The following is a 140,710-nucleotide window of genomic DNA, read 5'->3' as shown; positions in this document are numbered from 1 at the left end:
ATGGACATTTATTTTATGAAACTTAAATATGAGACGCACAAGTGGTGGATAATTAAACAATTCAAATTCATGAGATACTAAAAAGAGACGGGGGTGCAGTAGGAGGATGTCTCAATTATGTTAGACTTCTGGTCAGCTCTAATGAATGCTAATTGTTTGGTACTGCTCACCTTCTCTGTGCCTCATGCATGCTTTAAAAGCATTTTAAATGCAAAGGACAGGTAATTACAGGATACAAAAGTCACTGATTTTATGACAAATTAAGCTGTTTCAAAAAAATAATCGGTAGGCATGAAAGCTAAAATTTCCACAAGCACAGCCATAATGGAAATGGATGGCGTCTTTGCTAATGTACAGAACCATTTCTATTATAAGATGTTATGAAAAGATTATGAGCAGGATCGTAGATAATGTGTGTACAGGTTTTTCTAAGTAAAGAAATTTAAATAAATGTCTTTATTTCCCAATGCTGAAACTTTCTTTTTCATGTGATGTTAAAGATGTTGAGCTGGAAGTTTTGCTAAAAACTGGTTAATGAAACATTACCTGCTATTTTTTTATATGGAGGGTGGGGATGCATTAAAGTCAAACTGTGGCTTTTGCTTGTGCAGACTAACAGAACATTTATTAGAGTAATGTATGAAATCCCCTGTTGCAATAATACAAGCGTACGAGAGATGTTGCAATAAATCCCAGCCAATTTTCTGCATTGTGCAAGTAGTGCGGTGGGAGGATGAGGTCATGCATTGTCCTGCAAAAACTGAAGTTATCCATTAGGTCATCTGTTGACTTTTAAGGACCAGGTGTTCCAGGGGGCTCTGAGTCACTTCGGCCAGGATGAATGACGACCTTTAATTTTACACCTATCTTTTTTTTTATGCCTAAGAGACACTGTACTGTCATTGAAGTCACCTGTAAACGGATATTGATGTCTTTTTAAGTGTAGCTCTAATGAATGCGAGCTCGTCTGAACATTTTTATATGCCATCATTTATTCATACTGTATAACATCAACGTAGTGGAACAGATTGAAGCGGAAAATGAAATCTGTCATGTTCAATAAATACATTTCCATGTTCTCCCCTTTAATTGTTTAAACCCCGGAACCTGCAAATTACTAAAGAGTAGCCTTTGGTAAAGCAGTGCATATGTAAAAGCTATTTAGTTAACCCTTGTGTAGTCTTTACATTGTGCACACTTTGAAAATGACTTGTCTATGGTAAACGTCAAATATAAAGCAGCTTCATTGACATTTAAATTCCAAATATATTTTGCATGAAGAAACACCCTGTAATGAACATGTAGAACATGGCATGGGCAACTGTATATATTGTTGGCCATGGGGTCATACATTGCATCAAAGAAAAAGTCATAAGGAGCTTTTTTCTTCTGTTGAACATAGTGACGGGTCAGTTTTGACCTTAAAGACAAGACACAGTTATCAACAATAAAAGGTAAGTACAATGCACAAAGCACACACACAGACCTGGGGTGCTAACCACTAAGTGGCCTGTTTTGGGAATACATGACATAATTTAGTTTATTCTGCTCTTCGATTGAGTTTTCTTTAATAAAAATTAAATAAAATATTAAATAAAACAGGCTTAGGGGAGAACCATGACTGCATCATGCAAGTTGTTTTACAAACCTCAATTGCTTTCTTTGTTAATCATGTTATCCTGATCAAGGTAGTGATAGATCCATTCCCATTCCCAACAAAAGTAGGTGCAAGAGAAATCACCCCTAATGGGATACCACTCCTTTACGTTACCCACCATTCATCATAGTCAGCATGTTTTTGGACAGTGGAAAGCAGATAAGCCAGAGGAAACCCACATGAACCTTTTCTGGTTTCCTCTTACCATTGATGAGCATGCTGGTATGTGGTTTGGCTGTGCTAAATTGCCTCTTATGAAGAGGTGAAATAAACCTGCCACTCCATCTAGCATTCATTTTTTCAATCTGCACCCGTTGGCATTTCATGAGGACGTCAGCGGTTCAGTCAGTGTTCTAGGTCATCCCCCAAGGTGTTCAATAGGGTTGAGGTCAAGGATCTGTACAGGATGCTCCAGTTCTTTCATTCCAAACGCAGCACAATATATCCTCATTGAGCTTAATTTGTGCACAGGGCTTTGTTATGCTTAGAGTGGAAAATGTATTGCTCCAGTGTACAAAGACAAGCCCCATACAACATTTTACATTTTACCCTCAGCAAAAAAAGAATGTTGGACATACATTAGAAATGTGCTTTAGAATAATCGGAGTCATGATATTCTCACTCGCTCATCTTCTATATCGCTTCATCCTGTACTCAGGGTCACGGGGACCTGGAGCCTATCCCAGGAGACTTAGGGCACGAGGCAGGGTACACCCTGGACAGGGTACCAATCTATCGCAGGGCACACACACATACACACACTCACACACTCATTCACACACTACAGGCAATTTGGGAACATCAACCAACCTAACCTACATGTCTTTGGACTGTGGGAGGAAACCGGAGTACCCGGAGGAAACCCACCGAGCATGGGGAGAACATGCAAACTCCATGCACACAGAGACGGGAATCGAGTCTGGCTGGGAATCGAACCCGGATCCTGGAGGTGCAAGGCGACAGCGCTAACCACACTGTTCCAAAATAAACTTAAATAAACTTAATAATGTATGTCAATGATAACTTACAGTATATTGTGTTATAGTTTGTTAGCTTAAATCCTTTTTCTATTTATTCCTGTATTATACTGTATGTTCATGCTACTTTATCTTTCTTTTATATTAGAGACTCACAGAGTTTCTGCAAAAATTTTTTTTTATACAGTCATACTGTTGGTATGTGTTCAAATGGCAAATACAGTACATTGAATGTTAAATCTTGAATCAATGCTTCTGCTTTAATACCACTACTTAAGCAATTTTTGATATTTCAAATGTTTCAGCCGGGGCGTTACCGTACATTTATGCAGGAAATTGGGTAATAACTTCCTGAGGGACATTATAGTGTGATGCTTATTTTCTAGCATCTCCAGCTTTTTGGATGTCTAACCATTCTCACAAAATACTGTACAGGTTGTGTGGTGCAGGCTGCGGCTACTGTATGGCACAGGTGCTTGGGCCCATTCATCATTGCTTTGCAATTATATTTCTACTTTATTTCTGTTTTTTATCAGTGACTCAGAGTTGCTGTACAAAAAAATTCTAATGCACTCATACGGTTGGTATGTGTACAAATGGCAAATAAAAAATTTAATCTTAAAACTTGAATCAATGCTTCTTGCTGTAAGACTACTACTTAAGCCATTTTTGAAATCCCAAACAGTTCAGCCGTGGCGATGCCTTAATCTTATGCTGAAAAGTGACTTCCTGAGTGACATCATAGTGTAATCCAGGGCTTTTGGGATGTCTCAACATGCTCAAAAAGCGAACAGGTTGTGTGGGGGACGCCCAGGCGGCGGTGGAACAGGGTGCTTGGGCCCGATCATCACTGCTTTGCAATTATATTCATTTATTTATTTATTTTTAATCATCTGGGGATGTCATGTTAAAAAATAAAGCACACAGGTTGTGTGGTTGCCCGGTAGCTGATGGCGCAGGGTGCTTGGACCTGTTCAACGGTGCTTTGCAACTATATTTTTACTTTATCTTTCTTTTTTTTTCTTTTTTACTATCTCAGAGATTATGTACAAAAACATACAGTAATACACTCGTCTTGTTGGTATGTATACAAATGGCAAATAAAATCCCTTGGAATCAGTGCTTCCAGCTTGAAGACTACTACTTAAGCAACTTGCTGCAAAAAAACAAAACAAAAAAAACACCACACTCATGCTGTGCTTCCTTCTGGAAGTAATTCATTCTCATGACTGTACAGTAAGTGGGGTTGGCCTGTATGAGTTTCAAATCACTGGCTCAATTCCAATTACTGTAGCTCTGTGTTAACAGTATAAAGCAGTGAGCGCCTGCTTTATACCGTTACACAGTCCTGTTACTCACACACACAAACACACACACGCGAGCGGAGGATGAGGCGAAGGGAAGGAAAACATGTTCACGACTTGTGTACGGATTCTAAAATGATGTTCCTCCTGTACTGCTGGTTTACAGTAATAACTTTTACAGGTAAGCTATTATTATTATTATTATTATTATTATTATTATTGTTGTTGTTTCTGATAATAAGTCTACTAAGTTGTTTCTGATACCTGAATGATACACTATTGGATCATTTCTATTTTAAAAATACATAACTTTACCAAAGCTACAAAAGCTGTGTGCTTTAATTGACCAATCCTTTACCATTTAAAAAAAATATTTTGTAGATTATTATATTATCATCCCCCTGTGTACATACATGTGATGAAATTTCTAGTAAATAAAGGTTTAACCCTGATTGACGTTTACAGAAGACTTTAGGCATGGTACGGTTATGAGACTTCTAGCTGCAGTGAGACATTTGAATGATGCAAATGTTTTATATAAGGACGTTCGTCCTGCGGATGATGATCCTGGCTGAGGTTGCTCGAAGCCCACTACAGGCGTTCCCATTAACAGATAGTAGTTGTAATAATCCGGGAGCATGACTTTGGAGCAGGAGTGAAGTAGAGGAGCAGACTAGAGGGTGATAATCTAAATGAGGGAATTATCCGCCAACGACAGTCTCCACAGTACTCTATGACCTCTGAAAGATGCCCACAAAAACAGCCCGCTGTAACTCCTTATTCTCTCACCAAGCTGCTTCCCAGGTGCGCTTTTATGCAGGATTATCCATGACCCTGGTACGTGATTGAGATTCCCTCGCAACATGCCTGCGCAGTCTCGCAAGATTTCAACCCTGGAACCGAAACACCATCATTGGGACACACAAAACATATCGGGTGCGATTTACTGTAAAAGGCAAAGCAGTTTTCTTTTTGTTAACTTGTTTTTTTTTTTTGCTTATCAAAAAGCCTATGGGAAAAATTAACATCAATGGACCTTAGCATTATAAAAGCGAAGCACGGAGTTTAGTCCGGGGTCCAGAAGCAAAGCAAAGAGTCGTGCGGTGGACTTAAATAGAGTGGCATGTTATGCGCCCTAGAGACTTTAAAGACGACACCGGGATGCCGCCCTTTGAGGGGGCAGAGTGGGAAAGAGGTGCTCGAGCTCCCACGGCATCTTCAGTCCTGCGCAGAGCCCGTTGCAGAAGAGGAAAAGGCTGCTAGGAGAAGTGCGTTAAGGCCCCTGGGTTAGCCACCTTGCTGTTGCTTATATTGCTTGTAAAAGCCTTTCTAGTGTTCTGTCTCAAATTTCTCAAGATTTGTCAGGATTCCTTCCTATTCGTTTTTCATGTCTTTGCAATCTCCACTATATTCCCTTGCCCTGCACTCATTTTTCTGTCAGTGCTTTTCCTTCTTTTTCACATCCTGATATACACTATGTAAGTTTGTGGACACCTGGCCACCGAGTGGTGCTCTATCATCTGGAGATCACAAATTCGATTCACGGGTGATGCTGTAGCCTCCCGCAGCTGAAGGTCTAGAGAGCTGATTGGCCGAGCTCTTTCAGCAGGCTGGGATGGTATGCACTTTGCGCTCTCACATTAATCACAGCCCTACAGCCAATTATGGGCATCTCACGCAAGAGAAATTAGTGGATAGTCCTCCGAGTGTGTTACGCCGCTCCCAACGGTGCATGAGCAAGCAGTTCGAAAAGATGTGGCTGCCTGGCATCACGTGGTTTGAAGGAAACACGTGATAGTCTTCGTCAAACCCTGACTGACTGGTAGTAGTGACGGGGAGGAATTGGATACGACTAAATTAGGGAGGAAATTTGGGAAAATCCCAAAAAAAAAAAAGACGTGTACAATGACATGTGCTTGTTGAGTGCCTTATTCCAGATTTAACCTCCATTCTTCTAGGAGGCTTCTAAGTTTTTCCAGTAAACCTTGAAGCAATGCTATAGGGATATCCCTATTCATACACAACAGCATTAATGTAGTCAGGCCATGACTGGACAATGTAACAAAGTTTTTTGAAATTGACATTCAAAGAATCTTGTTAAAATTCATGATATTGATTTGGGGTAGGAAATGATGTCAAGTGAGGAGGTGTAGTGTACCAGTACCAGTTCCTTCAAAGTTGCTGATGATTTAAGTTCTTCCAGACCAAACTAGTGAAACCATGTCTTCATGGAAATTGTAATGCTACTGTACGCACACAGACATCTTAGACAATTGTGTGCTTCCAACCTAGTGTCAAGAGATTAAGAAAGACTCACATCTGCAAAGCAAATAGGAAAATATCTCTCGCAAACGTACCCAAGTATAGAGACAAAAAAAGTGAACGCTGGCCTGTGGAGAAGTGGGGCAGTGGGGAGCAATTATTCCTGGGAACAGTTCAAATCAATCACGCCTAATGTTCTAAAATGTTCTTCTTACTTAAATGTATCTAAGATATCGAAGTGTAAACCTTAATATTGTTCTCTTTTGCTGTCCCCCAGCAATGCCGAGATGTGAGGCAGTGCAGGTGAGCGTTCGGGAAGGCCGGCGTTTCGCACTGCTTTCCCAGCCTGTGGTTTTGTCTTGTCAGTACACAAGCACTTCTACCCGTACCCCAGTGGTGCAGTGGTGGTACAAGTCATACTGCCATGATAGCAGCTTTCCAGATTCCCTGGAGGTCCGGGGGTCAGAACTCGGGCCCTCCTCCGACAAGGACTGCAGCGACGCCAACCGGACGGTTCGGATTGTGGCCTCAGGGCAGGGATCCTCTCTCTTCATTGCAAAGTACTGCAAAGAAAGAGACATCTCCATTATTAAACGTAATGTGCTGTTTTATTTACTATGCTGTTTTATCTGTAACTCTGTTTTTAATGTTTTTGCTTTGATTGGTGTTATTATCATCAACTACTAGGGGCCTGTCCACACGGAGACGCGTTTCCCTGTATACGTATACGTATAAATTTTTTATCGTATTGGCGTTTCGTCCACACGGATCCGGCGATAATGGACAACACCATCTTGGTTTGTATACAGGGCGCAAGGTTATGCGCATGCTCAAAGTCTTCTTCTCCGTGTATAGTGTATCTTTATGGCAGAATTACAGCGCCCCATACTGGTCTGGCATATATACTACACCGTTTTCAGTGGTTTCGTGTGTACGCAGATATTTCTTGAGACGACGCCGTGTTTACGCAATTTTTTTTAGAACGAGGAAAAAAAATGATCGGATAGGGAACGCACCGGCTTCGTGTGGACTAACCCAAGCTTTTTCAATTATTTTGGGTGATGTAAACCAGAGCCACTCAAAGAATTTAAAAGCCATTTGTCAGTGTGTAAGAAATGCTTAGAGAGTCTGTCAGTCTGCAGTTCTGTAAAAGGATAAATGTAGAACAGAGTTAGGCTTATTTTATATGGTCATTGTTTTTTCTTTTGGACCTTTTTGTTTAAATAATTCTAATCTAATAGCAATGAATGAAAGCTAGTGTTATGTAGTGTTTTGTGGCATGATCTCACTGACATTTGGTCATGCTATGTAACTATTCAGACACCTTGAAAGAATTGGTGCTTAACAGATCTACTGTATGGCTTCAATCTTAATTATAATTCATAAAGTAAATGGACTATTCCAATCTACTGCAATATTGAGTATATCTTGTATGTGGACAGTTTACTAGAGTACAACAGCTTCTCGGCTTTTCGAGTCGTCGCAGGCCATCGGTCGCAGGCCAGGGGACGCCACCATCCAGGCCAAATCATTACTCACTTTTTTGCTTATACTTTAATCTCAAAGTTTCAATTCCCTCTCAGTTTTGTCTTTGTTGTTAAGCAAATTTATGGGCAGTGGTTCCTCCGGTGAGCTCGCAGCTACACTCAAACACGCCGAGCTGGTGTCGTTACTCTGGATAAGACGGTGTTGTGTTACACTCATGTTAAAACCAATGTTTATACTAAAGTTATCCACAAGACTAAACTGTATAAAGACTTGAAATCTTAACATATTTTAGCCACTAAAATTCATAAGCTGGCCCATATGTCACATGCTGAGTTTTAGCAATTGACCATCATATATATTTACAGTTTCTTTTAAATTAGTGCCTAATGATGTAAGAAGATTACTTCTCTTACCCTTTTGGTGCTCCTGCCCTTTGCATTGGCCTTTGTATTCAATTCTTCATTAAAATTGAACACGTTCAGTTTGAATTTTAAACAAAAGCTAACCCTGTCACATGTTTTGCATTTGTTTTCTCCAGAGGCTGACCTGCGTATTGGAGAGGTGCGATGGGGTGACAGCGGTATTTATTACTGCAGGGTGGTGTTCGCTGATGACTTGGAGGGCCTGAATGAAGGTCATGTGGAACTCCTGGTTTATGGTAAGTCATCATAAACAAAAAAAAAAGAAACCCATTTAAAAATGTTCCAGTGAATAAAAGTTAAAGTAGATATTTTAGCTATATTATGAACAAATCTATGTAAGAATTTGTTTAGGAAATTTATCGTCCATGATCTCTAGGGGTTAGAGCCTGGAGTCAGAGCATCTCCAAAGCCGGGTATTTGGAGATGTGTTGTGAGGATGTTGGATGTTCCCGGTACTTAGTGGTTACCAAAAGTGGTCCAAGGAAGTAAAACCAGTAAACCATGGACAGGGCCATTGGTGCCCAAGCCTCAATACATGTTCTTCTTCATTTCCAGAGACGAGCTACAGTACTACAAACTGCTAAAAATAAACGGATACTATGTGTGATAGAAACGTGTTAGAATACTCCTGCATTACAGCTTGTTGTGTGTAGAGCTTCAAAGCTTCAAACCAGTCAGTATACCTATGCTGATCCCTATTCACTGTTGAAAGTACCTGCAATGGGCATGTAAGCCAGTGAACAGGAACACAATTTAGTTTTCTTTTACATCATGTGGTTGGGTGGGTACGTGTGCATCTCAGACATGGGGAAGTGATAGCACCAGGATGCACTTTGGTACAGTGGAGATAATGTGATGCTCAGGGCAGTGTTCTGAGATCCTGCCATTCAAGTGCATATTACTTTGACACATACCGCCTACTGTACCTAAACTTTGTTGCTGATCATGTACATTCTACATGGAAATAATATTCCCTTATAGCAGTGAACTTTTTCAGAAGGAAAAAGTTCTCTGCCAGACTGCAGATATTGTAGAGGACTGGGTTAAGGAACGTGTCTAAGAGTTCAAGGTGTTGACTTGTGACCTGGCAATTCTCCACAACTCTAGCAGATTGAGCATTTGTGGAATGTGCTGGACAAATACGGTTGAGGCCCCATCTTGCATCTTTTGCTAACGTCATGGTACCAGATGCCTCATCACACCTTCAGAGGAAACGGTGGAGTATCTGTCTTGATGGCTCAGAGCTGATATAGTGGCACAAGAGAGATGTACACAATATTAGCCAGCTGGTTTTAATATTATAGCTGATCAGTGCAGGCATATAAGATATGCAAGATAAACTGAATCAAAGTTATCCAACACCTATATTTTCCCCTACACACCCTATTTATGTAGTCTTATATCACTAACTGCTTATTATAGGGTCGTGGGGGGCCTGGAGCCTATTCCAGGTGACACAAGGTGGGGTACACTCTGGACAGGGTGCCAGTCCATCATGTACACACATACGCACACACTCATGTACACATTACAGACAATTTGGACAATTAGCCCAATCTGCTTGTCTTTGGACACAGACCCCATGCAGGAATCAAACCCGAACCCTGGAGGTACAAGGCGACAGACAGTGCTAAACACTAAGCCAGTGGTTCTCAAAGTGTGGGGTGCGCCCCCGTAGTGGGGAATACAGACATGACAGGTGGGGCGCAATGAACGGAAGGGAATTAGTGGTAAATAATAGGAAAGTACCTATTCTAATTCATGCTTTTCTTCATTGACAATAAAGATCGGACACTCGAAACTAAACAATCACACGCAAAGAATGGATCATTAATACAAGTAAATTAAAATAACATCAGAGAAAAAGTGGAACCATAGTGCAACAATAACGGGTTAACAGCACCATGTTAATTGCAGAGGAACAATATATAAGGAAACATTCGGTATTATATGTTATTTCATTTATTCCAATGTGTATGCTGATGTTTCTGTATTATTGTTAAACATTAATATTTTATCAGGCAATACTAGTCTGGCATTTCTAGTTTCCAGTGTGGCAACAAAGTTGCTTTTTGATCCTTCAGGCGCTGAACAGAAGGGAAGATCAGTATCGTTCTACGCTTTTTGTTGCTGTGCGGCATTTTGCGATGATCCCTAAATCATTGCTTGCGCCGTAGAGAATAATGGTGTTTTATGGCGTTATATTTCTGCCACAATTCTGAGCGCGTGGTTTGGCATTTTGAGAACAGACAAAGCACTCTATGCGCGTGCAATGTCTCCACTGCGCGCTCAACAGCTCGATTCTGCGCGTGCAGTTTCTTCCCTGCTCGCTCAACATGTTCTCCGCGCACGCGCGACTTCTCGATTCTGTGCGCGCTCGACTCTGTCTGCACGCGCGTGCAACGTTTGTTTTCTGTGCGCGCTCGACTCTGCCTGTACGCTCGCTCAACAGTGTTACAAAACTGCCACAAAATCAGCCAATCACAGACAACCACACACTACTTCTGATTGGCTGTTCCTTCTCTATCAGCTGGCAATATGTGCTTTTAAAATGGTCATTGTCTCAAAGCAGCTTTACAAAATCAAAAGAAAATAATAAGAAATTAAAATTATATTATTATATATAATTATATACAAATAAAAATAAATTATATAAGGGAAGCAATGTAAATAAATTTGCATTTATTTATAAATATTATAAACAAATATAATAGTATTTATTTTTATTTAATGAAGTATTAGTATATACCAGTTTCGTTTGTCCATTGTGTGTTTTTATTCACTTATCTAATTATCCATATAGCTCATTGTTAGACTTCATCGACTAAAATTCAAATCGGACAACTCGGTCGCTTCACTTATAAACCTTTATTTACAATGCTTCTGTTAAGCGGTCGATAGTAGTGCCACTTGATTGGAGGAGAAACAGCCAATCAGAAGTAGTGTGTGGAAGTCTGTGATTGGCTGATTTTGTGGCAGTTTTGTAATACTGGACAAAGTTGAGCGAGCGTACAGGCAGAGTCGAGCGCGCACAGAAAACAAATGTTGCACGCGCGTGCAGACAGAGTCGAGCGCGCACAGAATCGAGAAGTCGCGCGTGCGCGGAGAACATGTTGAGCGAGCAGGGGAGGAACTGCACGCGCAGAATCGAGCTGTTGAGCGCGCAGTGGAGACATTGCACGCGCATAGAGTGCTTTGTCTGCTCTCAAAATGTCAAACCACGCGCTCAGAATATGCGCATTTTAGAGCATAACACCGGGTCAGTAGCGTACTGTATGTAGTGAGCATAATAACTTCAATGGATACATTTGTTACATGGACCACAAAAAAGCAGGTGATTCAGCATCATCAGCCTCATCAACCAAAAAGCCTATGATGAAGCCTATGATGAAGCCTACTGTATATGTTGCGCTTGGATCCATGGTGGGGATGGTGGGGCAGAGGAGAGACCTGTGTGTGTTTTGTGTCTTAAACCGCTGGCAGCAGACAGCATGAGACCAACAAAGTAGGAAGACACTTAGAGACAACACACCCCAGTCACGTTAATAAGCCACTCGACTTCTTTGAAAGAAAGCTCTAGATAAGTGACGAAGTAAGCCTGTTATAACAATTGCACGTGTATTTTATCTGTTTTAAACTTGGTGTTATTTGATCTTATTGGTTTAGAAATTGATATTTCAATAAATAGTACACTTGGCCGTTTTCGTTATCATTTTGTTGACAAGTGGGGCTTGAAAATTCGCCTACCCCCTTAAGTGGGGAATGACAGAAAATGTTTGAGAACCACTGCACTAAGCCTTGCTTATTTTCCAATTTATTAAAAGTTATAAGCTGTGTAAACTTGCTAAATCAGAACAAACATTTTTTTCATATAGATCTTTCTACATAAGCAGCGTGATCAGCGTGATTAAGTAAAACTCTTCCATCTATCACTAGTGTTTTTGGATACTCCAAAACACAAGAAGTGAAAGAATTCCACTTATCTGCTTAGGCTATAAGGTTATATGTTGAGAACTATTTCCTCTTTCTTACTAAAAATGTGGAATCTTTATCAAATTCAGTTTTTGGCTTCCTTTTAAAAAAATTAATTTTCTTGTTTTGTGCTGTTCCGTCCCTCAGCCTTCATGAAAATTGGATCCACAGCAGGAATAATTGGAGGCTGTGCGGCTGTTCTCCTCCTTCTGGTTGTCGTGATCTGCTGCTGTTGCTGGTGGAAAAAGAAAAAGTCTGAAGAGCGGTATGCCATTACTTAATTCTGAAAACTGGTGTGTCAAGCAGCGTAACACCCAAGCAAGAGATGTACCACATCTCAGTATCGGACAGATTTTTGGCTGGGAGAAAATGTTAGTGTTAATTTTAACCAGTAGCGTTAAATGATGTGCATGTTGGATATTTAAAAATGACCTGCTGGAGTTTGTCTTTCTTTGACTGCTGGTATAATGTTCATTGTTTGTAGGATCCTCAGCAGGCAATTTTTCCTCTTTGAAGAGAAAAATCAACACATGTTTATTAAACTCATTGAAATTTTTTTAACAGACCTGAGGAGGGTGGGTACACAGATAAAGGGCAGCACGAGTTTGAAGAACTCCAAGAGAAGCGTGATGAGAGCCAACCTCGTGATGAAGATGACCGGCGAGAGGATCCACAGGGCCGAGCAGATAACTGTCTGTATAAATCAGATAACTACGATAACCGGCGAAGCGAACGCTATGACGATAAGCCTAGTGATCGTTATGATGACCGAAGGGCTGACCGTTACGACGACCAGCGTAATGACTAGGATGATGGACTAAATGATTGATACGATGACGACCTACGATGAGTTCCTACGATGACAGATGAAGTGACCAATACGATGATCGGCGAAGTGAAAAAACAGTTGACGAGACCGTTATGATGACCGCAGAGACCATTATGACCAGCCTGATGATCGCCATGACGACTGCAGGAGACCCAAGTGTTCCTGCTCTTAAGCCACATAGATACTAGAATGTCTTTTTTTTTGCATTTAATTTTATATTTATGAATTAATCAGTTGCCAATTTTTTTTTTTTTTTTTTTTTTTGAAAGGACAGATGACCTGAGTTCTGACTGCGGTTCTGAATGTTGTTTGGTTAATATTCAAGCCTTTAATTGGTAATAATATTAAATGATAAATGAGTTTTGTGTGTTTTATGTTTGGGTTATGGTTAAACATCGTGGAACCTGGGAAGTATTTTACTGTGGGACTAAATACCAAATCGTATGTTAATGGTAATGCACTGTTACTGATAGGGCTTCACTGGGTGGTCCAAGACCATCTAAGGATCTATGGTTTAAAGAGGTTTAAAGCTTTTGTGTTCTATAACTGCATGCACATGGTAGCTTTCCTGGACAACAGATGCTTTTGGGCCAAAAAATATATATAATCTGGATTTCCAGATAAACCGGATTTCCAGATAAACTAACGATTTAAATGCATCCATTACTAAAAAGCCAAACTAAAAGTTGCATGGTGATGCAGTAGGAGGACAAGTCAATTATGTTAAACTTTTTTGTACTCTTCACCTTCTCTGTGCCTCATGCATGCTTTAAAAGCATTTTAAATCAAAGGACAGGTAATGACTGGATACAAGGGTCACTGGTTTTATGCCAGATTAAGTGGTTTCAAAAAAGAAGCATGAAATGTATTATATTTTTTTAAATAGCAATTAATTGGAATGAAAGCTAAATTTTCCACAAGAAAAGCCATAATGGAAATGAATGGCGTCTCTGCTAATGTACAGAGCCATTTCTATTGTAAAATGTGTTAAAAAGATTATGAGCAGGATCGTGCATTATGAAGTGCAAAGCCGGCCAGTGGGATTGTGAGGCTCTAGGCAAGATCATGAAAACTGGGCCCACTAGTGTAAATAACTTTCATAATTTCACAAGTTAGGAGAAAGCACTTAAAATGACAATATTTAAGTGTTTAAATGTGCATTAAGTATAAACTATTCAACATACGTGGTGTAAAAACATTATTCTGAGTTAAACAAATTTGCATGTAAAGTATTGCAAAATATTGTAATGCAAATATATGTACAACTGTGTAAACAAAATAGATATACATGAAACAAAAAAACTGAATAAAAATTAATAGGAAGGCCTGTATGATGAGCGCAAGACAAAAACATATTGCATGATGGGATGATGGGTTAAATCTTGGAAAATTTGGAAAAAAGGGAGAGAGCTGTCTTTTAATGGGGAGAATTGATGGGATAGATAATTAAAGACAATTAAACACTGACTTTGGCCTAATGTTTCCCTCATTTGTAGGCAGAGGTGGGTAGAATAGCCAAATATTGTACTCAAGTAAGAGTAGCTGTACTTCATAAAAATATTCCTCAAGTAGACGTAAAAAGTAGTCATTCAAAATATTACTCAAGTAAGAGTTAAAAATAATTTGGTCAAAAGACTACTCAAGTACAGTGGAACTATTTTGCGAGCATAATTATGCGAGCATAATTTATTCCGGAAGCGTGCCTGTATGTCAAAACACTCGTATAACAAAGTGAATTTACCCTATAAGAAATAATAGAAAACTAAGACGATTTGTTCCACAACCCAAAATATATAATGATATAAAATCATATAAAAATTATAAATACAAAATATAAAGTAAAAAATAAAACAAATTAACCTGCACATTACCTTTGAAAAGTGTAGTAACGCAGAGCCGACAGTTCTGTAACTTATTGACAATGACAGATTGCTCAGTACTGCCCTCTAGTGGATAGGTGAACAATAAACCCAGTTTCCTACAAAAAGTATGCTAGCTGAAGTAAAGGAAGGGGGGGCTACTGTGTACGAAACACACACGCGCACACACACACACACACCATGCGAGCACACACACACACCATGCGAGCACACACACACACGTTGTTGTTGTTGTTATTGCGTCTGATTGGTCAAACAAAGTCATGTGAATTGTATTGCTGCGTTTCCCCTGCGATCCACCGGCTGTATGTGTAGTATTGATGGAAAGTTTGAATCATTTTAGTGACTCGGTTCTTTAAATCTTGTTCATCAAAATGAACGAATCTTTTTTTGAGTCATTTAGTTAATTTCGTTCTTTTGATCAGAAATAAAATAAAATGTTGCGTTTTTAATAAAAATACTCCCAGTACATCTACATAGACAAATTTTGGCTATAGTTCCAGTGAAAAAAATATTACAATGCAGCTAAGGACATATTATAATAAACAGAATGAGTAGCTCACCTCTTACATCTTCCAGTCTGAGTCATTTGTTCTTTTGAATCTATTGCACCCAGTGGCGGTTTTAGGTATGGGTGAACTGTGCAGCTGCCCAGGGCGGCATTTTTTCATGACATGTGGGGGGCGGCACACGAACTTGGAGGGGAAAAAAATGATAATCTAAGCCGCTAAGCGGTTTTCTATTATCTATGATACCTGTGCTGCTGTTCAATCAAAAAATGCTACCCATCGAGTTTTGCTAACTACCCACAAGTTTGCACACTGTTTCCACGCCCATAAATCCATACTACCTTGGTGCTGAGACTTCTGTTGGCGGTGAGTTTAAACCGCTTTCCTTTGCTTAATTTGACTGAAACATTTGAGTTTCTGCATAAATTGTCGTGAATGAGCCTTAAGGTTGAGGAAAGTAAAAACTTGAAAATGGTTCAGGGTCTCAAATTTAAACACCTACGTTTACATATTTTTGTATACTTAAATATCTTGTGGTTATCATATGTGTGCAGCACTATTTAGAGTAGTTCATACATAAATGCTTACACACGTGATGACATGCGTTTTTGATTTAATTTATGATAAAGCTAATAAATACCATCAACTGTTTTTATATGTCCATTTAACGTCCACAGTGTAGTTGTAGTCATGCGGTAGCATAAATCGATAGGCTCTGCTATTGATTTATGCTAAAGTAGCATAAATGGGGGGGCGGGGGGTATAGCAAAGTATAGCTCGTCTCTTAACATTTTTATTTACTTAACATTTATTTATGCTGTATAACATCAGTAGAAATACTGTCAGTAAATCCATCAGTAAAAATAGCCTTTTGTAAAGATGTGCATACGTAAGAGCAACTCAATTAATCCTTGTGTAGTCTAAATAGGTATGTAGGTCCAAAATGACCTGCCTATGGCAAACACCTAAAATAAAGCAGCTTCATTATAATTTGAATCCCAAACCTATTTTGCATGAAGAAACACCCTATCATTCACCACACACTTTGAATATATGTGCTTTCCCTCTTTAGAGTGCAGAGACTGCATTTATTCAGTGAACACCATTCATTCTAATTATGATCAACCTGTCTATTATTATAATTATTATTATTAGTACAGTAAGTCCTCTAAATTTCCTTTTCACTGGATCACATGTCCAGCGTGTATCTCAGGATGTTCGGAAGCAAGCATAAAAGCAGTGGTGATGAAGCTGGTACTGCTAACAAAGCGGCAAGCAAGAACGATGGAGACAAAAGTGAAAATAATTGAAAGAATAGAGCGAGGTAAAAAAGTTGGAAGACATTGCTCATTCTTTTAACATGATTCATTCAACCATCAGCACAATTCTAAAGAGCAAGGACAAGATCATGGAGCATGTTTGACCCTGAGGTCTAAAAAACACAAAGTTTAACACAATAAAAGGAGAGTATAATGAATAATTAAACTCCTTTGTGTATCGTATTGTTTGTGCACCTTATTATATGATATATTATGTTCTGGGAATACATGATGAATTCAGTTTATTCTGCTCTTCTATTGAGTTTCATTCATATAAATTAAAGTATTGAATGGCCAATAGAACCATGATTGTTAATCACGTTATCCTGATCAGGGTGGTGGTAGATCCGTTCCCATTCCCAGCAGAAGTGAGTACAGGGGAGGAGAATTCACCCCTAATGGGATGCCACTCCTTTACGTTACCCTCTTTCACACCTAGGGGCCATTCATTATAGTCAGGCCGCATGTTTTTGGACAGTGGAAACCAGCTAAAACAGAGGAAAGCCACATGAACCTTTTCTGGTTTCCTCTTACCATCATGAGCATGCTGGTAGGTGGTTTGACTGTGATAAATTGCTTCTTATGAAGAGGTGAAATAAACCTGCCATTCCATTTAGCGTTAATTTTTTCATTTTCAAAAATTAATTGATGTAATGGTAAAGTGAAAATAATAAAAATAAAATGACTGTATTGTAAAAGTAACCTGTATCACCAAAAATACCCATATTTCCTTGTTGAACTTCATTTCCCAGATTTAGACCCACTTTGCTGTTATAATTAACTCCAATCTTCTGGGAAGGCATTTCATGTGGACTTCAGAAGTTCAGTCAGTGTTTTAAGTCATCCCCTTAGGTGTTCAATGGGGTTGAGGTTAAGGTTCTGTACAGGACTCTTCAGTTCCTCCACTCCAAACGGGTCACTTTATATCTTTATATAGTCTTTATAGGGCCCTGTCATGCTAAGAGTGAAAAATGTATTGCTTCAGTGTACAAAGACATCCTCTACAATTGTGTGCTTTCAACTTTGTGAGAACACTTTGGGGAAAAAACACTCATGGTTGCAATAGTCAAATACACACAACCAAATGAGGATGGGTTCCCTGTTGAGTCTGGTTCCTCTCAAGGTTTCTTCCTATTACCATCTCAGGGAGTTTTTCCTTGCCACTGTCGCCCTCGGCTCACCAGGGACAATCTGACCATTTTGATTCATACACATTCACATTCCATACAAACTTAAATAATTCTTTTGATTGTGTAAAGCTGCTTTGCAACAATGACAACTGTTAAAAGCGCTATACAAATAAAATAAAATTGAATTGAATTGAATTCAATTTTGCCGATACTGTATAATTTTCTTTAGACTGATGTTATAGCCCAAACCCCCCAAGATGTCTTAACCCTCTTAACCACCAGGGGTGGTAAAAATCACATGTGAAACATACATACACTTCTTATTACTACTGTTTGAAAGGTGTCCACACCACAAGAGTATTTAAAATCTTTACCTTATACAGGTGTAATATGTAAAAATATTCAAGAGTAGCATGGACCATTGACAATTAAATGTAAGAAAAAAATAATAATAATTATGTTACACTACATTGCCTTCTTTAAATTATTCTTTTATTATTTACACACTTATTCATGACTCACTTTATTGCAGACTAATAATGTATAAGTAAAAGTTTTAATTATGAAATCAAGCTGTTTTTCCAAATAAACTTTTCCATGATAAATGTTTTATGAAATGCAATTGCAAACAAGTTTGGAGAAAAAAGAAAACCATTTTAGCTTTGGCAAAAAAAAATAAAAAATGAGCTACAAAGGAATGACCTACATTTACATTCGGCTGATGCTCTTATTCAGAGCGACTTACATTTTTATCTCATTAAACATCTGAGCAGTTGAGGGTTAAGGGCCTTGCCGAAAGGCCCAACAGTGGCAACTTGGTGGTTGTGGGGTTTGAACCTGGGACCTTCCAAACCGTAGTCCAATGCCTTAACCACTGAGCTACCCCTGGCCCCCTAGATGGTTGACAACTTAATTCGTTTTTTGCAAACACATTTACATGGATTAAAAATGGACATGCATTAAAAATGTGCTTTAAGAATAATCTGGGTTATGATATTAATATTGCTTATTATCAGTCTTTTCAGCAAAAAGATTTCATTTAGCTTAAAAAAACGTAGACTTCCATCAAGATATACAGTTGAAACCAGATATTTAAATACACTTCAGAAAAAAACACAAAAACTTTTTTTTACCTTTAATGTTAAACACTAATTCAAAGTAAACTTTTTTTAGTTTAAACAATATTAACATATGTTTCGCATTTCTTACATGTTCGAATCGAGCGAGGGAGAATTTGTATGTATTTTTTTAGCACTTTCACCAAGTCAGAAGTATATATACACTTTAAGTTTATTGTGTCTTTTAACAAGAAGAAAACTTTAGATGGTTTTATACTGAGCTTAAAAAGTTTCTGATAAATTAATTGATTCCATTTAATTGATGAAATAGGAGTTAATTGATGGCACACCTGTAGATGCATATAAAGGCACTCCTCAAACACAGAGCCTCTTTCTTTGACATCATGGGAAAATCAAGAGAAATCAACCAAGACATCAAGAAAAGAATTGTGGACCTCCATAAGTGTGGCTCAGCCTTAAGTGCAAATTTCAGATGCCTGGAGGTCCCACGTTCATCTGTTTAGACAATAATACGCAAGTATAAAAAACTTTGGAATGTACAGCCATCATACCGCTTGGAAAGGAGACGGATTCTGAGGCTATAGAGGAAGACCTTGTGAAGATGCTGGCTGAAACTGGTAAGACAGTGTCATTATCCACAGTAAAACAAGTCCTGTACCACCATGAGCTGAATGATTATTCTGGGGGAGGAAAGCCATTACTTCAAAAGCATCATAAAAAAAATCCAGACCACAGTTTGCAACTGTACATGGGAGCAAAAATCTTAATTTCTGGAAACATGTTTTATGGTCTGACGAAGCAAAAATCGAACTACAAAAGTCAAGGTACTGTATTGGAGTGGTCATCACAAAGCCCCGATCTCAATCCCATGGAAAATTTGTGGGCGGCACTGAAAAGGCAACTGCGAGCAAGAAGACCTACAAACCTGACCCAGTTACACGAGTTCTGTCAAGAGGAGTGGGCCAGAATTCCAGCAAACTTTTGTAGAAAGCTGAAGCATACCTGACACGTTTGGCCCAAGTAAAGCAGTTTCGGTGCAATTCTACCAAATACAAAGGAAATGTATGTAAATTTTTGACTGATAAAAGTAATAATAATAAAAAAAAAACATAAAATTCTCCCTCGCTCGATTCTGACATTTAACAAATACAAAAACTATGTTAATATGTATTAATCTACAACAGAAAGTTTTTTCTGATTTAATCTTTGACAGTAAAGAAAAAAATGTTTTTGTAGTTTTTTTTTTAAGTGATTGTAAATATCTGGTTTCAACTGTAATTTTTTAATTTCAAAACTCAATAACATATATCAATGATAATGTACTGAGTTGGTGTGTTATAGATTGAGCTTAAATCCTTCCTTTGTTTATTATTTTATCATTCCTGTATGTTCATTCTACTTTATCTTCCTTTTTATCATTGACTCACAGAGTTTCTGCACAAAAAATACCAGTTCACTCATACTGTTGGTATGTGTACAAATGGCAAATAAAGTACCTTGAATCTTAAATCTTAAAGCAATACTTCTGCTTTAATAATACTATTTAAGCATTTTTTTTTTTATATCTCACATTGTTCAGCCATGATAATTCCATAAATTTATGCAGAAAAGTGGCTAATAGCTTCCTGAGTGACATCATATTGAAGTGACATCACATGGAGTGACATCATAGTATGATGCTTATTTTCAAGCACCTCTGGCTTTTTGGGTGTCTTAACATGATGAAGAAGCACACAGGTTGTGTAGTGCGTCTGGGCATTGATGGCACAAGTGCTTGGGCACTTGTGCTTGTGCATCACTGCTTTGCAACTATATTTCTATTTTTATCTTTCTTTTTATCAGTGACTCAGAGAGTTCCTGCACAAAATATTCTAATGCACTCATACTGTTGGTATGTGTACAAATGGCAAATAAAGAATTTAATCTTGATTCACTGCTTCTTCCTTTAAGACTACTACTTCAGCAAGTTTTGATATCTCAAACAGTTCAGCCGTGGCGATGCCTTAAATGTATGCCGAAAAGTGGCCACAACTTCCAGAGTGACGTCATATTGAGTGATATCATAGAGTATTGCTTTTTTCCCCCCACAACATCTTACTACCATGCTTAAAAAACACACAGGTTGTGTGGTAAACCACGGCGGTGATGCCAGAGGTGCTTGGTCCCGATCATCGCTGCTTTTTTTTAATCAGTGACTCAGAGTTCCTGCAAAAAAATTCAACGCACTCTTACTGTTGGTCTGTGTACAAATGGCAAATAAAGAATTTAATCTTGAAACTTGAATCAAGGCAGTGATGGAGCAGGGTGCTTGGGCCCGATCGCTGCTTTGCAACTATTTTTATTTGTGTACTTTTTTACTTATTTCTTTATTAGTTTTTATTGTCTGGAGATGTCTTAACATGCTTAAAAAGTTGTAAGAAATGTTGCAAACAACTGTATTTTTACTTTATCTTTCTTTTATTATCACTATTTCAGATTTTTTTTTTAATCACTATTTTTTGGATTTTTTCCAGATTCTCTCCTCACTAATTCAGTCCAATTCCTCCCCGGCACTAGGGGGCTTCACATTAAGGCTACCACTACCACCAGCCGGGAGGGCCGAAGACTATCACGTGTTTCCTTCGAACCACGCGGGCGCCAGCCAACTGCATCTTTTCGAACTGCTCGCTCACGCACCCTTGGGGGCGGAGTAACACACTCGGAGGACAGCGCTATCCGCTCCTTCCGCTTGCGCGAGCTCACAGACGCTGTAGATTAATGTGGGAGCACGAAGTACCCCTCATCCCTCCCCCTTGAGAGAGCTTGGCCAATCAGCTTTCTTTAGACCTCCGGCTGCGAGAGGTAACAGCAACCCAGCGATCTCCGGATAATAGAGCGAGCACTTTACCACTGCGCCACTCGGAGGCAATTTCTGAGAGTTTTTTTTTTTTTTTACCAAAAACAAATCCGATATACTCTTGCTGTACACAAATGGCAAATAAATTCTCTTAAATCCTGAATCTTGAATCAGTGCTTCCAGATTTAACACTACTACTTAAGCAATTTGCTGCAAACAACAACAAAAAAAACACCACACTCATACTGTCCTTCATTCTGAGAGTAATTCATTCTCAGCATTCTTAGCTCTGTGTCATTTCCTGTACACTTAAGTGATCTCTCGAGCGCCCTAACTAGTGCACTACATATCAGACAGAGGGGTTGTTTGGGACACGGTACACAGCGCGCGCCTCTTTACTCTATACCGTTACACAGTCCTGTTACTCTCTCTCTCACACACACACACACACGAGCGGAGGATGAGGCGAAGGGAAGGAAAACATGTTCACGACTTGTGTACGGATTCTAAAATGAAGTTCCTCCTGTACTGCTGGTTTACAGTAATAACTTTTACAGGTAAGTCCGTTTCTCCAGTGATGTTGGTGCTGAGATTCGCTAAATATCGGCAGGTTGTTGCTCAGCAGGTTACTTACTTTCAGCTAAACTTTGAGTGTTACAATACACGTCGGGTTTTCGCGAAACAAAATAAAATAAACTGTTAGTTTCTTTATTTAAGTAAAACACTCTTCTTGATTTAAACTTAGATCCAGAAGTATCCAAACTCACAGCAAGTCAGAGCAGGAGTCCGGACTTCACACGGGATAGAATGTTTCTCTTCCTCTCACATCCTTTGATTTGATTTCTTTTGATCTATTTGTTATTTGTTTAAACAGTAGAGCGAGACATGAAAAGCTTTTAAACTGATAAACAGGTGTATAGTTCTTGTTATTATTTTTGTTACTAAGTATCATTAAACATTGAAACATTAAAAGCTGTGGGTGAGATTCTAAAAAAACATCAGAAAAAATCTACTTTTACATCAAATCTAAGTTTAAAAGTCTAAAAAATATATTTTAAATGGCTAGTTTTGGGTCTAAAATCATCAGAAGTACACTTCAGAAGTTTTCGTCACTCTTGTCTTTTGTAGCCACATGTGGAAATTTTCATGGATTTACCCTTAAAAAGATTTAAGGTACATTATCAGATCATTAGTTCTTAAAAAAAAAAAAAAAAAATGATACACTATTGGAACATTTCTATTTTAAGAATACATAAATTTTCTATATTTTGTGGGCTATTATATTAACATCTCCTACAGTATATACGTGATGAAATTTCCAGTGAATAAAGGTGTAAACCTGATTGACGTTTACAGAAGACTTCAAGCACGATCCGGTTATGGGACTTTTAGCCATAGTGAGACATTTGAATGATCCCGGCTGAGGTGACTTGAAGCCCACTACAGTGAGTGGAATGCCTGATCCTTGAAAATCGATGGACAATTTGTTACCAAAGTTTTGCAGAGTAGACGCATCTGTCTGTGGGAGCTGTACACACCATCATTCATCAACACCAATTGCACATTACAGGAACTCGGCTGGGAGTTATTGCCACATCCCCCGTACGGTCCTGACCTCGCACCAAGTGATTTCCACATGTTAAAGGAATTCCTAGGAGGCCAGCATTTCAGATGTGACGCACCACAGGTTTTACACCAGAAAATCTTCCAGTCTCAAACCTCCCATTTTCTAACAGGGTTTGGGATCATATTGCATATAGTGGCTGTGTAGTATGGGCGTACGATTAAAGGTCTTACTCAACAGTGGTGACCAAGTGGTGCCGGTTTTTGAACTATCGATCCTACAATCAACGACCCACAGCCTCAACCACCTGAGTCACCACTGCCCCATTTCCACTCACTACTGTATCTACTGTATCTACTCATTAATCACTAATGTTTATATTGTCATGACAGGATGTTGCCCAAATCTTATGCACAGTCAGTCAGAAACAGATGTTAAGACCAAACATTTGAATCCCAACAATGACAAAGCTGTCCTTGACCAAAAGTCTAGAATGCAAAATTGTCCTTGTCTTCCGAATCACAAAACAATTACGAAATAGGAAGGGTGAAGACTAACACATGCTTCCTCCTGAGACACATCAAGCCAAACAGTCAACCAGCTTTTACTGTAATATCTTTTCATAGACGTCTATTATAAATGTGTTTTAAATAAGCATGATTTCACTTTGTTTCTTAATACATGGGAAAGAGCTGATATGCGATAGAGTTAAAAATTAAAAGGGTGAAGACCTGCTAGGTCTCAGAAAGCATGTTTTTCATGCCACACACCCTTGAAAAATAAACTCTCGTTTAAGCAGAGAGACATGAAGAGAAGTTTCATGTCATTTTATTGCTTTAGACAGTTCTTTTTAATGTCATACCCATGGATTCACAAAGTGTGTATATTCGTGTAGTTGTATACCGTGTGTATATCAGGTGCTTCACACACACACACACACACACACACACACACACACTTATACTGCATAACTTGACGTCTCTAAATCTGTTCCTCATTGCTCATCCCGGCATGGCCTAGACTTTCCGCTCCAGATGTTTTTAGGCGTGTGTTTTTCTTCAAGCCTCCCACCACAGTGCGATAAGGATTATTACACACAGAAGATCAGGAGCTCAGAGGGGTGTGAGTGAGTCAGTAGGAGCTGTTCGCAATGTTCTCCTGTTTATTATGGTTAGACGTTTATTTTTTAAGATGCCTCTTGAGAAATCAAGACAGCAAACTTACGTCTATGAGGGGCTGTTTTCGAGCAATGTTGGATGGTAATAAGCAGGTGTTAGTAGTGCTGTACAGTAATTGTGTGTTTTTATTAGACAGGGTGAGTAAGAAGGTGAGAGCTTTGTCAGCTTTTTTTTTTTTTTGCATTTCGGTCTATACTTACAGTTGCCATCCTGTGGAGCTGACTCTCCCTTTTCTGGGTCACAAAGCACTTTTCTGTGGTGCAAAGTGTTTTCTTTTTTCTCCTGTTTCACATTCTGGCCTGCTATGTTACCGTCATCACATGTTTTCGCTCACTCGTCCATCTGCAACACACCTTGCTGTTGCTTATATTGCTTGTGAGAGCCTTTCTTGTTTTCAGTCTCAGATTTCTCAAGATGTGTCAGGATTCCTTTCTATTCTTTTTCCACGTCTTCTTTTATCACTTCTCCCTTTCTGTCAGTTTAGGTGCTTTTCCTCCTTTTTCACATCTTGATATACACTATGTAGCCATAAGTTTGTGGACACCTGGCCCCCGTGTGGCGCAGTGGTATAGTGCACGCCCTATTATACGGAGATCACTAGTTCGATTCCCGGGTTCTCTCAGGGATCTTAGCGCTTTTACATTAATCAGGGCCAATTTAGGTAAAATTCCGTTAATAGGTTCCCCACTGTACCAGTTCCTCAAAAGTTGTTGATGATAGGACTTAAGTTCTTCTAGACCAAACTTGCTAAACCATGTTTCCTTTATGGAAAATACTAGTAGTACCAGAAAAACAATAACGTGAATGCTGGCATGGTTCAAATCAATCGTTGCTTATGTAAAAACTTCAATATCAAAGTGTAAACACTTTCTTAATATTGTTCTCTTTTTCTGTCCCCCAGCAACGCCGAGGTGTGAGGCAGTGCAGGTGAGCGTTCGGGAAGGCCGGCGTTTCGCTCTGCTTTTCCAGTCTGTGGTTTTGCCGTGTCAGTACACAAGCACTTCTACTCACACCCCAGTGATCCAGTGGTGGTACAAGTCATACTGCCGTGACCGCACGCGTGACTCGTTCAGCTTTCCAGATTCCCTGGGGGTCCGGGGGTCAGAACTCGGGCCCTCCTCCCACAAGGACTGCAGCGACGCCAGCCGGACGGTTCGGATTGTGGCCTCAGGGCAGGGATCCTCTCTCACCATTGCGGAGTACTACAAAGACCGAGACATCTCCATTATCAACAGTAATGTGCTGTTTTTTTTTGGTCATTGTTTTTTATCCTGGACCTTTTTGTTTAAAGAACGGAATGGAATTCCATACAATGAATGGAAGCTAGTGTTACAGTATGTAGTGTTACAGTACGTAGCATGACCTCACTGACATGTGGTCATGTAACTATTCAGACACCTTAATGGATCTGAATTTATTTAAGATGCACAAAGTTGTTCTGCTAACAGTGAAGCATTTAATCTGCCAGAAATATACCATATTTATTATGGTCCATAAAAACCCATAAAGGGATTTAGCAAAAGTTCGATGATGTAACCGTTTTAAAACACAAAATTCTCTCAAATAGAGAAGAGTTTTCATATTGCAGGTGGTGGCATGGTTTATATTGGAAAGGATGTTTGTGGACTACAAGCTAGTGTAGTAATGGTTATAATGGCACATCAGAGTCAGATGATTTTTTTTTTCTTCAAAGTACAAAGTATACAAAGTAGTTTTTTTTTTTTGTTAGTTGTTTCACTTTAATCTTTTAGCGTGCTTAACTTCGTCAGACAGTTTCTATTTAAGTGATTTCTTGATTCAACAAGTCTGGCAGTTATCTGGCCTGTAGGGTCTGGCAAGTGAAATTTTTACTCAGCTTTCTAAAAAATTACAGTTTCTTTATGATTTAGCAAGGGGGTGCAATTACTTTTTTTTTTTTTTTTTTTTACAAAGGCAGTTTTGGACAGCTTTGTTCGCTTAATAAATTAAATCATCATTTAAAAACTGCACTTTGTATTTACTCAGGTTGTCTTTATGTTATATTAAAATTAATTTGATGATCTGAATCATTTAAGTTTAACAAATTTCCAAAAAAAAATCAAAAATCAAAAATAAGGCAAATTCTTTTTCACAGCACAGTATATGTGATCTTTTAAAGTCTGTGTCCTGTGTTTTTTCAAAAGACTCGGGGATGCCTAAATGCTAGGCCAGGACGTTTCCTTAATTGATAGATTGATTACAAGCGAAGCAAGTGTGCGTCCTTTTTCTGGTGGTCTGGATGTCTTTGGATAATGTTTTGTTTTTGTTTAATTTTTTATGATTTTTTATGTCAAATCCTGTTTGGAAGTCTGTAACATTCACTGGTTGGTGTCTCGGTCACAGTGAAGTCTAAAACATCTAACTGAGACATCTGGCTCTGTTTCGTGTATTTAGCATTGTCAACTTCACCGCTTGATATATTTGGCATTACATCTTACTCTCACATTGTAGACCTGTTTTTGTTTGCTCAGCCTTAATCTCAACGTTTCGCTTCTCTCTCAGTTCTGCCTTTGTTGTTAAGGAAATTTATGGGCAGTGGTTCCTCCGGTGAACTCGCAGCTATGCTGAAACACGCCGAGCTGGTGCCGATACACTGGTTAAGACATTGGTGAAAAAAAAAAAAAAACATGCATATCATGAATGCGTGGAGCGTGTGTCTCGGTGGCGTCTCCTACACAGACTAGCGGAGCTGCTGTAATCTATTACATAGCTAATTATTAGCCAGGTAGATCATAAACACAGCTCTTCGTTGACTGTTAAACCCAATGTTTATACTAAAGTTATTCACAAGACTAAACTGTAGGAAGACTTAAAAGAAAGACCATCATATACATTTACAGTTACATTTAAACAAGTCGCTAATGATGTAAGAAGAAGCAATGGATTTTGACGCCTGGCAACCAGGTCACAGTGTAGTTCCCTACAGGAAGGGCCTTCCATTGTAACTCTGAATGTTTCCTTTTCCTGAAATAGGCCTGTTTACTCATTACAAGGGAGGATCTGAGGTGCCCCCCTGCTCCAAATGCATTTTAACTGAGAGCCTAAACATTCCAGACTCCCTCTCCGTTACTCCTGCTGATCCTCTCTCACATTAGCTCAATCTTCCATTTTTCTCGTCTCCAGTTAAGCCTAAGAACAGATCTGAATATTATAACGCTGTGCACCGTTTCCCCTACATATCACTTCTTTTACCCTCTTAGTGCTCGTGCCCTTTGCATTGGCCTTTGTATTCAATTCAGCATTAAAATCGAACATCGTTCGGTTTGAATTGTGCATGAAAGCTAACCCCGTCGCATGATTTGCTTTGTTCTTTTTCTCCAGAGGCTGACCTGCGTATTGGAGAGGTGCGATGGGGTGACAGCGGTATTTATTACTGCAAAGTGGTGATCACTGATGACTTGGAGGGCCTGAATGAAGGTCATGTGGAACTCCTGGTTCTGGGTGAGTCATCACATATAGAAAATAGAAACCCATTTAGAAGAACCTCTCTCTGGATAAAAGTCGTGCCCAGGATAAATATTGTGTCCAGCTACTCTTCTCACTACAGTAGATACGATATTATGAGCAAATCTGTAAAAGGATTTGTTTAGGAAACTCATCGTCTATGATCTGAATGCACTATGGGACAGTGGAGGCGGTGTGATGCTCAGGGCAGTGTTCTGAGATCCTCCCATTCATGAGGATGTTATTGTGACATGTACTGTACCACCTACCTAAACCTTTACTTGCTGATCAAGTACACATGAAACTGATATTACCTTTCAGGAGAAAAATGTTCTTTGCCACGCTGCAAATATTCTAGAGGGCTGGTTTGAGGAATGTGTCTAAGAGCTCAAGGTGTTGACTCATGGCCTAGAAATTCTCCACTACTTTAGCGGATCGAGCATTTGTGGAATGTGCTGGACACAAATAGGGTCCCCACCTTACAATGTACAGGACTCTTAGCATCTTTTGCTAACGTCATGGTACCAGATACTACAGTACATCACACCTTTAGAGGAAACGGTGGAGTCTTTGTCTTGATTGCTCAGAGCTGGCACAAGAAAGATGTATTTTAGCCACAATATTAGCCAGCTGGTTTTAATATTATATCTGATCAGTGCAGGCATGTAAGATATGCAAGATGAACTGAATCAATGTTATCCAACACCTATATTTACCCTTACACACCCTTTTTATGTAGTCTTATATCACTCACTGTTTATTTACACGGTTGCGGGGGGGGCTGGGGGGCCTGGAGCCTATTCCAGGAGACTTAGGAGTACGCAGTGGGGTACACCCTGGACAGGGTGCCAATCCATCGTGTATACACACAATTTTTCGTAGTGCGCACAATTTGTGATCGCCAATTAGCCTAATCTGCTTGCCTTTGGACTGTGGGAGGAAACCGGAGAACCCAGATGAAACCCACCAAGCACTGTGAGAACATGCAAACTCCATGCACACAGAGCCTAGTGTAGGAATCGATCCCAGACCCTGGAGGTACAAGGCGACAGACAGTGCTAACCACTATGCCACTGTGCATACATACTGTGTAAACATGCTAAATCAGAACAGACATTTTTTTCATAAGCAGTGAGATCTGTTTTTTTGTTTTGTTTTTTTACACTGATTTAGTAAAACCATTCAATCTAACACTAATGTTTTTGGGTTCTCCAAAAACGCAGGAAGTGAAAGAACTCCACTTATCTGCTTAGGATGTAAGGTCATGCGTTGAGAACAATTTCCTCTTCCTTAACCACTAGGAAAAAGACTAGACTAAAAATAGCTGGAATCTTACTGATGCCTTACTCTGTCTTCACTACAGGTTTGTGTTGAAAACAGGACATTTATCTTCTTATACTTCTTCACACAGGAACAATATCAGCCTGTCCCCCCCCCCCCCCCCCCCAAACACACACACACACACACACACAGTTACAGACCCATTACACAACTATAGGCAGGAGAAGAGACGCCATGCACTTTTGCCTTTTACAGCTCCAGTGAATTATAAGAGCAGCTTCACAAAGGGCTCACTGGGAAACCACTGTGCTACTTGTTGAAGACTCCACCTACCGTGTTGAACAGCGGGATTTACTGCTGCACCTCATAACCTGTTGTTTTGGTGTGAGATGTTTAAACGTTTAGAGTGGGGGTTTCAGTCTAACGTGGGTTTCCAAGCCTGGAAAGCTTTAAAGTGACTAACTTTTTTTGGACTACAATGGACCTTCCATGATTAAGTATATCGATACTGAGATCATATACTGTAGATATGATAGGTAGGCATGACTATAGGGCAGTGTCTCAGTGGTAGACTTCTCACTGTCTCACCTACTGTGTGAAAGGCCAGGTTTTGATTCCCAGCCACTGGATGCCATAGTGCCCATCCATTGGGTACTAGAATGTCTTGCGTTAAATGTATGAGTTGGATGGTCTGTGGTGGCAACCTCTTACTGGGAGCAACTGAAAAAACAGCAATAGGAGTGAATGCTTTTGCATCTTCGTGTAGATTCATGACATGTGCAGTACAATCCCATGTGAGTCTAATTGGGCTGCGTTACACCCAGTCAATCACTCATCGTTTATACCACTTTATCCTGTTTATAAGGTCGTAAGGGCCCAGGGGGTCACATAGGTCACAAGGCAGGGTACACCTTGAATGGAGTGGCAATCCATTTCAGGTCACGTATACACACATTCAAACTAATTTACACACAACGGGCAGTTTGGGAACACCATTTAGCTTAATCTGCATGTCTTTGGACTGTGGGAGGAAACCCACCAAATTTGGGGAGAACATGCAAACTCCATGCACACAGACCCATGAGGTGCAAGGCAACAGTGCTAACCCCTAAGCCACCATGCTGCTCATAAACCCCCATATACAGTATGGCAGATATTGTATATCATCATGTGTGATGATCCTGTTAGGCGGTTTACTATAACTGGTACTATAATTATATAATATAATATAATATAATATAATATATATAATTAATAATCAATATTTATGTGTTAACGTTATGTGGTGATAATGTTATGGCTGATCAGAGTGTATAAACACTGTAGGTTTTTTTTTTTTGCTAAATTACCTGGGTGGGTAAATCGTTATTTTAGGAATATGTATATATAAATATGTGTGTGATTCTTCAGTTCACAGTAATTTCGCAACACACTTATTTAGAGTTGGTGTAATGTGCTCCCGTCAAAAGCGCCTGCCTCATGAATTTGATTTGCTACTACGTGTTTATCTACCCGACACAGACGGGACTAAATGTGGGTTTCACTAAAGCCTGAATGTGATGTCACATTCAAGACAATGAACAGTGTTTGGGTGCCAACCGCTCTCGTACTCGAGCGTCAGCCACTTGTAGACGTGCTGCCATGGCAACAGAAGGACGTTCTGTGTCTACTAGTTGAGGATGGCGTAAGGATCCATTGTACGAGCCTGAAAGAAAGAGAGCGACAGAAAAAAAACCCCGGAAAAACCAGTAGAGGAGAATATACAGAGTTTGGTGTGAGGTTATTTCAAGCACACTGGGTTGAGAATGTCCAGACAAGCAACTAGCGAGTGATGACAGCAGTGACCTTTTAATGCTTATCCTGTATACGTGGGCGTGAGGGGCCCGAAGTCTTCCCCAGGGCACTCGCACGCTCATTCAGACGCGGAATTGAACCTGGACGCCGGAGGTGCAAGGCAACAATGCTAACCACTAACCCCTCCGTGCCGCCTCACTATCACTAAATTTAACTAGCTTTACAGACTCTAACAATTTAATCGTATGTAAGGAGCCCATCCTATTATATTTAAATCTCTTTAAACTGGTTTTGCTTAATGATGCACAGATAGCACTTTTTGTCTAGTACAAGTGCATCTAGTTTGGTACTTGATTCCAGTACCTGCCTTAGTTCCAGAGAACAGAACTTTTGGAAGAGCCCCACTTCTGAAACAGACCATCAAAGCAGATGCACCCGTTGTTTATGTGCCAGTTTGGGACCATGAAACTGCTATGCAAATAGAGCAACTCTCTTTGGAGGAAAATCCTCATAGATAAGATGCACAGGGCTGACTGACACTGCTAGTACAAACGGGAGTGATGAAGCTAAAGGCTGAATTGTCCTGCAGCAGAGTGTTAATGTGCTTCTTCACAAAGTCAAGCAGCTTACCATATGTAATATGTACAGTACTTTTTTTTTATTAAATGCAAATGTGATCACCATAAAAAGAAAAAAAATTACTTTTACATATCCGATCATGCATACGCAGGAATCGATCCCAGACTCTGGGAATACAAGCCGAGGGAATACGAGACAGTGCTAATACGAAGCCTGGGAATACGAGACAGTGCTAACCACTATGCCACTTGCTTATTCGATTCAATTCAATTTGATTGTCATCGTTACAAATAACAAGTATAAATAACAACGAGATATGATTTGGCATCATTTCCCTCGGGCATTTAATAAAGTGCAACCATAGTGAGGCAATGCAATAACCATAATGGCTATGCGAGGTAGGATATACTAGAGAATATAGAGGATGCGGGGGGGGGGGGGGGGGGGGGGATAACTTGTTTACATCACAAACAATCTTTTTTCTCTTGCTTGAGTTCTGTTTGGCTTTGTCTGGATTGTTGATGGGAGAGGCTGCAGATGAGCTGATAATACTATCATGTGACGCAGTAATTACCACTGGTCAGTAGGAGAATGCTGGGAAGCCCATTAGCAACAATTCACTCTAACACACTTGTCTTTTACACTTACAGTACCAGTAATCATTTCTCTCACTGTAAGCTGTTTATCGTTTTAATCCTGAAAAGTTTTATAACTAATCGCAAGGAGTGGGCAGAAGCTCTCGAGAACAAACCTTGATTGTGAAAGAGCAGCGGTTCCTTGTACGTTGTGTAGCAAGGCTAAAAGGGATGACATCCCTGACCTCAAGATTGAGAGCAAATTCCAAGCTCCGGCTGAGTTAAGCCTTTCTGGCTCAGAGTGTAGACTAGCACTGCCCAGGAGGTCCAGGGTCTGGATCTGTACATAAGCCTCTTTCATGTCTGACTGTTACAACTTTGTTCAGCTTGTTTTGCTTTGAAGTTACAGTAAAGATCAAGCATTTTGATCTTGTAATTTTAAAAGAAGACAAGGAGTAATTTTCCTTTTCGGGAGTTATGTTTCTGTACAGTCGTGGCTAAAAGTTTAAAGAATGACACAAATATTAATTTTCATAAAGGCTGCTGCCTCAAGTGATTGGAGATCATTTTGTCAGATGTTACTATAAAGTATAATTACAAGCATTCCATAAGTGTCAAGGACCTTAATAGACAATTACATTGAGTTTATGCAATGGGAATATTTGTAGTGTTGACTATTCTTTTTACAAGACTTCTACAATTCCCCCTGGCATGCTGTCAATCAACCTCTAGGCCACACCCTGACTGATGGCGCCCAGTCTTGCATAATTAATGCCTAGAATTTGACAGAATTTGTGGGTTTTTGGTTTTTCGTCCACCTGCCTCTTGAGGATTGACCACAAGTTCTCAACAGGATTGAGGTCTGGCGAGTTTTAGACACAATTGTGAGTGAGCTCACTCCCTTGGCTGAGACACAACCCTGTACAGTACATGAATGGTCTCAGGATGCTTTACTGTTGCCATGACACAAAACTGATGGTAAAGCTCACCTTTTCTTTTCTGGACAAGCTTTTTTTCAGGTGATGTTTGTTGGTGTATACAGTTTTTGTCTCACCATATCATCAGAACTTTATGATCACAGCCCTCACGTTAATTGGCCACCAAATAAATAATTTTCCTTTTTCCATACACAGATTTGTATTTTAATAATCAGTAGTAGTATTTTATTTACACGTTTTACTGGATCAAGCATCTGCTCATCCAAAGAAGGGTAAAGAGATATAAAGGATTATGTATAGCTGAAAGAAAAACTGAAAAAGAACTGAGATTGTGATATGGAATAACATATGCTTCAGTTAAGTGCTGAGTATAGCCGGGACAACCTTTAGGCATGGCGATGGATTCAGGAGATAACTATAATTATGGCTAATAATAGTTCATAAGTGCCAAGTAGATGACACTTTGTGGTTTTAAAACTGTTTGTAGAAACCGTGGAGGCAGGTGATGGAGAATAGGATATGAGAATGACATCATTTAAATGTATGGGTCAAGGAACATTGGGTGGAAGAGTGGCACAACACAATAATCACAGGGTTTGGCGTATGCTTACAAGTTGACGTATAGTCCTGAAACAGTGCGTGATTTATGATGTTACTTGGGTAAGGGAATCAGTTTGATGCAAGGATAATTTTTTACCTTCTATGTTTTATTAAAACAATGTTAAAATGTAGTAGGGATGGAAATCACCAGGGAACACCCGATATGATATCATTTATTTTATCTACTTATTATTATTTTATCCACTATGCTGCTTATCCTGTACAGGGTCTCTGGAGCCTATCCCGGGAGACTTAGGGCATGAGGTGGGGTACACCCTGGACAGGGTGCCAGTACATCCCAGAGCGCGTACTCACACACACACACACACATATATATACACACACACACACACACACACACACACACACACACATACAATACGGCCAATTTGGGAATAGCCTAACATACGTGTCTTTGGACTGTGGGAGAAAACCTGGAAACTCCACACACACAGATGCAAACATATATAAATTATATGAGTGATGATATATAAAGAGAATTCTGATACATCAGTAAATTATTTTTCCACATCTCTAAAATGCAGTGTAGAAAACCATGTTGTTAAAATGCGGCAGATGACAAGCTTTTTTTTAAATAAAGCATCAGTTTAGATTTATTGATGAATCTTTTTTTAACACAATCATGCATGCAGTAATCCAATCCACACACAATAGTGCACACCATCTGTCTTCCACAGGTAGGTCATCTGATCCTTCCTTCACCTGTACTGTAGTTTTCTGCTGCATGCACCAGCCACCAATTTCTGCCAAACACTTTTCTCAAATCTTATCTTGCACCGCTTTTTGGCTGATTAACCTCTGCTCCTCTTCGTCCTCTTGTTCTGTTTCTCTCTCTCTCTCCAGGTCAGACAGGCGTGGCTGGCGATCTCCTGCCTGAGATAGATCTGGAGATCATGCCAGGTATGGGTTCCCCCCACCTGCTCACCTAACCTTGCTTCTCTGTGACTGCTGAGCCTTTTAATCAGTTACATCTCTCATAATCAATAGATGAAACACAGCATCAGTGTGTGAGACGTTCCTTAATTCAGTACTTAATATACTGACGATCTTAAAGATGTTGCATTGCTGGATTAGGAGCCGTGGGATTGGAAAAGTTAGTAGTACAGTCAGACAAAACAAAGTATCGGTGCTGATTATTTATTTTTTTGATGTTATACATATGATATAGAAAATGTGTGTGTCAAAGAAGTTACTTCTAAAGTTTAGGCAACATGGAGGTGACAAATTTCGCTTCCCTGAAATATTTAAGTTTTGAGAGAGATGATTTTATATGTGGCCCAAAAAAATGGCTTTAAACGTACAATTATTTACAATTATTCATATTTATGAATATTGATACTAAAATTGGTTTAAGCATCTAATAATGCATAAAAACATATGACCTGCAAAAATTCCTGCCTAAATCAAATTATTCCATGCGAAATTGAAGGATTTAAGAAAAACAATTTAAAGGGGGAAAAAACTGTAGTGTCCGTAACCAAGTCAAATTTATGCTGCAATATCTGAACAATTCAGCATTTTAGAATACTAATAATACAAAATTTTAATTAATTATCTTATGACTTGTGGCAAATTAACCACAACCCAGTGTCTTAGTCAGAAGAACCATAAGCAATGTTAGTCCTCAACATTATAAAGATTTTCAGTATTTTCAGGCTGACTCATGATACATGATGTATGAGGAATAAACAGAATTTCAAGTCATTAGTCATAACTGACATTTCTTTATAACGAGTCTTATCTTTAATAAGTGCTGTAGTAATAATGCACAACTCACCCTCTGGTCTGTAATCTAATCTCCTAACCATTTCGACTGTGACATCCAAAACGCTGTTATTTTTTGTCCTGAGAAGGGTTTGTTCTACTAATGTTTTGTATTTACTCATTTCTTATCACATGGTGTAAATCTCACGCCCATTTATGTGCGATACTGTGAGTAAGATTTAATATAAAATACAAATATACCTTATTATACACTACTATGTATACATATTTTTAGCTTTTAGGTTATTGATTTTATGATTTTTGTTTATTGCTGTGTTATAACATGTCATTTGGAATGGAAATATCCCCAGGATATTGGAGTATTTCAGACCTCTGGTAGGATTATGTTTGTTTTTTGCCCTTGACATCGTCAGAACTATTGTTTCCCTTTTTTCTCAGATTGTCCAGATAGGTGTTTGTGAGCATAAACCACTTTGTATCATTATTTTTCCTTATGTATATGTTTATCATCTACATTCAGGTCATTATCAGCTGACAAGTCTTGACCTGACCAACTAAAGCAACCCCAGATCATAAATGATGCCTCATCCGCTTCCCTTCTTACGCTGACGCACCCATTGCTTAGAAATAGGATACGTGTGGACTTATCAGACCACATGGTCTCTTTCAATTATCCCATCTTTTAAAGACCAATCTTAATGCTTACTAGCAAATTAAAGCCTTTTTTTCCTGATTAGTCTCACTAACAAGTTGTTTTCTTATGGCCACACAGCTGTTTAGTCCTAATTGTGTGTGTATGGAAATGCCCTTTTTATCACGTTGAAACATTTTTAATCCTTTTTAATGGAACTTCACCAACGGCTTCAAGTGATCTTCATTCGTTACATTTTTTTCTTTCATGAAGTTGAAAGTTTATTACTATTATTCCAGGTTTTCATAATGATTCCCAGTAATTTCAAATTCCACTTAGTTTTTTTTTCTTTGCTTGATGCAGGCCAATAATGGTGGCCATTTACCTTGAAATGCATGAGCAATGATCTGAACATTTTATTTTAAATGGCACTAAATTTGTTAACTACTTAAAAAAGCTATTTATGACAGCATGATTTTTAATTTGACTATGAATCTGTAAAAATGACTCGAAGAACTTTGATAAAATACAGATTCCAAGAACTTGAATAGAAATAAATATTTTTTTAAATGAAGATATTAAACCAGAGGTTTACAGAGGTTAAGAGCAGTTAAAAAAAAGCTTGAGGATGAGCTACAGTGATTTTTGACAGTAAGCATTTTTCTTATCCATGTTGCACTTAATAGGCAGGCAATATACACTATCTGACCTTTTCTTTAGGTAATCCTGTTCAATAATGTCTGTTCAATAAATAACGCACATATCTAATAAGACGCATGGCAGCAACTCTGGCAGTGCATTAAGGTCTAGGTCTAGACATGGTCAAGACTGTCACTTAAAAGACAGTCTGTTAAAGTGCAGTCCAGGGGAGTTTGAACGTGGCATGGTTGTTGGTGCCAGACAGCTGGTTTGAGTATTTTTGCTGATCTCACTGGAATTTTCATGTGCAACCATCCCTAGGGTTTAAAAAGAATGGTCTAAAAAAGAGCAAATATCCAGTAAGTATCAGTTCTCTGAGTGAAAATGCCTTGTTGATGCTCAACGTCAGAGGAGAATGGCTAGACTGATTCAAGCTGATAGAAATGCGACAGCAACTCAAATAACGTCTCATTGCAACCGAGGTATGCTGAAGAGCATCTCTGATCACAAAACGACATTGAGCCTTAAAGTGAATAGGCTACCACACCACGAGTGCCACGTCTGTCAGCTAAGAGCAGGAAATTAAGGCTACAGTGTACATGGACACAATAGAAGATTAAAAAAATATTGCCTGGTCTAATGAGTCTACTTCTTCTACTGGAAGGTTCAGATGGTAGGATCAGAATGTACCATAAATAACATGAAAGCATGGATCCATCCTGCCTTGTATCAACCATTCAGGTTGGTGTTGTAATGGTGTTCTTGGTACACTTTGTGCCCCCTAGTACCAATCTATAATCTTAGACTGGTTTCTTGAACACGGCAACGAGATCACAGTTCACAATTCAATTCAATTAAATTTTATTTGTATAGCGCTTTTAACAATTGTCGCAAAGCAGCTTTACACAATCAAAAGAATTATTTAAGTTTGTATGGAATGTGAATGTGTAGGAATCAAAATGGTCAGTTTGTCTCTGGTGAGCAAGCCGAGGGCAACAGTGGCAAGGAAAAACTCCCTGAGATGGTAATAGGAAGAAACCTTGAGAGGAACCAGACTCAACAGGGAACCCATCCTCATTTGGGTGAAACAGAAAGCAGGAATTGATCTGCATTCAAACTGTGTGTTAGTTGGCAGGCAGTTCAGCATAACAGTTGATGTTAATTGATGTTAATATGGAGTCCAGGTAGTTATTGAAAACTCTTAGACTTGGTAGACTCTTAGACTGGGTAGACTTGTAGGAAGTTCCAGTCCTGTACAATCAAACTCTCAAGTCCTCAGAGAAACAGCTGCCAACACCAGTCGAGGCCAGAACCGTCTTCTAAGTAGAGAGAATCATCCCCAGACACCAGACGCATCCCAAAGAGACACACCCATGTGACGAGATCTCCAACCAGAAGCGGAGAACCAGGATGGGTTTAGACAGGTCCGGAGGGCAGAGGGAGTCTGGATCACTGGCAGCTCGGGAACGACATGTGTAGCTCGACAGAGAGAGGGAAATAGAGGAAAGGAGAGCAGAGACTCCGGCAGGACTAACTATGACAGCATAACTAAAAGGGAGAGCCAGAAGGAAACACAGACATGAGGGCTTCCTGACATGTAAAGCAAACAATCACCTCACCGTCAGCAAGCCTGAGTGATCAATAAGAGTGGGGAAGACAACATCTAAACTCTACAGTTCACCATAATACTCTACGTCCATGAGTCCCCCAGATCTGCTCCTTTACCTGAGGCAAATCTATTTATAAAAATGCTTGGCTAAATAAATAGGTTTTTAGCCTGGACTTAAACACTGAGACTGTGTCTGAGTCCCGAACACTATTTGGAAGACTATTCCATAATTTTGTGGTTTGTAAGAAAAAGCTCTGCCCCCAGCTGTAGTTTTCATTATACACTGTACTGACAAGCAGCCTGCATCCTTTGATCGAAGTAGGCGTGGCGGATCAAGCAATTCATTCCATTGTCTTGAGCAGCCGCTGTTTCTTTTTTCAGACTACATGATTTATAAACTTGACACACAAATGTTCTCATATGACGACATGACATTTTCTTCCGACTACTTTTTCTTGTAAATCTTTGACCGATCCTCATATGAAAACCATTTGGTATAATTACTTCAGCCAAATACCTTCCTCTTAGAAGACATTGTTGGTTAACAGTTGCTTATAAAGAGAAACAGTGAGGAGAAATTGCAATATACATAATATTAGAGTCTAGGTTTCAGGAGGTTATCCATGATTATAGTCATGTATTTATAGTCTCTGTAACACTCTGGTCTTTGTTTCAGAGTGGGTATTTGTGGCAGTCGTAGTCCTGGGCAGCGTCCTGTTCTTGGTCCTGGCGGGTGTGTGCTGGTGCCAGTGCTGTCCTCACTCCTGCTGCTGTTACGTGCGATGCTGCTGTTGCCCTGAAACCTGCTGTTGTCCTCGCCACTGTGAGTACCTCACATCCACACACTTCGCTCAACTTTTACTTGAATCGGGTAACTATAGACACAAATAGGTCCTTTGTTTCTTGGCTTTAAAAAAAGGAAGTCTGGCTATCTGTGCTCTGGGTCCGAGAAAAAAAACTTCTGTACGTCTGTTAATCTGTAAAATCTGTAAAAAAAAAAAAAAAAAAAAAAGATATTATATTTAAATTATATATATATTTTATTTTCAGAATGATACATAACTAATAAGACATGGGAAGGCTTGCATGCAACATGTCAATCAACCAATTGTCACACTGATTAGTGCTTAACGAGTTTAACAAGCTTCAGAAGCAGTGAAGGTTATTATAACAGCAAAGGAGGATCAGTAGGATTTTTCAACATGGCATGAGGTTTTGCATGTCTATTTACATAAAACACACCACTTCCAAACTACTAGGCTAAAGCTTTATGGGAAGGGTTCCAGCATATCTCACAATCCTGTTAACATTGTCCTAAGACATACTGTAGACCTCCACTGCTGAACAGTTGTATCCAGAGTATTTTTCCATACTGCATGTTCCCCCACAGTGTATGAAGCAGGAAAAGGCATAAAGACGGCACAGTCCACACCAGTGGCAATCTACCCTCCGTACTACATGCAAGGCGTGCCTTCCATGGTACCCATCGCTCCTCCCTCCCTAATTGAGCCCAAGATGTCCACCGCACCATCCATCGATAATAACATCTCTTTAACTCAGCTGTCATCAGGTATTCACACATTTCACACATTTTGCACGAAGGAAAATGGAGATAAGGATAATGCTGTTATGTGATTGTTGTGGGTATAACAAAAGCAAAACACAGTTATAGAGAATGTGAAAGAAATAGATGCTTGATCATTATTTACGTCGTTCTCTTGTTATTAGCTGTGTTTGCGTGGATTCGACTAATAATCAGAATAATAGCCTCATGTAAACACCTCGACTCGGACCCGATCCAGCCCGATTGGAATGACAGGGGTGCTGTGAACCTTTGATTATAAGTTCAATAGGTAAATATTAACCATGTAAACGTGATCGTGAACGTGATAGTAATGTGATCGGTTCTCGCTTGATGGAATAAATATATTCTATCTGCGCATGTTTGTCCCAGGTGGCAAACGTTCATTCAGACTTTCATTCTTCTTTGATTCCTTGGTGAGGAAAGTGCAGTGAATAGCTTATATTTTACACATTATGGGTGCTCCAATCAAGGTTTTTTTGGGTGCAATCGCCATAATCAAAATCGGGCGGTATCGATACAGTTATTGGGATCTTCCATTTAAAGTGTCCGATTTCAAGTCAAGTTGGCTTTTATTGTCATTTCAACCATATACAGTTTAGTACATGATGAAACAAAACAACGTTCAACATTTCTATAGCACTAAAAATAATTATTCTAAACAGCAATATATAAATATAATTAAGATCTGAGAAAATATGAATTTATAACTTTTATTTACTGGAAAACAACATATTCCATTTTCTAATACTTTCATGTTGATTCTAAAGAAACTGAAACCAATAGAATCGCCAACGCTCGACTAAAGAGCAAAAATCTCGCCTTCCTTAACTAGCATCGTGGGGGTGTCACACATGCTGAAATGCTAATCTTAAAATGTGACCCTCCTACTATACTCACTTGTTATGATGTGTTGCACATGAAACCAGGCTGCATCAAGGAATAACAAATCGAAACTCTGCTCTAAAATAAGCGGCTAAGGTTCTAGGATGTTGATAGGGAGATCTGGGTTCGAGCCCCACCGCCAATAGGTTGCCGCTATTGGGTCCTTCAAATTCAAATTTAAATTTTATTTGTCACATACACAGTCATACACAGTATGATATGCAGTGAAATGCTTATACGACCGCCAGTGACCTTAAAAATAAAAACTTTTACGTAAGAAATAAATATGAATAAAAAGAAATACGGAAGAAAATAAATTTAACCAGTGAAATAAACTGTACAAATAAGGGCATAATAAAAATATTACAAAATATAGAAACATAAAAGGAAAAAAAAGTATATATATAAAATTTGAAAGTGACAATGGTGGTGCGAATATGCATAAAAAGTGACTTATGAAGCGTGTATGAATGTGTCCATAGTCTTCCTTGGGGAAGACCCTAAACCTTAAACTCTCACCATACTACCCAGCCACTGCATGCAGTGCCGGGCTCAAGCCTGGTTAGAACAATGGGAAAGTCGTGTCAGGAAGGGCATCCGCCGTAAAACTTGTGCCAAGTTGTGTGCAGACCAGATGGTACACTGTGGTGAAAGACCAAAAAAATAGACATTGGTCATTTTGTATTTGGCGAGCCAATCGTGTCTACTCAATAGTAAACAGCGAGTGCCGGCATTTCTTTCTAAATATCTATAAAATGAATTTCTGCATTTTTAAGACACAGTCTATACTGTATATCAGCCAGAATGTCTACAGCCATGTATGAAGCGGTAAGACAAACACGGTCTGTTTTGCGCGGAACTTCTTGTGGCTGTCGATTATGTATTTTGCATCATCGTAATAGTACCAATTTATGTGATTGGCCAGCTGAGAGACAACCCGTCTATAAAAAGTAAACCTAACTGTGGATTCCGATCGATGGGATCACCCCTATTATATCACATACGGTATAAGTCATTTAACCAATTATAGATGAGACTAAATTCTTGTAACCAATCATAACGCAGAAGGCCGGATTTGTTAGAAAAGATGGAAGCTCACCTCATCTTCTTCTCCTTCTACTATATCTCCATCTCCAAAAGATGAAATGCTTCACATCGGGCATTTCATTTGCTGATTAAATGCTTTGAGCAAGTAAACACACATCATATCGGATCGGCGTCCATGCAAACAGTTTAGTTTGAGTCCTTAACCAGGACCATTTCAGTCGGATTGAAGAAATATTATCCATGTAAACAAAGATGTTAATATGCTAACTTTTACATTTTTTAATAAGTCATCCAACTATTTTATTTTATTTATTTATTTTTTTTGCTTTTCTACTAAGATTTTATTGAACACAAACTAAAAGAAAGACTTCGGTTGCATCAGTCAGACGATGCAGCGGGTACTGTGTTCTACACTCTATGTGCTTGTTTAAGCCTCATGAAGTGTATTTGTTTAGCAAAAACGAACAGATAAGAATCATTTGTGTTAGTGCTTTATTCCTGTTTGTGTATGTTTGCTTGGTTAATCTTATCAGGCAAAGGTTATCAATGTTATGGTGTGTTAACACGGCTCCCGATAAGAGCAAAAAAATCTGAGGTCACCAAGATCACATTTTTTCCTCCTATGAACCTTACGTGAAGCCCTGGACCTGTACAGACCACGATTTTCTATCTACTGACCAAATAATGGCACCAACAGATGATCAGGCACACCGAAGTTCTTATTAAAGTGTCCAGTGACTTGTATTTTGTGTCTCTTGACATTTTTCTGTCTCTCCTGTGCACCCATGAATACATTTGCTCATAACCCGCGATGTCCCCTGTAGTGCACAGCGGGTATCGTCTCCAGCCCACGCCGGATCAGAATTCGCTGAAGGTGCTGCAGTATGTGGAAAGAGAACTGGCACATTTCAAGCCTTCTAAGACCATCAGCAGTCATGATTGTAAGCCCTGCGTGGTACTCAGAACGCCTGTGTTCATAAAAAGCCCTCTAATTTTAGGCTTCTCTTTCCTTTTCAGCTGGAAAAAAAATTCTCTATAGCTCACTTTTTTGCTTTTCTGTGCTTCAATAGCCTTTTCATGCAGTCACCATAGTTTAAAGTTAGCGCTCATACAGAGGCACAGCATGCACCTGATTGTGTTTGGCATGCTTCTACTTTCTACTAAAACTGACCAGTTATGTAACCCTCATGTCCTGTTCGTTTATTAACACTTCACTTCACGCAGACAATCACCTCAGAATTTATAGCAATGCACCTATAGAAGATTTTGAATTTCTACACAAATCAAACCTTCAAATATGATTCGAACAGAACATGTGACTATGTCATGACGGTACAGTATATAGTGCACGATACAACCATGCTTGGGCTGACCGCTTGTAAAAATAATAAATGCATCTTGCACCGAAAAGGTCATGATGAGGTTTTTAAACCACTCTGTTGATTTCCTTTTGCTGGCCAGCATGCAGTATGTCAGAGCTTAGTTCCTTACATGAAGCAGAGACGGATTTCCACCAGGCGTATCGGAAGGTTCAGAAGAAAGCGCTTCCAGCCATCCCTGATATAGATGACCCTCCAGACTTACTGAGCAGAGAACGGTCTCCGGTCCATACGCAAACGTCCGCTCGACATCCTCATCATCGAGTGAAGGAAGATCACCCGAGGTAATTAACATTTGGGAGCTCCATGCTCCTTGGCTTGATTCTGAGCTCTGGTTCTCCCCATGTTTATGTCGGTTCTCTCAGCGTTCTTCAGTGGCATCCGAATTTCCAAAACCTTACCAGTAAGCGGACTGGCAATGCTAAACTGTCCCTCAATGAGTGAATGAGCCAGTCCACCTCCTGACGAATTGGAAGCGCACTGGAGAAATGACATGAACATGGAATTTTTAGTTTTAAAAATTACAATTTACTTGGTAAATATATCAAAAATATATTGATGTCTTAGGGAAAGATAATTTTTTTGTGATGTTTCCCCAGGTGGAACCCTCGTTCTGAGCACCTGCAGAGGAAGGCTTTCCAAATGGGCGGACGAACCGGATCCCTGGACGAGCTTGAGGAATTTGCCATGAGCTACGTCCAGCGACGTCGCCACGACGACCTTAGCGACGACGAGGCCGATTACACGATGAGCTCCAAACAAAGGCAGAGTGAACGCGAGCGAGAACGATGGAGAGAACAGGATCTGGAGCGTGACCGCTATCCGTATTACAGCTCCAAACGTTATTCTCCTAAAGACAGACATCATGCTCAATGTCTACCCCCTGTCCCAGGAAATCCAAAGAGACGAGGTACAGGGGACAGCAATCTTCGTCGAGACCCTAACGCGTGGGATTCGAGAAAGCAGGAAGTCGAGAGCGGGCAGGAATACGATGATGCCCTACTTAATAGATTACTGGAACGCAAAGCAAAAGCTGGGAGGAGCTTGTCTTCAAAAGGTGGGGGAAATGAAGAGGAATCAGACAGGCCGTCTAAGAATAGCTCTCAAAAGAGTTGCCAAAGTCACTCACCGAGCAACCGATCAGCTACCCACCGATCAGCAGAGGAGGACGATTCGTTGCCACCATACGTAGAACGGGAACCGGATCGTTTCCGTGGTGCTGTGAACTCCCACCAATCTTTGACCTCCACACGCTCCAGAAAAGAACAGGATAATAGAGAGGAACTGAGTAGAACGCGTAAAGTGGTGAGTTACACATAGACCCAGTGCTTATATTCATCTTCCATTTCAGTGCTTGAAAACACTTCAAGAACACTCCACGACCAATCTGTGAGGAAATCCTCCTCGAGTAGAGCTTTTTATATACCCAATGCTTTTGCACTCTATAAGATTTCATTCAAAACTGTCATTTTCAATTATTTCATGTTTATCTCCTGTAGAGATTTTTTGATGAACAGATTTCGCAAGTTGATTCCGACCTAGGTTTTTCCGTCACGGTTCGATTTGTACCTCGCTCCGACAACAGAAAATAGCCTGTACACAGGTAACAAGAACAGGAAGAGACGTGTGCTCTCAAGCATGCATTTGGCTTGCATTTGAGTTTTTGTTAAACCTTTAACACAGCTAACATTTAAAGATAATTTGCAGAAACTCCAGCAAACATTTAAAACACCCCTAAAAAAGGAAAAACCCTTAACTCAACAACACTAAAAAAAAACATAAACCAATTTTTTTAATTGAATATTTTAATGTGTTTATTAATTTAATGTATTAATTTATGCTTATTGAACTTAATTGCTAAACAAGGTAATTCGATTTTTTACAAAGGATGGCTCAAGCTCGCTTTAAGGTCCTCGGGTTGCCAAACATAATGGTATATTTTTCATGATTAGATCCATAATGTTGGTGATCAGCCATAATGTTATGACTGCTGACATAATGTGAATAGTATTGTTCACTAACTGGTGACAGGATCATGGGCACCCAAGGCTCACTTAGTTGGACCTAGGGCCATCCCTGGTCCAATCCCACAGAAAAGCCAATGGAGCCAACAAGGAGGACGATAAAAAAGTCAATACTGGTCATGACAGAAGCCACCAAAACTCCCAATGAATCATTGAGACACAAAGAGACTCCAATCTGCCCAGGTTCCCAATCTGATCAAGCACCCATGGGATGCACTGTACAAACAAGTCCCATACACGGATCGCCCACCCTATGCCCCATAGCATCCCAAGGATCGACTGTCCAAGTCCCAGAGCTGCCCCGGTGTCACACAGTCAACCCAAGACCTAAGTGGTTTTAAGGTTAATGGTTTTAATGTTAAACAAGCCTGTAATTAGGAACTTTTATTCAAGGCTAGTTGTGTTGTTTTTTTTCTTTTCTTTTTTTAAATACATTCAGTATTGTTAAATCTGGGGAGTGGTGGCTCAGGGGCTAAGGCTCTAGATTTGGGGATCGGAGCATCCAGTTGATGGGTGGGGTGGGGGGGGGACTGGGAGGTTTGCCACACCCCATACTACCCAGCCAACGGGTTGAAAAATGGCCGAGTTAGAAAAATAGGAGGACTGCATCAGGAAAGGTATCCGCCGTAAAAAAGAAACTATGCTAAGTTGTGTGCAGATTGGATTGTCCGCTGTGGCGACCCCTTTTATTGCTAAAATCTCAGCGTAATTTTGTTCCAGTTCATTGATCTGGTTTAAATTGACTTTAAATCTGCTTTGCCTGCACCCTTAATAACCCAGCTTTGTAATATGCGCTATTGAGAATAATATTGCATTTGCTTTAATTGCTTTACGCCAAATTACTTGATAGACCTGGTCTATCATCATCATTATCATCATCACCTAATCATGAGGAAAAGGCATGCATCTGGGCACAACTCGAACTGGCGTATACATGAAGTATTTACTGTACAGCCTGTTTTCCGATGAGTGTTAATCATTATATATATTAAATATATCTCCTTAAATCTGTCAGAGGACTCCACTGAACTGTGTGTGTCAGTGGAGTTGCACTAGATTTGGTATATTGGTGCACATAAACAAATAAATGAATAAATAAATGAAACGTGATGAAATAACTTTATACATCGATAAACATTTTATCGCCATGCTTCTTACAGTATGTAGACTTAAACAATCTCCTGTGTCTTGTGTTCTATTAAAACATAAAATCCAGAAATCCATCAAAACATAGATAAAAAGATCAAACGGTTTAATGACATCTTATGGAGTGCACCCTTAGAAATCCTGTAATACGGTTTGCTTATTCTTCATTCTTTATTCCTTTTTCCTTATTGATCCTTGTTTTCTCATCAGCTGTTTTAACTTTCTTTTAATCTAAAGCAGTGCAGATAATATTGGATTCAAATAATTATTTAAATAATTGACTCACATCCCCCCACTTGCACTATTTCAGTTTGCCCGTACTACTATTTGCATGACTTCCAGTACACACGAAGCATCATTTACACCCTTTCACGCTCCTTTTCTCTTTCTCTCTCTTTCTCTTTTTTTTAACAGAACACACTCCTAAGCAGAGATTCGCTCATAGTCTGACCAGCCAAAGCCAGATCTTACACGCACTTGCTCTCCATCCAGCGTCTGTAGGCTTCTCGCTCTGCACACTGATCTTCCCACTTTTCATCTGCTAACTGGCGGTAAGACATCCTGGACGAAAAGGAGGACACACTGTGCTGGAAGAGCTTGAGCTAAAACAACAGTCCTGACCTATGATCCGCCAAGAAGCTTAAAACCGGAACGCCGGTGGAGATACGCTTTCATGGAGCAGAGTTCGAACATTTGATGGTACCTTCAGAATATTATTATTATTATACTATTCGGTTCAACACAAAGCGGATCTTATCAGGTAGTGTTAAGGCAGGAGCATGATAAAGCATTATGAGTAATGATAAGAGATCACAGAGGTTAGTTAAGGAGAAAGGGGTTAATTGTGCACAGCGAAACACACACGTCTTTATGATGACACACAGGAATGATTTCACCAGGACTCAGCATTGCTGTGTGAGATCAGACAGTGAGCGATGTCATGCAGCTTCGGTGGCGTCCTGAGATTTGCATCCCTCACTGCCACTATGACATAATGTGCCAACTAACAATGCCATATGATCTGGAGGAAAGAATGTTGTTGTTTTTTTTGTCTGTGTTTGTTTTAATACAAAAGGAATAGTCGAGAAACTTGACAATTGTTAACATTATGCATTTTGCCTGTGAGGATTATTATTCTGTATTTATGTCTACTTATGTCTACATGGTGGCTTTTTTTTTTTTTTTTTTTTACTTTTAACAGTTGTTATTGCACATTTCCAAAGGGATGTGGGAGGAAAACATACATACAAAAAACAGTGACTTATATACAGCACTGTGCAAAAGTCTTGATCCCCTTTATTTCTTTATATGAGTGTTTTGCTCCTGTAGAGCCAGACTTTTTTGTCTCTCATTTTCAGTCTAGTCCCTTTTTCTAGCAGTTTCAGAGCAAAGTTTTTGTTTGTTGAGCCACATAGTGACGTATTAATCATTCAAGCATAAAAACATCTAACTTAAGGTATGAACCAGACTGAAAAATGTGCAGATAATGATAGATGATCAACCCTGTGATTTGTTTACTGGTTATACTGAATGCTCAGTGGTTGGAATGGATGAGAGGGGAAATGAGGCTGCTGCTGACTTTGTTACATAAACAACCAATTTTTAAATGGTGGTTTAGTGGTTCGCTCTGTGGCCTTGCACCTTCAGGGTGCGGGTTCGATTCCTGCCTCTGGTCTGTGTGCATGGAGTTTGCATGTTCTCCCCGTGCTTGGTGGGTTTCCTCCGGTAACTCCGGTTTCCTCCCACAGTCCACAGACATACAGATTAGGCTGTTCCCAAATTGCCCATAGTCTATGAATGATCTGCGATGGATTGCCCTGTCTTGGACCACAACCCTGTATACAAGATAAGCGGTATAGAAGATGAGTAAAACTTTTGTTCCCATTTCTTTCATTTAATCTACATAATTGAATTGAATTTAATATGAAGAAATGAGTTGTTGCGCAAGACTTTTTTACAGTAATGTATGGATTTGTTCTCGTATTCCCGTGTCCTTTTTGGGGTTCAGTATTATTGCTATGTATTATTTCCAGGCTCTGTGTTAGTCCTTATGTTTAATACTACATCATATCATTAACTGTAGCTGCTAGCGGAATATGCCAGCATTTCTAACCTCAAGGCGAAACAATGAATATAAAATGTAAATATCGTGCATTTCACAGACAAGACCTGACTCGTTCACATGTACTGAGAAAAGAACTGCAAACCTGTTCATTTAAAACATATTATAAAAGTCTAATGATGTACATGTATATCAGTCAATAATGTTAACAATGTGAATATACTGTATAGTAGCACAAATACCAAACTACAGCCAATTATTTAATTCATAATTCAAAAGTATGTTCTCATCATTGCAACAGCAGCCTAGTGATGGGAACGATACAGACATGGGACTTGAAGGGGAAGTTTAGGGAAGGCAGTCCGCCTTTGGATGTGGGTGGATCAAGAGAAGCTAGAAAAATCGCACGGGAATAAAACAAAACAAGGCTCAGACAACAGTTTATAGAGCGTTGGCTCTAACCTGCAGCCCTGAGCTGTGAGTAAAGCCCAGTAATGCTTAACCATTTGGGACATTTTTTTCCCAACTACATTCTCTATATATTTTTGTGTGATTCTTATATGAGGACCATAAAGTATAATTATTTTCCCAAATGCCCTGTTTAAAGACGTTGATTAAAAGAAACGGCGAAGGAGACAATGCAGACAGAGCTACAGTAGGTCTTCTATTGGATCGGACTACACGGGCCAGCCTTCACCCCCATGTGCATCAGTAAATCATGGACACCCATGACCCTGTCGCCAGTTCACCGGTTTTCCTTCCTTGGATCACTTTCGGTATGTCCTGACCACTGCAGCCTGGGACCCAACTTGACCCTTCTTACAATAGCAACATTTTCAATATCCTGTTACAATGCTGGCTGAAAGTGGGTGGGATATAGAGAATTAGGCAGAAAGGGAACCTTTTTTCCTGTAGTTGATTGTAAATGTGTTGGAAGCAGAAAAAATGGGCAAGCCTAAGGATTTGAGTGACTTTGACAAGGGCCACATTGTGATGGCTAGAGAACTGGATCAGAGCAAGACCAACACTGCATGTCTTGTGGGAAGTTCCCAGTCTGCAGTGGTCAGGACATACCAAAAGTGATTCAGGGAAGGAAAACCGGTGAACAGGGTCATGGGTGACCAAGGCTCACTGATGCACATGGGGAGTGACGGCTGGCCCGTGAAGTCCGATCCAATAGAAGAGCTGCACTAGATCAAACTGATGAAAAAGTTAAGGCTGGTTGTGATAAAATGGTGAACAGTGTATCACCGTTACGGTAGCAAAAGTGGGGACCTACTCAATATTAGGTGGGTGGTCATAATGTTATGGCTGATTTGTGTATACTGGTAAACTGACTAGAGAAATAAACCTTTATATACCCAGTATACATATATCATTATTATAATCATCTTATATTATACAGTATATCTTATAATATCTTAGATAAAATATATTCTCTCATAATAAAAAAAATATAAAAAATTATTACAAATGGGTTTACAGTTCTTTTTCTCAATCCAGTGATCAGGAAATAAAGCTGTTACAGGACATGAGTGATTGTCCAAAGCAAATGCATTGCCCCCTTTCCTGTCCAACACACTTCAAATCCACACAGCTTTGTATATTAACCAGGTTAAAGAGATCACGTGGTTCCTCTAGTGCTGTATCTCGTCAGGTGTAATAGCACATATTATACTATATATTAGTGCAGCTGTAGCGGCTTTAGGTTTAAAATGCTTGAGGGTTCATGTTAAATCAGTGTGACTGGTGGAAAAAAAACAACAACCTGGTGTGAGGTGATGATCGGCCTGCATCTCCTCAGAGTGTTATGCTGTCAGTGAGAGCGTGTTTCACTAAGAGTGACTCATGCACTGAGAGTCCTTGTCTATTGTTAACACATAGTAAGTGTCTCTCTGACTGACATCTCAATCCAGCGCTATTCAAACACTGGCGTTACAACGAACAGACAGAAACCCAGGCATATCCTGTATTAGCGGCAAAAAGAATGCAGTCACTGCTTTCATAACTCTTAATATTTAATTTATCTGTGTTAATGTCACAAAAGGGAAAACATTACATAACTGTTCTGTGACGCGATGCTTTTATAAAATGCCAGCATGTTTTTTTTTTTTCTGTCTATCCCAGAATGCCATGCTCACTTATTTATTTTGTTGTTTTCAGGTAGTACCCTAAATGTACTGCACATTCTTTTCCATTCAATAAAAACAGACATAAATCCAAATCTGTCACATTCTTCTCATGCGTTTGACAGCGACATAAAAGGCAAAAATACAGAAAGCTGCAACTTGCTCTCAGCTGCAACTTGCTCTCTTTTATTTATTTATTTTTTATGCTATAAATATAATACAGAAAATGTGTGTGCCAAAGTATCTACTTCTGAAGTTCATGCAACATGGAAGTGACCAATCTTGCATCCCTAAAAATTTCAAGTTGCTAAATGAAGCTGTTTCGGAGAGATGATTTTTATATGTTGCCCCACAAATTACCATTTTTAGTATTATACTGTCTCACTTCAAACAATAAAAATTTTAAATGCAAATCATTCACATTTCTTTGAGTATTGATACTTAAATTGCATAAGCGTCTAGAAGCATATGACCTATAAAAATTAGGGCTTAAATTAAAAAGAGATGTTTTTTGGTAAAAGCTTACAGAGCAAAAGATCTGTAGTGTCCGTAACCATGTCGACTACATGTTCCAATGTCTTAACAATTTTACATTTTAGAATAATACACTTTTTCAGGTTTATGTCGTTTCATGTAAAATCCAAATTGGCCAAGTTTCATCTGAATAACAATAAACATCACTAAATGATTTTAATTCTAAAAGGTTACAGACACTACACATAAAACGGCATGAAGTTGTATTCAGCAAATGTGATTCCTTTTATCTGATAAAAATATATCATCTGATGAAAAATGGTGTTATATAATCCTATCTGAAAAATTTCTGTTTCACCTTGGTAAGACACTTTTTAGCACCAATCATGTTTCTGCTGTGTGCAAAACACTGCATAATATCATTCACCTTGTTGTCTGGAATTTTAATTAAACTTTAATTAAAACATCCTGCTTAGAGGAGATGATTAGCACTCAGAGCTTCCAGGAGTGTTTGCTCCACTTACAACGTACAAAATGTCGAGTGGAATTAGGAGAAAGATTCAGCAGGATGCATCTGAAAGGAGGATGGAGTGTTAGAAGGTTTACAGTACAATTCCAGGAAACAGCCTGTTCAAACAGTTCCTGTTGGAGAGAAATGTACGTTAGCTCATAGTACTGAGTGCCATGGGCAAATGCATGTTAATAGTATTAAAAAAAAAACAGCACACAAAAGGACTAGTTCTTTGTTGCATGCACTGACACTAAATGCATGATATAAAGGGTAGAAGAAACAGGACTGCCCTTACAAGTGCTTTTCTGGTCCAAGTCTGTTGCCTGCCAATATTTAGAGGAAAGCACCAGCTGACATGCACTGCTATATAATTGTTTTGCCACAGGCTTGCAAACTTGTGAGCTCCAGAAACACGAGGACCTCTCTTTCTTTTTTTAATGCGAACATCAGTCTCCAAATTCAAATGCTAATTTGAGGGCCTGCCCCTGCATGGGAGCTCTGGTTCTGATCAGACTCTAGTGATGGGCCGTTCATGAATGATTTATTCTTTTTGAACGAATCTTTAATGTGAAGAAGAACGAGTAGTCTCGGAGAGTGATTTGTTCATTTTCTACTGGGTGCGCATGCGCAAACCATCGCAAAACCTCCGTAGGTTATGTACAAGAAACAGAATTAAGCGATTCTCTCTCAATGACTCTTCTACTCCGAGTCGTTCGTTCTTTTGTCACGTGACTCCCATAGATGCTCTGCGGTGCAATAGATTCAAAAGAACGAGCGACTCGGACCAGAAGATATAAGAGGTGAGCTACTCATTCTGTTTATTATAATATGTCATTAGCTGCATTGTAATACTTTCATTACTGGAACTATAGCCAAAATTTGTCTATGTAGATGTATTGGGGGTCTTTTTTATTAAAAATTTAACATTTTATTTTATTTATTATCAAAAGAACGAATTGAACTACTGTAATGACTCAAAAAAAGATTCGTTCATTTTGATGAATGAGATTCAAAGAACAGAGTCACTTAAAATGATTCAAACTTCCCATCCTATCAGACCTCTATTTTACAGCACAAAATAAGTACACTGGTAAAAAAAAAAAAAAATTCTTAACATATAAATCAACATATTTAATTTAACGTCAGAATTTTCAATTAATTAAAATATGTGAGTTATACAAAAATATATAATGCGAAAAATTGCCATGGTGTGCTTATTTTTAGACTAATTAAATATAATTAAGTACATTTACAAACTTTAATTATTGTAATGAAAGAGACATATTGTAATAAAAAATGTAACCGGATATGCATTTTTAAAATCCAAACAGCGTCAAAATAATTTTGTAGTGTAGGATGCCTCTGCCACTAACAAGTCTAGTCGTTTGTTTACTATTTATATGCCTTTAATCCATAAATGAATTACATGAAAAAAAAATTTATTTATTTTATTTGTATGAACCATTAACCAGCTAACATTATGAAGAAGCATAGACCTGACCGACTGAAGCAAACCCAGATCATAACACTGCCTCCAGAGGTTTGTACAGTGGCCACCATGCATGATGGAAAAAGGTCATTTGGTCTGTTGAGTTCAGATTAACTTTATTTCAGAGTGATTGATGCATTAAATTAAGAAGAGAAGCACATGAAGCCAAGTTCTAGAATAGGGCTCAATCGGAACTCATCAGACCAAATGACCTTTTTCCATCGCTCTAATGTCTAAGCGTTATGATTCCTAGCAAATGGAAGCCTTTTTTTGATTAGTTTCAGTAACAAGTGGTTTTCTTGTTGGGCCACACAGCTATTTAGTCCTAATCCCCTGACTTTTCATCATATTGTGTGCATATGGAAAAGCTTTTTTTTTTTCACTATTAAACATAGTTATAATGTTGGCAACATAGTTATGATCTCCATTCAGGACTTTTCTCTGACCATATTTCTTCCACAAAGTTGATGGTTTAGCGCTATCCCTCCACGTTTTAATAATGTGTTGAAGGATTCTTAACCCAATTCCCGTAATTTCCAATCTTCTGGACAGGATGTTAGTCCATCACAGTTTGGGAACAACAATTAGCCTAATCTGCATGTCTTTGGACTGTGCGAGGAGCCCGGAGTACCCGGGAAACCCACCATGCACAGGGAGAACATGAAATCTCCGAACACAGAGATGGGAAACAAACCTGGCCAGGGATCGAATCCAGACCCTGGAGGTGAAATCACTACACCATTGTGCCGCCACACAAAATTCAACCAAAGTAATTTAGCCAAAACAATAAAACCATAATATTGGTAAATATAAACTGTTCATATATCTCCCTAATTTGCAACCCAGAGGTCAAAGGGGCATAAAAAAAAGGAACCAGAATTAAAAGTGGAGTTTTGTAACTAGGAAATTCATTATATTCATTAAAATTAGACAAGGTCACTGATGAAGATCGTTGGAGCCGTATGATTTTCCAGCCCTAAATTAAGTTGCACCCCTAGCTAAATGTGATGTTCTCACCTCTTGCTGTCTGTAGTGATAGACTAAGATCCAGGTGCCAAAAGGATTGTCCAACCGTGGGCCAAATATACAGACCCATGAGAGCTGGTGGTGTGCATCAACTAGTTTCTGGATTCCTTATTAAACCTGAAGTAGAAGGAAAGTGCTAATAGGCTTATAATGTTATGTTAAAATTGGTAAAAAGATTTTTTAAATGTGAGTATTACTATATTAAATGCCATTTTAAACCAATCAAAAGCAGTGCTCCAAGTGTACTGATATTCACAATAACAGCCCTGCTAAATTTCTGTGTATCTGGTAGAGATCATTACGTGTAATATTAATTATAGCAACCGTTTTTTTAAGGGTTTTTTTTGTTTGTTTGTTTTTTACAGTGGAGCTGTTGCTACACTTACACTTGGGCTGTCAGTCAGTCTTTGTGTTGGCATGGCAACATAAATTCATTCAACTGTGGGTTTCAGGGATTCAGATACATAAAGAGCCTTGGTAGGGTCAGAAAATCAGCTAAACTTTGGACACAGATGCTCCTTGCACCTTGGAATTTAGTGTCCTTTCACTTTGGAAATATTTACTCGTAAAGTTTCCTGTAAATCTGCTTTTTATAATTTGTGATGAAATAAAAACATCTGCATATTTATGCTGTTTTTTTTATGGTGGCGCCATGCTTTCTTCCAAAAAGTACTTTTTATATAGGCTTTATACTTATTATATATATATATATATATGCATACTGTATATACATTATTGTAATAACAATAAAAGAGTACATAACCTCTTTTTAGATGTCTTTCTACATAGACCTGCAATATACAAAAAACCCACCCCTCTACATTGACTTTTAGTGGTACTGTCTAGTCAGTTCATATTTATGATTTAGGTATACAATAAATTTCAGCTCTACATTCTCCCACACGCAAACACAGAAATAAAAAAACAGAAATACTAAATATATATATATATATATATATATATATATATATATATATATATATATGTTTTTACAGGAATACATTTTATAGCCCAATTAAAGTCTAACTTGTAGGTGTTTTGGGCCACCTGCTGGTTGAATGTAAAACCAATGTCTTCTGAACAAAGTTTTTAAAAATTGTTTAATATGAGACTATCTTTTATTAAATCAATATTATTAATCATAGAGGGCATGTATGAAGTAGGGTACTTTAATATAAAACAAATAAAAAGAAGATGAAGAGCCCAGTATATTAGATATTTACTTTTTAACAAATAATACATAATATTAATCTTCAGATAGTGCTTTGTCCTTGGGTTGTACTGGAGTCTATTCAAGGAACAGTGTGTGAGGCTGGAATTTACCCTGGATGGATCAGCAGTCTTTCATAGGGCACCATGCACACACACACACACACACACACATATTTACACACTCACTCAGAGCCATGTTCACATACAGTACATGTTTTCAGAAAGTGGAAGAAAACTGAAGAACTCAGAGGAAACCCATTGGGACACAAAGAGAAAGTAAAAAAACAAAAACCCAGGCAAGTGGTTACTGAAGTTGAATAATCAAATAACATAAGTTCACATTTAAGTACCAAATTGGGGTGCAGGAAAACCACAAACCCCTATTATCAAAGTTATTGTATTTATTATTTTAATTATAGCTTTTATAGTTCTTAGCCTATTTGACTGACTGGGTGAAAACACCCATTTACAAAAACACACATGCGCACAGAAATGAAGGCAAGTGACACACACTCTGCTCTCTGAAGAAATTCTTCGCAATTTTTTTCATAGGTAAGGTGCTTTTATTTGTTTGTTTGTTTTACTTTACAGCAGTGATTCTGTTATTTTGCGCTCACACGAGTGTCTTTAGCGATGTTTATTGCTTTTTTTAGATAAAACAGTGTAGCAGGAGAGAGACATTGACTTATGAACGCTGTTTACGTAAGTGTAGTCCAGTGCGGGAGATGGATTGTGGGTAATGGAGCCGGTGTGTGTGAACGTGAAGGTGATATCTAAGCTAGGATATAGAGCCTGAGTTTTATCCTTCGTTATTTTTTTTAGTTGGATTTAAGTGCAGGATCCACACGAAAGTTTGTACTATAACCTGACAATGCAGCAAATAAAAGAACGGGGCATCAACGAGATTGTCCTTCTCATCATTACACGAGCATGAATTAACGGGCTGTTACGCTGTCGCGAGCACCATTAAAATGAAGCTGAGAAGCTTTAATAATTTAGGGGAGAACAACAGTCTTTCTATTAATGTGTGTGTGAGTGTGTTTAAACGAGAGAAGAAAGTTTTAATGTGTAAGATGAGGAGGGGGAGACAGGAGGGGCTGAAAGCAAGAGTCTCCACTTACTCTAGCCGCACACACACACACACACACACATACACAGCACCTGCGTGCACAAAAGGGAAACGCTTACCTGCTGGAATTTATTTTTTACTTTTTTGAAAGGTAAAGTGCAGGTTAATTTGTTTTATTTTTACTTAATATTTTGTATTTATTATTTTTATGTATTTATTTTTGGGGGTTGTAGAACGAATAATTTAAGTTTCCATCATTTCTTATGGGAATTTGGTTTACGAGTGTTTTGGAATACGAGTCCACTTCCGGAACGAATTATGCTTGTAATCCGAGGTTTCACTGTATATATATATATATATATATATATATATATATATATATAATTTTTTTCAAACAAAAATTTGCAATTCTGTTTGGCAAATATGGATAAATATTATACATATAAAAAGCGTTTATGTGCAAAATACATCATAAGGACTGAGAATGGTACACAATGATTTCCTTTGGGGCACAATCTTCCTACTGTTACTATACCTCGTAATGTTTATTGGGTGGCACAGTGACTTAGTAGCTAGAACTGTCACTTTACACCTCCAGGGTTGGGGGTTGAATCTCACCTCTGTTCTGTATGCATGGAGTAGTTCTCATTATGCTTGGTGACTAACTCCGGTTTCCTTTACTGACATACATTGTAGTCTGATCGGTGTTTCCCGTAATGTGTGTGTGCCTGAGGGTAACAAAGAGGTTGAGTTGCTCAGCAATATATCTTCCAGTCTGATGATATTTTTCTACATAAAATCACAGAGCTTTTCTTACAAAAATGTTTTAAGGTTTTCTGTAGAACTCTAGAACAATTAACAATAAACAAACTATAATTTATGTAATTTTAATATATATATATATATATATCCCCCCCCAGGTACATTTTCCCCCCTAATTGTAATGTCTGGATTATTACACGTAACAGTTTCATGTAGAGAGAAACTATGACTATAGAACAACTTTCAGCCATGATACAATTTGAAGGCAAATTAAATGTACACCGCCGCCATTTTAAAATAAATGATGTGGTACTTAAGCCGGATCACTCCAGTTTACCTGCGCGCGAGCGAGCGACATGATTACGTCGTGTCAAGCACCTGTTTGGGGGAGGAGCCAAGACACTGCGGAAGCTGAGGACGAGCAAGACATCCGTTGGGTTCGCACAGGAAATGTTCTTCCACGACAAGTGTTATTTTACAGGATAAACGACGATTCAACTTTTTTTTCAGGATAGTTTTTGCTTTATTTTTTTTTTTTACGTAAATCTGTGCCACGTTTGTGCCCAGTGTTGCTTTAATAACCGAGTATAGTCCGGCGTAGCTGAGTAAAATGAAGAGACTGATAGTAACGCCAGTGCTGCTCAGTTTTTTCCTGCTTTCAGGTAAGGCTCGAGACATATTTCTCATTTTAAGAACTGTTTAAAGAAATATCCAGGTTTATACAAAATAGAAAATAACCCGAAATGTATATAAAGGTCGGGTGTTGGCGAAACCAGCGCGAGAGGCAAACCGAAAAGATAAACTGCAACAATGTAAAGCAGTATCGGTCACGTGACCACAGGTGTTTACAGATGGCTCAGAGACTCTTCTTTCTGTTTATATATTCACTTATATTCACTTTTAAAATTCTTAATACTTTGTCACGTAACGAACATGTAATAATTACTTAATTAATATAAAAAAACATTTATTAAATCTAAAATGTTTGCCTGGTACAGAAAATTTTTTGACTTTGCATTTCAAAATACATTTTTAAACACTTTATGGGAGATTAAGTAAAAAAAAACTAAAAACTTTTCATAAAACATTTCATTCAAATAAACGTCTGTAAGAAAATTTCTAAGTAGCTAAAAAGGGTATGTGTGTGTTCGTGTGGGGTTTTTTAATAGCATGAAAACTATTTCCTGTTCTCTCCCTTTCCAGTTCAACAGGTTTTACTGTTTTCTTCTGTAACATCTCTCTCCCTCCCCCTCCAAAAAAAGGAAAAATAAAATCTACATATTTAAATATGTATAAACGTCACAGTTTGTATTTCATTTCAATGTCCTCACGTATTCCTACGTGAATACATATATATTTTTGATAAATTAAACATACAATTTTTTAAAAAGTTCAAATTCAGAGAGCTTTTCTTTCAGCTAGAACCATTAACATCCAATAAGAAATTAATCAACATATTAATTTATTATGTTTTAAATACTACTGAATTTTAAAAGCACTATACAAATAAAAAAAATATTAAAAACTGAATATACACTTCTTTTTTAAAGGTTCTACATAAAATCAGAGAGTTTTACTTTCAGATAAAAATATTCTAAGGCGTCCCCTGGAACGATGAAACCATTAACAATTCAATAAGAAATTAATATAATAATTTATTAACTTTTTAAATATGACTTAATCCTCTATAGATGCCATATGTTCCACCAACTCTACTGTGATTAGATGACATGGGCCTGTGACACAGTTTGCATCATTAGGGGAAATTAACTCTTGTTTTCTGCCGAATGTCCTTAAAGGTTTTCATAGTTAGGTTATATTATATATTTTTTCAGATAGCTTTTTAGAAAACTTCTGACAAAAGAAGTCATTATGACATCAGGAATCTTAAGTTCCTCTCTGTATGGAGACTTTTTGGACACCCTGTAGTTCCCACTAATTTTTCCAATAGAATAAAGATGTAACACTACAGTGTTTTTTTTTTTTTAAATACATCCAGCTATGTGTGTATTTTTAGGCTTTGTGTAGGAGAGAGCTTTTGTATGTAGTGTCCTTCATATACAGTCTTGCTCATGTGCGTAGATGAGTGTAGGTGTGGGAGAACAAGATTTTGTTGGTGAGTGGGTGTACATTTGGGTGCTCTTGCTGTATTTACTGTATACAACATGACATGCATGGCTGAATTGGTTAGTGCGCAACAATTCAATGTTTTCTTTTCCCTTTATGAGATGGGTACACGTTTACTAAAATTAAATGTTAATTAAAATTAAATGTTATCCTGTAGTGTTTTAAATCAACTTGAGTGAGTATAATTAATGAAAACAGTCATCTACATAACACAAGATTACACTGTGTCTCAAAAGTTTGCATCAATAGGGGAAAATAAATTTTGTTTTCTGTAGAATGTTTTCTAACTTTTTTCATAGTTAAATTATACTCAGCAAAAAAAGAAACGTCCTCTGACTTTCAACTGTTTTTACTTTCAGTAAACTTAATGTGTAACACCATAAGACATAAACTACAAATGTTTCACAATGTGTCCCTGAATGAAGGGAGACTCAAAAGTACCAGTCAGTATCTGGTGTGGCCACCAGCTGCTTGAAGTACTGCAGTGCATCTCCTCCTCATGGACTGCCTATTGCGGACAGTCTGAGCACTGATGGAGGGATTGTGTGTTCCTGGTGTGACTCTGGCAGTTGTTGTGGCCATCCTGTACCTGTCACACAGGTGTGATATTCGGATGTACCGATCCTGTGCAGGTGTTGTTACACGTGGTCTTCCACTGCGAGGATGATCAGCTGTCCTTCCTGTCTCCCTGTAGCGCTGTCTTAGGCGTCTCACAGTGCGGACATGGCGATTTATTGCCCTAGCCACATCAGCAGTCCTCATGCCTCCCTGCAACATGCCTAATGCACGTTAACGCAGATGAGCAGGGACCCTGGGCATCTTTCTTTGGGTGTTTTTCACAGTCGGTAGACAAGTCTCTTTAGTGTCCTGCGTTTTTAGAACTGTGACCTTAAATGCCTACTTTCTATAAGCTGTTAAGGTCTCAATGACCATTCCACAGGTGCATGTTTATTAATTAATTATGGTTAATTGAACATGCATGGAAAACATTGTTTAAACCCTTTACAATGAAGATCTGTAAAGGTATTTGGATTTTTACAACATTATTGTTGAAATACACAGTCCTGAAAAAGGGACGTTTCTTTTTTTGCTGAGTTTATATTCTTTTCAGATAGCTTTAAGAATGCTTTTGATGAAAGAAGACTGTATTAAAATTGTTTAATTGTTCAGAATTGCAACACCCTAATATCTTTAAAAATGTTTAGCCATTCACCAATGAGCTATAGCAAGGCTGGGAACTAAAGGCTAGCCGGTCTGGTACAAGCTCACAGAAAAGCCATTACAGTACAAATTGCTGAAAATAGTAAGAGCTGGCCATGATAGAATGGTATAAATTGCATCACAGCCCGAGGCACACAGGGCCCAGCGGGCAAAGAGCCCAAACTTCCCAGACCCCAATTTGATTGAGGATCCATGGAATGTGTCGGAGAATCAAATCCAATCCATGAAGGTCCCACCCTAAACACACAGCACCCAGAGGACCTGTTGCCCACGTCCTGGTGCCAAAAACCAGAGGACCTAAGGGGACAGAGCCCCCTGGTGGCACAAGAGGAACTCAAAACCTAGTTGGTTTTTTGTTTTACGTCAATGGTGTAATGTTTTGTCTAAGCAGTGTATTGTGTGACACATGATATACCATATACAGGGTGTCCCAATAAATTTGACATGATATTTTTTTTTTCATGTTGAAAAATAAAATATTTAACATATTATTATTATTATATTTAACATATAAAAACATATTCAAACGGATATAGATTTTTTTTACCGATTTTACAAAGCTTCACAAATGCTCGAGACACGCATCAAGTCGGTAGTCCAGCTCCTGCCAAACACGCTGTAGCAGATCATGCGTAACATTCTCCAGCGTCTCAATGGTTCTCTGCTTGACTTCCTCTAGGCTTGTAGGAAGTGGGGTGGGGTGAGGGGATAAAGGCCAGTCCTTTCACACAGCCCCATAGAAAAAACTAACAAGGTGTCAAGTCAGGTGAACGTGATGGCCATGTCAACAACACATTGTCATTATCACTGAAAGGAAAAGTAAAAAAAAAAAAAAACACATCTCGTTAAAATTTTAGATCATTAGAGCAAGAATTGGTTATGTTGTTAGGCTACGAAATGATGTACAAATTTTGGGACGCCCTGTATATAACAAATACTGACATATTTAATTGTTTTATCTCAAGGTATCTCACCCCACCGATGTCCATTTGTCTTTCTCATACAGAAGTGTTTTCGCTTCAGGTGACTGTGCCTCAGACGCAGTACAGCACAGGTCTCTTCGTTCCCGTCACGCTGGTCTGTGATTATTCCACTTCAGCAAACCCTCAGAATGTGCTGGTCACCTGGACCTTCAAGTCTTTCTGCAAAGACCCTGTGCTTGAGTACTACTCCACAGGTGAGGGGTCGTTAAGGTTTTAACAGTAAGCTGATAGCAGCTGAACCACAGGTGCTAGGAAACAGCTAGAATAAAGGGTGTGATGGAATTAATTTACTTTGATAAGTTCTGTAAGGGTGCTTTCTAAGGGAAGAAATTTCGTCTAATATAGAATATAAATGGCATTTATATGAGACTTATTAACAGGATAGTGTTTAAAATTTCAATATTCAGTTTTTAACTTGTACATTAACTAGATGACTGTAAAATCCGTTTGTTTGAGGTCTACCTGTAGCTGATCAACTCCACATCTTTTTTGTGAAAATAACAAAATTGCTGAATTATTTAGTCAAACCTGTGAAGATGTTTGCAGAAATATAGTTCTGCTGGAGACAAGTGCCATTTATTTAGTTCACATACTGTAAAACAGCACTATAATATACAGAAATATATTGATATTGTTATGATCACCATAGGTTTTAAAACATTTGTTTTGCTAGCTCTGTCTCTCTCTCCGAACCTTTGTGTAAAACCTTTGTTTCTCTGCAGCTTACCAGGCAGCTTTGCAGCTGGGTCAGGACCCATCCAATGACTGCCCAGACAGCCAGCGTACAATCCGGACTGTGGCTCAGAAATACGGCCCAAACTCACCCACGCTGGGTCCACAATACAGCGCACGCAAAATTACCATCCAGAACAGTATGTTTGTTTTTGTTTAGATTTTATGAGCTCTTGGTGCATGGGATGGTTATTTATTTTCATTTTGTCCTAATAGAAAGAAAAATTGTTGTGAAAGAATTACTCTTGTGTCTTTGAGCACATCAGTCTTTGAGCATCTGTTAAATAAATAAGTAGGAATGTAAGTTTAATTATTATTATTAATAATAATAATAATAATAATAATAATAATGAAAATAACAGTGCTGTAGCAAGTGCCAGATTTGTTTTTCTACAATAAAGCCAAATATTTCTTTACTACTACCATCAGTTAATATGAAAAGATTAGTAGATTGTCCATAGGTGGATTGAAGATTAAAATGACAAAACCAATCCATTATTGCTTGTACTTCTGTCCACCTTACACCCAAGTCCACAGGTGTCCTATGGTTATCTAATTAACACAATTATCTAATTAATTAATATTATTATATACTAGCCCTTAAATAAATTCCTGGCTAAACCACTACTACCTCCCAGAAACTTTTACCTGTATGTGTCATTTCCTCAGAAAGGTGTAACCAGCACCACTGAAAGAGACGTGTCTTCGCAAATGTTCCCTCTAATCCATGACTTAATGGTTAAGCATTTAGACTGAGTGCTTACTTTATTTTATGCTGTCTCTGCTTTTTCATCATTATTTCTTACCGTTCTTCTGTCTCTCTCTATTAGATGCAGACCTGGTGATCTCAGAGGTGATGTGGTGGGACAACGGCGTCTATGTGTGCTCCGTTAGTGCTCCTGGAGATACAAATGGATATCCGGACAAATATGTCAAGCTAATTGTTTACAGTAGGCAACTTCCATTTGTTATGATTAGAAATGTAACTATGTATTTTATATAATAAATATGGGAGAGGAAACAGTGTTTAAGCGAGGCAGGCCTTTTCATTCTTTTCTTGAAATACACAGTAGGATTTGGGCTTTCTAATACCTGGTGTGTATCTTTTGTCTTTTCAGATTGGCTGACCGTACTCTTCTTAATCCTCGGGGCCTTGCTCCTCATCTTGCTCCTTTGTATTTGCTGCTGCCAGTGTTGCCCACAGAGGTGTTGCTGTTATGTCCGCTGTCCATGCTGTCCGGAGACCTGCTGCTGCCCTGAGAAATGTAAACATAACATGCATATTAGCGATTATGACAATAATGTATGAGTGAGTGAATAGATAAATAAATGAATGAGTAAATGAGTAAGTCCAAAAAGCAGTCCATCTGTCTTTTACTTGGTTATAAATATAATCACAAGGTCCTGCATTTATTTCTGTATGGCCTTCCACCAGTAAACTCAAAAGCACCAGTGCGCCAACCTCTGGCCATCAAGTATATTGCAGTTTCAAAATAGTTTGCGCTAAGAAAAAAAATTCAGACATATAAAATTTGACAAACACTCTGTTCTTGCTCTCAGTGGTGATGCAACACAGGATGATGAAGGACGCAGAGATGGCAATGAAATCCTGGGTTAATGGACAGCCTCTTTACGCACCCCTGAGCTCTCACAGCTCTGCATACCAAATGAATCCCATGCTGTATGCAGGTCAGTTGATTTAGAATTTGCTTTATATGCAGTATGTCATTTTTTTATTTAGCCTTAAAGCTTTAAACCAGGACCTGTAACGCAAAAGCTACGCTATATTTATACTACCTATGATTCTTAACTATAAATGAAACACTAAAGGATATCGTCGAAAGCCTCACTTTTGTGTTTCAGGTTCAGCATCAGGAAAGATGCCCATGTCCCCCATGCCCCTCCCGCCTCCTATACATTCTGGCCCTATGCCTGTGATGATGCCCGGACACATGCCCGGACCCATGCCAGGACCTATGCCAGGACCCATGCCAGGACCTATGCCAAACATGGGAGGAAGAGACAGTGCTAATAAAGTCTTGGATTACCTGGAGAACCAGGTGAGGGACATGGATGTCACCAGCCCCCTGATCCCACCTCCGCCTGTGCACATGGTCCAAACTGTGCCGTTCTCTGCCGGCCCACCCAGCATGCTTTCTGGATTGGATGACGGTCCTGCCTCCCGCCGGCATTACCCGCCACGCTCCAATGGCTCATCCGGCTATAATCGTCAGCGCCAACCTCCTCCATCTAGACGTGGCATGACGCGCAGTTATAGTCAGGATAACGTGCTCGAAACCCGGAGCCAAGCGAGTTATCGGCCTCGCTCACGATCCAGAGAGGACCTGTTGGAAGACAGTAGAGGATACTGGGAGTCTGGAAGTGATGACACTGGCAGGCGAGGAGGTGGATCTAGAGGCGTTCCTCGTGGTGGAGCCAGAGGAGCCCCTTCTGATTATCCACCTAGCTACAGCGAGTATGAGCCAGGCCAGAAGCCGGCAAGGCGGCCTGAACGCTTCTCTGTAAGAGTCTAAAAACTTTCTTTGGTGAAAGTACTAACAATTTTATTTTGTTTCTTTTTTTTTTTTTTTTTTTTTACTTTTAATAGCCTTCTACCATACTGGGACTATTTGTCTACCATTCGTCTTTTTTTTTTTTTTTTTTTTTTTGCCAGAGTGGTAGACAATCCTGCTAACTCTACTTGAAGCTTTGCTTGAATTGGTGTTATTATTTTTTCAATCTATCTCCTTTCAATCTACCTCCAGCCCAGGTTTACAGTGGTGCTTAACTAAGGCTTCTCTTTCCTTTAGGTTAAGAGCTCAATGAGTGGTACAAGTGTTGTAATCTGAAGTCTGTCTGCCTTCGACCATTATGGAGACTGTCACAAAGGAAAGTGCAAAGGAGAGCACTGCATAGTGAATAGTATGAACTTAGTAGTATGGTTAAAGGTTTGTATCTAGTTTTTAAATAAATATTGGATTGGGCATGACCAAAACTACATTGATACACCTACAGTACTGCCCCAGTTCAAAAACTTCTAAAGAATTTGAGAAAGATAAAGATGTTGAAGGGTTTTTTCTCCTTCATTAATTAGGTAAGGCAATTTTTTGTAAATAAATGCATTTAAGCATTTCGGCCAATTTCATCCCTACTGAATTTCAACGCGATGTTAAATTCGGTGATCTGAATCCTGAGTCTGGAGAGTTGAATAAATGCTGTTTATAACTTCAGCTTGCTCAACTTCTATAACATGATGTAATGCTTCTTAACCCAGTGTATATAACCAAAGCTTTTTATATCTAAACGGCACATAATTTTTTTTACTTGTTTAGTTTACTGCAATTTATGAACCCATCATTTTTATGTATTTATTCTTGATTTATTTTTTTCAATGCCTCAGAAGCACACTGTAAGTGAAGAAATAACTTTTTTTTAAATCATTTATCTTTAACAAACAGTTATATTATAGATTGCTTATAGATCGGTTAATCTGTTAAAGTGAAGTAAAGATGAAGTGAACCTATTAGGTATACTGTATGTTCTTTATCTGTGCATTTTAGTGCCTTTATTTGTTCCCTACTTACGTGTGAATAAACATTTTTGTTGTTTTATACTTTGTTTCATTAAGACGTGTGTGCATGTTATATTAGTGAGTTGTCAGACAAAAAAAAGAGAATTTTTTTTTTCAAAAACAGAATTTGAAATACAAATTTCAACAGAAGAATGGATTATTAACATGTATACGGTGGAAGGATACATTTGTAAATTACTGTCATGAACATTGTCACTGTATGTGTAATAAAATTGTAAATTAAAATAAAAAAGTGTCCCTTCAGTTATTGCACGGGTGCACAAATATTTTACAACTGCACATTTACTGTACTTTGCAGAAACAGTGTAAAACATTTATGGTATAAATTCTTAAGTATTTCTGTTCATCAGAACTCTTTAAAATTACCAGCATGTTTAACCTCTGAAATTTTGTTTTCTGTTGCATTTTTTATTAATTACTTAATTAACAGATTAATTGATTGATTAACATTGTCTATTTCCTGGAGCAACAGTATGACAGCATGGCTGACTAGCCTGTACATGTTCACATTGATTTCAGTTGAAGTATTTCCACCTGGCCCAGGAAAAGAGGCGTTGCCATAAGACTCGTGGGTCAATCCGAATCAGTTCCTTGCTGATCGACATAGCGCCCTATCTTCGCTCTATCCGCGAATGCTTTCCTGCGCTGTGGGTGTGTAGCGCGCGCATGCGTAGGGAGCTGCGCGCCGATTTGGGACGCGTCCGTTGCCCCCAGGCGAACGCGTCGCGCCACGCAGGGAACCCACGTCGCTTCGTCGATGACGTCAGGACGAGCGAGGGAGGACTCGGCTTGCCACGTCGGTTTGCGTGTTGGGAAGAAGCGGAGCTATAAAAAAAAAAAAAAAAAAAAAACTAACTGGCTAACTTTGCAACTTAACGGCTGCGCTGTGGAAATTTAAATCGTTATTACGACAACCTAAGAGCGTGACTCGGTTTTGTGGCTGAAGTTGTCATTAAAGGGCATCACAGAAAAAAAAAAACACACAATAATGTTGGCTCTGGACTCGATGTTTGACTCCGATTGACTGATGCGTCCCGTCCATCCGCTCGGAATTGATGTGTGAGTGTTTTCTTTCTCCTTTCTTCTCCTCCTGCGTTGCGTGGCACACACACACCGTGCTCTTGTCATAAGCACGGGGGAAAGTGCTGATCTCTGGTGCAAACTTTAACCAGCTGCTAGTTAGCCTGCCCTGAGCTAGCCCATATGCTAACTAGCTAGCAGAGCTAAAGTAAAATAAAACTACACGGCTTTATTCTTCTTGCTGTATCTTGGAGACACATGACGGTTTAAGGAAAACGCACCCTGGTTTCCACTGGTTGTCCTTTGCTTTTTATTTATTTTTTATTTTTTTGTAATGAGCTAAAGAGTAAAGTGTTTAAAAAAAGGTGTCGCTATGGAGCTACAGGTTGCAGTTACCTGGCTAACTTTCAGTGCACGCGACCCACTGGACTGCACGCGACCAACTTCTTTCTGCACGAGCCTCGAATGCACACAGTGTGATTATTATAAGAGATGTCATGGTTATAATAAATGATCTTATCATGCAAAGACAAGAGTCCATCCTGCGATGCTAATCTCACATTGCTATTTTTTTTGTCTTGTGTTTTTTTTTTTGTCTTGTGTGTTGAAGCTGCATGCTGTGTTTGTATTGTTTGTAGTGTATTAGATGTGAAAGACAGTTTTTTTTTTTATATTGTTTCAGTAGATGTGGTGAAATTCTGGGCGGGTAAACTTGCTGGCGTAAAGTTTCTTGCTTAGTTCCTCTTTTTTTGTTTTTGCTGTTGACTGCAAACATATGGCGAGACAATGCAGCACCACAAACACACATTTCTCTTATTGCATTGGAGATAATGACTTCCATGCATGAACCTTTCAGTTTACATCAAAAATGTTTTTTTTATTTTTTATTATATAAATTACTTGCAAATCCCATGCATTTCTTTTTTTGGATCAATTTTCATTCAATAATGTAATTAATTGGTCGTTGTTGAATTTCGGTTAATTTTCAATTCCATGCATTAATCCTAAATCATCCATTCATCTTTATACCTCTACATTCACCCAAACTTGTCACTTACAAGATCAGTGCAAGTTTACACATACCCTATGTAGACAAAAGTATTGGCGCAAACTTGCAATGACTGCGCTGTATTGAAATACACATACTTCAGTATGGAGTCTGTCTTTTTTTTTTTTTTTTTCAGCTATAACAGCTTTCACTCTTTTTGGACGGCTGTCCACAAGATTTTGGAGTGTCTTTCTGTTTCTCATTCATTCTGTAGAGCATTTATGAGGTCAGGCACTGATGTTGGACAAGAAGGCTTGGCCGACAATCTCTGTTCCAGTTTATCCCAAAGGTGCTCGATGAGGTTGAGGTCAGGGCTCTGTGTGGGTCTGTCAAGTCCCCACCATCCACACCGAACTCATCAAACCATGTCTGTAGTCCTTTGTCCACTGAGGCGCATTCACGTTGGAATATAAAAAGGGACTTCCCACAAAGTTAGAAGCAAAGCATTGTCCGAGATGTCTTGGTATGCAGAAGCATTAAGATTGGCCTTTACTGTGGATAAGGGGCCGGATTGAAACACCTGAATTCAATAATTAACAGGTTTGGGCAAATCATTTTGTCCATATAGTGTGTGTATGTATGTATGTACGTGTGTGTATATATGTGTGTGTGTATATATAATATATATATATATATATATATATGTATATGTACATTGGCATGGAATTTACTTTCACACTCATATGCGAGTTTAAAAAAAATATAAAGTGGCATCTGTTGAATTTAGATTTTTTTTTTCATTATATAAACTTGCTTTTTCATTTAAATTTTAAAGTATCATATCTTCTCTTCTTGTGGACCAATTGCGATGGAACAAAGCCTGTATGTTAATTCAAGCTCAGCCGAATACACCTGTGAAAACCCCATTAAAATTCGTTTAGTAATTTTTATTAAATTGCACAGACAGACAGAGAGAAGAATTCCAAAAACCATCTTGATGTGTTCTGTTACTCTTCTCTTAGTTTTATTATATGTTGAGGAGAGATCTTGTATAGGTGGCGGTGATGCAACTAAAGATGCTGAATGATTCTGAAAGGGAAAAGCGTTGAGGAGAAAGTGTGTGTCTGTGGAAGTACCGGATAAAGCAAACCGAGAGGTCAAGACAAGCTCAGGGAAGGATGCTTTAGACGTTTTTAAGGATGGCTGCTCTAAAAAAATCGCTTTAAGAGACTGGGTAGATGCAGGAGAATGAGACTTACAGTTCCCGGTAATGCAACCAACCTACTGGATTTCAACCATCTTTAAACAACCACGAAGAAGAAGAGCTTTTATTGGTGTTTGCATATATCGTTCCATTGCAGGCGTAACAGTAGGCAGCGTCATCTGTCAACTCTTATGTCGTACTGAGGGCGTATCACTGGTGTTCCTCTCCAACTGCAACTGTGGGAGGCGCGAAAATCTGGTACGTCAGGCCAAGTTCATAGCTACCACAAACTTCTGTTGTATTAAAGGAAAGTTTAATCTGCGGATATAAGGACGACATTCCTGAGGTGCCGTAAGTCATGATGTCAGTAGAAAACAAAGACCTCAAGGACGATATGGTAATGAGTCTCTAAATGGTGCAGAACGATCCCAGTTGAGGTGGCTCGGTCGTTTCCACATTTTTGCACTATTTAAAGGAGTTTCTGGGAGGCCAGCGTTTCAGATGTGAAGCAGTCAGGTCGATCATAGCTCAAGCGTACTGAGAAAACTTTAAAGCTTGATGGTGACCAAGCACGAGTGAAACGTTGGGGGAAGTGCATTAGTGTAGCAGGGGATTATACAGAGAAATGAAGGGAGATTTAACTTTGTGTTATTCTGCTTCTCTGGAATACTTTGCTATTCTGGAATTCAAAATCCAGGTTTGACTTAAAAATTCTTAACTTACAGCATGAAATGCGTGTTTAAAATTTTTATGGAGCTATAAATCTTGGGTATGCAGTCTTCCCCTAAAATTCGTGGGGGTTCTGTTACTAGAGCATCCCAAAAAAAAAAGAATTTTGAATATGGTCAGAAATAACCTATTTTTTATAGTTTAAACTAGAGATTCTCCCAAAACATCAGTTATTCATCATGTATTCAACTCGGTTGAATATATTAACCTGGGAAAAAAGAAAAAAACCAGGATGTAAAGGTAAACCTGTATACTGTACCGCTGTGTCTCCTGCAGTGCTAGAATGTAAAATACAGATGTTAATCCTATCATGTACTGTAATTTATGCAAGTGTGTTTTCTTTGGTATAAGTACTGTAGGGTAAATACGGTAATAATTCACTGTGACAGGCTGTGGTGTTTTCCTCTACACTTCCAACTCTACACAGTAGTAACAAAATGAGTACAGTATTATATTTTGATATGGAAATGTAGCTAAATTTACAAAAAAAAGTTACAAAATTTATTAATTATTTTGTTTTTAAAAGTTTAGCGTTAAAACAAGTCAAAAATTATATACTGGCATAAAAAAAAGGCATAAATTGCAGGAGATATATGCAGTTTCTGTGAAATTGCAAGGATTACCTTATTATTAATTAGGTTCTAAGGACAAATCCACAAACCACTGAGGCTGGGAACTCTGAACCGCAACTTTACAGGGGAGCGACTGTACTTTTGATTTTGATATAGTTTTTGGGTATTTTAGTTTCCAGAAGCACTAAACTTGTTGTCTGATTTGTCTTAATCAACTAAATTTCTTACAGGTTTTAAAATGTTAGAAACTACTTGAGGTTTTTAATAAGCATTGAATGCTGTTTTTGATCTGCAATATTCTAAAGACCAATCACAAAAAAAAAGGTTAGTTTTATACTGTCTATGGCCAATTGTGTTTAGTATCCTAGTACCGTGGTGATGTTTGTTGGATTTATGAACAAGCTCTCGGAATGGAACATGTTCTTATGTTGGGGACTTTATGACCACTATCCAATGAACTCTTTCATCAACAAGTTAGCTGAGCTTGCTTTCATTTATTTTTTACTTTTTTTATTAGATATGTTTTCTTTTGAGGTGGAGCAAATCAGAGCAATTTGGAGTTCTAAATAAATAAAGTTTGTTTATAATGAGCAAAATTTCAAGATAATCTTTCAAAAAAATGATGAATCAGGCTATTTTTGAAATCGTGAAACTTAAAGAATCGCAATACATTTTGATTTTAAAAAAAAAAAATATATATATATATATATAATTTTTTTTTTTTTACATTTACAATAGTGATGAACCGGTCGATTGGTCAGTGACCACACTTAAAATTTTTTTTAGTGCGATTAGCCGTGACCGGTGACCAGCTGATCGGCCTCTGATATAACCGATTCTGTTTTGAGCGGAGAAGCTTCAGAGTGGCACGACAGAAACGCATTACCATCTCAAGTGCTCTTCAGCAATCGGGGTTTAAATATTGAGAGGAATTTCCCAGGTTCCTCTTTGACTGTTTTCTTGACATGATACACTTATCCTGCTGTTTTGTTTGGTGGTTAAAAAAAAAAAAACCTGTATCCGTTCTGGTTTCAAGGTAAAGTGGAAGTTATGGTTTAGACGTTGGTATGTGGGCATAAATAAACATTTGTTATACCTCATGAGACTGGTGTTTCATGGAAGCAATTCTAATTTATTATGCAGCCTGTTAAATATATATGCATCAGTGTGATTGATGCATCATTATAACCCTTTACTTTAGGTAAAATGGAAAAAAGAACAATATTATGTAATTACCCTAAAACTAGCAAGTCTGTATAAAATCTTTATCTTGTGTCAAATATAATCCAGCCCGTTGTTTACAAATTAAGAAATTCCTGTATATAAACAGGAGCGATCTACAATCATGTGTAAAAGTCTTGACTTTTTTTCAAAGAGACAGACTTTCTTGTACAGTATGCTAAATATTCAGTACTGAAATTAAAAGACCAACGTTACCATGTATAACTACCATACACACACACTATCAGCGTGGTGATTTACCATGGTATGCGTGATGTAAGTGTTCGAAGTGTTTGTGTGTGTAGACGGTTCATGCAGATTCTCAGAGCAAAGGTCGCTAAAAACTCCTGCAAAAAAGAGACGATTTGCTCGCATACAGTTGAGACAGAACACTACCAAAATGATCAAGTTTTGTAATAATAGACATTATAACTTTTAATTAAATCTCTCTCGGAACTTCATCCCCATTCACGACCACGTCCGCATGAGCGAAAATAATCCTCAACTGTGAATACTTTTTCCTCCATCGAGAGAGACATTTCCAACAACAACTGAAAAACGAAACTTCCTTTTCACTACTGGTGTTCAGCTACAGCTTGGCCCCATCGACAAACGCACATGCACGAGTTTCCGTACTGTACATTTTGGCGCATACCATATTTTTTATGTTTTCTTGAGGAACAGTACTCCAGGCTTCCTGAGGGACATTCTTTAGCCTCTCATTTTCAGTTCAGTTTCTGTACCTGACCCGCTTCAGAGGAAAGTCTTTTTTTTTTTTTTTTTTTTTTTTGGTGTGTTGAGCCGCACTGTGATCTGTTAACCTTTTCAACCAGAGAAAAAACCCATCTAACTCATGACATGACCCAGTGAGAAACAGGTGCAGATGATCAGGCCGGTGATTAGTATACTGGTGATGCTGTGGTTGAAACCGATGAGGGGGGAAATGAGGTCGCTGCTGAGGTTGTTACATAAACAACCTATTTTTAAATAATATTTTCAGGCACATCGCAGCATGTCATAGTAAAAATTAGAATCTGCTCCATATGTTCAAGATAAGACTATTGGGGTGGCTCAAGACTTTTGCACAGTAAAAGTGTCTTTGTCTGATTCATAAGTATGAAGATGAGTTGATAATTGACCGCACTTTTGTTAGATTAAAACTTCTCAGTGCTCCTGTCTCCCCATTTACTGATGTGCAGGTGTGAACGTCTTATATCAGTTCATTTGTAACTGATGCGAGCAAAAATGGACACCCCACTTGTGATTTGCATAAAAGAAGAGCAGCGTGCAGTGATTCGTTTTTTTTGTGGCCTAAGAGTGTACCTGATGCCATAATTTATTAAAGACTGTGAAAAAGCCATCATGAAGGACACATCCAGGAAGCATACTCTTAATAGTCCTGAGTGAAGGAATGCAAAAGCTTGTTGACAGATGGACGTGTCTAAGGACATTTTCAAAAAAAAGTTTATTTTTTAAAAGTTAATTACAATAAATTAATTAACTACCTACCTTCGTACTTTGGCTCAGCACTTGATTGATGAGGAAAAATTTTTTCTCCATCTGAGGAGAAAGATTCTTCTCATTATCTGGTTGAAATTCATGTACGGTTTTATAAGAGTCTGAAGATATTGAAGATCATCAGTGAAGCGTGTGTCATGCAAGATAACCGATAAAAAAAGCAGTGGTTTTGGATTAGGATGTTGTTTAAATTTAAGGTTCTATATAATTTTTTTTTTTTTTTTTTTTTTACAAAACTGTCTTTATTATAAAACAATAGTATAAAGAGTTTTTTGCATTGGTCCTTAATCCTGGTTAGTTTCGCTGCTAATAAAGCTTCAGTAAATACAAGCTGGGGGAAAAAAAACTTTTTCTTTTTTTTGGGGGGGTCAGACTGGATTTGCCTGCCATGACGGTTCAGGGTCATAATTACAGATAAAAGTGTCTTTTATCTGACTCTAACATGGTGTCTGTTCTTGACCTTTACATTGTGGATGCCTCATTTACCTTTACATTTAGGCATTTGGCAGACGCCCTTATCCAGAGCGACTTAAATTTGTATTTCATTATACATGTGAGCAGCTAAGGGTTAAGGGCCTTGCTCAAGGGCCCAACAGGGACAACTTGGCCGTTGTGTGATTTAAAACTGGGACCTTCCGAACCATAGTCCAATGCCTTAACCTACCCTGACCCATTCTACAAACTATACTTCACAATAACAAAGTACAAACAGGTGTTTATAGGTGTTTTACTTGGTAAAAAAAAAAAAGCCTTTGGTGAGCTATTGGTGCCTCAGTGGTTGGTTTCTTGCCTGTCATGACGAAGGTCAGTGTTTGATTCCCACCCAATGTCCAAACCCCAGCGACTGTACGCAGAGCCGGTCCCAGGCCCAGATAAAAATAGGAGGGTAGTGTCACGAAGGGCATCCGGTGTAAAACCCGTGCCAAGTTGTGTGCAGATTGGATGGTCCGCTGAGGCGACTCCTTGATGGGAGCAGCCGAAAGTCCAACAACAACATAAAAAAAAAAGAAAAAGACAGAAACATTTCCCAATTCAGACCTTTTATTAGGCGGCATGATGGTGTAGTGGTTAGCACTGTCGCCTTGCACCTCCAGGGTCCAGGTTCGATTCCCGATCAGACTCGAATTCAGTCTCTGTGTGCATGGAATTCTTTCCGTGCTTGATGGGTTTCCTCCGGGTACTCCGGGTTCCTCCCACAGTCCAAAGACATGTAGGTTAGGCTAATTGTCATTCCCAAATTGCCCGTAGTGCGTGTGTGTGTGCCCTGCGATGGATTGGCACCCTGTCCAGGGTGTGTACCCTGCCTTGTGCCCTAAGCCTTTTGGAATAGGATCCAGGCCCCCGTGACCCTGAATACAGGATAAAGTGGTATAGAAGATGAGTGAGTGAGACCTTTTGTTATAGAACTTGCAATTGAGCTTTGGTGCATCCTACTATCAGTGGTCCTTGAGTTGCTTTTACTCAACTTGAGTGGAGTCCTCCCCCTGTGGCTAATTGATGCACTTAAGTTACGCACTTGTCTGTATTAGGTCTCACAGTAGATTGTGCATGCCAGAATGAAAACAAATCCATGAGATTGAGAGAATTATCTGTAGACCTATGAGACCAGATTGTATCAAGACACAGATCTGGGGAAGGAAACAAGAAACTTTCTGTAGCATTGAAAGCACCCAAGAGCGCGATAGCCTCAATCATTCTCAAATGGAAAAGATTTGGAATAACGAACAGTCTTTCTAAATCTGACCGAACTGAGTAATCAGGGATGAAGGGTCTTGGTTAGAGAGGTAAACAAGAACCTAAGAGTCACTATAAATTAGATCCTGAGTTCCTTTGTGAAGATGGGAGAGACTTGCAGAAGGACAACCATCACTGCAGCACTCCATCAAACAGGTCTATATGGTCCAGCGGCCAGACAGAAGCCATTCCTCACTAGATGGCACAAGACCGCCAGCTGGAAGTTTGCCAAAAAGCATCTGAAGCAGACTCGGGCCATGGAAAACAAATTCCTCTATTATGAAACTATTCATAATCAGGAAATCGGGCACTGCACAGCACCTTATTAAAACCATCCCTACAGTAAAACAGGGTGTTGGCGGCATCATGCTGTGGGGATATTTTTCTGCGACTAGGAGATTAGCCAGTATAGAGGGACAATTGATAAAGAGCTGTCCTAAGTAAAAACCTTCTCCAGGATATCAGTGCTCAGGATATCAGGCTGGGATAAAGGTTTATAGTTCAAGACTATGACCCAAATTTAACAGCAAAAAAAACACAGGAGTGGCTTCTGAACAGGTCTGTGAATGTCCTAGAGCGACCCAGCCAGAGTCACGGCCCAAAACCAATAGAGCATCTCTGGAGAGACCTGAAAATGACCATGCCTGTTGAACCTGGATGAACTTGAGAACCTGATTGAGTTCCCAAAAAGAATGGAAGAAATTTCCAAAAGAAAGCTGTGCCCAACTGTGTAGCATCATCCACAAGCGGATTTAAGGATGTTACTTTGACCAACTACTAAGTGATGGGACTGAATAATCATATAAATGTGATTTCAGTCCTTCTTTTTATACAAATTTACAAACAACAATAAACACCTGTTTTTACTTTGTAATTATGAAATGTTGTGGGGTTAAAAGCGTTTTAAGATGAGTGTGAAATATTGAAAAAAACGTCGGCAATTTCCGTTGCCACTGTATATCAGATCTATAACCACATACAGTAATTCAGATCCAATCTGAAAAACATCAGCAATCCCTCCCCCCGCAAAAAAAAAAAAAAGGAATTCAGATGCATCACTTCAGGCTAGTAGTGCAAACGTAGCCTTAGCTATCCTTTTTCAAACTTCCTCTTATGAAAATAAGGTAATTAACACAGGATATATATAGTAACATGAAATGTGTGAAGGTTTGAAAAATTTGGTTCGGTGTCCACATTGAAAATGAACAAATACAAAATGTGAACTTTTGTAGCCTATATCTATCCACATCATGTCTGGGCATGGTTGAGGTATCTGTGGCAGCACTGGGTATATCTGTTTATAGTCTGTGGTCTAAACCTCGTCTCTGCCCTCTCACTCAGCCCATGACATACACAGTGTCTGAGAGTGTTTCTACACATAACGCTAAAACAAAGTGAGAATTCCACAGCAAGAGCATGGCAGTGGCCTGTGAAAAAGCATCTTGTGTTTGAAGGCTATGTTGTGAGGCATGAAAGTAAAGAAGTGTGTTTTTGCACGCACTAGTAGAAGTAGTGGCAGTTTTATCCTGTACTTCTTGCTCATGTTTGGTTATGTAGTTATGAAGTGTACCAGTTTTACTTTGATAAAAGTGCCACAGACTAAGAAGAAAAAAACCCCCACAAAATCTGAGCTGCATGGAGAAGTGATTTAAACTGCTTGGCTGAAGGGTTTTACCAAAACAAATGTTAGATTTCCCCTTACAGTTCCACATTGTTAGATGGTTAAGGTGGTATTGATACTTCTGGAGATTTTTAGCTTACTATTTATTTATCTCCATTATTCCTGTGCACACAGTCTGGAATTTCACTCTCAAACTTTCAAACTCTGGTGTTTTACCTGAGAGTACAGTAAGATTGATGTTCAGTGAGATTGTCAAGCTGTCGTTGGAGTGCTTCAAATCCGAAGTCACATCTCGTGTTCTGAAGTTGAAGTTCTACATTGCCGTGTCTGGTTACTGAGGTAAATGTTGACTTAATATCTTCTTTTTTTCCGCCCCACAGTGGCCGGGCTGCGCTGGAGGAGGAGGCCGTGAGGACGTCGAAGCTGGGAGCTGCTGGGATTGCGCTGGTGGTGGTGCTGGTGGTTGGCACCGTGCGAGCCGGACATGCCCGGGGGCCGCAGGGGTCCGAGTAGACAGCAGTTGAGCCGCTCAGCGTTGCCCTCCCTGCAAACTCTGGTGGGGGGCGGCCTCAGCAACGGCACGGGCCACAGGAGCAGGTAAACCTTCCAGTGGCTCCGTCCAGACACCTAGTCCTGCACATACGTTCTAATGTACAGTCCTGATCGTTTTAATTTGTTGAGCAGGAGTTAGCCAGAGTTTGACGAGTTAGGGTGTTTTCACATTAGGGCCTCCGGGATCGTTCCTGAAAACACTTGACCCCCGACGTCTAGTTTATTTTGATCAGTGAGTACACGATCGTTCTGTTCTCGGGAACCGTACCCGAGTCCTCTTAAAATATGGTCTCAAGATGTTACGGTGTATTTTGGACACAGATAGAATCAGATATGAAAACCAATTCTACTTTGACATGGAAATTGATCACTGTTTAGACGCGGCGTCATCGCTTTCCCTCGAAATATCTGTCCAATCTCATCCTCTGACCTACATAGATATGGATGATACCATAGGGAGCTTGGCTCCAGACATTTTTTTCCCCAAATATCAATATTAAGCGTAGCACGAAGGTTATCTTCCTCGTTCTCGTCTTTAATGGCAGCTCTCAAACCAATTAGGTGCGTACAGCCACCTGCTTTATCCAAGAGTGAAAATACAGTAGTTTACCTGAGAACAGAGAGCAAAAACAATGTGGAAAGGGGGGTGCAGTTGTTCCTGAGCACGGTACAGATTAATTGTGAGTAATGTGGAAACGCCCGTTGGTATGATCAAAACTCTAAAGCTGGTTCAATTCAGTTTCCTTTTTTATAGAGCTTTTAATTATAGACCTTGTCTAAGAGAGATACAGTTCCCTCTAAAGCAAGGCGAACTCTTTTATTTTTGTTCTATATAATGTGGGTTTGAAATCAAAAGATGTGTAGAATGATGGATCAGAATTTTTCGCTTTCATTTCCTGATATTTGCATCTAGACAAGTTTGAACATCCTACCTTTTGTTTGAACCCACCTGTTTTTCAAGTTCTGAAAAGTATTGGAACGTATGTCAGACAGGTGTTTTTATTGTTGTTTGATTGTTAATGCCCTTTTAGATTAGTTGTTTAAACAAATAACATCTCTGAATGTCTAGTCTTGGTCTGAGCCCATGGTTTCACCAATGGCGGCTGCATATGTTGTTGAAAAGGATAAACCAACATGAGGACCAGAGAGCTGTCCATGGGATTTTAAAGCTGGGGGAAAAAGGGATTTTAAACGGCGTCATCACAAAAGCATTGTGGATGGCCAGTTCAATAATTTGAAATATGCAAAAAAAAAAGGAAACACAAACAGTAATATACTAACAACCAAACAGGTCAGCCAATGAAGCACCAGCAGTTGATGCACATTTATAAGAATGTGCAGATAACCCGCCAAAACAACAGTCAGTGACATTATCAATAATCTCTACAAGGCAGAGGTCAAGGTACCACAGTCCACTAGGGATGGGAATCAACTGTCATCACCCAATACGACATAACGATACCTAGACCTTGAACCTTAAAAAACAATTGTCATAACTTGTTATAATTGTTGCTTCACACCTAATTGTGGCCACACGGGAGCACGCGGCTTCTAACATGCATTTTCAAGACTAATTAGCGCTTGTGGTGTTTAGAGACTGGTGTAAGCATGTGTAATGAGTCTGTTTGAGATTAACTTGCTCGGAGAGTTTGGAGAAAAAGGCCAATCGGAGGCTTTTTAAAGCACGCAAGTTTTCATAATGTGATGCCATAAAAATGTCTTACTCTAGCACCACTTAAAAAAGTTGTGCACTCAATACAGAATCGGCCCAACATGATTGGACAAGAGTGGCTGATCAAGCTGAAAAACAGTCAGTTCCAGTCACTGTTTGATTTCCCGGTGCATCTCTATCATAACTGTAATAAATCAGTTTAAAATCAATTTTGAAGTCAATATGGTGATATGTTAATCGGCACACAAAAAAAAATCAAGATTCATAACTTAATCGATTTGTTGTTGTTGTTTTTTGTTTTTTAATCCACTGTTCGATAAAGACTTCATGGACAAAAATAACACAAGCAATCCACTCATCAGCAGTAAGTAAAAGAAAACCTGATTAGAAATACAGATGTAAACCACAAAAGCAACCATAACCTTCTCCAAAGTTATTTTTCCATAACTTTAACCAAATTGATGGAAAGGCTATAGTATGGAGAAAGAATGGATCTAGTCATGATCCAAGACAAACAAGCTGATTGGCTGCTTCTAGGGTGGCCTCACTAATCTTTATTGCGGATGTACCTCATGGCTTAAGGTCGCAGCAGAATTGATTCAGAAGTCTGCAGAAACATTCTGTCTGAGCTTCCTCATGCAACAAGATGATAACCGAAAACACACTGCCAAGAAAAAGGTTTTAAACTGGCTGAGTCAATCGCTAGACGCTAGACTGGAATCCAGCTGAGCATTTCAACTTTGAAAGAGAAGACTGAAGGCCAAACCAAACCAGATTTAAAAAAGCTGTAGTTCAAGCTAGGAAAAATCATCATAAGTGCTGTCGGTGGGTTTACAAAGAGATTTGCAACCAAATTGTAAGTCTTATGTACTTTCAGAGGGCATCGGTGGCTCAGTGGAAGCCTTGGGTTAAATGTTGAAACCTTGGGTTAAATTTCCACCCCAACCCCAACCATGGGGTCCCCCAGCGAGTCCAAGGAAGGGCATCAGTTGTAAATATCAGGAAATGCCATCTAAAATTTAGTTCTGTTGTCTCCTATCTTTTGATCTCCAGTCTAAAAATATATTCAGTGTACAGAAACAACAAAAGAATTAGCCTTGCCGTTTGAGTGCAAGAGGGGCAGAGAGGGGATCATTTCGGTATTTCTTAATCTTTGGGAATTTTGAGCATGGTGATTACCGGGTTGAGGTCAGGACTCCCCAAACTGTTCCCACAAAGTTGGAAGCATGAAGTCTGGTTAGGCTGATGCAATGAGAGTTCCTTTTACTGGAAGTAAGGGGCCGAGCCCAACTCCTGAAAAACAACCCCACACCAGTTCCAACATGACTGCACACCAGTGCACAAAGCAACGTCCATAAAGACACGGATCAGCGAGTTTGGTGAAAAAGAACTTGACTGGAGACGTGACCGGAGACGTGAGTTGTGAGGCGACAGTACTACTAACCACTAATGCTGGAAATGTACTTGCCTCACATTTCCTGCAGGGATGCTCATTTCGATTAATTTTCCCAACGACAACCGCCGTTCGTTATCCGAACATTAATCGTTAACTGATCAGATTAGAATATTAAATTAGAATTGAAGGAAAATAGAACTGAGGAGTGTCTGATTAAATATGCAAACATTTTTTTTTCAGTGTTTTATTTTATAACAGCACCCAGAACATATCAAGAACAGAATCCGCATTCACACATCGTCAAATTTTCACGCACCTGCAGCGTTTCCGACAACAGAGAAAAACAAAGTAATATAAATAAAAAGAATAAAATAAATAGGCCTGCACTAAATATTTCTTGCTTAAATAACAAATTAAGATTACAAAACGAAAACACGCTAAAATACCTTTGAAGCTTTGACGATCAGGTATAGGCAAATTTTTTTAGACATTGGCTACAAAGTTTTTTCGTTTAAACAAATAGCAGGCATCTCTTTTCGCTCGCTTCATTTTGCTTGCCCGGGAAAATATGTCTCAAGGCACGTGTGGTTGCACGTGATAACGCCCCATGAGTTAACCATTAGCGTATGTGTAGCATATTTATGCCGCAAAACTTTATACTACTACTACTACTAATAATAATAACAATAATAAAAATATATATAAAAAACATTTTAAACCGTTTAACTGATAATAGTAATAATCGGTCAAAATTCATTCTTTCGGTTAACGGTTAAATGGTCAGTATGCCTAATCCCTAATTTTCTGCGTTCGTCTTTTTTTTTGCGTAGCTTATTCTCAGAAATTAATGCAACGTACCCACAAGATACTGTATGCATATAATGGGAGCGGCTGCACAGTCAGCACAGGCATGTCAAAAATGGAGAAAAGTTTCTAGAAGTTGTTGTGCGACCAGTTTTGAAATTGCCCTCAGATGTAAAATGTATCGTTCCTGTAATAAATATGCATATCAAAACAGATGGAGGGAGATAAGGACTATCTTGTTACAGTCTGATTTTTTTTCCTGTGATCTTAGCATCACCCACATACTAAAGCTCCTTGATTGTCATCACCTTTGCTGACGTCATGCAAACCTGTCTGATAGAATTCTCCAGTTTGCAAAAGCATTGTTTAACAGCAAGTATATTTTAGTCTAAAGGCATCGTGGCTCCCTTTCTTAACTGATTATGTGGTAACGCTCTTATCTCACTTATCAGTGGCTTATTGTACTGTGCACATCTCATTGACTTCCAGTACACAATGTCGCAATCAAACTGATTCTGATTCCTCACTTTTTTTTTTTTTTGTTTTACTCTGATTCAGGTTTGTGTAAACAACCCGGAAAAGAATGCTGCTGTTTTAAAATAAATGACGTTCGTCCTGGAGAAGCCTGGTGGAGTTTCTTCTGCTCTTGGCTTGAGACGGAGATCACAGCTTTTCGCTAAGTGTAGAGATCTAATGGAGGAGCAAGGAGCACTTTATGAAGCTCATTGACTGCCAGAGTGTGAGGATTCTTGCAGAATCGATTTATCAGTGTCAGTGTGGACATTGAGCTCCTCGTGTTTAGACACACACAAGCAAATATACAGCGGAAATACACCGTCTGGCCAAAACAAAGAAAACAAAGAAAAAGTCGCTGTTTTAAAATGGTCAGATTATTGTTCTGCATCAAGCAAAGACAACATCTAAGGAAATTACTGGAACTGGGTTAAGAGCTGTTCAAAATAAAACAAAAAAACTTGGAAAGACCGTCAACAATGTAGAAGAAATGTGGTCATGAATAATTAATGAACGGCGATCACAAACATTGAATGGTAAAAAATAAATAAAAAATCAACAGGAAAAACCAGAGCTATGTTTATTAGTGAAAGTAAGAGCATTTCCACACACTCATTGTGATGAAAACTTAAAGGATTGGGACCAAACAGCTGTGTGTCCATAAGAAAACAGATTGTTAGTGAAAATCATTAGGAGGAAATAAGAAGGGAAGCACATGAAGCGATACATCCATCTTGTGTAGGGTCCACTGTACGAACCTCTGGAGGCAGTGTTATGATCTGGTGTTGCTTCTGTTGATTAGCAACGTTATGTGGCAATTAAAATGAAGTCAGCTGACGACCTGAATTTTCCGAATAACCGGAGTATCACATCTATGGGGATCTTTGTCCCTGATGACACGGGTATATTTCAGGACTCAAATTGTGAAAGTCTGGTTCTGGGAATATGAATCATTTCCACACATGAACTGTCCACCATATTGTGTGCTGTAATTAAAGATAAGGGTGACTGAATGTAAATCCTAACTTTAGCTTTTTGGGCAGACAGTGTATTTTCTAGATTTCCAGCAACCTCTTGCAAACTTTCAGTATTATAGATTTGTAATGTCAATATGTAGAAATGAGTAATAAATAATGGGAACTTACACTATTGTGCAATAATTAAATTGCAGAAGGCTGCAGTTTATTACATGTAAAATGTGCATCGTCAGAAATTTACGTAGATTCTGTCAATAATTTAAGTATTATTTTTTAGTGAATAAATTTCGGCAAACATCTTAGAGATCATTAGTGCTGTTATTTGGAGAATATCTGCACCAGGGACACTTTTTTTTTTTCTTCTTGTTTCCGAATGCTTCGTATAAGGGGATTCAAATGTGTTTAATTATTAAAGTGTTCTTTTTTTTAGAAATAAGGTTTTATAACAAGAATAAGAAAATGCATCTTTTGTCCTATAAACCTCAGGAAAGCGAAAGAAAATAGAGACTGCAGAAGCAAAAAAAAAAATCCTTGGCTTTTTAAAAAAAATTTTTAGACAATTATCAGTGATTAGAAAACTTGAGAATTATTACTCGCGTTGAATTGCATTAAACCACACACAGTTGTGCTAGCTGTACAGCATGTAACACATGGCTCTCTCTCATTCCAGGAACAGTAATTCATCGGGTCTTTCGGCTCCCCCTCTCACGACCCTGATTACGCCCGAGCCGGTGCGCCACTGCCGCATCCCCGAGCTTCCTCTGGACAGCAGTTTGCTCTTCGAGTTCCTGCTCTTCCTCTACCTGCTGGTGGCGCTTTTTGTACAGTACATTAACATCTACAGGACGGTGTGGTGGTATCCTCATATCCACCCTGCTGCCTCTACCTCGCTGGTGTGTATTACACATACACACATGTTGGGCTGTGACTGAAATTATTTTTGAATGCAAAGTGAAAGAGAATGCATATAGTTAGGAGCGTTGAATATTTAAAAATTTGGGTGGAAGTGAATGACGGTTTACAAAATGGCTAAAAATGTGGAAGGACTTCTTATGTTTAATGATGTCATGACTCATGAAGAAAGGTGTTTCAGTCGATGCCTTTGCTTTTGAATTCTTCGGCTGTGAGAAAAGTGACTGCTGTCTGATTAAATAGTTATTTTAGTTCTCTTATCTCTCTCTTAGTTCATTTTTGGCAGGGAAGTCCCTGACGTCTTTTTAATGAACTGATCGAAAGTACCTCTTCACGTTTCAGAGCAGGCAAACACGTTTCGAATGGGACATGGTTAGAAAACAATCGGTGGGTATTGAAGAGAATTACCTCCCCTTTAAAATAGTGATGGATTTCAAAATAATGACTGTCGATCACAAACATTTGGTGAAGTTTCATGATGAAGAAAAATAAACAGTAAAAACCAATCGCAACCAATTAAAACAATCACATTTTGTTGTTTTGCAGCCTGAAATGAAGACAGTTTTGGTCTCAAGTGAAAGATATAATACCAGCATGTCAGGGGGAAAAAAATCCCAAAAAAAACAGGATCATCCCCGTCCTTAAAATAAATTGTAAACTCAATGAGTTAATCACCTTCTTAGGCCATGTCCACACATAGCCGGGTATTTTTCAAAAGGGACTTTTTATCTTATTGTATAATTCCGTCCACGCGTGGACAGAGATATTTTTACTCGTGTAGTACGTGTAGTTCAGCCTCCTCTGTTCATTAACGTTATGTGTAAGTAACTTTGCTTATGTATGTGCACACATGTAAAAACTCCAGTAAGCACCGTTAACACAGTCACTACTTTACATATTGCAAAAATATCCTCATAAACAAAGCTGACGTCAAATCAAGGAGGCTAGCACGCGGACACTGACATCATCGGCACACAAGGTGACTTTACAACTAGCCCAAATCTCCATTTCCCCTTTTTTGGAAAGTTTTTGAAAACAGAACTACATTTGCATGTGGACGAAAGGCCAAAACCGCATATCAAATTTTTGTTGGGTTCTTGGGTTTTTGTTGAGTTTAGTTCGATGATTGGATGAAAAAAAAAAAATGTGATGAAGACTACTCTAAATAGTTCCTTTGTAAAGAGGAAGTGTAATTTAAACGATGTAAGTCGTCAAAGCATTTTTTTTGGAACATCCCTCATGCAGGTTAGTTATCATTTATTATGTAGTCGAGTCAATTGAATCACTAAACACACTTAAAATCATTTAGGTAAACTTTTGAACGTTCAATAATGTAAAATGCACTTTACAACATTAAAATACACAACAGCTTCTTCAGAAAATAAGAACTGCTTGGCTCTTTAGTTGAATATTCGTGTTTTGTGAGCGTATCACTACTCCATCTTTGGTGCATTACTGCCACCTACTGGACAGGATTATAGAGCAGGAAAAAAAAAGCTACACAGCATTTCAATGTTTATCAAATACTTTTAGCAGTTATTTTCCTGGACATTGTCTGCTTTTTAAATCAAAAATCACATCAACATGATTTATGTCACTAAGTCAGAGCTGTAATAAAACAAGCTTAGAGGAGTGTTATGGAGTGACATCCTAAACTAAACAGACATCAGCCTATACTGTACACTTATCGTGTTCACATGCACACTTAAGTCAAACGATGGTTATAGCTCGACAAGGCCATTTAATTAACCTACCGTCCATGTCCCATCACACTAGCACCACAAGGGAATTCATTTCTTGGCCGCGGTATGTCTGACTCTCCTAATTTCTGTTACTAAAGTATTTTAAACATATGTTGAATTAGTTTAAAGCCAATCATCGTCATGCATATACTTTAGTTGTTGTTGTTTTTTCACTAGTTATTTGTGTCTAACACCTTGTCTTTTTCTCTTCATAGAACTTTTATCTGATAGACTACCACCTTGCAATCTTTATCACAGTGATGCTGGCCAGAAGACTGGTATGGACCATCGTCTCAGAGGTACTGTCCACATCTACAGCTTTGTATAGTCTTGTGTAGTCGTTCTGCCTCTAATGTGGACATCTGTAGTTTTAAATCTTAAGAGCCAAACTACACACAGAATGTATAACGTCAGTCACAGAAAGGAAAAATGACTTCAGTGAATTAGTAAAAATCTGTACTTCCCGCTGTTCGTGGGACATTTCCACCAGAGGGATTTTCCCTTTCCATTTCATGTTTGTACATCAATGGCAAACATTATGACTATACTGGGGATGTGATTACATATTGAAATATTATTCAGGATGAGTAGGTAAATTTTTTTTAAGCTTTAATCTAACTGTGCTTTTAATCTAACTAAGCTTCGAGGCAGAATCTTCTGCCTCGAAGCTTCTTTTAATTAATTTTAAAAGCTTGCGTTATGTTTTTGCGCTATTATTTGTTTAGCGTGACACAGCGCGCTTGCGGATGCATTTTTTTTGTTTTGTTTTTGCATCTGAGAAAAGGCTTTAAAATAGGAATGTATGGCGCTGTAATGCACTTAACTCATCTCAGTCAACTTCAAGCTATTCCTTGTATTGTGAATAATGACAGTTTATTTTTTAATAAAATGCTGTATGCATTGAAAAAAAATAAAAGTAGATTTTTGTTTCTTTTATATATTTTACATTGCTGTTTACTTAAGCAAAAGTACATTTTATCCGATTATCCGATTAATCGATTACATTTTTGGTAGAATACTCGATTACAGCTCTAGTTGCCTGTACTGGCAACTGGCAAGGTGATGAGCGTATTTGTTTACATACTTGGGTACCGGAGCCTCCCAGCAGGGGGCACACTGGAGAATTTAGTCAAACACAAGGCCTCATGAGGTAAATAAATAGTGACACTAAAGGGGTTTTTAGCTTATGGGTGGTTACAGCAGGAAAACCAACATGCGTGCTTATTTAACCGATGCAACGGCAAAGAAAAATCATATAGGTGGAAATAATGGCGGATCACGCAATTTTTGACAAGACACTTTACTGTCAAACGCATTTTGCATCGTGTAGGCACTGTACGGCCATCTTGTGCACGTAGTTAAAAGCAACTCATCTTAAACGTAGTGGTTTCTGACTTGCAGTATCGTTAGCGCATGAATATTATACCTGATTGCTGTGTTATTTCTGAATGTCCTCTATTGTTATTTAAACTACATAAAAAAGAAAAAAAAATCATACAGATGTTGCATGTCCAGCTGTGTTTTAATTTAAAAGACCTTGTTGATCTGTTTACCTAAATATGATCTGCTGTAGTGATCTCCGATTGGATTGGATGTTTATTTAATTAAACAGCATCAATATGTTTTAATGACTCTTTGTGTCTCGTCGTCCCACACCAGGCCTCCCAGGCGAGCCCTTCTTCCTTCCTGCAGTACGTGCTGCTGATCGTGGCCCGGCTCAGTCTCCTCACTCTCTGTGGCTGGATTCTCTGCTGGACCCTCGTCAACCTTTTTAAGACCTACTCAGTGCTGAACCTGCTCTTCTTGGGCTACCCGTAAGCTCATAACAGTTCCTGTTTCCTTCACTTTCTAAAAAACAAATAATAATAATATAAACCAGGCCATTGCAAACAAAAAGATACAAATACTCTTTACAAATAATAAATAAATAAAAAATCGTTATATAGATAAATATTAAATTGTGAACAGTCCAGGTTTGTTCAATTTTAATGATTAATCATGGTAAACTGTTTTCGGCGTAGCCAGTGTAGGGGAGGTGAAATAATATTGCCACCTCTAGTTTTGATAACCAAATCATGTGAAAATGATTCCTCATGCACCCAGAACCACTATTTGCCTAATTTTATTCCTAAAATATACCTATGCTTTCATGGAAAAATAAAACAAACATAAATGTGATAACCTGGTCATTCAGTACTCTCAGGTCATCAGCTGACTTAATTTTTTTTGCCACATAACATTGCTGAGTCTAGACCTGAGCAACTGAAGCAGATAAACAACACTGCCTCCAGACTTTGCACTAGATTTTGGGAGATTCATTGCAGACTTTGCACAATCACCTGCACAATAATAATCAAGCACAATCATTTGCACAAACCACTGGAGTCTTGCAGGCACACTGCGGGCTTTCTCTCCCTTCTACAGTGTGTACGGAAAGTATTCAGATCCCCTTCTATTTTTTACCCTGTTATTTTGCAGCTATTTGCTAAAATAATTTAAGTTTATTTTTTCCCTCATAAATGTACACAGAGCACCAAATATTGACAGAAAAACACAGAATTGTTGACATTTTTGCAGATTTATTAAAAAGAAAAACTGGAATATCACATGGTCCTAAGTATTCAGACCCATTGCCTATACAACACTTATTTTACTTACTTACAACATAGATTTTGCACACACTGTCTGTTTTTACAGTGTTTATATTTTGATATTCATTTCATACTTTTGCATATTTTTTTATATTGTGGCTTCATTCTATGTTGCTGTATATCTTTTTTATATATACCTATTCTTTTGTAAACCCATATTTATTTATTTTTAGTTTTTATTCTATTTTTATGCTTTTTTAGCGGCATTCAATAGGCCTGTGGTTCTTAAAGTGTGGGGCGCACAGACATGACAGGTGGAGCGCAATGAATGGGAGGGAATTAGTGGAAAATAATAGGAAAGTACCTATTATAATTCATGCTTTTCTTTATTGGCAATAAAGATCAGACACTCGAAACTAAACAATCACACACAAAGAAATAAATCATTAATACAAGTAAATTAACATCAGAGAAAAAGTGGAACCATAGTGCAACGATAACGGTTTAACGTCGGCATGTTAATTGCAGAGGAACAATATATATAAGGAAACATTCGGTATTATATATGTCATTTCATTTATTTCAAAGTGTATGCTGATGTTTTTGTATTTTTGTTTTTATTAATATTTTATCAGGCAGTACTAGTCTGGCATTTCTAGTTTCCAGTGTGGCAACAAAGTTGCTTTTTGATCCTTCAGGCGCTGAACAAAAGGGAAGATCAATATCGCTTTTTGTTGCTGTACGGCATTTTGCGATGATCCCTAAATCATTGGTTGCGCCGTAGAGTATAATGGTGTTTATGCTTTTAAACATGTATAATTTAAGGTGGGTGTAGCTGAAAGACAATGTAGAGAGGAAATACATGTGGGTATCTTATTTGCGGGTTTATTTACACAGCTATTGAATTCGGAGATGCGAACATCAAACTAACTTTACTGCGGACACAAACCGGGTCAGTAGCGTACTGTACTGTATGTAGTGAGCATAATACCGTCAATAGATACATTTCTTACATGGACCACAAAAAATCAGGTGATTCAGCACCATCAGCCTAATCAACCAGAAAGTCAGCCGAAAAGACAACATGATAAAGCCCACTGTATGTTGCGCTTGGATTTATGGTGGGGATGGTGGGGGCAGAGGAGAGACCCGTGTGTGTTTTGTGTCTTGAACCGCTGGCAGCAGACAGCATGAGACCGACAAAGTAGGAAGACACTTGGAGACAATACACCTTAGTCACATTAATAAGCCACTCGACTTCTTTGAAAGAAAGCTCGAGATAAGTGACGAAGTAAGCCTGTTATAACAATTGCAAGTGTATTTTATCTGTTTTGAACTTGGTGTTATTTGATTTTTTGGTTTAGAAATTGATATTTCAATAAATGGTCAACTTGCCCGATTTCGTTATTATTTTGTTGACGAGTGAGGTTTTGAAAATTCGCTTCCCCTTAAGTGGGAAATGACAGAAAATTTTTGAGAACCACTGCATTAGAGGGGGACAGCAAAGGAAGAATTTTATTGTACAGGGAGAAACATGTTTCTTTACTGTGCATATGACAATAAAACTTAACTTGAAGCTTGTACAGTGAGCACTATGCATGATGGGTACATCACATCATACAGTTTGTATTTCGATTTTATTTAACTAAGGTGATTGTCTCAAAGCAGCTTAACAGAATCAAAAGAATGAAAAGGTTAGATGAGTCTGAAATGTGTGAGAAAATGTGTAGAAATCAAAAGATTAGATTTTTCCTGATACGCAAGCTGACAGTGGCAAGGACAAACTCCCTGAGATGTCAATAGGAAGAAATTGAGAGGAACCAGTCTCAACAGGGAACCCATCCTCACTTGGGTGGTAACAGATAGCAGGAATAGATCTACTAATACTGATCTACTGAGTGTTATTGCATCAGCCCAGGACCATAATCATGGGCAAGTGGAACCGTCACCACATGCATCCCAAACAGACCACACCGGGGTCTCCATGCAGAAGCTGGGCACCAGGATGAGTCAGACAGGTCCAGAATGAGGGCAGAAGGGATCTGGATCGCTGTGAGCTCAGGAGCATCACGTTTAGTTGGACAGAGAGAAGAGAAGAGACATAAAAGTTAGGTATGGTCACAGTAACATGTATAAGGTAAAATGGATATATAGTGCAGAGTGCAAGCAGGGACTCCAGCAGGACTAACCATGATTAATTGTCAGGCTGTTCTATAACTTGGAGTATGCTTTTGGGGCCTGCACTCTTTAACCGAAGAAGGTGTGGCGGATCATACGCTTACGATTCACACGCTTTCCCGTCTTACTCTGACACACCCATTGCTTCTGAATAGGGTCAGTCGGTCAATCTGGACTCATTAGCCCACATGACTCTATCATCGCTCCAAATTCTTTATGCTCCCTAACAAACTGAAGCCTTTTTTTTCTGATTAGTCTCACTATAAAGTGGTCCTCACAGCTGTTCATCCCCAATCCTGTGAGTTCCCTTTGCACCGTTTATATGGAAATGCTCTTACTGTCTCCATTCAACATAGCTGTGATCTTTTTTAACATATTAACATTTTAAACATTTATTAAACATGGAGTGTGACTTTTTTGTACAGTGCAACTTCACCTTCAGCCACAGTGCTACTTCAAGTGATAAATTTTTTAATCACAGTCTTTTATCATTTTTTTTCTGACTTCTGCAGAGTTGATGGTTCAGTACGATCCTTCCAGGTTTTATAATGCATTAGTCATTAATTAAGGTCACAAGCATATCCTCTTTACCACACACAAGAAAGACAGGACTGCAGCTTCCCATCTCATTGTAATATGCCACCCTCCATGTCCGCAATCAGACCAAAACGATTAGGCCCTATTCTAACCAACATCTAATGTGTAACTACAGACTATAATGAAGGATTAATTATGGTAGAGAAATATTGAATTGATGCATTTTAATACAAACATTACTTCATTAATATTAATAGTATAAATTATATAATTTTCCATACTAACTCATGTAAGTGTACTCCAATGCCACTAATCACAAAGATTAGACAGTGCAGTGCACTTGAAACCAGTATTTAAAAATATATACAATATTTTAGTGTGTAAGTGAATGTATAAAATGTCTGTAAAGTCCAGTATATTGTATGTGTGCGTGCGTGGGGGTGCAGGAAATGAGTCGTCCTCACTTGTTTCAATGAATCAGTCCAGGAGCACGATGATAGAAAATGCCTGTCCTGTAAAGCTGTCCTAATGTTAAATAATCCTAATTTCAGAGTTCACAGTCCAATACAGTCGAAAACAGCTCTGAGACAAAATGGCGTCCGGCATTCCCCCTCACGATTTAAAGGTGCAGAGACAACACAGTTACATTTGATGTGTTGGGTAAATTTTCTTAGGTGCGATTACTGTTTTTGGCCAAATGATGGCAGTGTGGGGTAAGGGGACAGATATTAGTCAAGTGGATTGGTATGCTTTACATTGTATATTCGTGTCAAAGGCATATAAGATTCATTTTTCAGACTTAAGAACAAATCCGACATGTAAACATGCTCTCAGAACGGAACTTGTTTGTAAGTCGAGTTGCTTCAACAGAGAACAATTATTATTTGAGTCTGTGTTTGAATGCAAATGACATTCCTTCCCTTGTACTTTTTCACTAACTGTAGATGAGCTAATCAGAAAGACAGTAAGGAGAAAGTGAAGATGCTTGTCAGGCAGCAAGTGCTATGCGAAGACATGCTACAGCGTTGAGGTCATTAGCAGGATGTGGTACATTGGATACATTGTTAATAGAGACTTAGACTTCCCCTTATATTGTCATAAAGAACTTATTTAGCTCACTGTACACAACAGTTCCGATTGGACGAGAGGCATTCCACGAGTGGTGATAATAGACAGTAACAGCGCATCTAACTATATGTTTCAATCTGCATCACTAAAGTTCTATCAATGATAAATTACACTAACTGTTGGTCACCAGCATGACTTGTGCTCTCATGGCCAAGGTTGCATTACAGCCATGCTGATATTCAGTACAACAGCACTCCCTCTCATGTAATATTGCTTAAATAGCAATAGCATGCTGGACCTTCCACTTGCTGTGATGCAACTCTAGTTAATGCTCCCTAACATCATCAGATCGTGTTATGCATCGAATTATACCGACTATAGTCAGACCAGACACACTATAGTTCTGAAGTTTAGCGTTCTTGAACTGTTAATCTTATCATAGGGTCTTAGGGCTGCATCATTTTCAAGTTACTGATCTCAAGTCCTTTTTTTTTTTTTATTGTCATCCCATGTGTACACTATGGGGCCACATGTGAGACATATTAGGGGTAAAGTACAAACTGTTAAACAGGCCGCAAATGTGATAAGTGTAACACTGCTGTCTCAGCAGGTATTAAATGCACAGGATGGTACTGAGCTTTTTGAGGAAGGAAAAGACATGGGGGGGGGAATATGCACACACATACTGTGTGTGTGTGTGTGTGTATATATATATATATATATATATATATATATATATATATATATATATATATATAAGACGCATAACAGAAAAAATACAAAGTAGAATTTTTTTTTATGAAAATGGGTATATTGGTGGTTTTAAAAACAAATAGAAAAAAGATTAATACAACCCATAGCTGAAAGCTGGCACTTGAGTTGTGTTCTCAGCCCGGATCAGGACAATACATTTTAATTATTAATTATCAGTGTCTAAACCACATTTAAATATTATTAACTGTTTTATAAATAATAATGATGATGATAATGATTAGTGTAATAATAATAATAATAAAAAAAAAGAACAGCTTCTGTTAGCTAGCTTGTGTGGTTAAGAAATTTCTCCTTCTATGTTGTAATTGATTACCAAAATTCAGTCTTATTTGTCATTGGATAGAAACCTAGAACATGAAAGTGGGACTTAAATTGTGTTATTAAGCACACTTTCAAAGTGTACAAGTTGGGTGGGCGATATATAAAGAAATAAAATGTTCTTTTAACCATATCAGTTATTATTGCTAATTATCTATCATAATTCCACACCACTTCTGTGGTTGGCTGCTTGAGGAGTACGCGGTCTATGCTGAAGGCCATACTGAAATGAGACGGTCTGGTCTACAGAGCCAAACCGTCGTCGGTTAACATCGTGTTTTACGAAAATCTGTCTCTCATAGAGCGAGTGGCTGTAAATGCCCGTTTAAAAAATAAATAAATAAATAAAATCCATCAATGTTATTTTTATTTATATATTATACACTGCAGTGCCATACAAAAGTCCCGACTTCAGAAGGGTCGAATAGTTAAAACATTTAAGTAGATTTGAATTTACTGGAATTGGGGTAAAAACTGTCCAGCAACTTCGTGGAAGAAATGTGGTATAAAATAAAATTAAATAAATAAATATAATCATCAGTGGAGATCACTTTAACACTTGGGTAAAAATGCATGGTGTAAAAAAAAAAGAAAAAAGAAAAAAAGAATAAAAAAATGGCAGTAGATGTCACAGCTATGTATATTATGGTAAGTAAGAGCATTTCCACATGAGAACTCTCAGAATTGGGATTGAATAGCTGTGAGCCAGATGAAAACCACTTCTTAGTGAGTTTTATTAAAAAAAAAAAAAAACACTTAAATTTGTTAGGGAGAATAAAGATTGGACTTGAAATGGAAAAAGGCTCCGACTCTATTTCAATGTGATCTAGACTCAGCAACATTATGTGGCAATAAAAGGGAGTCGACTGACTACCTGAATGTACTGAATGACCAGGTTATCACATCTATGACGTTTTTTTCTTCACTAATGGAACAGCAGTGCGCTTGTGGCTCGTCACTCAGCCTAAAACTAATTTAAAGGAGCAATACGAAAGCTTGTCGACAAGATGGATGTCGACAGAGTATGTTGAAAAAGCTAGGCGATTAGGTTAAAAAAAATTCTTTTTAAAAGTTAATTAAAATTAATTCTACAGCTAGAGTGAAAGATGGCTACTGTGCATGAGCATTTCCCCGAAACACACACACACACACAAAAAAAACTGTCCCCAAACTGTTCCCACAAAGTAAGCATGAAATTGTCCAAAATGTCTGTCTACGCCAAACCATTAAGAGTTTCTTTCACTGGAATTAAAAGGCCGAATCCAATGATAGCAGTTACAACATGACTGTGTACCGGTGCACAAACCAACGTCCATACAGACATGGATAAGCGAGTTTGGACTTTATTGGAAGTGATTGTGACTAGCTTGGACCGTTGGAGGGATTTATTCATGTAAAATGATGCTTTTTTTCCTCTTTGTATTGGTTTAAACCTTTTAAACAGTATTCGAAATAAAAAAAATAAAACATATGCACTCGGTATTTATGTGGGAAATCCTCCTATCAACATACTTCTATTTAGTTTAATCCAAATTTGGAGTCATGCAACACATTTATCATTAAGACTCCACGAGACTAAATAAAAAAAAAATAAAATACAATAATTTATTGACTTACAAATGCCTGTCCAGTGCTGTATGTTCATGCACACAAAGAATAGGTGCCAATTTGATTTGTATTGTGATTATATAATTATGATGATTTCATAAAGCTCCTGACTATTTATTTTATATATATTTTTTGATTAGTAGTTTATAGTCACCTAGGGGATATTAGAGGAATAGCAATAGAGGACCTCTATTCTAGGATCTCTAATGCAAATACATTTAAATAAATAAAATCTTATTTTAAAGAACTGATTTTGGAGTCAGTGTGGCCATACATCAATTTCCACACAAAATACCTCATATATTATATAACTGAATGGATTCCCCGCCCTTTGCTAAAGTGTATCCCACATTTCTTCCCCGCAGGTTCGGTGTGTATGTACCACTGTGCTGCTTCCACCAAGAGGGCCGAGCTCAGCAAGCGCCGACAGACTGCTCGTTTACAGAACCGGACGGGACGGACAGCTCTCTACAACGACCCAAGGACTTCTTGGCGCTTGTACGCGAGAACCTGCGCGAGCAATTCTTCAGCCCCGCCCAGGTTCCCGCGCACACGTGCCCACCCTCCCCCGAGCTCATACGCAGTGAGGTAGAGGAGCTCAAGAGTGACTTTAACCGTCGCATCAAAGAGGTGCTCTTTAATTCGCTGTTCAGTGCCTACTACGTGGCCTTCTTACCGCTCTGCTTTGTCCAGGTGAGTGTGAGTCACGGAGTGAGACAGACAAAATTCAGCTCCGTTTATTCAATTGTGGAGTATAAATACATATTTTGTGTGTGTGTGTTTCTGTGCAGAAAACACAGTACTACGACATGCGCTGGTCATGTGAGCACTTAATCATGGTGTGGATCAACGCATTCGTAATGCTGATGAGTCAGTTGCTTCCTCCCAGCTACTGCGACCTGCTGCACCGCTCAGCCGCACATCTGGGCCGCTGGCAGCGACTCGAGCACGGCTCCTACAGCAACGCACCACAACACACGTGAGTGTGAATAAAACGCACTGATGCTGCTATTTGCAGGCTACCAAGTAACCAATGGTGACCTGACCTGTTGTATAATCTTGAAGATTTTTTATTTATTTACTATATACCACAGTTTCATTGCCTCGAATACTACATCAAAGCGGGACTTGTGATGACATTTCTTGTGCATGAAGATATAAAACCGATTGACGTTTACAGAAATAAGATTGAGATTCTTAGCCGCAGTAAAACATTTAAATGGTGCAAACTTTTCAAGGGTGGCCGTATGTCCACGAGTGACCAAATAAATATCGAGGAGCATACTAAAGCTGCTTCTGTGAGCATTCAGCAAGTGGATCACCTGATCCTTAAAAATCGACAGATAACTCGTCGCCAGCTTGCAGAAGAGACGCATCCGTCAGTGAGAACTGTACACACAATCGATCCAAAACATTAATTATACATTACAGGAACGCAGCAGGGAGTTACTGCCCAATCCGCCGTACAGTCCTGACCTCACCTCACAAGCCATTTCCACATTTTTGGGTTATTGAGGGAGTTCCTGGGAGGCCAGTGGTCTTGATGTGAAGCTGGCAGTCCAAACATGGCTCTGGCGTACTGAGAAAACTTTCTACCTTGATGTTATCCAAACACTAGTGAATCACTGGGATAAAGTGTAGCAGGGGATTATACAGGGTAATGCAGATAGAATAAACCGATTTCATAACTAATTGCTTCAGTTCTCAAGCATCGTTATGGAATAAGTCATATGAGTGACCATTTGAAAAAAAAAGTTTATCGTAAGTAGAATACTTGGGACTTGGCTGGAGTTTTATATTACTTTTACCTAATAAAATACTGCGTAATTTACATTTATATTTAGGCATTTGGCAGGCGCTCTTATCCAGAGCGACTTACATTTTTATCTCATTATACATCTGAGCAGTTGAGGGTTAAGGGCCTTGCTCAAGGGCCCAACAGTGGCAACTTGGTGGTTGTGGGGTTTGTACCTGGGATCTTCCGAACCGTAGTCCAATGCCTTAACCACTGAGCTACCACTGGCCCGTAATGAAATCAGTTCATTCTTTTTTTTTATTATCCGGTATAGAGTATTATACTCTGTTATTTTTCATAATTGTGTTAAATTGCACCAGCAGTTAGAACATTGTCTGCCTAGATTTTGTTCATCTAAAACAAATATGTTTAGTTATTTAATAAATCATGCATTTTTCCACACTTTTCATATTCTGCAGTAAAGCTGATGAATATATTTCTTTTCTTCATCAGGTGGTCAGAGAACACGATCTGGCCTCAGGGTGTGCTCGTGCGACACAGTCGCTGTCTGTACAAGGCTGTGGGGCCGTATAACGTGGCCTTGCCCTCTGACGTCTCGCACGCCAGATTTTATGTAAGTACCTTTTGGTTTTGTTTGTCAAGCTTGTATAATATTTTTAACAGATAGGAGCTAGTTATAGTCACTAGTTGCGAACTTTTATACTAACTGCATTTAAAAGAGCATTTATTTATTTTTTTGGGTAATTTAATATTCAAGATTTATTACATCGTGAAATATTTCAAGCTTTTGTTGTTGTTGTTGTTGAAGACAGTTCACAGCTCATGAAAATCCAATATCTCAAAATATTAGAATATTTCCTGAGATAAACCAAAAAGGATTCACAATACATAAATGTCCAACTGATATTAAATCATGTTTATTTACGCACACAATTCTTGGTCAGGTCTCCTTTAGGCGATCAGCCCTGTGGCACTGCTGAGGCGTTTTTGAAGCCCAGGTTGCTTTGATAGGTTAACAAACAAGTTAGTCGTAGTTTTCACTTTTAAAATTAAATAAAAAAAAACAAAATATTACTTTTTTTTTTTTTTTTGATGCAATGTGTAATTACACTCACCCTTTCATACATGGTGTCATTACACATGGACAGTCAGTTTTTTTAAAGCCTTAAAATTAATTGAAAGTATTAGTTTCTGTAGCTCTGTAGTCTTTTTGTTTTCACAGACTACTAACTTTGTACAGTATATAGTAATACATGCCTTACAGTTTTAAAATGTAGGTTTATTTTTAGTGTGTGTATTTTTTTTTATTTTTTTTTGTGAATAAATTTTTTCAGAAATTATATTTTAGACCTGAATGTTTGGGAATTGGAAGCTTAAAAAGTAAATAAATAAATTAAAAAAAACCATTATTAATGTTATTATGGGCAGTAATACTGTAATATTTAAAAAAGAGCCCTAGATTGCAAGTCTTCAATTAGTCAGTCATGTGGCAGCTACACAAGTGCGTCAGTTAATTGTCAGCAAAATTACGCGTCATCTTCTTGCTGACTTGAACTGTCACATGGCTCTTGGTGCCAGACTGGCTGGTATCGAAATTTCAGAAACTGCTGATCTCTTTTGGATTTTCCCACACAACATTCTCTACAATTCACACAGAATGGGTCAAAACAACACAGAGAACATTCCTCGAGTGCCAGTTTTGTGGGTGAAAACAACAACAGGTGATAGGAGAACGGCCAGAGTCGAGCTCGCAGGAAGGCTGTAGTCATTTAACTAGCAAACACAACTGCACAGATAAAGATGCTATTTTAGCTCATCCGCCTCAAGGTTGAAGTTTAAAATGAAGTTAAATGCAGTTTAAAACTGTGTAAATAAATAGAGTATGATTAATTTGATTAATCTTTGACGATTCACTGAATCAAAGGGTCAGTTTTTGATTCAGAATTAATTCAAATTTTAAATGATTCAGGTACACTTTCCACCGTTAAACAGTCCAAAATCAACAAATACCTTTAAAATATACATACCACATTATTTGCACAAAATACGGACCTCTGCAAAGTACTTGCAAAATGGTCTGGTTTTGCAAGATTACCACTTACTTGAGTTTATGGCCATTGAATTAGTTACAATACCGCCACCTACTGGACAAGAGTGTTGAGTGGAAGATCAGCAAGAATAAAAGACATTTTAGTCGTCATTTTGAATTACTTTAAAGCCTGTAAGAAATGGTTAAGACAAATGATACAACTTTGATTAGAATTTCCTACAGAGTCCTACAGATCATTTTCTTTTGATTGTGTAAAGCTGCTTTGAGACAATGACAATTGTTAAAAACGCTATACAAATGAAATTGAATTGAATTTCGATTGGATTCAAAGTGAGTCATCATCTGATTCACAGCTCTCATGTTTCAGACACCCTGTATTTTATTTTTCACACCATTCACTTTAAACTCCTGGGCCTGTATTCAAACAGCTTCTTAAGCCTCAAAGTTGCTCCTAGTAATGAAATTCTAAGAAAATTCTTAAAAAAAATTTTTAAGAGGAGGACTTTTAGGAGGCTTAAGAGTTTTTATAGCGGAGGCAAAAGTGGCGGAAAGAAGAAATATTGTACAAACACTAAAGCTAAAAGTAAACACTGCTGTTCTGTCCAATTTGTTTTTTTTGTTGTTTTACTTCCTTCCATCTCTCTTGTACCTCATTTCCACTACACTGGTGCTGGTGCCACCACCGAGAACCGGCCCACATTTACACTAGACAGGAGCTCAGCGGGAGCTGCATGATAATACGTCACAGGCCACGCCCACTAAACAGAAATTACCATGGCCGAAGTGAGTTCACTGGTTCTTCTCCAAACTAGTATGAAAAAGTATTTCAGTATCCAAAAGCAGTTTATTCGACGTTTTATAACCGCTGAAAGTCTTTCTCCAGTTTTTTTAGCTTATACACTGTTTTGGTCGGTTGTTCGTGTGAAGCCTGCGACTATTAGTTCTTCTCTTATTTCCTCATACACTTTTTTTTTTTCTTAAAGCACTTTCCAATTTCTGCTGAATCTCGGCGAATGTCCAAAATGCTGAAAAAACGGTTTTGTTTCGTCCGCGCTCCACATTAACGGACTTTGGGTCTCCGCCATTTTTCTTTTAACGCTCCCTACAACTCCGCCCGCCGCTCGTGAAGTCACGGGTTCTCGCAACTAGACCATCAGAGTTTAGGGGCCGGTTCGGTGTTTATTTTTGGGCACTGGCACCAATTTTTTTTCTGTGGAAAAGCGCGGCACTGGTTCCAAAATTGGGAACCGGCACGGGAACCAGAGCAGTGGAAAAGGGGTATTGGATTGTTGGCTACATACCATCCAAAAGTGCAACTTAAACAGACTATCCTACAATTATGTAACTTGGTAAAAGCTAAGCCATTTTGCTCTCATCAATCTAAAATAGATTAACAAGTAATAAAATCAGTATGGCAAATAACTGTAAGAACTTTAAATATAGTACAGTGGAACCTTGGATTACGAGCATAATTCGTTATGGAAGCAGGCTTATATTCCAAAACAATCAAAGCAAATTTTCCCATAAGAAATAATAGAACCTCAAATTATTCAGGGGACTCTTACTTTTAGCCCCTCCTGTTTCCCCCTTCTCATCTTACACAGTAAACCTTTTCGTCTTTTATTTGAATTTCACATTAACACACACACATTAACAAAAAAGACCGGTTTGTCTATAAAATTTGCAAGGAACATCGCTAATGACACTCGTGTGAGCGCATACTAATGGAATCACTGCTGTAAAGTAAAACAAACAAACAAATGAACCCGGGGTCTGTTCCTCGTACGTCGCTAACTCAGTTAGCTGGATTTGATTGTTGTGGATTTGTCCTGATCTTGGATTGTTCCGTTCTTCGATGCGCTTCTCGCATTTGCTGTCATAGCAACATATCCGTAAGCTTGAACCTGCCCAGTAGCAGGTTTATTTCATGTAAACAGGATTTAGCCTGCGCTCCTGGCGGATTATGATTGGTTGAAATGGCGAGGTCACATCTGATTGGTTAAAAAGCACGACTGACGCGGACTGACTCACGTGGGAAAAGTAAAGTATCTTGCATATATATACACATAATCGCTATCAAATATTATATTAGAACATAAATTCATAGGTTTATTATCAAATATGATATTACTATTATAATGAACCCTAGGGACGAGACAGTCTTGCATAATGTTTTTTGTGAGATTTATTTTTCAGGGGTTTGTCATGAATATGCAAATAAATATTTATATATAATAAAAATAAATATTTTTTATAATAAAAAACTTGGACGAAACTAATTTTATTAAACAATATAAAGGTATACTTTTTCATATACAACATATTTATTTTCATATTGCTTATTTTACTTAGTTGTCTCTTGTAAATTGTAATTTGTAAACCATTAACCTATAAATTTATGTTCTAATATAATATTTGATAGTGATTATTGGGTGAGGGCAATCTATGTCAGGGTGGCATTTCAGCGCATTAAAAAAATTTTGCCGCTCTTTTTCCATTTCGTCAACCAATCAAAGGGGTTGTGATCAGAGTTTCTACTGTCGATGCATATCGCCTTTTAAACCAACGCACGAACGCGCAATAATCTTAGACAACTCAATCCAGCTATACTATTCATCAACAACATGTGTGCTCGAAGAACCAACTTAGCCAGATCGAAATTAGCACGATGATCTCATCTCGGATGTGTCAAGCGACGTATGAAGAACGGACCACTGCACTTTACCTTTAAAAAGGATCGCGACAGTGCAGTGTTTCTGTGTAGAGCAGAGACTGTGTGAGTGAGAAGCCGAGAGGGGGTGTAAAGGCGTGTGTGTGTGTGTGTGTGTGTGTGTGTGAAGGGGCACTACACACGCGCACACATAATGACAGGCTGATACAAAGCGTGTAAATGGATCTTTACCCTCTCTAATGAGACTTTCTTTTGCTTTACACGCGCGCCACATGTGTTATAAGAAACGGTACAAGCGCGCTGTACACACTGTATTTCCTTTCCGATATTTATCCAGAAACTTTGCATAAAGTAGCCTGTATTCATGATTATACAATTGCTTTATATTCAAACATTGATTGTACTGTATGTTCTATTATTATATACTGTATTCTATTTTCACAATGCGTACATTTTAAGACCTTTACAGATTTTTTTTTTTTTTTATCAACCAATCACAGTCCTTGAATTGCTGCGTCATCCCTAGCAACGAGGTCAACCACACCTCCTCACTAAGATAAAGGTTTTTGTACTTTCCTTACTCAGAGTTGCTCTGAGAAGTTTCATAAATCACTTTTAGTCTAGGACTTCCAGCTAAGAATTTTTAAGCTAAGTACAATAAGCTTCTCTTTACAAGAATCATTAGAAGCTTTCTGAATACGGGCCTGTCCTGAAGCTCTTATCCTGTACCTGCATCATTGCAACATGTTGATGCAACAGGATTGGATAATTGCATAAACAACCAGGTGTTTATGTAGTAACAAATGTTGTTTTCGTTGAAATGGCCTAGTTATATTCATTCTTAAAGGAACAGCAGTGAACAGAGAACAGCAGTGCTGAGTAACAATGCTGGGCGAGCGGCTCCTCTTATATGAGGTCACATAAGGGAGTAAATCTACTTGGTTTAAGCCCTGGTCAATACAAAAAAAAAAAAAAAAAAGGACACAAAGCACAAACGACATCTCTCTGACTAAATGACTTAAATGTAAATTCTGCATGACAGTTCACCCTTTGAGCCATGAGCATAACACTAATGTCATAATATCTCTTCATTCCTCCTCAGTTCCTGTTTCATAAGCCATTGAGGATCCTGAACCTTCTGATCGGGATCGAGTCGAGCGTGGTGCTCTACCAGCTGTACTCGCTGCTGCGCTCCGAGCGCTGGAATCACACGCTCTCGCTGGGCCTCATCCTCTTCTGCAACTACTACGTGCTGTTCAAGCTGCTGCGAGACCGCATCGTGCTGGGCAAAGCCTACTCGTATCCCCTGAACAGCAACAGCGTGGGGCTCAAGTCCCAGTGATGCTCGCTGGAAGCTGGTTTAGGGTGTTTTATCCGATGACTGTGAACTCCAGCTGGTATTTCTTTTGATACGGTTCTATTTTCCTGCAACGTTTCTATCTATTTAAGAAAATATTTTATTTTGTATACTGTTACATGAATGATGAACGCAGGGCATTACGTTTGCACGACGTGATGTCATTTCTTCCCTTATGTACAAGTTTTGGAAAAAATAAACAATAAACAGTGGCAAAAGAAGCAGACGGGAGAAGCGCCCATGATTTTTAGCACGTCTCTTACACTATGTCCAAATTTCGCCAAAGATGCTCTTAAACTAAGAAATTTTTAAAAAAGAGAAAGAAAAAAAAACAGTCAGCCAGGCAAGAACGGATGGTCCATCTATCCACTCTAAATGGATGTCTGGGGAAAGTGGATAAATTTCAATCTTGTATAACGAATGCTGTATTTCTCTTCATTGCATTACTGTGTTTTTATGATTATTATCTGTTAATAGCTTGATATTGGTGCATACTTTTCTTCCAGACACTTTTGTTTCCTGTCGCAACAGCGTTTTAAAGCTTAATAGATGCCACTTTTTTTTTTGCCCCCTGTTTATTTATGTTCATCCTTGTGCCAAATCCCAGGATGCTATGGGAGCCTACCTTTGCCATCATGGCTAACGGCTACGGCTTCATAGATGCTGGGTCTGGGCCGTAGTCTGTATCAACTTGCAGTATTTGAAACAATGCAGCATTATTTCAAAATGCCATGGCATCCAGAATAAAACAAGAAAACTTCTCCCATTTTTTCACAGTGTGTCCGTGTCTTGTTTTTGTATCATTGATTAATGCACAAATGAAATCTTTTTCTTAAGGGTTTCTACCAGACATTGCATCTTAGATTTAATTCACGTGTACAATCAATACAGGATTTACTTTAATATAATTATTTCTTTTTTTAATCGGCTAATGATCACTTTTTTTTTCTAACCAAAAAAAATGCATAATATATGTGTATAATTGTCGAGCTACACATGTCGTTCCCGAGCTGCCAGTGATCCAGACTCCCTCTGCCCTCCGGACCTGTCTGACCCATCCTGGTGCCCCGCTTCTGGTTGGAGATCTCGTCACATGGATGCCCCGTGTGTCTCTTTGGGATGCATCGGGTGTCTGGGGACGGTTTCACTCTACCATGAAGACGGATCTGGCCTCGACTGGTGTTGACAGCTGAGGATTTGACTTGGCTGCTGTTGCTCAATAGTTCAGGACTGGAATTTCCTGAGTCTCCAATAACTACCTGGACTCCATATAACCATCAATTAACATCAACTGAACTGCCTGCCAACTAACACACCGTATGAATGCAGATCGATTCCTGCTTTCTGTTTCACCCAGATGAGGATGGGTTCCCTGTTGAGTCTGGTTTCTCTCAAAGTTTCTTCCTATTACCATCTCAGGGAGTTTTTCCTTGCCACTGTCGCCCTCGGCTTGCTCACCAGGGACTATCTGACCATTTTGATTCATACACATTCACATTCCAAACAAACTTAAATAATTCTTTTGATTGTGTAAAGCTGCTTTGCGACAATGACAATTGTTAAAAGCGCTATACAAATAAAATTGAATAATAAAATATGCATATGCACAAATGTATTGAATGTAAAATATTTATATTTTTTGGCCCCATGATGCAGCGATGTTTCAGAATGATCTATATATTTTTAAAAGCATTTAATAAACATTTGCATAGTACAGAGTAAATTATCATACAAAGCTGTTATTGACTAATGAATCAGTTACTTAGACAAACTCAAAGTGCTTTAGGTGCTGACATTGGTGTATAACTTTTAACATGTATAACATCTAAATCATACTTACAAAAGCTTATTAATTAATTAATAAAAAAAAAAAAAGATGATTAGTTTAAGGAGGCACCATCCACCAACATAGTTTTGAACTGTGGGTCCTAGGGGTCGCTAACAGAATAGAAACCACATGCCACTGAAAATATAGTTTATACAGTAGATCAAAGATCATTTGCATGCTTGACTTGGCTACTTAAAAAAGCACCTTTGGTTAAACTGGGCTACATTCTTCACAAAAAAAAAAAAAAGGCTTAAAGCCTACAGTGCTTTGTATTTAAGAATTCCCCAGTCACTAAAAAAAAACATCTTTGGTGATGTCATTTTTTGATTAATATTAAAGATCAATCTTAAACTGAAGCTATACACTATTGCAAAGACCAACTTGGGAAGACTGTGCAAAACTATTTGGTTACATGACTGTAAGGTAAGTTTCTAGAAATTATTGTAGTTTGAGTATTTATACGGTAGACTGTGAATGTGTGTTAAGATTGTTCAGTGTTTACATGCCAGTGTTTTGTGTATTCCTGGGTGTTTAACCTCTGTTTCGATGAATCTAAAGGATGCGCAGAAGTTTAGGGATACTGCTGAAGCTTCTCTGTTAATGTTCAGCCGTCTCTGCACTCCATGTAATTCCCTTTGATCCAGTAGCAGATCTGGGCGTATTTAAGAGGAGTGATGCGCACTGCTACGTTAAACTCCTGGGGATCGCCGTTGAGGTCCACCCATTGGTGTCCCGAAAAGATCCCGATCACTTTTCTTTCCCAGCGGCGGTGCGTACGATTCCACAACCGGGCATAAACGCCGGAGCCGCTAGCGCCAGGCTGAGCATCGCAATGCTGATACAGAAGGTCGTAGGTTTCATCGCCGGCCTTGCAGAAGCGGTAGACCAGCTGACCTGGACGATCGTTGTCAAAGCCGGAGAACTGCACTCGCTTACCAGGGAGTTGCTGTGCAGAAGGACTCACTCCCAGCTTCATGTGTTTGCGCTTGTGAGTTTTCTTGAGTTCCAACAGGGCGTAATCATAGTCCATGCCGATGTCATTAGCGTTGCCCTTTATCCAGCCCTTGGGCACATGCGTGCGCTTGACTCTGATCCATTGGAACTTCATCTTGTTGTTGGTGCTGTTGTTGAACGGTGAGTCCTTCGGCTTGGACTTCAGAAAGCCGACACGCAACCTCTGAGCACCTTTTACATAATTCTTTCCATCATGGACGCAATGGGCTGCCGTGAGAACGTGCTGGTTACCCACTAGCGTACCCGAGCACCCGGTGGACAGCTTCACGGCAGTCGAAAAAGGGTAGTTCTGCAGGAAGTCCTGGCCCACAATGCTGAAGCGACTGTCGTGACCGAAGATCTGGCGCTTGGCTCTGGAGCGTCCCTGCTCGGCCGCAGGGTTCTTCATGATGTTTGGGTTAAAACCGTAGATTCCCACCATCGTCTCGGTCAGCTGGCCATTTGAGTGCAGAGTCTCGTAGGACAGGAAGTGTCGCAGGTCCCAGTAGCTGGGTGTTGGAGCTTTCTTGTGACACTCGGGACCACAGGAAGAGGTCACTTGCAGATGAGCTGGACCGGCGAAATGAGGGGGGGGACGTTCCTCAATCTGTTGAGGAACGACTACAGGCACACGCTGCATAGGCCACTGGGGCTTTTGATGGGAGCTTGACTGAACATGTAGTAACGGAAACAGAAGGAACAGGAGAGGATGGAGCACAGATGCCATACTGGTAGAACTGGTCAAAAAGAAACAAATTGGGAATAAGAAATAGACCTTTTGTTCAGGAAGACACACAAGATTCCCAAATTACTATCATTTTTCTGTTTTCATTTCTCTCATCATTTCAGATAAAACAAATATAAAAGACATTCTTTGGCATCCCTGTCTGCATTCAGGGGAACTGAAGCTTGCTGTAGCTCAGAGCATGCCTTTTTTTCCTCTGTTTTGGTTCGAATGCTATTTTTGTATTTATTTTTTCCTTTCCAGAATGTGTGGAGAACTCTGTTTGAGGTTGGATGTTGAGACTTAAAAAATATGGAACTGTCCAAGCGCTGTTATTTTTAACTACCGGCCTTGGTGTAATATAGGAGATCAGCTATTCACTTGGAATATTGAGCTGTGATAGAATTTAATAACCGAGTATCAATTTATTTAATGCAGAGGAAAAGGAAATGGCTTGTATTCATTTGAATTAATTTTATTATTATTACTTGAGACTCATATGGTTTTATATATATATATATGTCTTGTAGTTTTTTTGTTTTTAGCATTGCACTAGTAACTTTTGGTCAGCTCTCACATTATCCTGTGTCTAATGACTACTGTAAGATATGTAAGATGTACAGTGTGCAATCACATCTACAAATCTGCCGCTGGATGTCAGGAATTTCCTTTGGATGTATCCATCTATCTATCTGTCTGTCTGTCTGTCTGTCTGTCTATCTGTTTGTCTGTCTCAATAAATGTTTTAATGTTATAGGCTTGAATTTGTCAGGTATCATTTACACTAGCCTGAGGGCTTAATCTTTCTGAGCAGTTACCATAATTAAAAATAGACAGAAATAACCATAATATAACTAATATATGGCATAAAAGATGCATTTTTGTTTTTGGATCAAGGCTAGAACATGTGGACAAATTGTTATACTAAAATTATTGTTATAGCTTTTATGGATCATCAGACGTTGTTATGCTTATAAGCTATAACATTAAAACATGGACTTATTGGTTGAAATACTTTTGCATTCACCTACAGTAATGAGCAAAAACAAAACTCAGGAATCCCCACCCAAACTTAGATCTGACCTGAGGAAGGCAGTGCAAGACATCTGGAAAATATATACCAAGCAAAAGGGGCAAATGTTGACGGGACAGCAGTTCGCCTGGGCATACAAGTTCTAAGAGAATATTTATATCACGTTAGGAAACAGAGATTTCAACTCCCTTTCCTCATTTTAAATATTTCACTGTTGTTTATATTTTGACACAATTTAAAACCTAACACACTTTATGTCTTTGTCGTGCAAAGACAAATATCATGAAAATAACATCACACCCTGCTTTTCACTGTTCTAACCTTAAATATTCTCCTATACTGTTAACAGAGAGTTATGGAATATATTTACAGTGCTGGCCAAACGTATTGGTACGAAAGGTAAATTTTAATATTTTAATGACATTCTTAAATTTTTAAAACAGTGCTGATTAAAATAACAATATGTTACTTTTATGCAATAAAATTGCAATATAACATTCAATCATTACTATGGAGTCCTTTATTTTGCAAAACCTGCTGAATCCGGCTGGGCATAGAGTCAAAAATATGTCTCACTCCCTCAATCCATGCCTGCTTGATCGCTTCCTGAAAATCATGTACCCGTTTTCCTTAGTGTCTAACAGTTTTCTATTACGTTTAGGTCTGGAGATGACCCTGGACATGGCTCCAGAAGCTACATATCAGTCACACATAGCCTGGTTTTCACCAGTTTTTCAGCAAGATAGGCTCGAAGTAAGGAGTGAAGTCACTTGAGACCTATAATGCATGGTATATGTGGTCTTAATACTTTTGGCCACCAATGTACACATATGTACAAATATTATGCAATATTTAAGTTTTTCATGAACGATATACAAGTTTCAATATAAAGTTTTTAATAATAAATAAAATATGATATATTTAAGTCAGATTATCTTGTTATTTAAGATATAAATCAGCTGTAGTATTAGGAAGTATAGTGCAAAATATTATTCAAGAAACAATTCAGACATCCTGCACATTAAACCTATATCATACTATACTATACTATACTATACTATACTACACTACACTATACTATACTATTCTCTCATCAGGTTCTGCCACCTTTTAGTTGTTGCCCTTGCCCACCTTTGCCACCCAATTTCTACCAAACTGAACAGAACACTATTGACTACCCCATCAAGGGTAAAACAAACAAACAAAAAAGCCAAACAGAAAATGCATAACACCCAATGCTGATTATATAGAAAACACACATCATGCACAGATAAACTAATAAAACTTTAGGACAGAAGAAGTTTAATCACAGTAATCACCTGTAGCTGAGAGTCAGGTGCTAATGAGACAATCCACAGAACTAAAGAGATGAGGAAATATGGAAAGATGCAAAAACAAGTTGGTGTTTCTCCTTCACTTCTTCCTCGGATCTCATCATCATCTCGGTAAAAAACCCCATTGAGTTGTCCTGCAGGGCGCGCGCAGCGAGAGGATCCGAGTCCATGTGAGGCAAGCGCGAGACACAGCCAGGCTGCACTTCAGCACCACGTGACCGCGTGCACGAGCGCGCGCGCGCTCAAATAACCGCCCAGCCGGGCAAATCCCCCCCGAACTCATCAACCGTTAACGGTTTATTCCAGAATTTACTACAGATTATTCTAATACAGATATTATTATTATTATTATTATTATTATTATTATTGTTTCAGGTTAAAACCATCCACATATCTGCCTGTCTTTCTGCACGGCAGAACTCTCAGCCTAATTTATTCATACAAAGAAATAAAATGTTGTAAGGTCATACGTCTTGTTTACGCCGAATACACTCCCTGTTTGGTAATCCGAGAGTGAATCACTGATGAAAAATAAAAAAGTATATCAGATAAAGATAAGGTTTGGTCTTAAAATGACCCTTGGTGCATGTGTTTGTTTACATTGAGCAACTAGCTTATCAGTAGCTTATGTGAAAGTAGATTATTAAATCTGGCACATTACTGTTCATAACATAGTTTTTACACAGCATTTTGATTTCACTTATGATGGTGCAGGTTAAACTTCAGTCAGATATATAAGTTCATTAAATCCTGTTCAGTCAGTTTTGCATCATGTTGTGATCTGGCACATGAACTGTTTATAACTTCACTTCTAATAAACATTTTTATTTAATTTGTTGTGCAGGTTTAACTTCAGGCAAATACCAAAGTCATGCCAAAAGTTCAATAAATTCTGTCATACAGACAGACAGACAGATATACAGACAGAATGATTCTGATTTTCTGAGTTTCAGGTCTTCCCATGTATGAAAAGTCATTCTTTTACCCAAAAAATATGCTCGATAGATACGCAAAGACCAATCAATATTCAATTAAATTTCAATTAAATTTTATTTATATAGTCTTATTAATTATAGGCATTGCTGCAAAGCTGCTTTACAGATTTAAAAAATATGGAAATTATTTTGAAATGTGGAATACATCATTGTCTATATTGTTTTATCCTGTATAGAGTGTCACGGGAGTAACCCTGGACACATCACACGCATCACAAGCAGACACATGGGGCCTCCATGTGACGAGATCTCTAACTAGAAGCAAGTCACCAAGATGAGTCAGACAGGTCCGGAGGGCAGAGGGGGTTCACTGGCAGCTCAGAAGTGTCATGTGTAGCTCGATAGAGAAATCGAGAACAGTTAGGTATGCTAAATGTATATTTGGTGCAGAGCCAGAAGGAAACACACATGAGAGCTCCTTGGGAAGTAACGCAACCTTAATGTATTATACTCTAACATGGAAAACTAGACCTTAGGTAGGCAGTAGTGCTTTAATAAATGTGTGTATGGTGCCACACTCAGGGTACCACCAAAGCATCAGAATACTTCTATTTCTTGGGCAAATATACTAAGATAATGAATGATTATGTAATTTTAACCATAAAAGAAAAACAATACATGTAAGATCTTGGAGAAACAGAGATTACATACAAATGAGTTATTTATAGTAAATATTAAATCTATTTAATCTCATGAAGTCTTTGCTAAATAAAGATCAGACAAAATTGCTAACTCAGTACAATTTCTGAAGATATCATATGTCTGGATTTACGTTGATTTGGGCAATGGCAGAGGTCAGTCCAGAATGATGTATGAAAATACGGCTTTCCCACGGCTCCCACAATTCTCCTTATTTAGGTTTGTCTGTGTTCTAGTGTCACAGACAAGCAATATGTCCTCAAAGACTTAGCTTTGGGTCTTATGGGAATTAAAAATATGTGCCCAACTGTTGTGATTGCTAACACAAAATAATAAGGTGGAAAAGTAATAATAGAAAGATTTGAAGGGAGGTTAGTTTATTACGTCTTTTGCATTAGAAAATGTTCCTTATCCAGCCATCTAGTGACAGAAAAACCAGAAAAACGGATATTCCCCCTTCATTAAATCAAAGCTGCAACACAAATCATGGAAACGTGTTTCCTTTGTAGGGTTAACGAGGGTGTTGCACAGGAAGGAGATAAGGACAAGGAAGAGAATAAGAGGCATTTCTGACCCTTGAGGGTGACCTTAACCCCAGCACAGTGGTGGGCGAAACTGTGAGCCCATGAAAGCTTGATTTGTTTTGGGCTACTGGTTTAGTCACCATGGCAGCACTAAAGCCCGCACATTTGCATTGTCACCCTCCTACACTATCCAGCCTCGGCATCTTGGCATGCTCTCCGGGCTGAATGTCCTAATGTTTGCTCAATTCTGTCTCATCTCCCTGATCTAACACAAGTTTGCAGTTTGCTTTTGAGGTTATTTGTGTTGTCTTGGATATCCAGCTAGATCACTGTTATTTAGTCATACTGAATACATCAAAGAAATCAGATATGATTTATTATTCATTTATTCATTCATTCATTCATCTTTAGGAATCTTTGTTTACCCTGGGAATGCTAGGGTCTTTGGTGGACTGGTGGCTAGCATGCAGCACTTCGTCACTTCTGCCTGGGTTTGATTCCCAACTCCAGCTGCTGAGGGGTTGCACAAGGCGCTGGACTCCAAGTGGCAGTCCCAAGCCTGAAAAGTGAGAAAAAAATCATTAGAACATTAGGAGTCTCCAATCTGGATATTGTCATGTTTTTATAAGGAAACCATACAACATGGAGGAAGCCCAAAAAACAGACTATGCCACTATGTGACCCATATTATATACAGTATTATACATATTAATGTAACATTGCAGGTCCTGTTATACCATGAGCAAACCACATTTTTTGTGATTTTATTGATCTTTGTCATAAAAGTTACATATTTTAAGATCTGTTTTAGTTGCATGTTCTCCTAATGCTTGATGAGTTTTTTTGGGGGGACTCTGGGCTCGACCCAAGGTCCAAAGACATTCAATGTAGTCAGACTATACAAATTGTGTATGTGAATGTGTGTATGTATCCTGGCTTGTTCCAAAAAATTTCTTAGTTAAAATAATGAATAGATGGATGGATGGATGGATGTGTTCTTTCTTGCTGTGCCTTGATCTCTGCCTTTGAATCTGGTAATATATTTTTTTGAAAACTAATGAATGAAAAGCCTCATGTATTCCATTTAGAAACTGAAACAGGCTGAATCTGACCTCTAGGTTACTGGTTTAATAGGCCTGACCTAGAGACTTTGGATTCGAAATGAGATTCTAGATTAAGTCAAAGGAGCACATTCCCATGGTCTGTGAATTTGAGGGAGGACGGGCCAGACAATTTGTGGTTTTGTTATTTCCTACAGTATGTTACCAATCCATTAACTATTTAATTGACACCATTAGTTCAGTGAACAGAAAGCATAGCTTATGTATCTGTAAATGTTTTTGATTAAATACTAAACTTTTTCTCACTTACTCACTCATTATTTACACAGCTTTATTCTGGGTTAGGGGGACTGGAGCCTATCCCAGGAGACTTAGGGCACGAGATGAGGTACACCCTTGACAGGGTCCAATTCATCACTGTGCGCGCACACATAACAGGCAGTTTGAGAATGCCAATTACTGTAGCTTAATTTGCATGTCCTTGGACTATGGGAGGAAACACATTGAGCACGGGGAGAACATGCACACTCCATGCACACAGAGGCGGGAATCGAACCTGACTGGGAATCAAACCCAGACCCTGGAGGTGCAAGGAGACAGTGCTAACCACTACACCACCGTAACACCCACAAAACTTTCTAATTTTTTGAAAATGTAACTACATGGATCAAAGTACTCCTGTAAAGTCTAATTAGGAAGTACACTTTGGTTACTTCTTTAGGAACATACTGATATTTAAAATGTTCCTTTAAATTTATTTAAGGTCCATTTATATTAAATCCCATTTTGTTATTTAACTTTTAAATTAAAGTTAAAACTTCCAATGCATTTCATGCAAACTAGTTTAGAAGTAAAGGCAAAGCATTTTTGGTTTAAATTTTTTTTTTGAAGAAATCATCTTCAATGTAATTAAAGCAAAAGAGCAGTTATTAAGTGCAAAACATAATTCTTTGCCATGCAAAGGAGGAGGTTCTTTATTTTGCAAATGGGTTTTACAGTATTGGAAACAAGTTTTGACAGAGATTTACTGGTGTAATGTTCAGTGTAGATGTTTGTCTTCTCTGGATTTTTACCTCATTTTCTGCCAAATTGGTCATTGTCAGTTCCCACCCACTTGTTTTCTTCTATTACATGATAGCTGCCAAAGGGGGGTGGTGAGAGGTAACACATGCTTCCTCATGAGTCATATGCAGCCTAAAGGGCAGTTTAACATGCTTGGAGTAAAGTGCTTACTGCTGTCTTTAATATACAAGAGTTCCCTGATAAACCCTGAAAAAATCCATACGAACAGGTCCCCTAGGTCATGATTGAACCCAGGACCCTGCAGCTGTGAGGATGCAACACCATTCCCTGGGTGACCATATATCTCACGTTGATATAACTGTCTAGATCTACATTTACTCAGTTACTGAAACTATTGTACTGTATACTGCACAGTCTCATTCAGATGTTTTAGTGAACTTTATGGGAAAAACTGTCTGCTGCATCCATCTCAGACAGAAATGACTTTTTTATATAGCTCATGAGTACTCGTATACTGTAATTCCTTCGCTGACAACAGGAACAATTTTGTATGTTGGAAGGATAAATATAAGGGTGTTGACCTTGTATTTAAAAACACTTCAATATCTCACAGAACTGGACAACGGCCAGCTCTCTGTAAAAACGTCCCATAAAGTCTGTTGCCAAAACAAGTATGCTGGAATGATTAACTTCTGTGCATAAAAGGAATTCTTCAAATTTCCATTACAAGATGCACTCCCAAAACTGTTAATTTTACCCAGGGGATTATCCCTTACCCAGGAAACTGAAATAAACATCTGTGCTATTCTCCACTAAAAGCCAAGTAACACTGTATAAGCTCTATACTTGTATATCATATGGACCGTGTCGCTTCTGTCTCTCCTGATATTTTTGCTGGAAATCATGCTGCATCGAGGTGTGAATGGGTAGTAGGGGGTATTTTGGAACTTATCAAGGTACTAGAAGAATTCCCCTACTTCTCCACATGAGTCATGCATGAGTCAGGGCCACCAGGGAGGACATGAGAAAACTCTGGCAACATCACAAAGTAGCTTTGCAATGGAACGCTTTGAGGAGGGAAGTGGGGAGGTGGTTAAAGGGGTTAAGAGGATAATCTGTGATTGCGTGCAACCAGGCAAGTGGTTAGGGTTTATTATTTTGGCCAAAGACAGTGTACATTCTTCTTAAGAAAAAAAAAAACATAGGGTGTTGCTTTCTTAAGGGCACTTCAAAGGGGAAAATACAACAAACCTATTCTGCCAACAAATGCTGATACTGGTGCTAGTGTAGAGACATGTTTTATTTTGGAGGAAAAAGCCATGCTGTTTTGAAAATAAGTGAAGCGTACCCTTGATAAATTGAGGTAACTGGGGGCTTTGAAGGCTTGTATCTAAGGGATAACTAGGAGATATTTGGGACCTGACCAAAGCTTGGGTAGCCAAGCTCACCACCATGTGTTGCACATTTTCCTGTCCTCAAGCTCTTGCCTTTAATAAAGTCAATATTTCACAAAAACATGACCTGTGGTAATGAAAAAAAAGATCAATTGCTGAAATTATAAAGATGGCAAAAATTTGTGTGTATGTACTGTATGCATGTAGTTACTTGCTCAGCCAATCAGGTTTTCAGTGGAATGCTCTGTGTGAGATGCTCTGTATAAGATCAAAATAATGTAAAAAATAAATGACATATGAATGCATAAGTGCATAAGTGTCACACGACAGATGCACCCTGTGTTGAGTTCGTTATGAAAGAAGCCACTTGTTTGAGAGAAATACTGGTTGTTGCCAAGAAACCAGACATTCCTCGATGTGTTGCCTTAGATAATTAGAAGGTTATTTTGCATGCATTCTTCATCCTCAGACTTTTACATTCAGTATTACCATCTAATGGACTGTATAAATGTCTGTCCTCAAGATCATTCATCTTGCATTTCTAGTTATATTACAGCTGTCTCTATGAAACTATTTAAACCTATAGGACTAAGAACGGGAAGCATGATGAAATTCCAAGGAATGTAGGCCAAGAATGTAACTAGGCCAAATTTCTATTTGAACGAGAAACATTTGGCAAGGAATTGAAAACCACATGGGCTTTATGCCTTGATTCATTATTTTTTTTATCTTTAAAGGTCCCATTTATTTTACTATTTCGATAAAAAGTTAACACAGTCAAGTCAAGTAAAGTCAAAACATTACTTAAATGTTAACACAGGTGTCAAAGGTGTTTGTTAAAGTGTTCCTGTAAATGCTCCAGTTGAAATATATCTTTGATAAAATCGAACAGCTGGTTATCCCTGCTGATTTATCCCCCGGTCATGACCTTGTGATCTCCCTGGACAACAATCAGATCACTCCTTCAGCAACTGTCCGCAATCTTGGGGTAACTCTGGATGATCAACTGCATTTTCTCCACACATTGCTAACTCGTTCCTTACTCGTTCCTGTCAATTTCTTCTTTACACCATCAGAGGAATTTGCCTATTTCTTTCTTCACTGGCTACTCAGGTGCTTGTTTAGTCCATTGTTATTTCAAGACTGGACTACTGCGACTCACTCCTGGCAGGTCTGCCTCTGTCCACTATTCGTCCCCTGCACTTGATCCAGAATGCAGCTGCACGTCTCATCTCCAACCTTCCACACCACCCCACTTTTCTGCTCTCTGCGCTGGCTTCCTGTAGCTGCCCCTGTCAAATTCCAAACCCTGATGCTTGCCTACAAAGCCAAAAACGGCCCAGAACCTACCTGCCTCTCAGCTCTAGTCATACCTGGCACTGCTCCAGGTTCTCTCCAATTCTCCCGCACTGTTCAGCTGGTCCTACCATTTCTCAGGGTTTAAGGAAGATGTGCATCTAGACCCTTTTCTGTTTTGGCACCTAGTTGGTGTTTCTCCGGTTCTTTAGTGGGCTAACCCATAATTTAATAATTTTTTCAATTAAAAAAACTTCGCAACATTGTTACAATCCCCCCCTCTCAAAGAAAAACAAAAAACAAAACAATCCAGTGTTTGACTGATAGTAGTTACTTAGTTACCTATTAACCCAGTGTAAGGATCTATCCAATGATGGAAACTACAAAGCACTTTTGTAAGTCACTCTGGATAAAAGCGTCTGCCAAATGCCTAAAGGTAAATGTAATGCATTTCGCTCCTCCTCCAAATGTGCCATTTCAGTGTCTAATGAGTTACTGCAGAGTCACATCTCTTCAGAGAACAGTATAATTAAACAACAAGCTGGGGATCTTTTTATATCAAGCCATAAATCTTTTCATATGAGATTACATTAGGGGAAAAATCTCAATAGCTTGTTTAAATGACCAGTACAGACATGGAAAAGGGATAAAAAGTAGGGAATGTTATCTTTTTCTCACATTCTTTTTTTTTTTTGGTACAATAGATAACCATCTGCATGTCTAAAAATGACTAAAAAGATAAAAGTACAGAGTACTGGAAATGCAGTCTGTCAAAACCCACATCACAGAAACACTTTTAGCAATAAAACACATCTACTGTAGTAATGCTATGTCTTCATGAACATAAATAATTCCTTAATAAAATCATTCCAAATTGCACATTGCTGTGTTTCGATCTTTTATTACCGCTAGTTAACACGAGCTTCCGCCAATCCCCTAACAAGTTCATGAATCACATAATCGCTTTGTTTACGGCTAACTTGAGTTACAGAGCTAACAAGCTTATAACAGAAAGCAAAAAGTGGAGACATAATGAGAAACTTACAAGATTTATAGGACTGTCCCAAACCTCCATGGTTTATTCTCCTCAAGAATTTAAAACTACTTCTAGCCCTTCATGCATAGCTAAAAGTATGGCCAGTGCAGCTGTTCTCTGTACATTTTGGAATTGGTGCATAGCATAATAGCCCATGGCCAGACTTGAAATGAAATGTGATGTAATTTCATCAAAGTAAGCAGTCTATTAATGAAAGTCATCCAGATCTACAGATCAGTGTCACAACATCTGAATGGAAGCCTAGTGATGCAGCTGGGACTTTCCGCCAAGGAATTAAAACAATGTGCTTTTAAGTGGGGAAAAAATAAATAAATCCTCAATATTTATCTATTTATATTTTGGTAATGGTCTATAGTTCTGCCTTCTTTTGTTAGTCCCACCTAAGATTACCTCCTCAATACCCCGTTATGGTTTTGATATTTGATTTATGGGTGGCTATTGAGATAACAGATCAGTACTGATTAGCATGAACGTGAGAGCAGATATGATTTCTCTTGCCGGCCATGTGGCACTTCAAACGACATAGAAACTCTGTAGCTTTGTTTATGTTAAACTTGAGTACATACATACGATTTTGTTCATTTAAGTAAAAAAGGAATTCTTAATTTATGTTACTTCATAAGAACAGCTGCACTTAGGCTCCTGCTTGGACTTTTGGGATTCAGGCTTATTTGGGTGTGGTGGTGACTCATTTAGGCTCTGGCCTGGAAACCAAGGAGTGGAAGAGTTGTGTGTTTGGATAACAGGCAGAGCATGCACCGCTTTGTAATTGCTGTTTGTGTGGCACACTTTTGGAAGCATGTTATAGCAAAGGCAGGTTAGGATCTGTGTTGTGTTCAGGTCAAATTAAGGATGTTTCCAGAAATTCAAAAGTACCTCGTTCAAATTAAAATCGGTTGAAACAAATTCCAAAAATTCCTTTTGACGCCTTTTCACCACTTTCCCATAAATTTTTCACAGCTATAAACTAATCAGACATCTCAAACCATAAACCTTCCTGAGAATTCTTTAGAATTATTTTTATAGCCTATTTCTAATGAGAGACATTGCTGATATCATAGACAATTTCTTTTTTCATAATTAGATATTTTCTCCATATACTGTATGTAGATGTCTCCAGATGTGACTAATATTCTGGGATATCTGACACACCATGGGTTTGCCAGTGATATAAAAACAGGATGCACATGAAGTTCCATCAGATGTTTAACATATTGACATTAAGGCTTACCATCCTCTCTTAGTGCTAAAAATATGTATCCATGTTTACTCTGGGAAATCTGACCAACGGAAAAGTTGCATTTGTGTTTGGTCACTTGTAAAGGTCAGATGTGATTGCACATCCAAGTAGACAAAAGACAAGGGGGTGAAAAACAAGCAGAAGCACTAAACATCTCGTATTTATCTATAAAATAATTATATATATGGTCAGCTGATTGATAGCATGCTTATCTGGATCCTATCTATACTCTATATGTTTAATGTATACTTTACTGAACAGTACAGTTATGTATCTGTTAACACCCACTCATTAAGAAAAAATGTTACAAAGTCATCGATAATTAAAATGCTTTTGGAATTAGATGGTGCTGAGTGACGTTAGCACCTGCTGGAAGCAATAAGGTCAGAGTTCAAGAATCCAGTCATTTCATGGCAGTAGAAGTACTTAGAGAAAGAACATTGTACCTAGAATAATATGAAGAGAAAAAAATTGTCGCTGGGACATTTTAGAAGTTGGAATAAATCAGCAACTGGGAGTGAAATTTGCAATGGGTGTCCTCAAGAATATTACAATAGAACAACAGAACACAAGCACCACAAAAATTATACAATTCAATTTTATTTGTATAGCGCTTTTAACAATTGTCATTGTCGCAAAGCAGCTTTACACAATCGAAAAAACTATTTAAGTTTGTATGGAATGTGAATGTGTATGAATCAAAATGGTCAGATAGTCCCTGGTGAGCAAGCCGAGGGTGTCAGAGGCCAGAACCGTCTTCATGGTAAAGTGAAACCGTCCCCAGACACCCTATGCATCCCAAAGAGACACATGTGACAACTACTACTACTACTACTAGCATGGATCGGGGTTTAACCTCCTGAGACCTAAACTCTGGATCAATTAACTTGATGGATATTTCCGGAAAATAAATATGGGGATATACACACAATAAACGATATTCTTGTGAATGAACACCAGGGTCTTTGGGATTCCTAGTCTTCGTAAAAAATTATAATGGTGCAAACGTTTAACAATCCCTGAATGACGATTCAGGCCATGGTGGCTCGGAGCACACGTCAAGTCATCCCCGGGAACATTTAACAAGTGGAACACCTGATCTTTTAAAATTGGTGGATAACTTGTCACTAATTTGCGGAAAAGGATGCATCTGTCTGAGGAAACTCTACACACAATTATTCACCAACACCACTTCCACATTACAGGAACTACGCTGGGAGTTATTGTCACATCCCCTCTACAGTCCTGACCCCGCTCCAGGCCATTTCCACATGTTTGAGTCGTTTAAGGAGTTCCTGGGAGGCCAGCGTTTCAGATGGCAGTATGATCACGGCTCTGGCATACTGAGAAAACTTTACCCAGATGGTATCAAAGCACTAGTGAAATGCTGCGATAAGTTCATTAGTGTAGCAGGGGATTATATAGAGAAATAAAGTGAGTATATGTATGGTGTGCTGAGCAGCATGATGGAAAGGTCAGTCATCACTGAACAGAATGCATCATAGTTGTCTCCCAAGTAATCACACTAAAAAGTGGGATTGTTGTTTTTATATTACAGATTGGTCTTAGTCACTATTTAAAGAAGTTGTCATAGCTAAAAGTTTCTAAAGGATGGAACAGTGGCTTAATTGTTAGCACTGTAGCGTTGCACCTTCAGGTTCTGGGTTCGATTCCCACCTTGATTCCATGTGAGTGAAGTTTGCATGTTCTTTTCATTGGTGGCATTCCTTTGAATACTCCAGTTTCCTCCCATTCGCTGTTTCCAAATAGTGTGTGTCCAGGGCATACCACTAAGTCCCCTGGGATGGGCCCGCCGTGTCCCTGTATACAGGATAAAGCGGTATAGACAATGGGTGAGTGAGTAATTCATGAAGAATTGTTTAATTATTCAACCCTCCAATTTATTTATTTATTTTTTACAAATTGTGTGTTTTTTTTTTTTTTTGGTATTACAACTTGAATTTAATTTAACTGCAACACATAATCTTATTATAAATACTCTTGCCCTTGTAATGCACCCAGAATTTGCTGGAAGACATACCTAAACAAACAGAATTATGAAGACCAATGAGCTATGAAAACCAAATTCAGGACAAGGTTGTGAAACAGAATCAGCCAGGGCTTGGTTGAAAAAACATCCCAAACTTTGTACATAATTTAACGCATCATTAAATCTATTATTTAACACAAAATGAAAGGATATGACACAAACATGCCTCTTTCTAGAAGAGGCTGTCCAATAAGGATATCATTTAAGGCTAAATGTAGGACATTCATCCATTGAGGAGGCTTTTATTAAACATATCTTAAATCTTCATTTAATGCATCAAATGTTTGCAAACCTAGTGCTACTAAATAGTTTAAACTAGTTCTGATGACTTCTTCTTCTTCGGTGTATCTCATTTAATCCCCTCTTCCCATCACTTCTGATCCAACTAATCAGCTGATACTGTATTAATAGTCTGTAATAATGATATACGTCCAGTGGTAGCAGGTCCAAGTTACTGTTTAAATATAGCACTGTGAGAAAAGTCATCATCGTGACACAGCAGAGTGTCCAAAACAGCATGCTGTTTGCTCTTAAGAGTACATGCTGAGGAAAGGGAGATTGTGTGTGAGCTTGGAATTCCGCCAAAGTGAATTCTTAGGACATGCGTCAGACAATCAAACAGTTCAGACAAGGACACTTGGGTCGTCATAGGCTGTGGAGATTTCCATGGGTCATTGCTTGTACTAGGACGGAACTCTGTACATGATTCAAACCTAGTTTTTAGTTTTAGATTTATTGGTGGAGCTCATTCCTCTTGCCCTAATCTATTTCACATTCGATTACAGGCGTTATGGATGCCTCGCCTACTAAGCGAGCTCTATCACTATGCAGAAAAGACTAAAATAGAGCCAGAAAAAATCCTCACCTGTCACCTGAAACTTACTGTAGGTTAGAGTAAGAGTAAGAAGATTTGCCTGTTTGGAGGTGAACCAGGGTTGCTACGTGCTTGTTGACCGAGGGCAACATTATCCCCAAGAAACGAGTCTGGGATGCCAGAAGAAAAAAAATATCTATACAAGAACCAAATGCAGAAGGGGTTTTATTTTTATTTGTAAAAATTTGGATAATTTGGTGGGGGCGGGGAGAAAGCTAAGGTTTGGATTCCCCTTGTGCCACAGTGGCCCGTTGAGGTGCGGCTCCGCAAGGTTTCTGAGGGGGTCTGCTGTGGTGTCTGTCACCGGGAACTTAGCAGGTGCTGTGGGTTACGAGGTCCGGCATCTGTGAACCGGACTTGTTTGTCTGGTGCTTCCCATGCCTGCTCAATTGGAGTGGGATCGGGCGATTTGGGTGCTCACAATGCCATGTGGTGTTAATGTTATATACATATTGTATGTGTATATTTACTGTATATACTGTAGATATACTTGTGATGTACAGGTGTAATAATCTTTTATTTTTCACATTTCATGTTCAGTATACATTATCTAGTCACATTGTTGCTAACAACAATTAACAATCAACTTTAGGAATCCTTTTAGTATCTTTGGAAAAACTATGAAATGACACATATGAAATTATGTAATTAAGTAACAACAAACAGCAGCAATCATTTGATTTTTCAACAAAGATCAGCTGTTCTGGAATAGTTCTTGCAAGAACAGTTTTGTCAACTGTATTTGCAAAATCCATATAGCATCATGATTTAATTGTCAGCAGCTTTACACAATCAAATGAAATTATGGACGTTTGCATGAAATTTGAATGTGTACTGTATCATAGTCCCTGATGAGCTGAGGGCGATGGTGGGAAGGGAAAACTTCCTGAGATGTCAAAAGGAAGAAACCTTGAGAGGAACCAGACTCAACAGGGAACCCATCCCCATCTGGGTAATAATAGCTTCTGCTGGGATTGATCTGCATCATACTGTGTGTAAGGCGGCTGAAAGTTCATTATAACAGTTGATGTCTTTAAGTTAATATGGAGTCCAGTTCATTATTGGAGACTCAGGTAAAATGTAGGAAATTCCAGTCCTGAACTATTGAACGGCTGGGACTTTCCGAACCATAGTCCAATGCCTTAACCACTGAGCTTTTAGACGATAGTTTTTTTTCCTAGACTTAAACACTAATTGGAAGGCTATTCCATAATTTTCGGCATTAGTAGGAAAAAGCTCTGCTCCCAGATGTAGTTTTCATAATACACGGTACTAACAAGCAGCCTGCATCGTTTGATCGAAGTAGGCGTGGCAGATCGTTAGACTGATGTCAGTTCACTCAGATATTGCAGCGCGAGATCATTTAATGCTTTATACGTTAAAAGTAGTATTTTAAAATCGATGAAGTTCACAGGGAGTTTGATCTCCAGTGTGGATAAGATAGGGGTGATGTGCTTCTATCTTCTGGTTCTAGTGAGGACTTTCGCTGCTGCATTCTGGACTAGTAGTTGCTAGTTGACCAACCAGAAAGTACAGGAAGGTGTTACATTAGTCCAACCTAGAAGTGATAAAAGCATGAACTATTTTTTCTGCATTGTTTAGTGACAATATATTCCTTTCGTATCATGATGAAACTGGCTCTCATAAAGAACTTCCCAGTAAAGCCAGACCAAAACTTACCTCATTTAGAGTTACTAGCCTCAGAAATCACCAATTAACAATCAGCACCTTAAATCAGAGGCGGTATGAAGGTAAAGTAGCCGACATATCTCAATATCAACTACATATTTTTGATGCCTTCAGCATTGTAAAATAAATGAAAATTAGGAAAGATTATAGAATTAAAAAAATGAAAAATGTGTGCCAACATATGACTGAAAGTACAAGTTGGAAAAAGATGACGGTACGAGTACTAGACCGGCCAAACACTTCACTTTAAACATATTTATGGTCATTTATTCGATGACCCTCATCCTCATGGCTACTTCTAACAAACATGCAAACTGTGAAGTCTATGCTCTTTCACCCATTTGGTTTGTATTGGATGAAAGAGTGCTTTCCTTTGGCCTGACTCTGCAAAAGTCTCCAACGTGGGGAGGGGTGTGGAAGAGGAGATTAACCCCGAGCCTCTGTGAGTCAGCTCTGGGGTGATGAGAAATTTATAGTCTGTACTTCCTGAAAGGATTTGTGTCTGTGTAGAAACATGGACAAAAATAATCCCATGCAGAGTTTGGGGTCGCATGCTTTAAAGTTGATTTTTTTTTTTTTGGAGCTTGGTTTACAGTAGCTCTATGAGTAGAAAATAAGGAAATGAGACTTGGGGATGATTGCTCGGTAGGTGACCCATAAAAAGCGCCATGGGCGAACTGACACATAATACATGGAATGATTCTTGTCTGCTAAAGCACATGTACCCACTTGAGATGCTGTCTAGCTCATTTGATCAAACATGTAAGCACAGATGCTGTGTGATGAGGCCAGATCACACCCTGGCTCACACAAACACACCCAGGCTTTTATTTTATTCCTGATGCAGTGGCATCATCAGGGAGCGTGGTTAAAACCACAGAAAACTCTTAAGATATAATTTTATTTTTTAACTGCTTCATCTCAAACGTCAGCTTCCAGAGAACATTTTTACCCCTGGGATTTATTCTTCATTTTTATTATCACACACCCATAACACAATACCGCAGTTTGATTTATCAGCCAGGTTTTGACTTCTTACTTGTTTCTTTGTGGCATGGATTTCATCTGTATATATTTTGAGTGTTTCAACAGTATGAATTTTACAGTACAAACTAGGGGAAAATCCTGACCACAATGTATTATCCTACCAGCTTTACTTCACTAAGTGCCTGCATTAATGAATAACTGTTTGCATTGTAAACTGGGTGTAAAAAGTTTGGGATTTGGCATTGTTTTGTTTAGCTACAGCACATTTCTCATTATTAAAATGACATTTAAATAGATGATCCAAGAAAAGAAGCTTGCACGAAACCACATTATTCATCAGTTGATGGTTGAAAAATCCTGGATGACATTTATAATTTGGTCAACTCAATACCTGTTTATTTAATCAGAAAACATATTGTATAATGTTTATATGGTAAAAGGATCATGCACTAAAATGCATTTCAATGCATTACTGTACATTTTTAAAATAAAAAAACTCAAAGATCACATAGATGAAAATGCAAAAAGGGTCATAATCAAAAAATGAATCATATTCTGCAAATACAGTATGTGTGTAGTCATTCCAAGAGAGGTGTGTGTGAGGTGGTTTACCACGGGAGTGAGCCTGAGGTTAATGAGGCCCCTGGTGGGAAAGGCGCATTCATGACACGGTGTTCCTCCTGGAATGATGGGGTTTTCCCAGAGACATGTACATTTCAAATAATGTTTTCACACGTTATTTCCATATGAGAACAGTATAATATTGGTGTTCTTTTTCCAGATCAACAGACAGCTTTTTCCTCCGATTGTGTGCACAGGACTTCTGGTGGAGTAGTCTGATGATGTTGACCTCTGTTTCCAGCCTATTAAAATGCATGGGTGCACACCCTATTGCTGTGCACACACACACACACACACACACACACACACACACACACACACACACACACACACACTCACACACTTAAAAAAAAAATATATATTTTTTTTTACGTTCCTGTCTAGTTTTTCACAACCTTGAAAACATGCTGAATCTTGTCACATTTATTCATCTCAATTTGTAAAAAGATCATGTTTCACCATTGACCTGGATAAAAAAAATATTTTCAATAATCCAATGAGTGCACTTTTTGTAATGATGCTATTATTGGTGTTATTAGTGAGTACAATAAAAGGTAAATACCAAAGGTATTGGTAGAGGTGATGTATCCATGGAGAAGCAAACCTCTTCAGTGCTGCAGATTTCTCCATTAGTGTTTAAAGTAAAAAGTGGATGCTGAATGTTTTTAAGATCCCTTCACTGTGCTCCTACAATACTGGAAATAAACAGGGGTACTAGGAAATACTACACAATTCCCTGCACCAATCAATCAATCAATCAATCAATCAATCAATCAATCAATCAATCAATCAATCAATCAATCAATCAATCAGTGTGATTTTTTCTGATTGGGTGCAGAATTCTTGGTTCCATCAATTAGTGGACAGGCCCTGAAATTGTAAAGCAGCCCGCAGACCAGCACACTACCACCACCATGTTTAACTGTTAGTATGATGCTCTTTTTAAGAAATGCTGTGTTAGTTCTACACCAGATGTTACAGGACACACAACTTTCAAAAAGTTTTGTCTCATCAATTAACAGAATATTTGCCCAGAAGTCTTGGATATAATCAAGATGTTTTTTGACCAATGTGAGATCAGTCTTTGTGTTCTTTTTGGTCAGCAGTTTCTTTCACCTTGGAACTCTCCCATGTTAAATGTTGTTTTGGGTTCTTTTATAAAGCCCTGGATGATTTGATGTTGTGCTCTGGAGTAATTTTGGTGAGCCAGCCACTAATGGAAAGGTTCACCATTGTTCTGAGTTTTCAGCTATTTGTGGATAATACAGTAGCTCTCACGTGATTCGCTGGAACCCCAAAGCCTTAGAAATGGCCTTAGTAACCCTTTCCAGACTGATACTTGTCAATTACTTTGTTTCTCATCTTTTCTTGAATTTCTTTATATTGTGCTGCTTTTTTTAAGGAACATTTTTAGATTAGTACTTCACTTTGTGGAATTTCAGTCAGCTTTACAAAAATCACAGTTCATTCATTATTTAACAAATAAAATCATTATTTTAAACTGTGTTTTGTATTTACTCAGGTTATCTTTAATTTATATTTTTTATGACCTCTATCATTTAAGTGTGACAAATGTGCAAAAAAAAAGGTAGGGGCAAATCCTTTATTTACGGCACTGTATAATCAGGAAAAAAAAAAGAAAACGTTCAGAAAATCTGGAAGAGATCAGATTCTAATACAAAGGAGTGATGAATACAGTGTTGCTGCTATTCTAAATGGGCTCCTTTAAGTGGCAATTTATTAAACTATTTGTATCATTTTCGACAAAGAAGGATATGCATGGGCTTTATGGATTCTTTTGTAAATTTAGGGCGGGTTTATATGGAAATATGGTAGAAATATGTGAGTACCATCAACTTGTTGTCATGACACCTCCTGCACAGAAGAGGGCCCCTGACCCTGAGTGATAACTACAACTTCCTTTTCCATAATTACTTTCTGTTCTGGTATCACTTCCTCTTTACTGACTACAAAGACGATCAAGTTCAGAGTCACCTTGTGAGCTTGCTGCCATTGTTTCCTGTCTGAGCAGTGATTTTTGTTCTTTTGGCTTTATAGTCTTGTGAATATTTTAAGTTCTGACCCCCTGCCTGTTTTTGACACTGCATCTTTGGAATATTAATAAACCTCCAGCCCATGGAGCCTAAACCATCTCCTGAGATTTTGGTATTTCGGAGGGTTTATTTTGGAGCTCGGACCAGAATGTTGAAACAAATCACTGGCAATAGACACAAGAAAAACAGGGCTTCCTATTCATATCTGTATTTGTATCGCTTTAGCAAATACTTATTTAAACATGACTAAGTGGCTCTTGGCAGTTCTCAGCATGCTCTCCAGGTCATCCTCACCAGGCTCACGGTTAAGAGCAATGAAATAGAATAGCCTCCATTTTTCATTACTCTATTCGAATAGGGTCAAAGGTTCAAAAAGGTCAATTTATCACAGCATTAGATAGAATTCTCCTGGGCACAACTGTGATCCAATCTGTGATCTAAGTAAACGCTTCCTAAAATTAGGGCTAGAATATACAAAAAAATTAACTGAATTCTTATGTGATTTTAATCTATTGTGGATTGTCTGTTTTCCTCACAATTCTGAGGTCGAGGGTTTGAGTCCCGTTATAAGATTTGTGTTTTGCCTCTGGATTATCCAGTAGTCAGTTCACTTTAAAATAGTGTTTTAATAAAGTTTATTATTTATTCTATTTTCACAAGCATCAAGGAAATTTATAGCAATATAACTCAAGCAGGATGATTCTCATATACTGTAAGGACTGGTGAGTATTAGTCTTTTGTCAACCAAACAACTTATTTTGACAGATTTATTTTTAAAAACCTACAAATTACACAACATTTGGGACGGGGTAGCTCGGTAATTAAGGTATTGGACTGCTGACCAGCAGGTTCCTGGTTTAAGCCCGGTGCTGCCAGACTGCCACTTTTGTACCCTTGAACATTGAATCCTTCATGCCCAAGGCTCTGATACAAACAGCTGGCAACCCGACCCATTAAGTAAATGCCACAGAAATTACGAATATATCTCTAGGGTGGGGAGTATCCGTCGCCCAATGTGCTGGGTGGCATGTAGATGGACCCTTTCACCCCTTTTGTTCCTTCACACAATATTACACTTTATTAGGTTACTAGCTGTGCCCGTGTGGAATACACCCAAAAAAAAAACTAAATAGCTACCTAAAATCCGTATTTGCAAGCCAAGTAAAATAAGTATAGTACAATGAAAATCCAAGTTACGAGGCAAATTGGCCAAAAATCTGCATTTCAAGCCTAGTCAAATAAAAGGCAACCAAAATTTCCAAACAGCAATATTATCCAAATCACAAAGCAAATTCTATAGATTCGATTTTTGCAAACCAAGTAAAGTTTTTGTTGAAACGTTGTATTTATTCCTTACTTTAGAGAATGTGATGTAAAGGCGTGAGATCATGTTTGGAAAGTAGATTTCAATTACACACTCAGCACATTTTTAAAAATATACAGCACCATCTCTTGAATTTGGAGATCAACTAATGATTTTTTAGAGGTCATTTTTATGATTTATTATTTTGTATTCATTTTTAGCAAGTTTAGAATTTGTCCAGCTCCATCTGTGTTTTTTTTTTTTTTTTTTTTTTTTAAACAAGGGTATTTTACATTTAAACTTTAAATTTGTCTATCCTCTCTTCCCATGGGCTGATTGCAATGAAACAAAGCCTATATGTTACCTGTTAAGACCTCTAGGGGTTAGCCGCAACAGAAGGAGAGAACTGAATGAGCTTACAGTACACCAGAGAGATGTTCAATTGTTTATTTTCAATTTTTCTTTGCACGGGATTTATCTCCAGGGGAAGACCAGGCCAAAACAATAAAAGAAACAGACTGTTTTAAATCTAAGTAACCAGAAATTGAATGAAAGAAAACAAAACACACACTAGCTTACCTGTCTCCCTAAACAATAAACAGAGTGTCAATATATACAAAAAGAATATATCCAGCTGATTAACAGGCCACACACACCTAAAACAGACAGGTCCAAGACACAGGAGCAGAGAGAGAGAAATCTAACAGACACAAATAGCATATCGGAGTCATAACATACCTCAAGCTCAGCCAAATAACTGTAAAAACCCTGTTAAAATTAGTTATTAGTTTTTACGTAATGCGTGCACTAATAAACAGACAGACAGACAAAAATTCCCCAAATCATCTTAATGTGTTCTGTTACTCATCTCCACACAAATTCTTTTTTGGCAAATATCTTTGATGTACTGTACAGACACAGCTAATTTATATGTACTGTATACATGTAGATGTCTTGGGAAGTTATACCTATTGAGCAGACCAGTAATTTATTTATATTATAAATTATATGCTTTAAGGAAAATTATTGGATAATAAGAATAATAAGCGAAGACTTTAGGGGTTAGATTCTAGTTCCTTACCAGGCCAGGGTGTCTTCCTTGAAGAATGGAAGTTCCTACATGTTCAGTTATTTACAAAGAACTAACAGCCTTTTTCCATCTTAGAAATATTGCCAAACTTAGGAGTATCCTATCCGTATCTGATGCAGAAAAGCTAGTTCATGCATTCATGACCTCCAGACTGGACTATTGTAATGCATTACTAGGTGGTTGTCCTGCATCCTCAATAAACAAGCTACAGTTAGTCCAAAATGCAGCCGCCAGGGTTCTCACTAGATCCAGAAAATATGATCATATAACACCTATATTATCATCCCTGCACTGGCTACCTGTTCAATTTAGAATTAATTACAAAATAGTACTACTTACATACAAGGCTTTAAATGGTTTAGCTCCCACATACCTAACCAGTCTTCTGATACGCTACAGTATAATCCACCACGCTCCTTAATATCACAAAACTCCGGACTTCTGGTAGTTCCCAGAATTTTAAAATCTACAAAAGGGGGTAGGGCTTTTTCATATTTAGCTCCAAAGCTTTGGAATAGCCTTCCAGACAGTGTTCGGGGAGCAGACACGGTTTCCCAATTCAAAAGTAGACTCAAGACGCATCTCTTTAATCTGGCATAAGCGTAACTCATCCCATTACCTCGTACTCCAGTACACCTATCCTGAATGGCAACTACGCTAATTCTCTCCATCTTTTCTGTATTTTTCAATCCATCCCGAGGCATCTGGAGATTGTACCAGCTTCAGTAGACAAAGGCCAACCCTGTGAGGATCCTGAGGCATCCAGCCCATTTTGAGCTCCAGCTGGATTCTGCTTTATGATGGTTGGAGCTACACGTGGTGCTCCTGTGCTCCCAGTGATCCAGACCCCATCTGCCCTCTGCACCTACTGACTCCCTGTGCTGAACTGGACTTCATGTTAATCTACACAACTTCTGTTATATTGAACTTTCACCTGCACAACACACATGATGTTATTTCAATCTGTTATCACCCAGATGAGGATGGGTTCCCTGATTGAGTCTGGTTCCTCTCAAGGTTTCTTCCTATTGCCATCTCAGGGAGTTTTTCCTTGCCACCGTCGCCGTCACCCTTGGCTTGCTCATCAGAGACATTTCATTCATCATTCATTCATCTAATTATTATCTAGACACATTTTTCTCACACATACACACTTCAAAATATTTTATTTTATAAAAAAAAAAAAAAAAATTCTTTAATTTTTGTGAAGCTGCTTTGAGACACTGACCATTGTTAAAAGCGCTATATAAATAAAGTTGAATTGAATTGAATTGAAAGTTTGTGACCATAACCTGATAAAATTAGCTCATAAAAGGGTCTACTGTATGTCAAGTTAATTCTCTGGCTATATTAATTGGCTATTTTTTTTCTTGTACGATATCTTTTCAAGACAGAAAAGAAAGAGCTATAGTGATGCAAGAGCAGTGATAAGTTATCCTTTTAAGCCATGTAATTTTCTTTATTCAATTATCCTCTACACTGCTTATCCTGTGCAAGGTGGAGAAGAGCCATCAGCCTATCCCAGGAAACTCTGGGCACAAAGTGGGGTACACTTTGGACCGTGTGCCAATCCATTGCAGGGCACACAAACACAATACAGGAAATTTGGGAATGCTATTTAGCTCAATATGCATGTCTTTGGACGGTGGGAGGAAACCAGAGTACTTAGAGAAAACCCACAAAGCATGGAGAGAAAAATGCAACCATCATGTATTCAGAGCCATAGCAGAGATTAAACCCTCAACCCTGGAAGTGCAAGGCCACAGTGCAGACCACTACACTACAACGCCACCCTTATGGTTTTATTTGCTGCACATGTTGAACATCAACAACAAATGGATAGGAAAAATGACAGATTCTGACAAGCTCGTCATTCAGTTTACTTTTGACCAGCATTTTGTCATGTCTCTAAGAGATTGTGTCTCATTTTAGAGATCCTGTACAAGGTTCCTGAAGTCCTGGTTTCAACCCTGACAGCATTGGATGCTCTTTGCATGGACATCTGCATCTATCTTCACATTGTATGTTTCTTACAATACTTATGATAGATGGCCAAACCTTCAGTCAGTAACACACACATACACACCCACACATACACTAACATACCTCCCACTGAGTGTTGAATTGTAGGCCACAATAATTATTGCTCAGAAACTTCAAAACCAGGAAATGAGCGCGTTGGACAGAATCAGCACTTTAGCTTGGTGCCAAACAATCGCTGAGGTTTTCAAGTTCAAACTGTGCAATGTTTCTCCTCAATGCCATTTATTTTTTTATAACCAGTTCAACAGAACTGTTGTTATTTAACATGATCTTCATACTGAACAATGTGTTAGAGTTACAAACTAATTAACATCAGTGAAGTCATTAAGTTGAAATCAGTCGATTTTGTCCCAGGACACAATCATGCTTTATTATACAGTTTGATTCAAATCATCTGTGTGTGTGGGATCCAGCTTTTGGTAATGACCTGTTGACATAAAGAACTTTCTTTTAACCCAGCTGCTACAATACATTAGTCAACAACTTGCTATTTCTTTCTCAGCTTACAGTATAACGCTGAAAAAAATAGATCCAGTGTGCGAGAAATGCACTGCAGCTTAAATATTCAGAGGTTTTTGGTTGAAAAATGAAAAGAGGGTGGAAAGATGTTTTTCGGTGCTAATATAACTCTATAAATGCTTGCTTTGAGTTAAGCTAACTAGATCGCTAGATGTTTGGGATAATATGCCGGCCAAATTGTGACTAATTTTATTAGGAAACTAAAAACTGGATAGATTTTCCTTTTGGCTGAGTGTCACAGAGGGAATCAGTGTTTTCATTAGAAAAGCAACAGCACTTTATCTAGTATTTTGAATCCAGAAATAGGCTGAGGTTGCTTTATTATTGGAACCGTGTCTCCAGATTAATTTAGTCCATGCACAGATAAATGAGATGGAGGATACAGGGTTTGAAGTAGGATTTAAGGTTTAAGAACAAAGACTCTTAAAATCAGGAGCATCAGGCTACTGGTACACCTTTACAGTATGTTACCACACAGATCTGAATTCCTTCGATGTATGTCCTTCCTCAGATGCTCTAAAACATGTCAGTAGAATTAGCTAGTGACGATCAGGCCCCTGGGGACTAATTCTCAATGCATATTGCCGAGCTTCAGACTTGCCTTGCTTTTTGTGTCATGGAGATGATGAGCTCTTCCACTGTGAAGACTGTTACTCTGTCTCAGGTAATGATCCTCTACATAATAGATGGGTCATCCATGGCACAGTTCTTGGCAGACTTCGATGCTTCGATGGTCAGCAGCCTGGGGCCGAACTTGGCAGCAACAAGGCCAAATTTAAATCACATTGCGGTAAAGTCATGGATTGTTCTCCAACAATCATCATGCACAAGTTGCCGAATGGTTTCAAAATTTTTTGGGGCTGAGCTAGTTGAAGAACTTTCTTATCTCTCATTGTCTTTCAGTGACGTTCTTTGGTCTTGAAATGGGTGCATCACCCAAAACACCTCAAACAACCCATTACAGCATCGCCGTAAACTTGCCAAATCATGTCAAATGTTTCTGTGGCAGATTTGCCCAGTTCCACGCGGAATTTCATAATTTGCTCTTTGTTTTAACTTGCTGTCCATGATGAAATAGCAGATGTGGTAATGCATGTGGTCAGAATATCACCAGTTCCACAGTTCCTGAAGGACAATGTCTTTTGGTACAATGACTTATGCAGGTCAGTTGTTGGCATTTCACAAAACTAGTCTCGAAACTTTTTGATACCTCTTGTAATGGTTAAAAAATGGTATGGTTACAAATAAAATAGAATTCAGTGCACTACAATCTCACATAGCTCAGGTATTTGAGGCCCTGGGTTACTCATCAGAGGATCAGAGGTTTAAGCCCCATGTTGCCACTGTTAGGCCCTAGGCTTAACATATATTCCCATGTGCTTGGGGACCTTCCTCCCACTGTCCAAAGACATGCAGATTGGTGCTTCCAAATTGCCTGTAGTAAGTGTGAATGTGTGCGGGCTTGTGTCTTGCAATGAATTGGCACCTTGTCCAGGATGTACCCTGTCTAGTGCCTTGTGATTCCCTTGTGATTGGTTCCAGGCATCATCTGATGCTGTACAGGATATAGAAACTGAGTTTGATAGTGTAAAGCTAAATCAAAATCTAAACTGTCCTCAGCAACTTACTGTACTGTATTTATGTTTCAGGCACTGCATTTTTATATTCTTGCATTTTTAAATAAATACATTTAACATTTACTCATTCATTTTCTGTTTCACTTATCCTGTACTTGGTTGACAAACCTGGACTAGAGATGGCTCTGGGCATGAGATAGGGTACCTCCTGGACAGGGTACCATTCCATGGAAATGCCAATTAGCCTTATCTGCATGACTTTGGACTGTGGGAGGAAACCAGAGTACCTGGACGAGACCCACCAAGCACAGGTAGGACATGCGAACTCCAAGCACACAGACCCGAGGCAGGAATTGAACAATCGTCCACCATGCTAACCACTACTTATGCCCGCTTCTATTTAACAACTTATGCTTAAAATATGCAAGATATTTATTATACTGTAGGTGCGCACTTTTGTTTAGTGCCCCTCAACTTTCATTCAACCCTTTCACCTGGAAACATTTACTATCACCAAAATACTTGTTATACTCCACAAGTGACATGTTTTAAAGGAAGTTGCATAGACCCTTATAATAACTATGGCTTACAAGCGGATAACGCCTCAAGGGATTTTTTTTATTGCAGAGCACATAATACCACACTGGATGACTTTTTTTTTATTTTTATTAAAAGTGAGTCAATGACTAATAGTTTAAATTACATGTATAATGCAGTATAATTTGATTTTGGAACAGGAATGATGTGAGGGGTCGTGGAAGAACTGTTAACAAAATCCATCTGTAAATGTACAGTATGTCCAAATAAATCAAGATAAATAGTCAGGCCTTCATCGCTGACAGATGGCCCTGAAGGCACATTAAGGAAATACAAGACAGAGCTAAATTCTTTTGTTAAGCTTTTTGGGAAGAGGCCTGCATAGGGTCTTTATGATTTTGTGAGTCTCCGGACAAAACTATGTAGATATTGATGCTGGTGAAAGATTGTTGAAAAAGAATATTGAAACATGTGCTAAAGGCTGTAATAGTGAGCATTTACTTCATCCATCACAGATTCAAATCTCTTCAGGGTTCGATGTAGAGAAGCACATCATTTACCATCCATAATGCCTTCGCTTTGCTCCCTTCCTCTGTTGGAAGGAACTTCAGTAATGAAGTCCAGATATAAGATAAGACAGAGCTCAGTCATCATGTGGCCTGATGCTCTAGGTCAGTGTTTTCCAATCTTGGTCCTGGTGAACACCCTGCCCTGCTCTACAATACTTCTAATTAGTAAAGCCTGTTAATTAGCTGATTAGTTAAATTAGGTGTTCTGGAAGCTAAGAAAACTCTAAAGCCTGTAGAACAAAGGAGGGTCATCCAGGACCAGGGTTGGGAAACACTGCTCGAGGTAATTAAGCCATAGCAAATAGGTTCATCTCTCATTACATTAAACTGAGTTTAGAAATTGTGGATATTCCTTATGACTTTTTCAATTCTTCTTGATGATAAAGAGTGTTCATCAGTCCACTGTGAAACTTGACTTAAAGGCTTAAAGGTATCCTGCTTTTTTCAGTCATCATATGGACTCTTCAGATAGCAGGAACAGACTCCAGAGGAAAATGCTATGTGCAAGAGATTTTAAGTCTCTTGCATGTAAAATAATGACGCAACAAGAGCTGGTCAGCCAAATATTCAATGAATTATGGTCTCCAGTTTGACTTAACTGTTCAGCATATGACTGAACCAAGATAGAAAACATTTAATTCATTCAAATTGAATTAAAGTTCAGTGAGGCTTAGTGATTAGCACTGTCGCCTTGCACATCCAGAGTCCCGGTTTGATTCCTGCCTGTTTGCGCATGGAGTCTGCATGTTCTCCCTGTGCTCAGTGAGTACTCCGGTTTCCTTCCACAGTGCAAAGACATGCAGATTAGGCTAATTGGCATTCCCCAAATTGCCCACAGTGTATGAGTATGTGTGTGTGCTCTGCGATGGATTGGCACCCTGTCCAAGGTATTCTGCCTTGTGCCCTTATAGGCTAGGCTCCAGGCTTCCTGTATACAGGATAATGCAGTATAGACAATGAACGAGGGAGTGAGTAAAGTTCATTGGCATTGTTATCTCACACCTTCACCAGACCTGAACTTGGGTTACTATCTGTGTGGAGCTTCAGATGCTCTCTTATTGTAAATGTGTGTGCACGTTACCAATGTAAAAGTAAATGTGTGTGCATGCCAGTGGTGGCCAAGATCATTGGAACAAAAGTGAAATTCAATGTTTAAATAGAATTTAATTCTATATTTTTAATAATGACAATCTAAATAATAATAATAAAAAGTTGGTGTTTTTTTGCAATTAATTGCTGATCAATACTTACCACTCAGGTGCTTGTTTAGTCTCTTGTTATTTCAAGACTGACTCACTCCTAGCAGGTCTGCCTCTGTCCACCATTTGTCAACAACTCAGCTTTATGTCTCGTCTTTAACCTTCCCAAGTTTTCCCACACTACTCCACCTCCAAAGCCAAAAACGGCCTAGCACCCACCTACCTCTCAGGTCTAGTCCTACCTCGCACTGCACCAGGTTACCAGGTTCCCTCTGATCCTCCAGCACTGCTCGGCTGGTCCCACCATCTCTCAGGGCTCAAGAAATATGTGCATCTACACTCTTTTCTGTTCTGGCACCTACAGTAAGTGTGGAATGAACTTCCTCTAGATGTCTGTACAGCTGACTCTCTAAAAATCTTTAAATTAACGACTTAAGACATATCTGTTTTTTCAGTACTTCAGTCGGCTAATCCATTTAAAATAATAATAAAAAAAAAACTTCCCAACATCGTTTGACTGATGTCCTACAGTAACCTAGTTACTACAGTTAGTAACCTATTAACTCAGTGTAAGGATCTATCTGGATGACCCTCCCTTGTTCTTCAGGCTTTAGAGTTTTCTTTACAAAGCACTTTTGCAAGTCACTCTGAATAAGAGCATCTACTAAATGCCTAAATGTAAATTACTTAGTCCTTAATGACGTCCTCAAATCTGCACAGTGGCTTAGTGGTTAGCACTGTCTCCTTGCACTTCCAGGGTCTAGGTTCGATTCCCTCCTCGGGTCTACAGTATGTGCATAAAGTTTGTTCTCCCTGTGCTTGGTGGGTTTCTTCCCATAGTCTAAAGACATGCAGATTAGGCTAATTGGCATTCCTAAATTGCCCATAGTGTGTGAATAAGTGTGTGCTCTGCGATGCATTGGCCCATTCCTCATGCCTTAAGTCTCCTGGGATAGTCTCCAGGCCCCATCCCCCTACCGCGACCATGAATACAGGATAAAGCAGTATAGATGATGAGCGAGTGATTGAGTAAATTGCTATACATCAATCAATACTTAATCCTTAATGCAGTTTTTAAGGCAGCACGATGGCTTAGTGGTTAGCACTGTCCCTTTGCACCTCCAGGGTCCGGCTTTGATTCCCTCCTCTGGTCTGTGTGCATGGAGTTTGCAGGTTCTTCCTGTGCTTGGTGGGTTTTCTCTTTAGGTGTTTCGGTTTCCTCTGGACTGATTAGGCTAATTGGAGTTCCCAAATTGTCCCATAGTGTGTTAGTGTGTGGGTCTGTGTGTGTGTGTGCCCTGCAATGGATTGGCAGTTCATCCAGGGTATACCCTGGCTTGTGACTTTAGTCTCCTGGAATAGGCTCCTGGCCCCCTGTGACCCTGTATACACGATAAGGCTGTAAGTAAGTGAGTAAAAGGAATTCTTCAAAACCTGCTGCATCCGACTGGGCATAGAGTCCAAAAGACATCTGCAGTCCTCTAGTGTCACTCGCTCTGTCCGTGCCTGCTTGATTGCTTCCTGAAGATCATGCACAAATGACGGTTTCTTGCCTTTTTACTCCTTTCTTTACTATTGTCCAACAGTTTTCTGTGGGTTGTATTGAGCTGGGGTAGCTCAGCAGTTAAGGGGTTGGACTACTAATCAGAAGGTACAAAGAAGAACTGAACTACATTGTGTACAGTATGTTGTCTTGATGCTTTAAACTTTAACAATACCATGATAAAACCCACCCATAGCCATATGCAAGTCACGCCCAAATAACGTCTGAACTGATACAATACTATGAACAACTCCAATCTTGTTTAGTCAGTGATAACATTTCAAAATTTCCAACATGCTCCAAATGTTTATAATGCTAAAGGGTTTTCTGGACCAAACTTTAATCAAAGGCCGTTTGATTTTCTACAAGCACAAGATCGCGCGAGTCTGGGATCAAATTCAGGAATGAGGGAAAGCCCATTCACTTATTACTAACATTAGCATTAGAGAACCAATACAAGGCTTAAAAACTGTTGGACAATAGTAAAGGAGTAAAAAGGCAAGAAACCGTCATATGTGCATGATCTTCAGGAAGCAATCAAGCAGGCACGGACAGAGCGAGTGACACTAGAGGACTGCAGATGTCTTTTTGACTCTTTGCCCAGCCGGATACAGCAGGTTTTAAAGCAAACCTAAAACAGGCAGTAAATGTCTTGGGTGGTTATAGTACATAAAAAAAAATGGATACATTTGATTTTGAGTTTTAGTATAAAAAGAACTTAGCCTGGGAAAATGTGTATTAATGTACAGTACTTAACTTCCCATGATGTTTCTAGACCAGGCTGTGCTTTAGTGTTCTGATTTATTATTTAAGTTCTTTGACTATATTTGGCACTGAAGTCTTTGCACTGTGCTGTCATCAGTGACCTTCTGGAGGGAAACAACTGTTAAGCAGCCAGATGAGTCAGATCTGGCATCTAGTCCGAAAGTGACTGAATGTTCTGAACCAACATAAATACTGAATTGTACATAGTGTGTGAAAAAAAATATTTCTTTCCTATTTTGTCATTCTGTTTCTTATTGATTAATGCCACAATGTGTCACAGTTAACTAGCTCTCTTTTGCGAGTTAGAGTTATTATTTAGTGTTGCATGCTTGTATTTCGTGACCAGCACTTCCCCCAGTCCTCATGTCTCTCGCTCTCTGTGTCTATGCATGTGTTTAGTTGTGACTTTTCATTAACTATCCCATGTTTTCGCTTATGGCCTCTTGTGAATTTTTTGCCTCTGGTTTAAAGCATCTCTAAATGAACAAATGTAAATACAATCCTCAGTTGCCAAGGTGGTGTAGGCGTGTTTGTAGTGGAGTTTTGTGGATACAGTTCTGGGTGCTTGGTTACTAGGAGAGTGGACAGAGGCCCAGTGCCAGAACATCTGGAGACAGAATTACCGTCCAGTAAATATGGGATATCAATTTGATCTGGTGCCCTGGGAAAGTGGAACACCATACTCCTGTTCTGCTTCATTCAGCCATATTCCCAGTTTTACTGGAAGAGGAAATATACGTTGGTGAGTCAAAAATTATCCGCACTCCAGTGTCTTATCATAGCTTTCAGTTCAAGGCTCCTGTCTCCCCAGTCACTGCTGTGCAGGTGTGAATGGGTTACATCGTTTAGTTTTTTTTGTAATTGTGATGCGAGCAAAAATGGATGCCCCACTTGTGATTTGCATGAAAAAAGAGCAGCGTGCAGTAATTCTTTTCAGTGGTCTGAGGGTGTACCTGATGACATCATTGATCAAAGAATTTGTGCGCACTATGCAGCAAGTGTTTGAATATCTATAAACAAAATTTGGACTTATACTCTAAGGAAAGTGAAAGTTTTTTAAAAGGAAACTGGTGACGATTCATTACTAAGAATCTGAGAGTAAACGGCAGAGCATGGAACAGAAACATCCCCAATTGCCGATTGAGAAAAAGTTAAAAAGTCAACCATTAGCTGGAAAACTGAAGGGCTTGTAGTGGAACATTATCATGAAAAAGGTTCAACAATTTACAGTGATTGTTACAGTGAGATGCATATTGAAGATCTGAAGCCTGAACTTTGAATTAAATTCAGAGGACTGCTATCCAAGGGCGTTGTGATCTGGCCTGATCAAGAGGCAGGTCTGCCTCTATCCACCATTCGGCATCTGCAGCTGATCCAGAATGCACTGGCTTCCTGTAGCTGCCCACATCAAATTAAAATCACTGATGCTTGCCTACAAAGCCAAAAACCCCACTTACTTCTCAGCTTTTGCACTGCACCATGTTCCCTCTGATCTTCCAGCATTGCTTGACCGATCCCATCATCTCTCAGCGATCGAGAAAGATGTTTATCTATACTCTTTTCTGTTCTGGCACCTAAGTAGTGGAATGAACTTTCTCTAGATGTCCTTACAGCTGAGTCTCTGGCAATCTTTAAATGACGACTTACGACATATCTGTTTCTTCAGTATTTGGACTAATCGACACCTCTCCTCCACCTTCATCAAAAACAACAAACACAAAAAAGAATTCCCAACAGTGTTTAGAATCTGGTAACGCAGTGTAGAGCGTCTGCCAAATGCCTAAATGTTAATGCATAAATATGCGCATTCTTAGACTTCTGCCTACAGTGTCAGTGTTTTGAAGTGTTAAAGCATCCTCCCTATAGTCCTGATGTCGCTCCATCAGACTTTCTCTGTAAGAGGACAAAGATTCACCTCTGATGAAGAAGTGAGGACAGCGGTGCATTCTTGGCTTGCAGCTCAGAATAAAACATTTTTGTGATGGAGAAGTAGTTGACAGATGGACAAAATGTATTGAAAAGCAGGGAGATTACTGAATGCCGAAAAATTATGTATTTGTCTTTTCTAAAATTTGATTCAAATAAATTCTACAGCCAGAATGTGGATTATTTTTGGCTCACCGTCATAACTGAAACATTATAACTAACTCCAAGTACAGAAGCAGCAAACCTGTCAGCTAGGATGGTTTCAATTTTCCATTTATCTCAGGTTTGGTCCAATATAAACGAGCAAATTCTTTAGATTTTTGAAAAATTTTAAGACTGGATAGCTTTGTCTTTAGCACCGAATGCTTTTAAAGGGTGCAAGACCAATTTACAGGTAAATGGCTGGTATATGATGGTATAAACATAAGATGTTAATGCACTCCAGATTTGTAGAGGTCACTGATGAGAGCAGGATAAAAAATACCCCTGGAATGACCTACCTGCTTTTTTATAGCCCTCCTATTGCTCCAGGGAGTACATTATATTGCCCCATTATTTGGAGCTGACACTGTTTGAAAGTGTTTCCTTCATCATCATGGGCAGTTTCTGTTCAATTGATTCTGGGGTGAAGAAAAATAATATGGTTTAAGCATAGAGAGTAACTGGGTGAATTTGTCTAAAAGGTGGAATGAAATGCAGACTTAACTGTGCCTGGGTTGATACTGTGCCTGGGTTGTAGTGGTGAGTGTGGTTGATTTTGCTTAATATTGAAAATATCTCTTTAAACAATGACAGTGGTGAGACAGCACAATAATGTGCGCTTTTTTGGATTTTAGCATAATCATGAAAACCGGACGGAGCATCTGCTTTTAATTTTCTTGTGTCCAGGACTATCAGGAAATTGAATCAAGGGAAAATACATGTCCATCAGGATTGTTGTGATTTTAGGTACTTTACAGACTTGACATATCCAAGATTTCAGTGATTGATCAGGATGAGAAATGGGAGTCCAGCTTCTTCCTAACCAGTGACTCCTGGGTAACCAAAAAAATGCAGCTTGGGTCTATTGTTCCACATAAGATCTAGAATTCTCAACTGGTTTTGTTGTAAAACATAATGGCTCTGAGTTTGCCTTTCAGACGGGATTTCAACAATGGAGCTAAAAACACTGCTGAAGTGACAATAGAAAGTCACAAAGCCTACACTTTTTGTGTTTTAGGATGTGGCCTAGAAGCTTGAAAGATGGTTGAAAAACTGATGTACTGAGGACCTGACATTCATGTTGAGTATGTCCTTTTGTTCATTATATTATCACAATGAAAAATATATATTCCAGCATTCTCCCAGAACTGTAATAAAAAAAACCCTGGGAAAACATCTCAGTCATACGGAATCACAATATATTCAAAATGGTTGGTGGTGGTTTTGCATTCATCTCCTTCTCTGCTATGTGGATTTGTGTTGACATTACTTTATGAGAGTAACTGCTTTGAGCCCTAGCTTTGTTCAATACAAGGTAATAACTTTTAAAAATAACAATTCGAAATATAGTTAATGAGCAGGCCGAAGCACCTTGCACCATCGCCCCAATCTCCCCTTCTGGTGCATCAGACTACCCGTGTATTTTTGAACATGTTAAGACCTCCAAAAAGCCTTTTGTTGTTGTTTGTGTGTGTGTTTTTAGTCTGTGTGTGACCTGGGTGTATTAGTATGTTAGTTTGTGTCATGTCAGTGCATTTGTGTGTGTGTGTGTGGGTGGGTGTGACATGTGTGTTAGTGTGTGTGAGAGAGAAAGAGACATGTGGGTGTGTCAGACCGTGTGTGATGAGTGAATGTGTTTGTGTGTGCACAACCTAATTAATCTGTGTGTTAACATTTCTGATGTGCGTGGGTGAAACGTGACTTGTTAGTGTGTCTAAGTGTGTGTGTGTGTGTGTGTGAGAGAGAGATATGTGTGTGTGTGTGTGTGTGTGTGTGACATGTGTGTTAGTGTGTGTGTGTGTGTGTGTGTGTGTGCGCGTGTGTGTGTGTGTATGTGTGTGTGAGACGTGTGTTAGTGTGTGTGAGAGAGAGAGACATGGGTGTGTCAGTCTGTGTGTGATGAGTAAATGTGTTTGTGTGTGTTTGTGTGTGTGCACAACCTAATTAATCTGTGTGTTAACATTTCTGATGTGCGTGGGTGAAACGTGACTTGTTAGTGTGTCTAAGTGTGTGTGTGTGTGTGTGTGTGTGTGTGTGAGAGAGAGAGAGATATATGTGTGTGTGTGTGTGTGACATGTGTGTTAGTGTGTGTGTGTGTGTGTGTGTGTGTGTGTATGTGTGTGTGAGACGTGTGTGTATGTGTGTAAGAGAGAGAGACATGGGTGTGTCAGTCTGTGTGTGATGAGTAAATGTGTTTGTGTGTGTTTGTGTGTGTGCACAATCTAAT

General features: G+C 38.7%; 5 protein-coding genes across 7 annotated transcripts; 4 read left to right on the top strand and 1 right to left on the bottom strand.

The window, feature by feature from the left end:
- Positions 1 to 5,099: 5,099 nt before the first annotated feature.
- On the top strand, positions 5,100 to 13,177 carry LOC128506338 (immunoglobulin-like domain-containing receptor 2). Its single transcript, XM_053476762.1, has 5 exons — positions 5,100 to 5,133; positions 6,478 to 6,795; positions 8,227 to 8,346; positions 12,230 to 12,347; positions 12,647 to 13,177. The coding sequence occupies exons 1-5, from the start codon at positions 5,100 to 5,102 to the stop codon at positions 12,888 to 12,890; spliced, it is 834 nt and encodes a 277-aa protein (XP_053332737.1). The 3' UTR covers positions 12,891 to 13,177.
- Positions 13,178 to 22,104: 8,927 nt separating this feature from the next.
- LOC128506908 (immunoglobulin-like domain-containing receptor 2) lies at positions 22,105 to 47,081 on the top strand. Of its 3 annotated transcripts, XM_053477523.1 has the most exons (10): positions 22,105 to 22,221; positions 25,308 to 25,640; positions 27,746 to 27,865; positions 34,500 to 34,556; positions 38,937 to 39,083; positions 39,651 to 39,830; positions 42,599 to 42,715; positions 43,236 to 43,437; positions 43,753 to 44,458; positions 46,738 to 47,081. In XM_053477523.1, exons 1-10 carry the CDS (start codon positions 22,125 to 22,127, stop codon positions 46,771 to 46,773), a joined length of 1,995 nt encoding a protein of 664 aa, XP_053333498.1. In that variant the 5' UTR covers positions 22,105 to 22,124; the 3' UTR covers positions 46,774 to 47,081. The 3 variants fall into 3 exon arrangements, with proteins under 3 accessions (XP_053333498.1, XP_053333499.1, XP_053333500.1); XM_053477524.1 differs by lacking the exon at positions 34,500 to 34,556; XM_053477525.1 differs by lacking the exon at positions 42,599 to 42,715.
- Positions 47,082 to 57,469: 10,388 nt separating this feature from the next.
- ildr1a (immunoglobulin-like domain containing receptor 1a) lies at positions 57,470 to 65,922 on the top strand. The gene is made up of 8 exons (XM_053476665.1): positions 57,470 to 57,719; positions 61,412 to 61,582; positions 62,111 to 62,260; positions 62,951 to 63,070; positions 63,239 to 63,385; positions 63,681 to 63,809; positions 63,984 to 64,642; positions 64,931 to 65,922. Exons 1-8 carry the CDS (start codon positions 57,668 to 57,670, stop codon positions 64,967 to 64,969), a joined length of 1,467 nt encoding a protein of 488 aa, XP_053332640.1. The 5' UTR covers positions 57,470 to 57,667; the 3' UTR covers positions 64,970 to 65,922.
- A 558-nt stretch (positions 65,923 to 66,480) lies between these two features.
- Positions 66,481 to 102,563, top strand: tmem39a (transmembrane protein 39A). Its single transcript, XM_053477488.1, has 9 exons — positions 66,481 to 66,771; positions 76,700 to 76,916; positions 82,904 to 83,126; positions 85,103 to 85,186; positions 86,547 to 86,701; positions 94,327 to 94,654; positions 94,753 to 94,940; positions 96,210 to 96,330; positions 101,541 to 102,563. The coding sequence occupies exons 2-9, from the start codon at positions 76,804 to 76,806 to the stop codon at positions 101,778 to 101,780; spliced, it is 1,452 nt and encodes a 483-aa protein (XP_053333463.1). The 5' UTR covers positions 66,481 to 66,771; positions 76,700 to 76,803; the 3' UTR covers positions 101,781 to 102,563.
- Positions 102,564 to 103,408: 845 nt separating this feature from the next.
- Positions 103,409 to 107,887, bottom strand: LOC128506884 (serine protease 23-like). The gene is made up of 2 exons (XM_053477495.1): positions 107,693 to 107,887; positions 103,409 to 105,353 (listed from the first exon to the last, which is right to left on the bottom strand). Exon 2 carries the CDS (start codon positions 105,341 to 105,343, stop codon positions 104,228 to 104,230), a length of 1,116 nt encoding a protein of 371 aa, XP_053333470.1. The 5' UTR covers positions 105,344 to 105,353; positions 107,693 to 107,887; the 3' UTR covers positions 103,409 to 104,227.
- Between the last annotated feature and the right edge of the window lie 32,823 nt (positions 107,888 to 140,710).

This window comes from Clarias gariepinus, chromosome 18 (assembly GCF_024256425.1).
Source record: "Clarias gariepinus isolate MV-2021 ecotype Netherlands chromosome 18, CGAR_prim_01v2, whole genome shotgun sequence".
Taxonomy (NCBI): domain Eukaryota; kingdom Metazoa; phylum Chordata; class Actinopteri; order Siluriformes; family Clariidae; genus Clarias; species Clarias gariepinus.
This window is presented reverse-complemented; position numbering and strand designations above follow the sequence as displayed.

Excerpts from the sequence above, each read along its gene's own strand:
- LOC128506884 (XM_053477495.1), bottom strand. The coding sequence starts at position 105,343 with ATGGCATCTGTGCTCCATCCTCTCCTGTTCCTTCTGTTTCCGTTACTA.
- ildr1a (XM_053476665.1), top strand. The coding sequence starts at position 57,668 with ATGAAGAGACTGATAGTAACGCCAGTGCTGCTCAGTTTTTTCCTGCTT. Across the intron at positions 61,583-62,110 it reads GCTTGAGTACTACTCCACAG|CTTACCAGGCAGCTTTGCAG; the intron begins GTGAGGGGTCGT and ends GTTTCTCTGCAG. Across the intron at positions 62,261-62,950 it reads CAAAATTACCATCCAGAACA|ATGCAGACCTGGTGATCTCA; the intron begins GTATGTTTGTTT and ends TCTCTCTATTAG.
- LOC128506338 (XM_053476762.1), top strand. The coding sequence starts at position 5,100 with ATGCCGCCCTTTGAGGGGGCAGAGTGGGAAAGAG. Across the intron at positions 5,134-6,477 it reads GGGGGCAGAGTGGGAAAGAG|CAATGCCGAGATGTGAGGCA; the intron begins GTGCTCGAGCTC and ends GCTGTCCCCCAG. Across the intron at positions 12,348-12,646 it reads AAGAAAAAGTCTGAAGAGCG|ACCTGAGGAGGGTGGGTACA; the intron begins GTATGCCATTAC and ends TTTTTTTAACAG.
- tmem39a (XM_053477488.1), top strand. The coding sequence starts at position 76,804 with ATGCCCGGGGGCCGCAGGGGTCCGAGTAGACAGCAGTTGAGCCGCTCA. Across the intron at positions 85,187-86,546 it reads TATGGACCATCGTCTCAGAG|GCCTCCCAGGCGAGCCCTTC; the intron begins GTACTGTCCACA and ends GTCCCACACCAG. Across the intron at positions 94,655-94,752 it reads TACCGCTCTGCTTTGTCCAG|AAAACACAGTACTACGACAT; the intron begins GTGAGTGTGAGT and ends GTTTCTGTGCAG.
- LOC128506908 (XM_053477523.1), top strand. The coding sequence starts at position 22,125 with ATGAGGCGAAGGGAAGGAAAACATGTTCACGACTTGTGTACGGATTCT. Across the intron at positions 22,222-25,307 it reads TACAGTAATAACTTTTACAG|CAACGCCGAGGTGTGAGGCA; the intron begins GTAAGTCCGTTT and ends TCTGTCCCCCAG. Across the intron at positions 43,438-43,752 it reads GTGAAGGAAGATCACCCGAG|GTGGAACCCTCGTTCTGAGC; the intron begins GTAATTAACATT and ends ATGTTTCCCCAG.